The sequence below is a fragment of the Podarcis vaucheri genome, assembly GCF_965113315.1.
Source record: "Podarcis vaucheri genome assembly, chromosome: 2".
NCBI classification, from domain to species: Eukaryota; Metazoa; Chordata; class Lepidosauria; order Squamata; family Lacertidae; genus Podarcis; species Podarcis vaucheri.
This window is the reverse complement of record NC_138760.1, coordinates 74830169-74963588: the sequence shown is the minus strand read 5'-3', so window position 1 is coordinate 74963588 and position 133420 is coordinate 74830169. Positions and strand designations below refer to the sequence as shown.

At 44.6% G+C, this 133420-nt stretch overlaps 3 protein-coding genes across 10 annotated transcripts; all 3 read right to left on the bottom strand.

Moving 5' to 3' along the window:
* Nucleotides 1-13697: 13697 nt before the first annotated feature.
* Nucleotides 13698-77580, bottom strand: DAG1 (dystroglycan 1). 2 transcript variants are annotated; one of them, XM_082213113.1, is made up of 3 exons: nucleotides 77440-77580; nucleotides 34889-35289; nucleotides 13698-18721 (listed from the first exon to the last, which is right to left on the bottom strand). In XM_082213113.1, exons 2-3 carry the CDS (start codon nucleotides 35165-35167, stop codon nucleotides 16334-16336), a joined length of 2667 nt encoding a protein of 888 aa, XP_082069239.1. In that variant the 5' UTR covers nucleotides 35168-35289; nucleotides 77440-77580; the 3' UTR covers nucleotides 13698-16333. The 2 variants fall into 2 exon arrangements, with proteins under 2 accessions (XP_082069239.1, XP_082069240.1); XM_082213114.1 differs by lacking the exon at nucleotides 77440-77580 and adding an exon at nucleotides 76986-77284.
* Nucleotides 77581-88015: 10435 nt separating this feature from the next.
* LOC309526838 (uncharacterized protein) lies at nucleotides 88016-123330 on the bottom strand. Of its 7 annotated transcripts, XM_082213123.1 has the most exons (6): nucleotides 122507-123330; nucleotides 104700-104792; nucleotides 99696-99806; nucleotides 98214-98291; nucleotides 92781-92957; nucleotides 88016-89689 (listed from the first exon to the last, which is right to left on the bottom strand). In XM_082213123.1, exons 1-3 carry the CDS (start codon nucleotides 122966-122968, stop codon nucleotides 99768-99770), a joined length of 594 nt encoding a protein of 197 aa, XP_082069249.1. In that variant the 5' UTR covers nucleotides 122969-123330; the 3' UTR covers nucleotides 88016-89689; nucleotides 92781-92957; nucleotides 98214-98291; nucleotides 99696-99767. The 7 variants fall into 7 exon arrangements, 4 of the variants coding, with proteins under 4 accessions (XP_082069249.1, XP_082069250.1, XP_082069248.1 ...); XM_082213124.1 differs by lacking the exon at nucleotides 98214-98291; XM_082213122.1 differs by lacking the exons at nucleotides 88016-89689; nucleotides 92781-92957 and having other exon boundaries at nucleotides 97485-98291; nucleotides 99306-99806; nucleotides 122507-123324.
* Nucleotides 123331-129063: 5733 nt separating this feature from the next.
* EGR1 (early growth response 1) lies at nucleotides 129064-132547 on the bottom strand. Its single transcript, XM_082212052.1, has 2 exons — nucleotides 132105-132547; nucleotides 129064-131716 (listed from the first exon to the last, which is right to left on the bottom strand). The coding sequence occupies exons 1-2, from the start codon at nucleotides 132364-132366 to the stop codon at nucleotides 130317-130319; spliced, it is 1662 nt and encodes a 553-aa protein (XP_082068178.1). The 5' UTR covers nucleotides 132367-132547; the 3' UTR covers nucleotides 129064-130316.
* Between the last annotated feature and the right edge of the window lie 873 nt (nucleotides 132548-133420).

Below are 133420 nucleotides of genomic sequence, written 5' to 3'. Positions count from 1 at the left end.
GGCTTTCTCAAAAGAGGTCACCCTTTCCCCAAAGATGCCACTGCAGGGATGAATTCCAGAGGTGCTAAGTGTGTTGCAGCAAAAACAGCAAAGAGTTTTGTGGATACTGTGAAAACTAACAAATGTATATTGGTGCAAGTGTGTATGGGCCAGAGCCCAGTTCTTCAGATGTATAACCTCATTGGATAGGTAGGTTTCCTCAAACATCAAGTGGAGATATTTTTAAGTGAGACCCAAGTGCTAACCTCTCTTCTCTCTTTGGCAATCACTGGTAGCAGAGTAAGATAGTCTTCCATGAACACAGTCTGTAAGTGACTGTGGAGGCCAGTTCTGGATCCACACGCCCTTCCACAGTGGGGATATAGGTTTCTGGGCAGGAGTTGATCATGGTGAGAGTTTGCCAAACGCGCCTTCCTCTTAGCTTGTTTCTCCTTTTTGCCCTGCGTTTGTGCTTCTTCAAAGTCCACAACACCTTTGGTAAAGACTGTTCTCCAGTTGGAGCACTCACAGGCCAGTGTTTCCCAGCTATCAGGGCTTATACTACATTTTTTCCCCAATTTGCTTTGAGAGTGTCTTTAAACCTCTTTTGTTGTCCATTGGTATTTCACTTTCCATTCTTAAGCTGGGAATAGAGTAGTTGCTTTGGAAGACGATAATCAGGCATCCGAACTGCTTTCATCTGGTTTATGAATAGACAAAGCTGTATCATTAGTGTGCAGAAATACCTAAAGAGTGACAGTTACTTTCTGAAGTGAGCTAAATCACTCCTGTTCTTGTGCTAGGAGTAAGCCTACTTTCATAAAGACTTCCATATATCCAAAAACTTGAGGTTGGTGGCAGTGCAGGGCATCTACTTACTTCTGGGTGCAAATCGCTTCCCATATCTAAAGGAATACACATGGGTATAGCCTTACGTTTTTTGCAGTTCAGTGATTTTTCAGTTTGGCAGTTAGTAGCTTTCTAATAATTTGTGTCTATCACATCATTTTATTGTTTTATTTGGTTACAATGTGGCCAGTGACGTTATTCACCTTGATATTGTACTGTTGGATAAAGTTTATTTCCCCGCCCGCACTTGAACAAAGCCAGCCTACACATGCATGTATCTATCATGTGACTGCTTAGCACTCAGCCAATCACAGTTTAATATATCAACTGACTCTACTGAAAAGCAGTGTGTTTGAGGAAATGTAAAGTGGTATGAAAGTCCTGTCTGTGGCGATTGACCTATAATGGCTAATGCATATATGCCAAATAGTCTGAAGCTGTTGTTGAGCAAAGAAGATTCATGTGTGAAGTACATTTTAAGCTTAATATTTAGCTTTTGTTAGTTTGGTCGTATCCACTTTAGAACACTTATCCTCCTGATTCAGCTATCCTACTCTTGTGGTAGGGCATGAGTGGGGAATCTGTGGTTGAATTTACACCCATAAGCGACAGTCAGCAGGAATGGTCAAGGATGATGGGCGTTGTAGTCCAACAACATTATGAGAGCCATAGTGCACAGTATCATATGGAACTGTTCTTCTGCAAATGTCATTGCCTATGGCAGGGATGGCCAGCCTGCAGCCCTCCAGATGTTGTTGGACTGCAACTCCCATCACCCCTGACCATTGGCCACGCTCCTGGAGCTGCTGGGAACTGGAGGTCAACAATATAGGAAGTACTACAGTTTTCCCATTCCTCACTTAAAGGATCCTGATACATACATACCCCCCAAAAAGAGCAAATCCACATTCAGTGCATAGAAAATAGTACAGCATTCCTCTTTGTGCAGATTAAAGAAATGCCATGCAAACCAACAGAGTGGATTTATAGATCTGTTATCATATTTCATGGTGTCATGGTGTCATGTGTGCAGAAACAGACATGCTGTTATTTAGCTTCTCTCAAAACCGCCACCCATATGTTAATGTACACTGAAGTATTTTTTCCTTCGTTTTTCTTAAAAACAATTTTTATGTGTTGTATTTAATTTTTTAAAAAGCATCCTAGGCAGTGCATTTGGTTTAAGCCTAGTCTTGTAGGCCTATTAACCACATTCTCCCCATATGAAGCTGCCCTATTCGGTCAGGCCATTGGTCTACTTGGCACTGTTTACTTTGGTTAGCAGCAGCTCTCCACATCCCATGCAACATTCTTCCCTCCCCTCTGATTCCTGCTATGAGAAATACTTTAACTGGATATGGTGGGCATTGTTCCTGGGATGTTCTGCATGAAAAGCATTTGCTCTCCTGCTGAGCTATGCCTCCTCACTTATTATTGCAGTGGATCTGCGGGAAATGTAGCCGTCCAGAACCAAGTGGTAAAAGTCCTCTGGCATCTTCAGCAAAGCTTTAGTCATTGATTTTCATTGGGAAAGATCTCCAATATCACGACTGAGAAGGACCTCTGCCCAAGATGTTCCGAGTCAGAGTAAAGAGAATGCTTCTAGATGGCCCAATGAACGATTTCATTAGAAGCCAACTTTGTATGTTTATATTGATTACAGAGTTCTTTGTAAAAGTGCATCTGTCTTTCACTGACTAATTGAAACATCCCTATAGTCAACCAGAAAATTAAATTAAATGCGAGAGGACTAGGCTTTTCAGACCTGGAAAATATATCTTACACACTACAGCGGTCCAGAGATCTAAAAGGTAACCAAACAGTAGTTTTATTAAAACTACTGAAAGTCTGAAAGTTGCTGAATTGCAGAAGAATATGTGGTAGTGCACATATGTGGTACTGGACGCGGGTGGCGCTGTGGGTAAAACCTCAGCGCCTAGGACTTGCCAATTGCATGGTCGGCGGTTCGAATCCCCACGGCGGGGTGCGCTCCCGTTGCTCGGTCCCAGCGCTTGCCAACCTAGGAGTTCGAAAGCACCCCCGGGTGTAAGTAGATAAATAGGGACCGCTTACTAGCGGGAAGGTAAACGGCGTTTCCATGTGCGGCTCTGGCTCGCCAGAGCAGCTTCGTCACGCTGGCCACGTGACCCGGAAGTGTCTGCGGACAGCGCTGGCTCCCGGCCTATAGAGTGAGATGAGTGCACAACCCTAGAGTCTGTCAAGACTGGCCCGTACGGGCAGGGGTACCTTTACCTTTACCTTATGTGGTAGTGCAAAGCATTATACAGTATTCATTCTGCCATTGCTCCATATTAATCTTTCAAACTGGTCTATATTTAGAACAACTCTAAACTTAATAACAATTATAGATAAATTATGGCTCGCTTCTATTGTATGTAAGTGTAATATCTGATTTGTTACTATGCCTCTTGAAGAGTAAGCCTCTCCTTGTCACTTTGGGGTATTTATCTGCCATCTCTGGTTTGTACATGTTAAGAGATCTGACCAGAAATGTTCTTCTCCTGGTCTCTACTTTTTATCACAAGTCCTGTTGATTTAAATTATTTGGGGGAAACCAATCCATTCTTATAATTTCTGCTCTTTCAAGATTTGCAGCACCTATACAGGTCTACCCAGAAGAAAGACTTGTTGTTTTCAATAGTGTTTACTTCCAGGTAAATAAATATAGGATTTCAGCTTTAGGCTGTAATCTTATACATTCATCTGGGAGTAAACCCCATTTAATTTAATGGGATAAATTTCTGCTTAGACATAGAAGTGTGCTGATCATCTAGTTGTAAACTCTGTTGGAATTATTGACAGCTGAGAGATTATAAAATAGTTCAGTGATGGCAATTCATAGAATCATAGAAGTTCTAGTGCAAGGCCCTGCAATGTAGGAATCTCAACACACGGTCCTCCCATCCAATTTGAAACCATACCAGGCCCTGCTTAGCTTTGCAAATGTGCTAGCAAGTTTATTGCTGCACCAAATGATGATTCTGGATCAGGCCATATGAGCAGAGAAGGTTACAAGAGGGTGCACATCCAGCACCCAGAACTGCCCATTTCTGGATCTAGACCTTAGACATATTGCCAGACATACAGTCTGTGACATCAGCTGTCATACCACCTATCATCACTTGAATGATCTCAGGTGCTGTGCTTCTGCCTTAGGAGGTAAACAATTTTGAACCCAGCCTTCTATAGGTTTTGGGCTACAATCCAACCAGCACAGCCAATGGGCAGGGATGATGGGAGTTGTAGTTCAAAACCTTTGGAGGGCACCAGGTTTCAGAAGGCTGGTCTAAGCTCATATAGGGGCTATCAGTTTGGCATAATTTTTTACACTCAATAGCAACTGTGCAGCCTGCTACTCTGTACAGGCTGTGTTAGACCAAGGCCAGACCCTCTTGTTTTTCTACTGTACAAATCTTCATCTCTTACTTTTCTAAATAAATAAATAAATGGTTGGATTGGGGCATGTATGTCCATTAGGTTCAATGTGGAGCTAAACATCTCTTTCATATAATTCGACAGGGCCTAAATTTGCTTAACTTTGTTTGGTTCGTGCCCCTTGTTAGTGCAGGGGTAAGATGCATACAAAGAGTAGACTGGGGGCTTGGCAGAGCTGTTGGGAATTGGCACTGGATTGCAACAGCTGCTGTGTAGGATTCTGGCCTGCTTTGCAGAAAGAGCTTAGGGGAAAGACATACTTGTTAGGAACCCCTTGCTTGTCTTTCCAAGCCCATTCCTTGGAGCAGTGTTTGCAACAAATGTTGGGTTCCCAATGCCAGAGGGTAATCCTTTCCCACCAAGCTCAGAGCTTCTCAGAGATGGATCTCAGACACAGCTCTGTTGTCAGGGATCAGCTGGAGAACAGCTGCCTGTAGAACAATCTTCTCAGTGTGGGTAGCAGATAGCAGGCCAAACGGGTAAACCCAGGAGGAGACCCACCCCAGAAAACCTGGCCAGGAGCCTTGACTGCAATGCTATCTCTCTATTCCCGTTCATCACCCCGCCAAACTTCCCATACAATATGGCCTCTCCTGACACACCCATGTCTTTTCTAAATTGCCACTTGCCAGATCCAGCTCATCATTGATAGCCTCTCTACTGGACTATTACACGGAGCTGAAAGGCTGAACACTCATCATTCCCACACACCATCCTCTCACTCCTCCACTGAGGCCCTGTTTGATGGGGGAGGGACCTGTTGCCCCAGATGTTGCTGGTCTCAAGTCCCCACTTTGGCTAAGCTGGGTGGGGCTGTTGGGAGTTGTAACCCATCAACAGTTGGGGAGCCACAGGTTCCCCACCACTACTGTTAATCAATGATACCTTTTTGTTGTTGGCATTTATGGAGCAGAATTAAGGTAGCCTATAGCCTATCATACTTCTACCATAAAGCTCATGTCATCCATACCAATGGTAAGTATTGTGTACTGCAGCTGTATGGAGAAAACTGGCCTGAATGACATTCACATAGACATAAGTGGTACCTCGGGTTAAGAACTTAATTCGTTCTGAAGGTCCGTTCTTAACCTGAAACTGTTCTTAACCTGAAGAACCACTTTAGCTAATGGGGCCTCCCGCTGTTGCCGTGCCGCCACAGTGCGATTTCTGTTCTCATCCTGAAGCAAAGTTATTAACCCGGGGTACTATTTCTGGGTTAGCGGAGTCTGTAACCTGAAGCGTCTGTAACCCGAGGTACCACTGTATTTGAATAATGTGTGAGATGACTTCTGTGAAGTATGGTATTGCTTTATGGTGCACAGACTACCATGGAAGGATATCCTGGTCTTGATAACCAAAGAAAACAGAGGCGAAGTATGGACATGCATGATGTCCATTCATATGAAAATATGTGTAATGATGTTATGGCTGCTGTGGCTGCTCCTCATTGGTTTTCAGCGGTGTAGTTTCCTGAAAAATATTAGACTCATCATTTAACATAAATAGAAATTGTGTCTGGGAAATCTTTTTTAAAAGTTAAAAACAAAACCAGTCTTGGCTTATTCAAAAGAATATTGTGAAGATGTATGACTAGCAGATTACTTAACCCTGAAAGCAGATTGCTAGTCAGCTTGGTGAAAAATGGAAATGGATCCAAGGGAGAGATACTGTAGCTGAACAGAAAGAAACATACTTCCTTTAAGAATGGGATTTCTACCTATTGGATTCATATTAAATAGGGTAACAGTGTTTAATTATAAGGTGTAGAACTGAGACACTCTATAGGAATCTCTAATATGATCCTAATATGACGACACATAGTTCAACAATACATGGTGAGTGAAACGTTTCTGCCTTTTACTGTGCGTTAAGGCCACATTTCTACACACACTTACCTGGGAGTCTCATCAGATACACTGGGAATTAGTTCAGAGTAGACATTCACAGGATTACACAGTCAGGCTTGTTGATCATAAGATTTCTGATGCTTACTTGAGAGTAGGCCATTTCTCTCAGTGGGGTTTACTGTCAAGTAAATGTGCATAATACTGGGCTGCATGCAGAACAGCTGATCAGCTACAGTCTTAAAGACTAGCCATGTACAAACCTTCACTTCAAGGTAATGACTGTAAAAATGGTTTCCTTGGCAAGGCTGCATTTAGTCCAGTGCTCCTGACAAAGCAGGCCATGATGGAGAACACCTGTCCCTTCTCATATGGCCCCAGCAGTTGGTAGCCAAAAGATATGCTGCCTTTGGATGTGGAATATGGGGGCATCCATTGTGGGAGAGATCTACCCACTATGAATTTGCCAAATACTTTTTAAAAAGTCACTCAGTTTTACTGTTCTTGAGTACGTAGCAGAAGTCTAATCTATTGACTCAGCTCATTCCTATGCAGCCAGCAATTCTGTGCTCCTAATTCTTCCTAAACTCCTAGTTTAACCGTTGGCATCACGGGCCACTCCCTGCCCGACTCCTCTTGCACCTGCCCTTTATCCAGGCTCTGCTCGGCAATTTGCTGTCTGGCATGTGCCTCTTTTATAGCTACACTCTAAGGAGTGGGAAAGCCAAGATGGGGAGAGTGGGGGCGGGGGCAGAGAGGGAAAAGACAGGCACTTGGCTCTGCTTCAGTTGTGTGGTTCAAAGGCAAATATTTCTGCTGGGCAAGGGAAGCCTCTTCTGCTCTTGAAGAACGCCGACAAGGCGGCGGCGGGGGGGGGGGGAATACCCAGGCCTTTCACAACAAAGCAGCTCAGGCTGCTCCTCTGTGCCCTTGCAGTCACGGCAGGAGGCAGAGTTTTTAAAAGGTCTGCCACTGAACTTCGGAGAGAGGCTCGGATGGAACCAAAAATAGGGAAGGCCTACCAGTGACCGTGATGGGCATACAGAGCTATTGAGCTGCCATCACATAATCCTGCAGAAAGATCCCGAGGGAGATGGTAATTTCCCGGCACCCCCTTTGCCTGATCATGAGAGACAGGTAGAGCACAAGCTGACTGTTCTCCCAGTATTCATAATCACATCAAGGAAGTAGGTTAGTGGAAGCTGTCACTGGCTGCAGAGACACAATTTGGGATGACATGTACAGAGCGGCAGATGCGGCAGGGAAGCGAACAGGCGTCCGCAGCACACGGGGGGTCAACATTGTCTTATCAGACCACAGGAGAGGGGTCCTTGGCCAACAGCAGCTCAGCGCAACAGGGCTCCAGAAAAAACCCCCAAGGCCACGCTTGAACTTCCTGGGAGGCAATGCTCCCCCGAGGAAGGCAGAGCCCGCCGTTATGGCGGAGGCAGCAAAGCAAAACCCAGCACTGAAGCCTTCTGTGCCTCGCCCTCGAATTACAGCAAATGCTGCTGGAGTCAAGTTACAAAATATAAAATTTGCTCCACCCACGAAGGCTAAAAATTGCTTGTTTGTCCCCAGCGAGTTTGGGGCAGGCTTGATGCCGGGCCTCTCAAATGAAATATATTTTTTTTAAAAAAAAAAAGAAGAAATAATGAGCGGCCTGGGGTGAGGCAAGGAGCTCCTGAGCAAGTTTCTCTTTAAATGTAGCTAGTCTGGATAAGGGAGGGAGCCATGTGATGTGGGTAAACTTCTGCTGTTAAGAGAGCCATAAATAGGGAAGGCCTTTTACAGAACCTTCCTTTCTCCCATCCTGGCAGAGTTTAAAATAGATGGGATGGGCTTAATGACTGCTTGTAAGCTTGCCAAAGCGAGGCCTGGAGCAAAAAAGCTTTGGAGCAGCAACAGGGACTGGGAGGGAGGGAGGGAGGGAGCACACAGCCTAGCTGTGCTTTCCTGCCCTTCTGCAGCAGAAAAGCTAACAAGGCTGGGCTGGGAATCTTATCAGAGGCGCCATGTGCTCCCCTTTCTCTTTTTGCAGGCACACACATACACAAGACTAGCAAATGGCACAAACTCCCAAAGAAAGAAGGGGGGGGGGAGCTGCTCTGACAGTAGTGGGTACGGCTGGCGGTGGAACACATGGAGGCCTGCCACTCAGCCTCTTCAGAGGAGATGCTAGAAAGCTTTTAAGCATCCATTTTCTCATTCTCTCCACATTCTCCTCCTGAATGCGGCCTGATTAACACACGGTTGAACAATCCAATTCATAGCCTTAGGGTGCAGCAGGAGCCACACACCAAAAATAGCAGCAGGAAAGTTTCAAACTTGCAATTGCTGAATGCAAGAAGGCAGCAGCTGCACTGTGCTGCCAATTACCCACCTTGACAGAGCCCGATTTGCCTTCCAGAAAGAGAAGACAAACCACAGACTCCATTCTATACTTCATGTCAATCAGTTGCCCAAAAGATGCATGCAAACCATCCTGGGCTTGCAGCATGCCCTAAGGTAGGACCTGTGAGTCTGCACTGCTGGAGTTAAAACAAGGCTTGTGGCAAGTTCAAGGTGAATCAATCTGTTGTTTCCAGGGGGGGGGGGTTTCTCTGCAAGAGCCTAATGCACAACAAAGAGTCTTGTGGCACCTTAAATACGTAATGTCAAATGCAATGTGGCAGATGCTTTTGTGGACTAGAGTCCATCCACTTCATTGAATGCATGAAGATTTTCCTGAGTGGCTGGTATAGGCACATGTTTTAACTGATTTCAAGCTTGTATTTTTCTCTTGCTGTAACCTGCCCTGGGACTTTGTGGTGAAGGGAGGATAACATACATTCTTTTTAGGGTAGTGATGATGGTAAAAGATGAGGTCAGAGGAAATGCAATGCAAAGAAGTGCAATAGTCATTCCATTACTAACAGTGATAAATTACAAAGATTGTGTAGTCCAATCTTCAATTTGTGAAGATAGTAAACATAGCCTTAAAAATCTAAATATTAAAAACTTCAAGTTTGTCCTACTTATGATGAAAATGGAAAAAGGATGTAGAAAATTGGAAAAATGTGACATTAACATGGCTGGTCAGAATAGCAGTAAGAAAAGAAAATATCACACCCAAGGGTCATGAAGAAGAAAACCCCACACACTCACTGGCCTGGGCTCCCCAGGAGGGAAGATGGAATCCTGTGTGTTCTATATAGCAGCCTTCACCGACCTGGTGCCCTCTAGGTAGGTTTGGACTACAATTCCCATAATCCCCCGTCAGCACAAGCTAGCTGTGGCTGATGGGAGTTGAAGTCCAAATATGCATGGAAGGCACTAGGCTGACAAAGGTCAATATACATATAATTGTAGAATCAATTCTGAACATTCTTCCAGACACTTAACGTGATAAAGAAATGCCTTCAGATCCATTCTTGCAGTAAGAGGGATCCTTGTGTGGAGAGCCAGTGAGGAGGAGTGGGAAGTGCTGGACTAGGATCTGGGAGATCAAGATTCAAATCCCTACTCAGGGTTGTTGTGAGGACAGAATGGAGATGGGGAGAAGTGTGTACCTCACCTGGAGCGCCTTGGAGGAAAGGTGGAATATAGAAATAAAAATCATAATGATAAAACATTCCTGGTGTGTGGGTGTAACACGGGTGAAGAATTTTTCAGCCCAAGGGTTGCATTCCCTTGTGGGGCTTCATGCCAGTGGTGGGTGGGAACAAAGGCAAAAAAGCAGTGCACTGGACACTTGAGGTCAGGATGAATCAGAGGTTTGCATGTACCGAGATTTCCAGCCAGGGAACAAAGAGGCACAGTCACAGTTCAAGGCACATTCCAGTCAGGCAAAGGCGGTCAAGGGAGGGTCAGGAGGAGCAGGATTGGAGACAAGTACGGCCTGAGGACAAGCGGGTCCAAGGAAGAGCCCAAAGACCAGGCAGAGATGCCTCATTTGGCCTCCAGGCCTGAGGCGTCTCCATTCATCCCATGCGTCTCTGTGAGCAGAGCAGAATGCAGAGATGTGCTATATCCAGGAGGATCTTTATAATATGCAAGCACCCGCCCTCCCTGCCTATACCCATTATTGTGACAGGCATTTTACTAGTTAATAAATCATGGCTAACTTTAAAAAAACACACACCAAAAACCAGACACATTTTAGGAAGATAGCAACACGGTAAGCAGAGTAGCCAACAATACATAAGCAAACCACCAATAGTAACTTAGAAGGAACTTCTGAATCATTCCTTGTATGTTGCAGTCCAGTTTGGCATATCCAGGGCCTTGCAAGGACATGTAACACAGTAGACTGTAGCACTAGATTCACTTCAATCCAGCAAGCCAATAAAGTTTACCAGTTTCCAGAACAGTGCTTGAAAGCAAGATGCACACAGAATCAATAAAATGTCAATCTTGCTGACTGCAAGTCCATACCTACTACACATAAAATGTATAAATCATCACAGCGTTTTGCTCTATCACCAGCTGAGCATTTGAAATTTGAGCTGCAAGCTGAGTTCTGGTCACATGGTATTGTTTCAGGTTCCTCTGAGGATGAGCAATGTTTGAACCAATATGAATTTTGCATTTGTGAGCAAAGGAATGGCAATGCCTACCAATTAGGTTAAATTTCACAGAAAGATTTGCAGAAACTGATTTAACTTGCACGGTGTGCAAACCAGTGATGGAAATGGATTGCACATCTTGCCAGAATTCCCTCATCTTTTGCTGGTATGCTTAAACTCATTGATTGATGTGGTTAAAATGTTTTGGGAGTGCTCTGCACCTGGCTAACCATGGCAGCTTTCACCACTGGTTTAAAAACAAGTACAAATAAGGCAAGTTCTTGGTTCAAAAAAGATGAAATAAAAAATGCCTTGAGACGAGGTTGGTGACTTTTAACAACAACTGTGCATTAAGTTTTGTGGATAAATAATAATAGTAAGAGCTAGTGCTGCCATGAATCATTTCATGCTGCAGTCTTTTTAGAGGTGGTTAAGTTGAATGGCTAGTGTGCAACTGCTGTCACACAGGAACACCTCCATAACTGACCTTTGGCTCATTTCTGTGACTGCTTCACTATGGCCATTAAATCATTTCAGAGTCCTACCTGTTCTATGTGTTGCTGGTCCTCAAGGATAAACATATCTGAAAAATCATCTGAGTACAAGCTAATTTCTTCATCACTTGTCCTGTTGGTGTTGTTCATTTTAAAATTATGAGCATGTTTAAATCTCACTCAGGGTCAAACAAGTAGGTTGGTGTTGTGTGGATCAAAACTGGAACCACAGGAGGGAGAGGGTTAACCCTTGCCTGCCACACCACGGTTCCAAAGATCATGCTGCCCTCCCCTTTCCTCTGAATATAGTGCTTGGCATCCCCCTAGGCATGATCACCTCCACACCTGCCCTTTAAAGTGTGTGTGTCTGTAGGACAAGCATGCAAAACCAAGCAATGGGTTGTATCCAAAGTAGAGCTATGGGACTTGTTTTGGATTTCTGCTTGCACAATTGAACTTTCCCCTCTCTTTTGCCCACCATGCCTCCGCTAAATCTGTTCTAAGGGTTCCCCCAACCCTCCAGAACAGATGTGGAGAGGGCACACTTGGGGAAGAAGTGAAGAAGTTCCACCATGCAAGCAGAAATCCTTGTACTGACGGAACAAGTGCACTGGATACTGTTCTATGGGTTGTATCTAACTCAGAGAATTGAAATTAATGGTCCCAAGTTAGCCATGTCCATTGATTTCAATGGGTTTCCTTGGAGTGTGGCTAATGTTAGTTACAGCTTGGAAGCTAAAGGAGAATGAAAAGCACGGAAGTTGAGATCAGTGAAATAACCAACAACGCCACTAGCTCCAGAACATAAATGGATTGTGCATTATAACCTTGCACATCCTGATCCTATGCATTTACTCATAAGTAAATCCCACAAAGGGTTTAATTAGATTTGCTTCCGTGAGTATATACGGTAATTTTAACCAAGCAGCATATACATATTTAAGAACATAAGAAGCTGCTCAATGTCTGTCCACCTGTTCTCACCATGGCCAACTAGACTCTGCAGCAACAGGTATTCAGAAGCAAACTGCTGCCACCCATAGAGGCAAAGCATAGCCACCATGGCTAGCAGTCACTGATAAGGCAGATTCATGCATGATAAAGCTAATTCTTTTTTAAAGTCATCCAAGTTGGTGGCTATCACTGCTTTGTTTTTTTAATCTTCTAAGGGACTTACTCTTTAATAAGTGAAATCTGGTCTGCAGCCATAGTGTGTTCCTGTGTACTGAGTTTCACTTTGTTCAATGAAGCTTACTCCGCAATAAGGCTTGAAGCCTTAACAATGTAGAAAAATATTAGCTAGTGCAGGTAAAAACCCAGTAAAACCAAATACAAACAGCTAAGTGTGGGTGACTTTTATGTGCAGGGAGACCACTTTCCTATAGAATTGAAACTGTGGTACGTTAATACTCTAGTACATCTCATTTTATTGATATTTATTACTCTAGCTCAGTAATTTTAGGGTATAGAACAGCAATTGAGATGTTAAAGAAATGGATAGATGTTTCAGACATGTTCCCAGTCTGAATTATAGAAAGGGAACAGGAAAACTGTAAACCTTGAATCAAAGGAGTGACAGTTTAAATGTTCACTATGAAGCAATATAAATTAAAAAGGTGGCTATGAAGTCCAATTCTCTCCTACCCTATACCTTCTCCCAAGCCAGCACCTTGCAGATCTCTACTAAGGTTGTTGCTCTAGTCATCGGCAGGGAGAAGCCCATTCTTCCACTGCTAAGAGGGCAGAAAGCAAGCAAAGGTATGAGGCCATAAACTGCAAAAAACAAAAATGCCATCCAGTATTGCTTTTACACAGTACAGTTGTCCTTTGATGACTTGGGACTCTTACTGGACTAAGAGATTTAAATTCATGTTCAGCCAAGAACACACTGGGTTGTCTTGATTAAGGGCTGCAATCTTATACTCACCTAACTAGGAGTAAGCCCCATTGTACTTATCATGTACATCACCATACCTCTATTTCTCATCTGTAAAATGGAACCTAGTGAGCTACAAAATAGGGTTGTTATGAGGATGCATAAGAATTGAGACGCACTTGACAAAACAACATAACATATATTTGTAACGTATATGGAGAACGGTGCCTTGGTATTTGAAGGCTGCGACTCCAGGGATCTTTTATTGGTTTGACACTCAAAATAATTCCTTCCAGTAACGCAACCTTTGTACTACTTGTCAACTTCACTCTGACCTTTTTCTTTTTTTAAAAAATGGAGAAATAAATCTTTCTTTCATCACCGGGGAGGATTTAAGCAGATATCACTGTGCTTTGTTTCTCACATCTCCTAAACTGTAAAATCTTTAAGCCAGTAATGAGTATACAGTCTTGAATTATGCTAAGCGGAATGGAGCTCACTTACCGCACTCAACAGAGCACCCTCGAGATCAATGGGACTCTTCTCCTGCACTTTCTACAGCTTCTTTTCCAGTCTGAGCTTTCTATGTTATGGGAATATTGTGTGCTGGGAACCCAGAGGGGTCTAACGGAAGAGCACACTAGCCTCTGCGTTTGTAGTAAAGTACACTGGTTTATTTACTTGATATGTTTCTTTACAGAATGCAGAAAACACATTTTTAAAATAATTATATAAGGACATAAAAACACATCAGTGGTTGGTGAACACTTTTAATACAAGATTTTCTCCCACCATTACAGTGTCTAGTGGCATAAATAAACAGCACTGGTGCTTAGGGGGAAGGCGGCTGATGAGAATGCCATTGTTATTATTCTGTTCACTGCCCCTTCGCCTCCAGTTTCTATGGTGACAGGTAGGCCCAGGCCTGAAACCGTTTGCGCTTGCGCATGACCATTATAAAGTGGCATCAGTTGCTAGGGACAACGGCACTGTTTGGAAGGCCCTTCTAACTTGCAGCATTTGGGCTTAGGAGGCTGTGTGTGTGTTGATGACTTGGAGACATCTGAAATGCAGGCCTGCCAGTATAGATTTTGGCACTGTGCTGCCATGGTCGCTAGCTTGTGGGGGGAGGCATTCTTACAAACGTATTTCTAGTGTCTGTTCAAAAGCAGTCTGCCCTAAGTGGTGCCACTTAATCCCTTTCCCTTCAACCAGCTCTCCTGTGTGTGGAGCGGAATCCATCGCTTCTTCTCATCTGAGACACACACCAACTTTCAAGCACTGAAGGGATAGAGGAGAGGTGTGTGGTTGTTTTTTTAAGGGGGAAAAAAACTTTGTAGGGCAAATCTATACCTGTCAAACTAGACAAAGGCTAAACCTGAAGCATTCTTTACAGTCACCCTCACTTCAACACAAACCCCTCCAGCCCACCTCAGGGGGCAGAAGCAGTGTGCAGAACTATATGGGGCCATAGTCAAATTAACAATTGTTTTAATAGACAAAATCCTATTCAAGTAGTCAAAAAAAGGCTTGATGGGAAATGCCACCCTAGCAAGTTCAGAGGTGAAGGCCATTTTAGCCATTCATCCACTAGTGTGTTAACTGGCCATGTCAGCACACCATCATACTTTGCAAAACAGTCAATATGGCTTAAAAGTGTCTGCTTTGTGTGCAAAGTCAGCCAGAGGCTGCCCAGCCCCCAGCCAGGGGATGGACTAATTATTGCAAAGGGCTTTTCCTCCCTCTAATGTACCAAAAATAGTCTCAAATGGACAAGAAAAATTAATAACTCATGCTTAAAATCATTTTGTTGAAAGGGGGGGGGGAGAAAGGCATGGGGGTGACCTTGACAGTCACTCCAACTTCCCAGGAGAGACATGTGGAAGTTCATTTTTTTAAAAAGGCAAGAAACCTAGACATGGCTCTAATATTTAAAAACAATGACTATGAGAGACCAAAAAGAAAGGGGAAAAAACCCAAAATGAGCAAAGCAGTCAGTCCCGTTGAATTGATACTAAGAAGCTAAGCTCATACAAACTGCTGGCAGCATTACCATTTTTAATCACTTTTTTTAATAAAACAATTTGAGGCTGTATCAAAAATTTAGTAAAAAATTAGAGCTGAGAGTTCACTGATTTTCGCTATGAACTATTTCTGGCGCGCACGTGTTTTTTATTTTATTTTGCCAACCGCCAGACAGCTACTATTGCGTCTGTGTGTGTGCAGAGGACAGCAGTGAGTGATCGGGGGGGAAGAGGGACTGTTCCAATACTGTGGTCCAGGAGGAGTCTTGATGTGAGGAAACTGCATTACACTACATAAAAATATTGCATGTTCACCAAAATATCTCAAGAGTGTTTCGAAAGCCAAAGGATGCCTTCCAGATGAAAAATCTCAGCACAGCACCATGACCCTTGCAGCCTGCAGCTACCACTGTTGGGGCCCCAGTTTCCGAAAGGCAGCAAATGCTGCTACATAGCTAGTTTCAACCCTCTCTCTCGCTTCTTTTTTCTTTTTGGTAATTGCAAAGAGCTCTCCAAACTCCATCCCTTTTTCAGAAACCTACGGCTATCGGCCTGGCATCGGTCCAGCAATGGCAGGCTGGAGCAACAAGAGCTTGCAAAAAGGACCCCAGCTGATGACTGAACTGTATAATGTGTGAAAAAATAGGATTCCTTTGATTAAAAAAGATGGTCCCTCAGCCTGACTGGCATTGGAAACACCCCTGGAGCTTATTTGTAGTAAAGCATTTCCCCTCCCCCTCCCCATTCTATACATACAAGTTTAGGTAACAGCAATTAAATGTAAAAACTTAACATTGACCTCAGAAAGTCCTCCGGTTTTAATTTTTTAGGCTACGTTTCATGTTATGCCCTGTAGCTAGACACACGTGAAATAGAAAAAACAGTACAGTTAGTTTTAAAGGCAAACAGCAGAGACCCAGCGTGCCACCCCTAGCGCTGCCTGCATGTCCAGCCATTCTCCCTTTGCACAAGATGCTTCGAGACGCCTGCTGTCAGAAATACTTTTTGAGCCAAGTAGATTCCCCCCCCTCTATGAATAAACAAAACAAAAGCTGTTAGGCAAAAATAAAATCAGTGTCCCGAAAATTCCACAAGCACTGTGGTGTAGCAAACGCATTCGGAGAGAGGGCCTGCCGGGACCGGGCTACGTTTGAGCTTATGTATGTTGGTTTCCTAATTGGTAACGGATTCGCAGGCCACCGACCCCTACAGACAACACTGGTGTGGAACTATAGGCCCCATCTCCGCAAGCGCCTCTTGTTCATTAAGGGGGGACGTAGGGAGGTGGAGACCTGTAGGGGGTCATGTTCTTCGGACGGGAGCCTTTGCCCTCCATGGGTGCTGTGAAGGGAGGGGGTGGCTGGTAGGGCGGTGCGTTGGGGTCTTCGTCTCGCAGTGGCGTGTACTCTCCTATGGTGTCTTGGTTGAGCGGGGTGGTTTCTGGCATATTCTGATTTGGGTACTCTGGGGGCGGGAGAGGGGCTTTCTCCTCCTGTAGAATCAGCGGCATGCTGGAGGAAGGGGGAGGCTTGGAGTCATCCAGCTCATCGGCAAAGATGATGGGCACTCCCTTCTTGATAAAGGTGGCTTGGTCTTCTATGGTGAGCTTGCCTTTTCTCTTCTTGCGATAGCAAATCATAGCGATGATCCCAGCAATCAGCAGGATTGCTGCCACCACCACAGCGGGGATGACCGTGTGGAGGTACACATCGTCTTCGCTGGTCTTTTCTGGATCCCGCGGAAGCACAACTGTAGGTGGTGCCGTTGTAGGAAGTCCTTCTCTATAGAAAGGAATAAACTGAATGCGTCCGCAGCTACCAGCACCAATAACGGAAATGTTCTTAGCCGGGAACTCTGGCGCTAAGGCATTCTTGAAAGCGTGGCTTGGCTTGCCAGAATTATCAGCAATTTTTCTGCTCATGGTGCGAATCATCTCTTTGGGGCATGGATCCAAAGGCAGAGTATTGTTTGTCCACTCAACTATAATGGAGCCGTTGACAATGTTTTCTATGGTAATAGTGCTACTGTTTCGGTCTCCGAGGGCAAAAGCCAACTTCTTCACCAACAAAATTTTCTTATGAATGTCATTGACAACTGTAGTATAGTCTCCCTCTAATGCGGCTTTAAATTTAACGGGAGGCACCTCGTCGGCTCCAAGACCATGGACAAATATTTCAAATGCATCCACTGTTGAAAGGCCCCCTTTGTCTGTGGCATGCATGAAAAATTCATGCCTGCCTGAGTGTGTGCGATTGGGTAGTCCATACATTAGCTGACTAGTGCTATTGAACTGCACCCACGAGTTTTCTTCCAATGGCTTCTCATTTTCTAGTTTCATGGTCAACTGCAGTTTATCAGTGGTGGTATCTTCCTTGTCATAGAAAGTGTCTGAAGGTATCTTGAGTTCAAAGTACGTGCCCACCCACGCATCAACCCTGTCAATGTGGTTTTTCAGTTCTGGCGGATCATTGGGCACACGGGGAGTTCCAACTGTAGTGGTGCGTATGCGAGTTGGTGGCGAAACTCTTTCTGGTGGAATGAAAGGCGATTTAGTAGTCCCGGGAGTCTTTGGAGGTCGAGGAATTTTGGTGGGTCTGGGAGTTCTTCGTGTCGTGCTCGTATCGGTGGTTGATGGTGTGGACGGTTTTGGCGTGGTTCTTTTTGGTTTCTTTGTTGTGGGCGGTGTAACTGCTGCAGTAGGTTCAACTTGCCCAGTCATTGTTGGCCGGATCTGGACAGGGGTAGTAGAAACTGCTTCTATCATTCTGGTTGGCTGAATTGGTCCAAGGGTTGGTGTCTGAACAATGGCACCTCTTGTTCTAATAGTAACTGTGGGTTTCCTAGGCAATGGAACAGGCTCTCTTACTGGAGGAGCTGTTGTTTCAGTGGGAGGTGCAATGGCTGGGGAAGTGGGTGTGGGAACAATTCTAATTGGCGGTTCTTGGAGGGCTGTTGTCGGAGGCCCAACAGCAGTCACAGGGGTTGGTGTGGCATTAATCTGCCGCCTTATTCTCTTTGGAAGATTAGGCTTCTTGTTTGCAATGTGCCAGCCAACCACGGGGTAGCCAAGATGAGCAGACATTGTACCTTCCTTAGCTGGAGATTCAACATTGCTTATGTTTGGGACACTATTCTGGCTCAAAGAACAGCCTAGTTTCCAAGAGAGTAAGGCTCCATTTTCCACCACTTTCTTTGCGTTCCCTGGGCCAGCCATGAAGGCGGACATGTCAAAGAGTCTATTATTTACAACGGGAACTAATTTCATGTTATAAAGTTCCACTTCTGAGAAGGTTTTCATTCGGTTTAAAAGTTCAATCCTCTGCTTTGGTGTCATTTTTGTTAAGTCAGCATCCAAAATTACAGTCAAAATAGTGACTGGTTCCTCTGCGCTACACACAAACGGTGCTACTTCATTCACATCTTGTGAAGCCACCCGTACCGACTGAGGTTCATTATGATCTTCTGGGTGAACCTCAATGGAAAAGACATTGGTGGTTTGGGGCACGTAGCTTCCATTAGATACCAGATGCATTGAATTCACTGAGATATAATGAATGCCTTTATCTGTATCAAGCGGAAGACCTTCCAAGGTGCTACTCTCTGGTTCCCAATGCAACCAAGAAGGCAAAGTTTCTTTCCCAGCTTCGGTAATCTATGAAAGAGAAAGAAAGAAACAGTCACAGGTAGTTACAACATTCGTTAGAAATAATAGTAGTAGTAGTAGTAGTAATAATAATAATAATTTTTATTTATACCCCCCCCCTCCCCAGCCAGGCCCGGGCTCAGTATAAGTATAACAGTAAACTCTGGTCTTTAAAGTTTGTGCAACAGGCGTTTAAGAACCCCTCCAGCAAGTACACATGGAATGTAAATCTTGAGAAGTAGCTCAACTTGACAGGTCAAAGAAATTGAAAACAACCAATTAATAAATTAAAACAGGATTGAAAACAGACAGTCACTTGGTTGCCTAGGGCAGGTGACTAGGTAGAGAAACTTTTGTTAAAGGTAATGTTGTTGGCTCTTTTTGCTTTTTGCCTCACTTATATATATATAAGAATATATATATATTCTCAAAGGAGCCCAGGGTGGTAAAACAAACGATAAAACCATAAAAACATCTTCAAAACAATTTCAAGACAGATGCAGATGGGTAAAAAATTTAACTGAAAAGGCTTGTTGAAAGGGGATGGTCAACTAGGTACCAAAAGGTTTTTCCTAATAAAAAGAAAACACATAATTGAAACTCTTCAACTATCAAATTTAAAATGATCAAAGTGGTACTTAAGTCGTGCACTCAGTGTGTCTAGTGTGTTCCAATGTAGACAGAGGACCCTGATTTTTCACTGCTTCCTTACAGCATGCCTAGCCATTTGCATCAGGGCAACATGAGCAAACACAAAGTTCTACCAGAAAAGTGGAAAGATACGTACTGTGCCAAAAGGCCACCAGGAGCCAGAAAGAACAAACAAGAGTCCCCTTTTAAGGTTCCTGCTGGTGGTTCTGTTAGACCAACTTTATTGCTTCAAATATACATAATTGAAACACTCTAGAAAAAGTTTTTCAGAAACTTAAGGACACCAGTTAAGGATTCAAGTGTACTAAGGTCTCCTGAGACATTTGTATTCAGGAACAGAACACTTGATTATATACTTTCTCATAAGTAACTCTGTTGCATGACATGCGGCAGCGCTTAGCTCTCAGAGTCCAATTACATATATGAATGTATACTCAAAATCCTCTGGCCTACTTTAGGAAGTGGAAACTTAATGTACGAAAAAAAGCAAAAAAGCATTCCCATATGTCAAAAAGGATCTTATTAGAGGTCACTGCACCTAGTTCCTCCTCTTTGATTCCTGTTCCTTATTTCTTCCATTTCCCCTCAATTATATAGCTTTCGGTTATAACTCTGTATTTCATGATGGTGTGGCTAGGAAGGTAGGAAGGAAAAGAGGCATGGATGAAACCTGTATACTTTTGTTGGTTTCATGGGTAGCCATGGGACCCAAAATATCAGTTAGCAGACTGTATGTTTACTGGGATCCTGCTTTTTCTATAGCCATTTGTTATCAGAGTAACTATCTGATAGCATGTCAAGCTGAGTTTTCCTTCTTCAGGATAGATGGGAAAGCTACATAAAATCTATTTCTGTGCGAATTCCTGTATGCTTTGAAACCAAGAGAGTCCCAGCAACCATCCTGCCCAGCAGGAGAAGGCACCATTTTGGTTCCATTTCAGGCAGCAAAACATTTTATGACTGCTCTATCTGTGATCTTTACAGTGCATGGTGCTCCTTCAGAATTAAACTAATATTTTAAAATAAGTAGTAATGTTGATTTGGTGTCTAGAAACTGTATCCAACAGTTGAAACAGAACAGGGTCATCTTGTTTTATTGAGGTTTGGGGGTTTTTTGCATTCCAATGTATTTTTTTATTGTTTTATTGGGGTTTTGTTTTTTGCATTACAAGGTATTCTGGGTCATGAGTAGAATCTGGCTAGGTATAGTTCCAAATGACTTTGATGCAGTCTAGTGCACAGCTGTGATTAAGCTTTCAGAGTAAAGGACATTTTTATTTCTCTAAAGGTCTGTAGAATTCATATACTTCATTATTTGCCAAAACTCAAATTTATACTCTGCTGCCATACAGCCAAAATGGATCCATTGCATATGTACTGTACCTCCCTCCTCTTAAAAAAAAAAGGAAGCAAAAGGGGAAACATAATAGGTGAACAGAAAAAAATAGGCGAACAAAAAAAAAAAATACTACTTCCATAACAGATAGATATCCCAATCCCAACTTGTTTCAGACTGTACAGTCATTTTCCAGGGAAATATTCATTGTAAAGAATAGTAACTCAGTTGTATCTGCCTTAAGATGGTTCTCATTTAACTAATGTGATACATGCAGACTGAGCCTAAATTATGAAAATACTCTCTCATTCTGGCAAATTGCAAGTATTGTTTAGCCCTCAGAACAGCTAAAGTTGAGGAAACAATTACATTTCAATATCAACAACATTATACAACACACAAACACATTTTACAAAAGGAACAATTAAATACTTTTTTTGGAGAAAAATTGCACGAATCACTACAATAGATAATGGTTTAGATTTAATTTAGATAGCTGATTGCGACCAGCAGTTTTGATTTTATTTTTGGTAAGTGGTGTGTTAACAAGGTAAGGTAAGAAAGAAAGAAAGAATACCACAGATAGGTGAATGGAAAAGTTTGTTTTCTCAGAAAACTTACAGTGCAATCCTTTATGTGTCTACCCAGAAGAAAGCCATTTTCATTTTACTCTATAAACGCAGCCTGCAGCCTGAGTGTAACACTTTTGTCCCACTGACATCAATGGGAAAATTAAGCAAATGCTAAAATTCATGAGTTAAAAAATGTTTACTTCTGGCCAGATCATTCCCCGTTTTTCTACAAATACTGCCAACCACCTGGAGGTGCAAACATCTCAGTAAGCAAAATGCTATATATGCTAGCTCCTTCTGTCTTGGGTCCTTGATATTAACAGCTTTCTCTTGAGTAGTTAAAAGTGTTTGTGAACATTCTGTGATATCACAGAAAGGCAGCCCCGCTGAGAACATCTTCAGTCAGGGGATAGTATCTGCTAAGTGCTGAATATACTGCTCCCTTTTGAGGATTAATGTTTTTTTAAAAAAATCCATTTTAAGAAATGCCTTTAAAATTATTATTGTTATTATTATTAACAATAATAACCATGGACTATTACCATGGATTTTTAAGTATGCCCAATTCTAGAAATGTTTCAACCATGTGCCTTCCTCTTTTGTTCACTGCAGTCACTGGGTCACTAAATCAGTTCAACAAAGCAAGGAATGCAGAACAGAACTGCCCAAATTTTGCCACCTTAACATTCTTCAGCAAGAGTAAACTCCAGCTTGGCAGGATGACAGCCGAGACCAGCTGTCAGACAGTGTGAGCCACACCTTAAATTTAAGCCTCTTACCTTGTCAAGGTACCATATGTGGAACTGCTTATAGAATATTTCACAATTCCTTACTGCGACTTTAAACCTTACTGAGGTGATGCTTGTATTCAATTCTGTCAAAATCACATTGCCAACTGAAGAGACACAGTACTGGACAGATTTTAAATGGCTATCGTTTTAGAAACTAGGTGGAAGCATGAGAGGACACGAATTTGATATGCCTGACTCACAAGCAGACATGTAGTTAAGTCTCGAGGTGATACTGCATAGAAAGATTTTATACTTGGCATCTTTACAGCACTTTGAATATTTCAATAATATATGTGAAGCTTCTTAAGTTTTTACAGTGGGTACCAAAGGTAAGCCAGTATTGCTACTATCCACACTACTGTATTTTCTGTAATTATAAGTTCTTAAAACGTTTTACTGTTCTATTTTAAATTGTACCCTGCCCTGGGACCTTAGGGTAAAGGGCATGTGGTGGTGGTGGTGGTCAACAGCAGTGATCTGAGTGAGGCCAACTAGTGAATTGCCGAGGCAAAGTCTTCCCAGTGCATAGCTTACATCCTTAGATCTGAAACTCTCCATTGCCGCTGGAGCTCTACTCTGCCTTTTATCCGTGACAGGCTTCGGGAAACAGAAGCAAGAAAGCCAATGAAAGCTGGCAGAGTGCCCTGTGGGCACTAAAGCTGAATACTAGGAGAATGAATCCCCCATGGTTTCCAAGTATTAACATTATCACTTGAGGGGTGCAAATGATTTTTTTGGTGGGGAAGCACTTTGGTACTAACCCAGCCCAATACAATAGTTAAGAACAAGAAAGGAACTATGATTTGCAGGTATCTAGTGTTACCTGTGAACTGGATCAAAGACAGATACACACCTTCGATTTCTAATTGAATAATAAAGCCAGTAAATAAATAAATAAATAAATGACAACAAAAACAACAACATACTATTTCTGCTTCAGCTGATTAGTACTATTTTCAAGAAGTATTCAAATCTGAGGGACAAAGATGAGTAATATTTCCCGCATGATGCTAAACAGGAATGAAGCAACAGTATGTTGCTTCCCTCGTAAAACTAAAGCAGCTTTGCAGAACTTCCTCACGCTAGAGTTCAGGAAATAAAGTTAACTCTAGCTTCTTTAAGTGCATTTCATACTATGTAGTATAGTATCACGGCCTCTAACTTCAAAAAGGAGACATGCAGCCCAAAATTCTAACACCAGACCTTTATGACAACCACAAAGTACGTTTCCCTGCAGCATCCACACAAGCATGATATATAATATGTATAACTCTGGACAGAATCTGAAACAAGCCAACCACTACCAGTGCAGTTTATGTAACTGAGCTCCAAAAGGCAAATGCAAGTAAAAAGAATACCAAGTATGGATTATGCACCAGACACTGTTTATGTATGGGACTGGTGCCCTTTTCAATAGGGCTTTCATTGCTCATCCTTCCCCAAGAGTAGCAGATCACTGACAATTTATGCCTATTTAAATATATACAGATTTCAATTTCTTTTCTTTATTCCTTCCCCGATAATCAAAGAAGATGGGAGACAAAGCCAATTCTCAGAAAGTGAAAAGTGCAAGATAACTTTCTAGCACCATAATTTTGCCAAAGTGTAAACCAGGGTTAGTTGTTCCATAATATCTTGCCAATGCTGCAGCTGTGAACTTAAGAAAACCCCTGCAGGATCAGACCAGCCGCCCATCTACTTGTCACTCTGTGCTTCAGGTGCATCTGTGTGTCAAGGGACTATTATTTTGTTAATGCCGATTTCCACAAACTAACAAATCCCATATACAGTAATTGCATCCTCCCACATAGTAAACTTTGCAAGCAGTCAGACTATGGCTTTGACAGCCACAATATTTTTTACTAAGATTTCACATACAAATATAAACCCAAGAAACACTTTTCTAGTCATACCGCATATATTGGCCAGAATATGTAGTGGAATCTAGAAGAAATTCCATGGTTAAAGCCTCACTTCGGTGTGTACAGCCAAGTGGCTACATTAATTCCTAAAAAGTGCATGGCTGTGTTTGTGGTATTGCCTCCCCATGCTATCTTAGCAGAATAGAAAGATATTCAAGCCTAAGATGACTACAGATGGATAGATGAAAGAAGGCAGAAAGGGAAAAGAAGCTAAAAGGCAGAGAGTCAGGTCACTAAAACCTAGGCAGATTGCATGATTCTCAGATTATCATATCAAGACTCCTATACAGCTGGCTACTTTTAAGAAAGAACTTTTACCGCTAATTTTGTTTTTCTGAAAACTTATAGCTCTGAACACAAACTAATAAGGGTTTGTTTTTGAAGGATACAGTCCTCTCAAAACAAGAAAGGAGAGGCTTTGAAAAGCGTGTTATTTGCATATTTGAAAGCTATTGAAGAACTACCGTATTTTTTGCCCTATAGGACGCACTTTTCCCCCTCCAAAAATGAAGGGGAAATGTGTGTGCGTCCTATGGGGTGAATGCAGGCTTTCGCTGAAGCCTGGGGAGCGAGAGGGGTCGGTGCGCACTGACCCCTCTCGCTCTCCAGGCTTCGCACACCTCTCCGCAAGCAGTAGGAACCCAGCGCTGGGCTCTCGCCACTTGCGGAGAGTTGCCTGCATGCTGAAGCCTGCGCGCGCTGAGCTCAGCACGTCCAGGCTTCGCGCACCTCTCCGCAAGCAGCATCTTGCAGAGAGCTGCCTGTTCTGGGGGCTGGGGTCGGGGGAAGCTCGGGCTTCCCCCGCCCCAGCCCCGCGCCTGGGGGGGAAAAATAATTCCCCCCCTTTATTCCCCCCCAAAAAACTAGGTGCACCTTATGGGACGGTGCATCCTATAAGGCGAAAAATACGGTAACTGAAAAATTGCAATGTTCACCATGCAAGAGAATCAGGTTAGTCGGTTACACCAGAAAAAGCCAAGCATTTTTGTCTCTCTCAGTCACCATTCTGCTTTCATCCATTCAGTTGTCTAGTGAAGTCACCAAACTTACATCTTCCTCCTCAAGACATTGTTTCTGCCACACACTGAAATGACATGCAGACAAACTTTCAACTGTTAACAAGCATATTGCCCCCCTGCTTTTGATTGCATAAAAAGCCCTAGATACAGTAAGCAACAAGACTTAGGGAATCTATTATACCAGCTTTGGAACAGCAGCATTGGCTACAGGCCCTATCCAAGCACAATTCAAAGTAGACATCCCCAGAGACCATGCTCTCGAGCATGAGCTATCCAGAAATGCCTCAGCGACCCGACTCCATGTTCCCTGCCAAGTGAAGTAAGGGAAGTGGTAACCTGAGACACTCAAACGTTGTTACGGAGCTCCCTTCCAAGAGAGGTTTGCTTGGTGCTCCCTTTTTATTTTTGGCACCAAGTGCATACTTTAAGAAGGTCTGGGCAAGGGACATTGTAAGAAACCTTTCATATATTTTGTTCTGATTTACTGATTTTACTGCTCAAGTGACTGCTATTTTTATTGATCTAGGTTTGTATTGGTTTCATGTAAGCTACATGTAAGGGATGCGGGTGGCGCTGTGGTCTAAACCACTGAGCCTCTTGGGCTTGCCAATCAGAAGGCTGGCAGTTCAAATCCGCACAACGGGGTGAGCTCCTGTTGCTCTGTCCCAGCTTGTGCCTACCTAGCAGTTTGAAAGCATGCCAGTGCAAGTAGATAAATAGGTACCGCTGTGGCAGGAAGGTAAATGGCGTTTCCGTGCACTCTGGCTTCCATCATGGTGTTCCGTTGTGCCAGAAGCGGTTTTAGTCATGCTGGTTACATGACCCAGAAAGCTGTCTGTGGACAAACGCCCGCTCTCTCAGCCTGAAAGCGAGATAAGCGCTGCAACCCCATAGTCGCCTTTGACTGGACTTAACCATCCAGGGGTCCTTTACCTTTTACCTTTTTACCATGTAAGTTACTCTAGGAGTAAAACAAACAAACAATAGGAGGGACATATTAGTTCTTCCTTTAAGTATTATTTCTTCCACGCCATTAAGACGGCATGAAGAGAGGGTAGGGATGTGCATGCTGAGCCTGCTCATCTATGCTCTCCCCCCAATCCATGCAATGGGGAGCTTGTCTGCATAGGGGAAACCTACTGAACATATGCTGGCTCTATTCGTGATTCGGAACCCTGCACTCACACCCACTCTCTCTATGAGACCTTAAATAGAGGAAATAGTGGGCTACTTGCTATTGTAAAGGGTAAGCCCCTAGAACGGTACAATGTAACCCAAATAAATGAAATCAATTACTGAATGCAAGCATCTTAGTTCATAAAAGTGATCAATTTTCTTGGGAAAGGGTTGAATAGATGTGTGTATTGAAAACTCACACTCCCTCTCCCCCACAGCTTTGCTGCTGCTGGAGTTTGACTTCTGGCAGGTGCTTATTCCTAGATCTTAACAACTGAAGCCACCACAAAGCAGAACATGGAAGCAGTTGCAGGGAGGGTCTGATACAGAAGAGCGGCTATGTGAAGCCAGAAGCGGGAATGTCAGTGTGCAGATGCAGCAGTAAGTGTTTAAGGTGTTTGGACTCAAATATATCCCCAAAGTAACTTTTTTGGTTATCACATATTAATGCTATCCTGTATTTCAAACCCTCAAGCAATTCAGTTTGAGAAGCAGTTATGTTCAGCGCTGCCTGCCCACTATCATCAGCACGTCTGTGAACTCTGCCATTTGATGCAAGACAGAAATATCTCCTTGGATGCTAAGAAAAAGCCTGCTTTTGTTTCCAATTATTACAAACAAGCATATCTCAAGCAGCTTTCATGGAAGATGATCATGTTCCTATGACTCATGGCAAAAAAGTAATTTGTACTCCAAATGGAACAACAGTGATTTAGAACAATTTAGATTTCTAAAATTGCCATCAAGCTATTTATGAGGTAATGCCTAGTGTCAACAAATGCTTGAAAGTAGATTAATACCCTAATCACAGACCACCTTCACCCCTGCCATCTATAAAACTCAACGCCAACTTCTTGCTTCTGGAATGGATTTGATCTTGTCAGTTTTTGGGATCCACAGCACATCTGTTACTTCCTTTCAATGCACTGCCCAATTTACTAATTTGTACTCCATCTCTGGGGCTTATATTCATGCTGAAATCCATTATTTACAAGCCCCACACCCAGTATCCTGGATACTACTGCTATAATTTAATGTTTCCCCTCAGAATAATTTTTTAATTCCTGAAGATTTTCAGAAGATTTTTGTTTGTCTCGACTGCAGATGCCTCACCCTGACTGGATTTAACTGAAAAACGGATGTAGTGAGGTGGCCAAGTTTGCTGATGATACTCAATTGTTCAGTCATTAAAAGAAAAGGACCTCTCCAAACTGAGTGAATGGGCAGTAAAATGGAAAACGTACTGAAAGCCTGCTTAAGTATGTTTTATAATTTCCAGGAAATGTTTGGGTTTTGATGTTGATTGACCTATAGATCACGGGTAGGCAAACTAAGGCCTGGGGGCCGGATCTGTCCTAATCACCTTCTAGATCCGCCCACGGACAGTCCGGGAATCAGCATGTTTTTACATGCGTAGAATGTGCGCTTTTATTTGAAATGCATCTCTGGGTTATTTGTGGGGCATAGGAATTTGTTCATATTCCCCCCCCCCCAAAAAAAAATATATAGTCCGGCCCACCACATGGTCTGAGAGACGGTAGACCGGCCCACAGCTGAAAAAGGTTGCTGACCCCTGCTCTAAGCAAAGGGTCAAGCTTACGTCTCCTCCTTCTCCCAAACAATGGAGGCAACTGAAACAGGCAATGTTCAGTTGAAAATTTGACCGTCTGAACAAGCTTGAATGCTGAAGCCATGTTGGTTTTGACTTCTCAGCATAACAAGGAATAGTCAGTGAATGAAAAGCAGACTGCAACTCATGAAGATTGCTTCAATTCTAAATTTAGGAGCAAAAGAACTCCCTTGCTGGGTAAGATCAAAAGTCTACATGGCCCAGCACTCTTTCTAACACTGGCTAACCAAATGCTCAGGATACTCACTCCAAGGGCATGATGCAATTAACCATCCACCATTGGTCCAAGCATCTGGCAATCAGATAAACTACTTTTGAATATGGAAGCTCTAATATTGATTGGGAGATCTATTCTCCATGTGTTTATATGTTCCCTTTTTAAAATAAAAACAAACCTAAACCAGTAGCCATGATTACATTTTGTAGCGATTAATTCATTATTATACTTTGAATTAGAATTCCCCTGCATCTGTTCAAGACCTAAATGCAACATACTTCAAGCCATCTGGGACCTATTAGTCACAGCTGTATTTTATTGATCATGAATTTTAAGAGAGTCAGATTCAAAGTTCAGAAATTTAAGAAGAAAAGATGCACTATGGTTGTTATCCTGGAAAAAATAAGGACAAAAGCTGCATAAAACCAAATGCTGACCTCGAGAAAGCTATTTTTGATATGCAGTGAACATTCTGCAGTATGCCTTCTTCTGGGACCACCCAGGAACACCAGTCAAGCATCTGAACCTCTAGACATCCAATGTAACCACTAGAGGGAACTACGAGGCTCACTCAAGAATACTAAGTAGTACTAACAACTAGGTGTGTTACGATAAAATGAAAAAAATGTAAGGAACATGCCTGGTTATTGTATAACAGTGGAACTGCATCCCAGATGCTAAATTCAAGGCACATTTTTTAATTTCTTGTTTCAAAACATTCAGTATATTCATCTGGAGAAAATGGAAACACTGAATAATCAGTAGGCAATTAGAATATTTCCACTATGCATACCAGACATTTAACCATACCCCGGCAAGATCTATTTTAAAGATGTGGAAATGACCCGTATTTGAAGTGACATTTGTCTTTGGTGTCTGTAATAAACAACTTCTCTATGAGATCACATTGTTCAAAACTCAGCAAAGTTCTGAGCAGCTGCTCCATCTAATACCATTCTGCCACTCCCACTGTAACGCCTTCCATTTCCAGATGTGCCCATATTTATTATAAAGGAACTATTCAGAGGACAACTCATTTCCTCTCTCATATGACAAGAGGGCATGCCAGTAATTTCACTGGGTGGTCACTGCAAAACATTGACTGTCCGATGAAATGCCGCCGGTCTGAAAACATTTCACTTAATCTAGAGTCTAGCAGGGACCTGTTGCCTGAATCCTGCTCTGCGTTTTGTTGCTCACAGTCCAGGGCAGAATGCCAAATTTTGAAAGAGGGCACTTCTCCACACATGACCTTTTTGCAAGCAAAAGGCCAAAGGAAAAAGAATCTATGCTACAACATTTGCACCAGATGCTAGGCGCATATTGATGCTTTGGACTCCCAACTAATCACCACTTGCTGCTATTTCCCCAGCCAGCAGATATCCTGATGGCTGAATTGGCAGGAGGATTAAAACTTCTGCTAGTGACCTTCATCCAAGCCACGCAGACCATGTATACAATTACTTACTGGTTATCTTCTCCTTCTTTAAAATTCAATGCTAGAGGACACTCTTCAGGAGCGGCAACGTCGAGAGACAAGGAACTGTCAGTGTGAAAAGTTTGTTTGTAATTAGACTGAGTCATATCTTCCAAGTGTGGAACCCACTGTTGGAAGCTAAAAGGCCAAAATCCGTCACAATGGGAGGCATACATGACTGCACCAGTGAAAAACTGGACAAGATCTTCTTTGAGTCTCTTAGTACATGCCTCTGTGACAATCCCTTTATATCCTGGGAGTCCACAGGTGTTACTGAAACTACGTACGGGAAACAGCATTAGGTTCCCACAGACCCAGGCATGCACAATTCTCAACCTATTAGTTAGCAGGCAGCCTGCCAAGTGCTCCCACTGCATTAGCTTGAAGCTTTCACGGAAAGTGCTCTTTGCACCACATTGACCCTAATCTTGAGTTCATGTTCAGTTAGAAATCCATGTGTTAATCTTCTTAACAGAAGGCCAGGAGAGAAAAATGCAGCCTAGATGGCAACTCCTTGCTACATCCCAATGCCTCAGAAGAATGTCTCTCACAGTGCAGCTATTGCATTAATAGGGACAGAGCCCTGCCCATGTGACCCCACTCACAGCTGATAATGAGCCTGTTTGGTTTCTCTGAACAAAACTGCTCAGATCCTGTTTGTGGGATGAAATCTCCTTAATATCCGATAAGAATAAACCTGTTAAATAAACCTGTTAAATAAAAGCCTCTCCAGCAGATGGTGATAGTTATTGGACTTGTGAAAAGAAGTCTCCAGACCGCGCAAGCAAAGCAGCTTTGCATAGCTTTATTGCCAACTAGTCCGTCAGTCACAGAATACACCATTTAAATGGAGTCAACAATTAACCAAAGATTAAATGGATTTGGTTTTGCTCTTGACAATTCACTGACATGGCACCATCTGTGCATCAGTTATGTGTATGTACAGCACTGCAGAGAGGTTGAAAGGAAGGCGATTCCATCTCCAAAGGAAATACTTTCCCATACTTCCATTTTGTTGGAGGTCACAGAACCTAACTATTGTAGCTTCCAAGGCAGATCCAGATTGGTCCTTCATTTGATTGCTACAGAAACACCTGCTGCCAAATGTTTATCTATTCCTGAACATGGCTTTTTTTGGGAGGGGGGATTCCATTTAAGAGTGTTCAACAAAAGTGATCACCACCAACATACCCAATAATTGCCTCTTCTGTTTAGTAGGAACCTGCTTTGCTCTGCAGAATAATTGTTGAGATTTTACTCAGCAGTGTGACCAGAGAAAAAGGTAGAGTAATTATTTGCTAATTATTGTTGGTCCCTTAAGTATTAGACTGCACCCTTTTGGCAAGAAGACTAACACAGTTCTTAAAGCTCATGTAGGGTAGAAGAAACTATTTTAAAATGGCATTGTGACCTTGATGTCAAAACAATGCAGGCTTGAAAACAGACATTTATCTGACCTGCAGTTAGTAAGACTCTCCTCCAGGTGACAAAGGAGAGAAGCTTTTGTAAAGCAAAGAGAAGTGCTGATTATTTTCTCTTCCTTTCATACCTCTGGTATTGTATTCTGGTAGAATACAATTAATACCACATGGATGGGGCAAAGAGACTGCAAGAAATTGTTATGGGCAAGTAATTTCTGTGTATTTGCTTACAGATCTAAGGTGTTGTTGTTTAGTCGTGTCCGACTCTTCATGACCCCATGGACCAGAGCAGATCTAAGGTAACAAATCCAAATTGAAGGTTCACATGTCTAAAAAACAAACACTGAAAAAATACTATCCTAGAAAAGTGTGGAGAGCTCAACATGTCAGAACTTCCCAAAAGGTTAAGATGTCATAAGACTGTGGGGATTAAGTATATTCAGGCATTCAAAGTGTTTGGCACTAAAGAGCTAATCTACCGTATTTTTCGCTCTATAAGATGCACTTCCCCCTCCTAAAAAGTAAGGGGAAATGTGTGTGCATCTTAGGGAGCGAGTGCAGATGGGAGGCTCTGCTCAGCACTCCCTTTAAAGAGCCCCATGGAGCGTGTGTGCGGCTCGTGGGGGCTTTTCCCCGAGGAGGGAGAAGGGCTGCCCTTCTCCTTCCTCAGGGAAAAGCCCCCACGAGCCACACACATGCTCCGCAAGCTCTTTAAAGGGAGAGCGGCTCTTGGGGGAGCCTTCTTCCCGCTGCCCGGGAGACACTGTGCGCGGCTATCCCAGAAGCCAGAACAGCAAGAGGCTATCCCAGAAGCCAGATCCCTCTTGCTGTTCTGGCTTCTGGGGTTCAGAATATATATTTTTCTTGTTTTCCTCCTCCAAAAACTAAGTGCGTCTTATGGTCTGGTGAGTCTTACAGAGAGAAAAATACAGTAAGTGAGGCACATATCAGGTCACGGATGTCAGAAATAAGACTGCAAAATAAGGCATAAACTTGGGCATGGGGCTGATTAACCAAAAATGAAAGTAGTTTGGGGTTTTTTTACCCCGTGATTTTACGTGAAAAGCAGTCTTTTGTAAAATAGAAGAGCAGATTATGCTGATTACTAATTCAGTTACTGAGTAAATTTCAATGGCCTGTATTATGCAGATTACAGGCCATAACTGTTATTAGTCCTCCTGGTTTTTAAATCCTATAGATGCTGCATAAAGCAAGATGAATAAAATAATTTCGCACGTTTCCAAGCATAGGTTGGCTGTTTAGCACAGTCAGTATAGGAAGTTTGGGCAGGATACGATTTCTTCTTTTGAGAAGATGTCAGGCTGCCTTTATCCTGCACTGAAATTCAGCCTGTAGTTCTGTAGGTCTTGTGAATCCTCCGAGGTTGTCCAAGCTTAACACACCTCTGGCATTGCCTAAAATAAGTTGCATCTCAAGATCTCTGAGCATCTTAGTGATTAAAACTAAATATCCTAAAAGGAAAGCAGGACTACAACTGCTCTTACAGTTTGGGAACTACTTAACAGATTACAAGCAGATTCTTGCCCCTTACTTTCAGTTATCAGTACCTATCACTTTCTCTTGACCTTCAAGCTCTGTAAGGCAACACCCATCTGGCTTTCTATGAATGTACCATGTCAACAATCTTGCTAGCAAAGCACTAGTTCCAGCACAGGATAGCAAAGCAGTTCTTGGACAAAAACTTGCACAAAAACTGAGAAGGAAGCCTCAGTAACTATGTTACACGTCTTTCAAGATATAAAAGAATGAGCATAGGTATGAATGATATCTCTTTTCGCCAGCCCATGTTGAGGCCTGGCAACCAGACAGTTGACTACATGCCAAGAACCTTTTTTAAAGCACAGGGCACAAAAAAAAGTTATGATCACCTCTGAATTATCTCTGTTTGAGAGGTTCCAGCAAGGGGGACTCTGCATCTTTGACTAACCCTTTAACTAACACTTTCTGCATACTCTCCACAATCCCAGTGCAGTCAATTATCCATATATGCCTTGTTTCCTTCCTCCAATCAAAGACACAGGCTCTTTCAACACAAAGACAAGCAAGTGACAAGATGGTCCAAACCTCCCTTTCGGGAATGCTTTTGGGCAATAAATGGTTGCTCCCATTCTGGTACAAATTGCTGTGGTTAAATTTTTGTGTTTGCTGCATTCAGGGTTTTTCCTGTGCTGTTTTGTGGCTCTTTCACTGCTTTTATTCATTTAATATTTTTTAAAAATAGAAATAAAAAAGTGGTTCCTTAACTAAAAACAAGGAAGAAGGGGCAGGAAGGAGTGCAAAGTCAGCAAGTACTTCCTGATTATTTACAGGTCTTGTATCCCATAAATGATTCTAGGTTCTTTCTAATACAGCCTCAACTTTTTGGCTGAAAAGCTGTTGGTTAGGCAGGCTGGCTGGCTGACTAGTGGCAGAATTTATCTCTTCGGGCACTGCAACACCTTCCCCCAGAACAGCAAGTTTCACATCACTACCACAGCTACCTCTCCAGTTGGAGAAATGATACATTATTTGTCTGTAACATTTGAATTGTGACAGGCCATGCAAGCCCTGGACTCAGTGGTGGGCTAGGTGAGGGCCAATAAACTGACTCTTTCAAAATGGAGGCACTGTGTGAGAGCAATTCCAAGTCTGGATAACTGATTAATTGCTTACTTTGAATGGGGCTATACATAAGGAGCAGGTTTATAGTCTGGATGTCTCTATTGCTAGAGGCCCAGGTGACCTGGATGGTTAACAGTGCCTTTTATCAGGTTTGACTGATAGATAGACTGACTTAGAAGCTGCAGCTGGTGCAGAATGGCTTGACTGCTCACCAGGGCAGATTATTATGCCGGTGCTGAAAGAATTACACAGCCTGCCAGTCATCTACTAGGCTAACTTCAAGGTGCAGGTATGGGTGTACAAAGCCTCACATAGCATGCAAAGTTTGAGAAGTTTTAAAGCAGGTGTTGGATGTCCATCTATCGTGTATGAATTGGTTGAGATTCCTGTATGCCAGTTGTTTGGATTAGATGATCCTTGGGACCCCTTCCAACTCTACAATTCTATGATTCCTCTTTCAACAAGCCTTCTGAAATCTTTATCTTGGTTTTTGAATTGGTTTGATATACAGTGGTACCTTGGTTTACAATCACAATCCGTTCTGTAGGTCCGGTTGTAAACCAAAACAGGTTGTAACCCAAGGCACGCTTTCACCAATGGGGCCTCCCCCCAAAAAAATTGGTTGTAATCCCCCGCCCCAAAAAAATGGGTTGTAATCCAAAAAAAGGGACACGCACTTCCAGGTTTGACATGGTTGTAATCCAAAACGGTTGTAATCCAAAGCGGTTGCAAACCAAGGTACCACTGTATGTGCTGTTGCTTTTTAAACTGTCCTTATAAAAATAATGGTTTTAAAGTTGTTTTTGTGTATGTGTGTTTTGCACATGTTTTTATTCTATTGCAAATTGCTTTGGGGTGTCTCATGGAAAGCGATTCATAAATAAACAATAAGATTACATTTAAAAATAAAATGTTAATAAAAATATCAATATGCAATAATGAAATAATTATAATACAACTAATAAATTAAAGCTGGGTTTGGCAGGCACTGTAGCATCCTAAGGCCAGGAAAGTACATCATGGCTGCCTGTTCCTACCAAAGTCAGAAGAGGAATGCAAAAATTTTATGCCTAGGAAAGTGACTATGCTTGGAGCGTGTTTATGACAAGTTCTCTTCCCCTAGCATCAAGTTTCAAATTCCATGAAAAGTCAACCCAGATTTCAAAATAGGATCATGTTAGACAAAATAGTATAGTCGATACTTATCCTGATCTTAGTCTCTGTGACATTTGGATGTAAAAGTCAATTTCTAAGCAAACCCATTTAGGAGAGAGAGAAGACAAAGACTAGTAAGATAGAAGTAAATATACGGCAGAAGATATTGCAGCCCCAAACTTCTCACCTGGATAATTTCGCCATTAGAAGCTATTAGTTCTGTTGGGATGGTGACTCTGAAGGAACGACCCACTACAGCAGAGCTGTCAGGAATTCCCACCACCGCTGGCACATTCTCTCGGAGATCCGAAAGCACCGAATGCATGGAGGCCTCTAACTGGTTTTCCCAGTCCCGTACAACTTCTGAGGCCTCACTAGGCCAATGGCACTTAACAGTAGTAGTCACCATCAGCACTAGCAAAGTCCTCCCCAGTATTGGGGACAGCTGTATAAATCCAAGAGTCATTCTCTCAGCACGTGCCAAGTACTCCGTTGTAGCCAGAAAAGAGATCCAGGGCCCAGCAAGCTAAACAGAGCCGTGCAGTCACCAATCCTTCACACCAGATTCATTGTTGCTAATCTTGGTACCTGTAAGAGAAACACACACACAGTCAATGAGCAGGTGAAGACAAACTTCATGATGACCCTTTGACTAAGGTTCTGTCATCTGGCTAGTGCATGAAGCCTTTCAGAAGCTTGAAGCCCAACTGCCCAAAGCACTCTCCCTCTACATTCAAAATTCTCCAGCTTCTGCCCCAGTCCAGTTCAATCTTTCTGTCAAGGCTTTTGTTGACCCTCCCACACCCACAATGTCTTCATCATTTTTCGCTTTTACATGGAGCTCCCAGGGGCCTACAATCCAATTTTCTGCAACAGTTTATAACTTCCTGGTTTCAGCAGCACTGCAGCATTGAATGTTTCCAGGTTATTCACTCCCCATACCCTATATCTTTACTGAGTCATAAATGTATGTGAACAAAGGAAGAAATCAAACGATGTATCATCCTAGAGCGGGGCAATCTTTCAAGAAAACAGTAGTAAGTTTGCACAGGGAGTTTGCACTTTAATTACCAGAACTTAAGAGCCATTAGTGGAAGATGTTGCATGCCATTTAGTTCCGCTACTTTGAGCTCAACTCCACACTACAGTTTTCCTAGCCCCAAGTTGGAATGTCACAAACAAGTACTAAAGATGACAGCTGTTTTACATAGGTCACTGCTACCCAGACATTGCTTCTGCGTAGGAAATTCCATACAAACACCATGTTGCTTGAGAGAATTGTGTCTATATATTCTGAGAGGTGTGAATGCTGCAAGAATTATTTGCAAAATAGGCTTCCTGCTGCATGGACCAGAGTCAAAATGCCTAAACACATCTGGGTACATGAAACCTCCTGCAGAAGAGCAACAGAATTCCATCCTGCGTGAAGACATTCGCTCTGTATTCCTCATTAGGCAGGTGCATATCTCTACCCATACGTTCTCTGACTGGAATCCCCTCTTGATATGAGATCCCCCCTCTCGCTTCTCACTTTTGTATTGCAAAAATTTCAATATTTTCCAATTTCAGAAGTTGCAACAAAAAGATAAATGGGGTCCTTTATTAGCTCTATCCATATTTATATACTGTACACAGACGACCTTTTCATTAGGTAGCAGACATTTTCAATACTACTGCTTTTAATAGGGGAAAGTATCAAATTTAATAGCTTTGCTGGGTGTTAACACATCATGCAAGCTTGTCTTTCACCAGCTAAAAAGAATCTACACTGACGAGCAATGTCTTTATAGTTTATACGAACACTTTGCTCCATGTACACTTGTAAAAAGCACAGGTCCAGAACTGCTCAGATAATACGTAAATAATAAACTAGACTAGCATTTGCTCTGATAAAACCATTAAAGGAAAGATCTTCAAGGTCAATGAGTAATAGAAGGCTTCCTTAAAGCTCATGAACCAAAGTGATGATGTGATTACAACAACTCCCAGTTAGGCACACCTTCTCTAGTGAACGGGAACATTCCTCCCATGCACTAAGTTGTGTCAGAACAAGTTCTGACCCAATTTGGAAGAATACTGATCTGCAGGTTAACATTTCATGTATGCATTCCAATGCACAATAAAGTGTCTGAACCAATAACTTAGACAATATTTGAATGCATGAATGTGCTTCTTACTACATTTTGGTAGCCTTGGGGCAGTAGTAATTTCTGTCTGGAGTGTGGAGGAAGGGGAGACAACACAGGAAGGAGCATCACGGTGTCAGTGTGTGTAGACTATGAGGCTGTTGTTGTTTAGTTTAGTCGTGTCCGACTCTTCGTAACCCCATGGACCAGAGCACGCCAGATACTCCTGTCTTCAACTGCCTCCTGCAGTTTGGTCAAACTCATGCTGGTAGCTTCAAGAACACTACCCAACCATCTTGTCCTCTGTCGTCCACTTCTCATTGTGCCCTTCATCTTTCCCAACATCAGGGTCTTTTCCAGGGAGTCTTCTCTTCTCATAAGGCGGCCAAAGTATTGGAGCCTCAGCTTCAGGATCTGTCCTTCCAGTGAGCACTCAGGGCTGATCTCCTTAAGAATTGATAGGTTTGATCTTCTTGCAGTCCATGGGACTCTCAAGAGTCTCCTCCAGCACCATAATTCAAAAGCATCTATGAGGCTAAAAGACAGCAACTATGGAGGTAGCTTCAGCCACATTAGTGCAAATGCACACCCAATGCATTAATGTTGTCTTATGTGTGTGTGGCAACTGCACCATATGCTAATATGGAAAGACTCCACTTTGTGGGTGGGGCAGAAATTTCAGCTACCCAACTTCCCCCTTCAAGCCACCAGCGTCTTCAAACAGTTGTTAAGGCCTCATTACAGGTGCAGGGAGGGAGGGGTCTCTTCCCCACAACTATGCCATTTGATGCATCTATCTTGGAAACAAATAAGTGATTATGTACATTGAAATGAGCAGGCTCAGTCTTAAAAGCTACCTGGATGGAGAATCTGGGAACTATGCTGAAGCCACTGAGTTCTTTTGAAGACTAATGGTTAGAGCAGTGAAAAAATATACTTATAGAATATAACTGGATTTGACTTCGTCTAGTCAGAGGGACCTCAGAGCTTCTTTGCACGGCTCAGCTGAGCATTAAACGGCCCCCACTCCACAGCTGAGAGAGCTAGGGCAGAAGCAGTTTAAAGAAGTTGAGGGAGGAACAAGCTGTATCGGGCCCGGTGGTACAGCTTGCTCCTCTCTCTGCAGTATAAGGGGCAGAGCAATGGTGGCTTCACTTGGCAGTATATCGCGGGTGAAACCACTGCTGCTCCTGAGTCCCTCTGCTACCAGAGGCTCAATGCTGAAAGTGGCACTGGTAGCAGAGGGACTCAGAAGCAGTGTTGGTTTCACTTGCAATATACTGCTGTGTGAAGCCGCTATACATCACCCAGGCCCAGTTGAAACACCTCCTTCTAGAAGTGTCCCTGTTCAGGATTCCTGCCAAGCCAGCCAGCCAGCCAGGCCCTTCTCCAATATACTATAGCTGTAAAGGAATTTAAGCAAGGCATTCTATTCTTCTCTCCTTCTGGTCCTCATGGTTCCCCAGAGTATGTCAATAGCTGCCTCTTATTTGTGAGTGGCTCTGTTTTGACACCATTTATGACAGCACTCACAACATGAGTTTGTTATTGGAGGGAGCAAATACTGAATGTGTTAATGGTTCCTTTGGACGAACTACTTACTACAAGATCAGCAAAGCTGCCTTGCAAATCAGGCACCTAGTCCTTTACACATTGCAGTACTAAAGACTGTGCGGAAGTTTCTGAAATGAACAGGAAAATAATCTAAAACAAAGTATACCTTTATTCAAGGTCCAAACATCAAAGAAAGCCGGTCACTTCAGTGCTCCATGGCTCTTTGAAAAACAAAAAAAACTTAACACTTGGCAATGCAGGCACTGCCTTTCCACCAGCTCATGTTTACATAATGTGCTGCCCACCTGGATTTGGGAGCAAACACCTACAGGCTCCATTTATCAAAATGTGCTTACTTTAATTGGAAAAATATGATCCAGGAGTGCTGTTGGCCAGAACCACATTAGAGCACATAACATTAGTCTTTATGAACAAAAACACCAACTGCAAACAGCAACTGCTTGTGACAGAATGCATAAATCTTCATACAACAACTGCAAACAGCAAAGAGAACAAAACATTGGCCTCCAAAACCAAATAAGTTAAGGGAAGCCCCGAAAGCCCCTCAATACCTTAAGGACTGCCTCTCATACAAAGTGACCTGGACCCTGTGTTTGTCATCTGATGCCGTTCTCTGTGTCCCTCCTCCTTGATGGGTTCAGAGAGAGACCCCCCAACTGTGGAATGCTCTCCCCAGAGAAGCTCACCTGGTGCCATCATTACATTAGGCACCAGGCAAAAGCATTCTTCTTTAGCCAGGTCTTTAGCCACTGAATGGCCTGTTAAAGCTTTTTTGTGGGGGGAGCCAGGTCAATTGACTGTTATTATGATTAGTTTATTATTATGCTGACTGTTATTATGCTTTTTATTATGTTTTTATTATCAATAGTCCATAAAATGTGTTATTAATGCCGTACACCACCCTGGGGACTTTTGATAAAGGGTGGGATATAAACAGAATAAATAATAAAGAAAATAAAGCTGCTTCCAAAATTATGTAAAAACTTACACCATTTTGTAAGGCCAGATAGTGCATATTATACAAGTCATCAATCCCACAGCAGGAAGAAATCATATCAAAGCCTTCTAGAAAAACTGCTCTAAGCAGTTACATTTCTACCCATATGAGATTTACTACCAACATTTCAAGATACATATAAGGGTTGCAAATAGAGACAATGCATGTATTTTTATAACCCAATAAAATCTTTAATAAAAATATTTTTTTTAAAAAAAAAAATATGCATACAAGGGGGGAAAGCCCAGGAAGGCCTTCATGTAACCTTCACCCCCTGCCAGTAATGCCAATACTCCTCAGAAAGATAGATTTTCTTGAACCAATTTCATCTCTTAACAGGAACACATTTCTCCCAGAGGCTAAGAACTAACCTTGGAGAGTCTTTTCACCCCAAATCCCTCCTTAATCTAAATTCCTTTCCTCGATACTCCACAGCACCAAAATATGCAAGACCTTTGGACCACAAGTTCTGCAAACTGGAAGTTTTACTCTGACTCCCTGGGATGCTTTAGGACCAAGGTTACTATGCAAATATTAGTCTTGCTAATCACATTTCAGGTATGTAATCAAGTAGACCAAAGGGAAGGACACAAGATAATGAATGTTCTGAAGTGAAAAACACGCAGTACTTCAGACAGTTCTGGTTTAACAGATAGATTGTGCAAGGAAGTAAAGCTGCATAATTGCTCATAGTTTTGTACTTACGCCTTCCTTTTTACATAGACATTATCTTAAGCAAAGGGCTGTTTTGAAGCTGGCCAAGTGGATTTGAGTTGTACATAGCATAGCTACTTCAAAATTCCTCATCTCTTGAAACTTAAGGCGTTTCTTTACTGTGACAACATGTTTTGAGGCTCTCCTCCAGTTCATTTATTCTTAGTCTCAGCAAAGTTAAAATAAATATAACTATTTGAAAGCTCTTCACACTACCCGCCACTGTTCCTCCTCTGTGGTATAAGATTATTCTGCTGCTATCATATGTACACTGCATGCATGAAAGGAAGTGGTCCCAATATATGAACCCTACTGCTTTTCAAAGAGGTGAAGAAAAGTATTTTTAGCAAATAAGTCTTGTACACTGCTTTGCATGAAGCATTCAGAACTACTACAGTATCCTAAAAGAGAGATTCTAGTATTTCCTTTAGATGTCATTAGATATCCAAGGTGAATAGATTTAACCACACGAAGTACATTCATTCCAATTATAATGTTTTGGTTTTTGCTCCCTAGTGACTTCCGTTTGGTAATCTGTGTTATATGCCTGTCCTGTGGAGTGAACTCTTCAAATGCACTGAAGATCCTGCAACTGAGCTGCACTACTGCTTTAAATTGGTTCTGTTCGCAGCTATGTGAAGGGAAAGCACTGTGGTAACGAAGGCAAGAAGCTAAGCAAAGCCACACTGACCAGCAACATTTTCTTTAAGTAGCTCAATTATGCTATATATGTCATGTCAGACTAACCTGATCTCATTTTTTGCCAGAATTACAAGCCTGGTAGATGAAGGGAACACAGTGGATGTAGCCTACCTTGATTTCAGCAGGGCATTCGACAAGGTGCCCCATGATATTCTTGTAAAGAAGCTGGTAAAATGCGGTCTTGACTATGCTACCACTCAGTGGATTTGTAACTGGCTGACTGACCGAACCCAAAGGGTGCTCATCAATGGTTCCTCTTCATCCTGGAGAAGAGTGACTAGTGGGGTGCCACAGAGTTCTGTCTTGGGCCCGGTCTTATTCAACATCTTTATCAACGACTTGGATGATGGACTCAAGGGCATCCTGATCAAATTTGCAGATGACACCAAACTGGGAGGGGTGGCTAACACCCCAGAGGACAGGATCGCACTTCAAAACGACCTTGACAGATTAGGGAACTGGGCCAAAACAAACAAGATGAACTTTAACAGGGAGAAATGTAAAGTATTGCACTTGGGCAAAAAAAATGAGAGGCACAAATACAAGATGGGGGACACCTGGCTTGAGAGCAGTACATGTGAAAAGGATCTAGGAGTCTTGGTTGACCACAAACTTGACATGAGCCAACAGTGTGACGCGGCAGCTAAAAAGCCAATTCAATTCTGGGCTGCATCAATAGGAGTATAGCATCTAGATCAAGGGAAGTAATAGTGCCACTGTATTCTGCTCTGGTCAGACGTCACCTGGAGTACTGTGTCCAGTTCTGGGCACCACAGTTCAAGAAGGACACTGACAAACTGGAACGTGTCCAGAGGAGGGTCAAAGGCCTGGAAACGATGCCTTATGAGGAACGGCTAAGGGAGCTGGGCATGTTTAGCCTGGAGAAGAGGAGGTTAAGGGGTGATATGATAGCCATGTTCAATATATAAAAGGATGTCACATAGAGGAGGGAGAAAGGTTGTTTTCTGCTGCTCCAGAGAAGCGGACACGGAGCAATGGATCCAAACTACAAGAAAGAAGATTCCACCTAAACATTAGGAAGAACTTCCTGACAGTAAGAGCTGTTCGACAGTGGAATTTGCTGCCAAGGAGTGTGGTGGAGTCTCCTACTTTGGAGGTCTTTAAGCAGAGGCTTGACAACCATATGTCAGGAGTGCTCTGATGGTGTTTCCTGCTTGGCAGGGGGTTGGACTCGATGGCCCTTGTGGTCTCTTCCAACTCTATGATTCTATGACATTACCAGGAACTTTTCTTAGAAGTAGATAAAAGTTTTAAAATAACCTCAAGCGGGCAGGAGTAATGAAACAAGTGTCACACTTCTCTTCCAAGTTGCGCTACATTAGACTCCTATTACAACTGTAGGAGAAACCGCAGAACCCCAAACTGCACTTGGGCAAGTAACACGCATCTATAGGAATCTATAGGTGTGTGTAGAGTATAGAATAGGCCATGATGGACATCTAATCACCAGTTTATATAGGAAAGCTACTAGCTTCCACTCAGAACACACCACAAAAGAATCCACATGTCTACAGCCAAGCCCTACAATTGCATTTGTTCACAGACTCAGATAGAGAATTGCGACTTTCAATTTTTCACCAGACATTCCTTGGAATCCAACACCCATGCAATGCATGGTACACAGGACTATTCTACTATAGTGCATATCCAGAAGAGAAAACTACAGATCGCCACTTGTCACTTTCAGCTCCCAGTTAAAACTAATCAAATATATAATGATCTATAGCACACTTTCTTCTCACAGGCTTTGGATGGCAGGCCCACACTTGTATAGAGACACCCTCTTAACCTAGAACAGCTACTCATGAACAACTGGCCATAAAACAGACATCAAGCCACTAGACCCTGCCACACTTCCAGAAACCCTGCCTCTGTCCCCATGTCAACTCCACAACATTACAAGATCTAATAACATCATTCCCATCACAGCTTCTAATATAATACAAGCCACCTGCCAACAATTCCCTTCTACATGGAGAGGTGGCCTGCTCTAGATCACCCACTGAAGAAGCAGGTATATAGTTAACTGGCTTCTCCATGATTCAACACAGTCACTGGAGATCCAGATGGCATTAGTGGCAAGGACTGCCTATGTCTAGCTCCAGCTACACCACCAGCTTTGGTAGGGCTACCTTGTGAAGATCTGAGAACTGCATTTTGTGCAAAATGTGACCACCAGATTGTTGAGTGGTGTATTTAATCAGAATCGTAACACACCACTTCTGTGAAAACTGCACTGACTGGCAGGATGCTATTGAGCCCAATTCAAGGTTAGACATTAACATATAAAGTCTTACATGACTTAGGTCCCAAATACTTGGAAGAAATGTCTTGGCCTGAGCCTTTAATTCTGCTAGGAAGGCCCTTCACATGGTTGCACTGCTGGGCATAGCTTGATGTGAATGTGATGATACAGGAAAATACCTTCTTGATTACAGAAACACATCTGTGGAATTCCCTTCCCCTAGAACTGAACTGTGTGTTGTGACATGTTAGTGTATCGACTGCAGTATGTAGGTGTGTCGTGTGAATGCTCCCCACTCTCCTCCAGGGGCTAGAAAGGGGTTAGTTTAAACTCTGGTTTGCTAGTAAAACTGAATTACTGTGTAGCGAAATGATGCAAAACTGAATTATTGTGTTGCGAAATGATGCATATCTAAAGTGTGTTGTCACCAATATGAATAAAAATTTCTGTCTTTTGTAAACTGCCCTGAGATCTAATTAAGGGAAGTATAAAAATTTGATCAAATAATTAGAGATTGCTCCTTTCCCCCCCAAAAGGGCACGAATCTGAGATAAGAAATGTCAGTATCAGTGGGGGAACATTTCAACCACACTCTAACAGATCATAAGATAGCCATGATAGAATGCCAAAGGGAAACTGCAACATGAAACTGTTGGATTAGCATCAAACTTCTTGATGAATTCTTTCTTGTGAACCAAATTAGGATATCACACTGCTTGTTTCAATTGGCCAGGATGCCTATGTTAATGGAATATAATTATCACATTCTGCATTTTATTTCCTCCTGAACTTAAAGTTTATAATTCCCCTTCCCCCAACCGTAGATATGGATCTCTGCTGCAAATACGAACGCATCTGAAACAGTGGGCTGCCACCTACTAAAGCTTATACCAGGATAAACTTTGACAGTGTTTAAAGCATCACAAGACTTGGTCGTTTTCAGGAAAGTCTTTGCAAGTGATTTTGCAAGTAATGCTGACTACAGAAGTGGTTTTGGACTTTGCTCTCCTTCTCAGAGTAAGCCTTCATGCATTACAAAAAGATGACATGAAACACAAATCAAATCAAAACATACGCAAAACTACTTTAAGATTGGCCATATTCAAATACAAAAAAGAGGGTATGAGGTAGAGAAGGGAAGGGAACAGAAAAGAAGAATTTTAATTAGCAGGCACACTACATTTTCAACACAATTTTGCGGAGTCCATCTTCTTTTTCTTAATTGGTGATGATTCGTGGCTGAGTAAAATTAAGTAGTCCCGTACTGGGTAAGTGTATTGCAATTTTTTTGCATTTAGCTAACTTGGGTGCATTTTCCATCCATGTAAGCGAAAGCATGCATCTGTGCAATGCAGAATCCAGCTAAAGCTCATTTGCTCTTCATTTTTTTAAAACTTAAATTTCTATGTTACAATGGAAAATCAGTACAGTACAACCATACCAGCAAAGCACACACTGCGGGCTGTAGACCTGGAACAGAACTCTGGGTGTTTGTGAACAGGTCTTGTCCTATCCTCCTCGACTTTTTGCTGAAACTAATTCAAACCATACATGAATTTGTTAGCCACTGATACTTCCTGTTTAGTCAGAGTCAGCATGATGTACTGGCTACAGTGTTTGACCTAGATATGAGAAAACTAGGTGTGAATACTTGCTCAACTATGAAGCTCACTGGGTGGCCGTGGGAAGTCTCTCTCAGTCTAATGTTCCTCACAGATCTGCAAAAGCTAAAATTCTTCTTGGAGCCCTTTAGAGGAAAACCGGGGTACAAGTGTAGCAAATATATACAGTCCTGTGCAGCACTATGCATCTTATAGGAGGCTTTCTCTGCAGAGAACTGAAAGGGGGAAGCATGTACCTGTCCCATGTACCTGGTGAAAGCATGTACCAGCATAAGCTTTGTATGATTTTCTTTTCATCAACTACTTCTGTTTAAATAAAACTAAGCACACAGGAGCCCTGATCCCAGTGCTTCTAGGTTCCACTTATCTCAGAAAGCATTTGTGCATGTTGAGTAGCATATTAAGTATATTGTGTTAATAAAGGAATGAGCAATGCATCATGTGTTGAGAGATTTTAGTCTTCAGGGCCAATATTTTGGTCATGTGCCTCCTGATTTTTAATATTTGAGGGTTTGGTGGGTGTGGGTGGGTGTTTTTTTCTTTTATCTTGGGAGATGGCTGGGATAGCTAAAAGGAGAAGTGCAGACCTGCAGTCACTCTGCCCTCTTCCTCTCCATTCCCCAGAATGCCTCTGGGCTCAGGGAAAGTCTTCATAGGAAAAGGAGGGCAGGGCAGCTGGAGGCCAATGCTTTGTTTTGCAGCCTGTGTAGGAGGGGGAAAAGGAATGCTGCCACTGTCTGGTGAATTTGGGGGAGGAGAAGTGACTTGGAAATATTTAGGGGGTATATTTTACCTGGTTGTAGGTTCTGGTGTTACAAATTGGGGTTTTTTTGGCGGGGGGTGGAAGTTCCTGTCCTTTTTTGTTTAGGGGTATTAAATAAGAAAATAAGTCAACGTACCTGGATATGTAGATCTGTATTTATTTATAGAATTTATAGGCAAATAAAAACAAAATAGAAGGTTTTTAATTTAAACAACTAAAATATGCTAGCATTAAGAAATTTTACTGTGCATTCACGCTGTGTTTCCCAGAATTAAATATTAATATTACATTAATTCAGAGGGTCGTTTTTCTCACCTCTGCCACTGTGAAGTGAAGCAGAGAAACCCAAAGACTGATAAATGGCAGTCACAATCAACGGCAGGGTATGTCAGTTTCTCATTTACCGATCACTGAAATTATGTTCTCATGAACCTGAGCTTTGGAAAAAGCTGCTCTCACCTCGCACACCACAAGCCCACAGCTCCAGGTTGTGTCCAAGGATATGTGCGCCCCACAAGCTTCCTGTCCCACCCTGACAGAAATCATCTAAAACCCCCAGATCTAATTTGTATACACTTTCCTCACCCTGCTCCAGATTATACCCCCCAAAATCAGTTTAAAGATAAAAAATAAAATCTGAACTTTCAAACTTACATTTATGCAAAGCAAGCAAATAATGTAGTAATCAATTATTTTGCATAATGCATTCTCTTGCAACATCTAAAAGTACATAAACCTTGACAAGAACCTACAGCAGTGGTTTTCAACCAGTGTGCCATGGCACCCTGGGGTGTCTTGAATGATGGTCAGGGGTGCCGTGGGCAACACTGGCCTCTGTCCTTCTTTCCTTCCCTTCCTCCTCTGATGCCCTCTCACGTCTCTGCCTCCCAAAGGCTTGCAAAGCTGTTCATTACAGCAGCCCTGGCCTCAAGCTCAGCAGGTGAATGGTGCCTCTGGGGCTGGCCAGGGAGTGCTGGTTGCAAGGAGCTGAGGTGGCCTTGGAGTTAAGCAAGCAAGTGGACGACTAGTGGCAGGCAGGGTGGGCAGGCACTGGCCTGTCTTGTGCTTGCTGTGTGCAACGCCTGCCCGGAAGCTGAGTGCCCAGTGCTGAAGGGGAGATTTTTCACCAGGAATGCCCAGCAGTGCCCACTGCTGCCTCCCAAGGTAAGGTGCTGGCCTCATGTTCACCTTTGGCCAGTCTCCATTGTGCCACGAAGGCTGGAGGCATCTTCTTCCCAGGCCCCTGTGCGGCAGTGTGAGGAGGGACCTTTCTTTGAGGCAGAGAGGGCAGCTCAGAGACCAGGGGTGGCAGAAGTGGCTGCTCAGAAGACTCCCAAGGAGAGGGGAGAGGGGAGGAGTCCGAGGGAGCACTCCACAAGGGTGTTCAAAAAAGGGTGAGAGGCTGCCAGCTCTGCAGGGGTGACATAATTGGGCTCCTGAGCCCTATAGGGGCGCCACTGGAAGATTACAGTTGGTCAAGGAGCCGTGGACTCAAAAAGGTTGAAAACCTCTTACACCAAATAGAAGGACCAAATCTGCACAGGCCTATGTATGTGCTAGTGAAGCAACGGGTGGGCAGGTGACCAATCACTTGGGGTTTTTACATCCCTGTTTAGTGATATACAGTGGTACCTCGGTTTAAGAACTGTCCTGTTTATGAACGATTCAGTTTACGAACTCCGCAAAACCGGAAGTAGTGTCCCGGTTTGCAAACTTTACCTCGGTGTAAGAACGGAATCCGAACAGTGGAAGGGCATTGATGGCGGGAGGCCTCATTAGAGAAAGCGCGCCTTGGTTTAAGAATGGACTTCCGGAACGGATTAAGTTTGTAAACCGAGGTACCACTGTATAATTGATTTTTTCTATGTTACCTCAAACATATTCCAAAGGGTCAAAGCAGCATGGATAATATTACTCAACCTATACATGACAAAGGGGTAGGAGGAAATAAACCACTGAGGAGTATCATGTTAGTCTGTTTGAGGGTGTATTCCTAGACCTTACATAAAACACATGAAATTCAGCTGATCAGAACACAAACTTTGCCACACCATATCCAACATGTAACAGGTCTTTGCTTTAGAGGTCAAAGCTAATTTTGTATTGCACTCAGAAACTCTCTAGGAGCGAATATAGCCTATGGAACATACTGTAGGATAATATCCTACTCTGTAAATAGCACAGCTCACTCAGGCATTTCAGTCACCCAATGAAAACTAAATAAAAATAAAAATACACTTGTAGACCCTCTTGCAAGATTGGCACATCACTGTTAAAAACAAGTCTCCTTTTTGCTATGCAACTGTTGCAATTAAGCTATCTGTTTATAGTTCATGCACAGTATTTGTTCTTGTTGCAAAATCTGGGACAAAAGGTTGAAAGTCAAGGAAAACTGGAGGGGAATAGAAAGGTTGCTAATCTCCCACAGAAGCATGGAATTTAATGAAACAGAGGACACCAATGTGATGCATCCTTGTTGTCCACAGGGACCCCTCCCCACATTGAAATCAGGCTTCGAAGAGGCATTCTATCATAGCCAACAGAATAGGTGGCAGAGTGTGTCTGGGGTGCCTGGTTTGAAAGTGTGCCCATGGGCCCCAAAAGGCCAGAGAACAAAAGGAAATTCTTACCATGAATTTCTGTTCCCAGAGCCTTCTGGAGGACAGCCCTTTAGCTAGACAAGTGGGCTTTGTCTGACAAGGCCTTCAAGTAGGAAGGTACAACAGAGGGTGGTGCAGCCATTATACCTCTTCAAGCCCACTCAGCAAGCTCTGGTAAATCCCAGCAAGCTCTGGTAAAAATCACATTTTTTAAAAAAATAAATCCAAATCTTTATGAGTGCCACTTTCAAACCATCTCTGCAGAGGATATACAGGAGGATGGTAGCCCTGCTTTGCCTTTCTATCCCCGCCTTCCTGTCCTTGAAAGCCATAATGTCCCCTTCTCCAGTGTTTCAATCACACAATTACTAGCTACTTTATCTCCAGATCTAAATAGGCAGTAAGTTACCTCTGCATCTCAGTGAATCTGCCTGTTCTACAGCTGTATTAGTTATAGGCAGCTGATAGAAGAGATCTAAAAGAACAGACTATGTCTACAAGCCTAGATCTTTCCGCTTTAAATACATGCAGATTCATACCATGTCTTCCTAGCTTTTAGATACCCTAAAACGAAGAAGAAAAACAAGGCTGGTGATTATTGTTGATTTACCATCTCTGCCTCTTGGCCAACAGTGTTTATGGTACCTCAGGTTCTCAATCACTTTACATACTTCAGATATTTTAGATTGTTGAAATTTCCTGTTCCTTAATGAGCTTAGTTAAAGATACAGTTGTAGGCATCAAGACACACACACACAAACTTATTGCAGTTGTCTTTGTAACTGAAGTGAACAGAACTAAACTAAGTATTCCAAGTGTGGCCCATTCAGACACCCAAGCCTACAATATGTAAAGAAGGCATCCCCAAACTCGGACCTCCAGCTATTTTGGGACTACAATTCCCATCAGCCCCGACCACTGGTCCTGTTAGCTAGGGCTGGTGGGAGTTGTAGTCCCAAAACAGCTGGAGGGCCGAGTTTGGGGGTGCCTAACCTATGGGACGCGGGTGGCGCTGTGGGCTAAAGCCTCAGTGCCTAGGGCTTGCCGATCGAAAGGTCGGCGGTTCGAATCCCCGCGGCGGGGTGCGCTCCCGCTGCTCGGTCCCAGCGCCTGCCAACCTAGCAGTTCGAAAGCACCCCCGGGGGCAAGTAGATAAATAGGTACCGCTTACCAGCGGGAAGGTAAACGGCGTTCCGTGTGCGGCTCTGGCTCGCCAGAGCAGCGTTGTCACGCTGGCCACGTGACCCGGAAGTGTCTTCGGACAGCGCTGGCCCCCGGCCAATAGATGTGAGATGGGCGCACAAACCCCAGAGTCTGTCAAGACTGGCCCGTTCGGGCAGGGGTACCTTTACCTTTACCTTTAACCTAAAGCATCACCTTGTGGCCATTAAGCACAAGCGCAAACACACTACGTAAACCACACAGACTCCACGGCATTACTGCCTCCCTACTGACCATCACTGTTTGGTCTGTCAAAATGCTATTTTAATACAGTGGTGCCCCGCAAGACAAATGCCTCGCAAGACGGAAAACTCGCTAGACGAAAGAGTTTTCCGTTTTGGAGGTGCTTCGCAAAACGAATTTCCTATGGGCTTGCTTCGCAAGACGACAATCTCTTGCGAGTTCCTGCTGGTTTGTTTTTTTCCTCCCCCCCTTTTTCTAAGCCGCTAATCAGCTGATCAGATCAGCAGATAAGCCGCTAAAAGCCGCTAATAGCGCTAATCCGCTAATCCGTCAATGGGCTTGCTTCACAAGACGAAAAAACCGCTAGACGAAGAGAATCACAGAACGGATTCTTTTCGTCTTGCTTGGCACCACTGTATCTCCTTCCTGCTTTTCTTTATTTCATCCAATACTGATTTGCACAACTCAGAAATCCTTAAACTTGAAACTTCCTTTTCCAAGCACTCTTAAGAGCTGTTCAATTTTTAGCAATACTCAAAAAATAAAAGTCACCTCATTCCTTTCCAACTGGCCCATGCAATATGCTTACAGCCAAATCTATTTAAATTGTTTGGGCGAGGCGGTACAATATGTCTGGTGCTATTTTCAAAAATATGCAGTGTGGGTGATAGAAGCAAGCAAATAGTCATAGTCTAAGAGTGCTTGGATAAACTAGTAGTGACACTCCAGGTGCTCAGGGAGCAACAAGAAAAAGCCTCCCACAGATTGGGAAATGAGAGCACTGGGGTTTTGCTTTTTTAAAAAATCTACTTTATTCTCAATCCTCCCCACATTCATCATAGGCAGAATAGTATATCTTATGACTCCGGAGCTAGCTCTAAACCCAATCAGAAAAATAGCAGAAATGGCAATTAATAAATCCAAATAAATTTAAATGCCGTTGTTCTGCTTTACAACAGTGATTTCGGTGTTTGTTGCCACTATGCAACTTGTAGCTTCTGATTTAGAAGTCAATGCCTCAGGAAAGTTTAAACATTCTTTCCAAAACAGAGGCTTATAGGATAAGCCACTTCCACCCTCTGGATGTGGAACAGTACAGTTTATAAACCCCTACAGGTAGCTCCATGTTACAAGTTAATTAGCACAGAGAGATCCTTCAGGAGATCTGGTCAACTTCACTGTGGTTAAGTGAAGAGTACAAGTTGTTTGAGAATACCCTCACTAATCCTGTCAATAAGGAGATAATACCAAGAGATACAAATTCCTTGGTATTTTAGAAGTAACAGCATATTAGAGAATCTGAAGCATGCAAACTATCCCAATCTGAAAAAGAAGTCTGGTTTAGACATCATATTAAACAGCTTGTTGTAAATAAACGATGGTTTTGAACAAGCAGTGTGCTGGTGCACATTGCTCAAAAGTCCCTGCTTCGCGGTTGCCGCGCTCCTCCTGTTGCTGCACCGGGCAGAAAACAAGCCAGAGGCTGGCTTTGCAATACTGTGAGCCAGAGCTGGTAGGTTGTTTCGCTAAAACAAGCCCAAGTGGTAAGCTAAGCAACATCGGCTTCTACTCATGGTTTGCCTGGAAAGAAGAAACATGAGTGCCGGTTCACATGTAACTCAAAGCCACCTCCTGATTTGTTTCTGCCCCAGCTTGGCCACAGCAGGCAAAGTGGAGGCTTCTAAGCAATGTGAATCAGCTCATTCACATTCTCATTCACATTCATGGCTTGTATTTAACATGATCAAACATGATGTCCAAACCAAACCAATGTCTGAATGCAGTGCATTAAACCAAGAAGGTTCGATGTTTGAACTATTCTTTCCCAAACAGATTGAAATGGGGCAATATGGATTGCAAAGGACAGAATGTGTATTCAACCAAGGGAGACCAAGTCTTAAATACTTGCTCATTCATGAAGTTAAATGGGAATCTTTGGGCAATTTTGCAACTCTTATCTTAAAAGCATGGCAGGAATAAATACGGAATAAAACACGCTTGCACTCTAAAGTAGGGTAAATGAATAGCACCATCTAGGTTGTTGTGTTTCTAGGAACAAGGTGCTGGATGGCACATATATGTGATTTCTAATGGTCTTGCTGGAGCAAACCAACATTCACCTCCATCAGCACTCTGCTTACAACAGTTTTAACCCAGATGCCTCTGGAAGCTGACAAACTTAGACACAGTTGTAGTGGCCATTTTGTTTGCCCCTCATCTGATATTCAGAGCTATGCTGCCCCCGAAAATGGAAGTTCTTTAAATTAATAAGCTGAAATATGCAGTCCTTTGATCTGGAACCAAAACTGGAAAATTAAGGATGATTTGGGCAATACTCCATGGTCTTCTGGTCTACTTTTGTCTAAAAGACCTATTCCTGCAGATTTCCTTTGAATTTGATCAAGTCTTATTAGAGAAGTCTGTTTCAAAGCATTTGATCTGTGAACCACCTTTTGTCAGCATCTTGCAAAAAAAAAAAATGTTAAGTGATAGCTGGGCAAGTGTTTTGAGAGTACAGAGTATACTCTTTTCTCAACCCACTAAAATTTACTTCACAGCTGAATTCCATTCTTCCTCCTCCTCCACTCCCTAAAACATTTCCCATAACTTTCATCCACTATCAGCTGTGTGATTTGCTGTTCAGTAAACATACTGATGAAACCAGCCAAATGTGAATTATTAGGTCCAGTGAACAGAGGTCAAGCCAAGGTTTCAAGAACATCTTGCCATCTCCTTACTTTCATACAGTATTCTTTAAATCAGTGGTATTCACGACAGCACTTGTAAACCAGATTACAGCCAGAGCGGTGACCAACACTTAATAGCTGCATTCTGAAGCCAAATCAAGAAGAAAGGAAATCTGCAGTTAATCCCACAGCAAGGAAGATGCACATCTTTCAGTTCTGTATCGGCTGTTAAGTGACAATGGATATAGAAATCTGTTGCACGAGTCAGGTCACAGATTTTTTTTTTTAACTACTCCCAGTAAAATATGTTGTGACAGATAAGCACATCTGCCTGTCCCCACCTGTTGCCAACATTCCACACATTCCCCAGAAACTTCTGCTGTGGCAATTGATAAGCAGCCTCCCCTCCATCAGAGGAAAAACGGCAGCAGAAAAGTGGGAAACAAACAGGCTCTTACACAAACAAATGCTGCTCCAAGGCCTGAAAGAGGCCAGTGGATAGTAGTGGTAGAGGAGTGCTGGCATAGTATAGCGGCCACAAGACTAAACTATGGATCTGGGAAGGCCCCAGTGTGACTCTTGTCTCAGTCATGAACTCACTGGCATCTCAGTTCTTTGTCTCAGTTCTCCCATCAGTAATATGAGGGATAGTACAAGGCTGTTGTAAGGATTCCAAGATAGATAACACACGCGAACCACTTTGAAAGCTTGAAAGTGCCTGACACAAATGGTTAAGTAAATAGAGGATGGAGCTGGGAGCAGTTGTGTTTGTGAAGACTTCATTAGCTGCTTCTTCTGTCAATCAATCTAAAATCTACCTCTTTTATTGGTAAAATTATTGGTTTCCATCAGGATGGAGAGGTGGCAGAATATGTTTATTCTTATTTCTTTGTGGATTTCTGAATATAGGTCCAATCACACTTTCCAAGTCCTTGTCAAGAATGACTTTACTTTTATGACTTCCCTCCACATTAGGTATGGGAATCCTGTGGCTCTCAAAATGATGTTGAACTACAATTCCCATCATTCCCCAAAATTGGTCATTTTGTAGTTTGGAGTTTAACAACATCTGGAGAGCTACATGTTCCCCATCCCTGCTCTATGTATACCTTACACATCCTTTTCCAAAGAGAAACAAGTTTCAGCTGCTACAGAGAGGCTCTGTCCATGCTGTTCGGCCATACCAAAAAACAAATGCATCTGATTGGCAGAATACAGTAACCACTATAAGAGCACAAGCTCTTTGTCCCTTTCTAGAGGAAGTGACCCCATTAGCTGCCCAGGCAGCTGACAGAACAGATGGTGGAACAGCTGCAGCCCAGACTAGTTGAACCAGCCAATTCTTACAGGTACCAGTATATGAACTTTATTTAAACGTTCATACTTAGTTCACTGTAGTTGTGCTGTTAAGTCCACCAATTTAGTTAATTGTGCTTAGAAGTGCAGCTCTGAAACTACTGCCAACATAAAAAGTTTACCAAACTGCATATTCCACAAAGATGCATATAAAGAGTTATAAGAAGGCACACTTACTCCCCTTACTTGCCGCTTCTAAGTGTAAAATGATTGCCTACTATCTCACTAATGTGGCAATAACATGCCACACCATAATACATGTACATACACACAACCTTCTTTCTTTTCTGAAATACACCCAAGTCTCTGCTAAACTGTGGCCTGGACCTGAATAGGCCAATCTTTGAAGAACGGGTCATGCCTTGGAGCGTAGGTTTGGACTTAGTATTTTTATCTCTTCCAAACCTATGATTCTTTAAAATATAGGGTCAGAAGTGTTGTGACTAGTTTCAAATGAGTAATCATTTTTTTAAAAGCTTCACCTAAATCAGATATATATGGAAACACCTAAGTAAAAACAAAAACAACTACGCAAGATGTTTAGTATCCTAAACAATACTTTTCATTTTCTAGTCAGAATTTGCAACAAGTGTTTTCCATAGTGTTTTCCCCTGTTTTCCCTAACATAATGTCACAATGTATGGTTGCACAAGTTTTGTTTAAACTAAAGCAAAAGGTCCGGATAACTGAATTAAACAAAACTTGATACATTCCCTAGTTCATCTTGCTTTATCTCCCCTGCAATCTTTCCCTTTAACTAACTGAACTTTTGTTCTTTATAACATAGTTGCTGTTATTGAAGCTACTGTATGGAACTACTAAAAGCTGATAGTCTTTTTAAATTAATAAAAATTGTGCTCTAATGAAAAGGGGGGGAAACCAATACTTTTCATTCTTACTTCTTGAGACCTAAATAATGCTTCAGTGGAAAAGCAGGAAACTACCATTGAAAAATTGTACTGTTAAAGGGGTTTCTGTTTTGTTTTTAGTTTCCACTTGAGAACCAGGGAAACAACAGACGGCTCACTTTAATAAAACCGGGAATAGAAGCATTTTGCAAGCTAAAATGGAAAGTTCAAATACACCAGCAAGCTCAGAAGGCAGGTTTGTCCCAAACTACAAGGAACTGTTTTATTCACATACAGACTCCATGAGGTCTCCGTTTTCGTAATACATATGAGACAATGTCCTTCTGATAAGCTCTCAATTACACCAGCACTCGGAAAATATTCCCACAGGAAAACACACATTCTTAACTGCTCACTAAACAGATTAGCTAGCTAATGAGTCTATATTTTGACTATCAGTTCTGAATTAATTTCATTTTGCATTCCCACATTATGTGCTAGTTCTAATACCATACTTTCCCTAATTAGGAAACATACTTGGCACTTGAAAAAGCAACTAGTCAAAGCATTTTGCGCATGAATCCTTTTTGTTCTTTTTCTTATAGTAAGAGGGGCAGCAGAACACCATTTTTGTTGCACTACAGATTTAGTCACTCAGCACTTTCTAAACATGAATACTTCAATACCTGGGATAGCTCAGTCAGTACAGCCTAAGACTCTTAATATCAGGGTCATGGGTTGAAGCCCCACATTGGGCAACATATTCCTACATGGCAGGGGTTTGGACTAGATGACCCTCGTGGTCCCTTCCAACTCTACAATTCGATGATTCTATGAATGATGATTGGGTTTCCACAAAAGTTTGTACATTGTGACAGAGAATGAAAATCTGGACAAGGGAAAGGAAAGTATGGGGAAATAACTTGCTTGTTCAACAGAAGCAGCAACATGGCAGAGGGATCTCCAGTGAAAATGTCAGTATTTTCCTGCAAATGCCCCAGGGATAGCACCTGCACAAGATACAGGTGTGACCACAGCTCTGGGCACACCTACAGCATCTTCAGGCCAACCGCAACCTATTGCAACTATTAACTGTATTCTAGAGATGAGGGCTGTCTACATAACAGATATCAATGTAAGCTTAGAGCTTGCTCAGAGCATTATTAGTACCTCCTGTTCTCAAAACAAGATTGAAACAGAATATGAGAATAGAAAAGGCACAGAGAGAGGCCAGACTGACTCCAGAAATCTAAAATAACCATGCCAAACTGCCTGAGAGACAGTAAAAATAGCTTGGCTTTCCCTTCCCAAGACATAACTTTGCAGGAAATGACTACACAGAGCGTCTCTAAATACTGAGCTTAAAAAGTAGCTACTTTAGAATATTTATCTCGAGATTTATCTGAAGAATGGCTAGCAAGTCAGAAAGCTGGCTTTTAAAATGTATCTGTTCTAGGCCTAGTTCCAAGCAGTGTCAGTTGCTGTGCTAATTTGAGATTATAACCTTATTTTAGACAACTAAACATCAAGAGAAAATCTCCCTCCAGCCTATGAACTGCTCATATATACAGGCACAAAGAGCAACACAGCAAACCAAATGAGCAAAGAACAGAAAATTCTCATACACTAAGAAGTTCAAGAAACAATACTGCCCACCTTGCAAATGTCAGAAGGTCAAAACTAACACCCCCATTAAAATTTTAAGTGATTTATGCCCCGGAAGGAATTCCTGAGCTACTAAATGAAACACATCCAATAAAAATAACATTCTTTCTACATGGTTACCATATAGCTTAAATCACATGATTATGTTTGAAGAGATTCAGAAACAACCATCCAGACCACCATGGCTGTGTTTTCTCACTAAGTGCACCAATTTCACACGGTAGTTCCATAAGCCAACTTTCCCAACTCAAACATTCCTGACATTCCTATGCTGAACTGCAGCTTCAGATATTAAAACACAGAAATCAAAGAAACATTGATTTAATCAGAAATAAGGATTTATAGCGACATTTCTTCCAGTAGCACCTTAAAGACCAACTAAGTTAGTTCTTGGTATGAGCTTTCGTGTGCATGCATACTTCTTCTGTGTATCTGAAGAAGTGTGCATGCATATGAAAGCTCATACCAAGAACTAACTTAGTTGGTCTTTAAGGTGCTACTGGAAGGAATTTTTTTATTTTGACTATGGCAGACCAACACGGCTACCTATCTGTAACTATAGCGACATTTGTATTTCTTTTGATAAGTCAGTCTCCCTGACAGATTTTAAACTCTTTTCTACATATCGTATCAAGTGAGCAATCACCACTTCATCTGGCATGACTGCACCATCAGCACTAGTTCTGGAATAAGATCTTCATCAAATGCCCGTTATGATGTTTTCACCGTATCCTTTGCTGGATAAATGCCAGTCTACACCACAGAGCCAAAGCTTCTCTCATAAAGGTCAGCATCGAGGTTCCCCCTTTCCATCAGCCCCAGCTAACATGACCAATAGCATGATAGGAGCTGAATTCCATCGCCATCTGGAGAGCCACAGGCTCAGATTTAGATGCTGCACAGAATCCTGTGGAATCTAACCTAGAAGAAGGGGTTCAGAAAGAATATATTCTGGCCCTACACATCCATTTGCACCGTAAATAAGGAGATTTGCACCACTTTGAATTGACTGCAATATATTCCTTTACAGCTGTACAGTGGTACCTCTGGTTGTGAACAGGATCTGTTCCGGAGGCTCGTTCGCAACCTGAAAAGAACACAACGTGCGCCTGCGCGTTGCGACTCACCGCTTCTGCACATGACGTCATTTTGTACATCTGCGCATGCACAAGCGGCAAAACCCGGAAGTAACCCTTTGCGGTACTTCTGGGTTGCCATGGGACGCAACCTGAAAATGTGCAACCTGAAGCAAATGTAACATGAGGTATGACTGTAGTTTCAAACTTCTTACTTTCAGGGAACCCTTTTCACACTTCTCTTGGGCTTCTAAAAAGCACACTCCATTCACTAGGGCTGGGCGATATATAGGACTGGCTTGAAGTTCACACTGTGATAACTGTTTCATAATATCTGAGCTGGCAATATATCGTGAATCACAATGTGAGTATGGTCTTGGCAATATCTGGTATTCAACATTGGCAATGAATCATGGTGAATACAACTAATCTGGGACTGCCAGACTGCTAGCAGGCCTGCTAGGAGGCAGAAGTAGCAACTTGCCATGACCGTGGTACGTGTTGTCAGTCGTGGTGACAACCTGCAAGGCCTTGTGTTGGCGATGGAAAGTGGTAGCAGTAACAGCAGCAGCCTGCAAGGCCTCATGACAGCAGTGAGAGGAAGTGACGGCAGCGGCAGCAGACTGCGAAGCCTCGCAGGCTGCAGATTATTGTGCCACTGCTGCCAGGCTGCTGCCGCTTCTGCCGCCTAGTGGGCCTGCTGGCAGTCCTAGATTATTTGTATGCACTATGACTCATCACCGTACTTTGGATTGTCCAGAATACCACCATTTAGCAGCCAAGCCCAAAATCAAAAGTCCTGTTGGGATGCATTTTGGCTTGCCTGCTGCTGAAAGTGACCGTGAAGTGATTGATAATATCATCATTTATCAGTTTTAGACCCTTAAGTAGTAGCAGCTGCCAGGACATTGTCCTGTTCACTTTTACGTTGTTCCTTCTTTATTTCAGATATCATGATATATCAGTATATCACGATATATCACAATGTTGAAAACCAGTTATCGCCCAGCCCTACCATTTACACAAGGTGCTGGTCAGGTCTGCTTGGCCTCAAAGCCCTGTGTGAACAAAATACACCTCAGATTTCTAATATTATCCATACGGAACTACAACATTCCGTGGATGTAGCTAGAAAAACAACTTATGTATTCAAGTCATCAGATGAAGAATCTTCTGCTGCTCAACCTTCCACCCCACCCAAAAAAGGCCTCTGGCAGTTTTGTACCAAAGCCCAGAACTGGTTCAGTGGTTGAAACACAGCATTTTACAATAGTATTCTTCAAGACTTCTCTTACAATCATCTTGTCTAATAGAATACATATAAAGTACTGAAAATACAAACACATAAAACCCAGATTTATGGGGGGGTGTTAAAAAGAATGCTCACACTGAGGCTTAACTAGATCAATCATTGTGCATTTTCTAATGAAGTCTATCACAAGGTAATTCTAATAAATCTTCAGTTTAAAGAAAATAAACAAGAGATTAGAATACTGATATAATAATTGAACTGTAGAGATGTAAAAGCAAATGGAAAAATGGAAAAATTCAGAATATGACTTCCCGTTCTTATCACCACTACCTTAGATCACGGAAAGATACAGCAATTGGAAAGCTCTATAAAGTAGTTTCTCTTTTAGGATAATGAAATGTTTTAAAGCAGTGTCTTAAAATAATATTGTTTGAAATCAGCTATGGATCTTTCGGAACATGATAATATTGTTTGACAAATCATGGCTTAAATTGGACTGAAGAGAAGTGTTTGCATCTGTGTGCTGTCTCGTCTCTGCTTATGTGCCCTAATTCTACACTTTGGGGGTTTATTTCTTGTTTCCCATTACTTCCAAACTGGGAAAGTGACTATAATTGTTGCTCACAAAATGGGAACAAACAGTAGCTTGCAATCCTGACTTACAAACAGAGCTTCAGACACAGTCTTCCAGATTGTATGGAAAACTGTACATTAAAGAAACCCTACAAGCATCTGAGTGCAGAGGGAATATTATAGATACAACACTCTTTCTTTGTTCAATAGCCTCTGCTTTATTGGACTGAGATTGTTTTATCTGAACTGGGCTGCTAACTGAGTAGAGGAATAAATGAGTTTTGCTAGATTTCATGAATCTAATTTACAATAAATGCATAAAAATAAATAGCTATTAGTTGAGAAAGAGTAACTTTTTGGATAAACTGCAACCAGATCTAATGCCTTTTACACAGAAGCAAGTCATGCTCAGATCAATAGGGTTTACTCCAAGCTAAATGACCACAGGAGTGCATCCCCACCCATTAGGAGTCTTGTTAATTTAAATTAATATCCAAATGTATTGCTGTTCCTTATAGTGATGCTTATCTTCTGAGCTCTTTAAAAATACAAGTTTCTTCTGTTTTTGCATGACAACTCTGAACAGGTCAAGATCTTAAGAGCTACTTTAAAGTGAACCCAAAGGCTTGGACATGCCCAGTAGGATTTAACTTTTCTTCCTTTGAATGGCAGAACCTCTGCCCCCAAGCCATACCAAACACTGCTTTTAAAATTCCCCTCAGAACAGGGATTCAAAAGAAGTTTCCCATGAAGCAAGGAGTTGGTCTTTTTCAAGAAACAAGCCCAATGCCTCTTTAGCAGCACACTGAACTAGCTGCAAGAATCCTTGGATCCAGGCCACTCCATTCCAAATCCAAACAGAATCTTCCTTTTCTGCGTGACAATATTGTTTCTACTCTATTTATTCCAGTTGCCAAGCTATGGTGCACTCTGATACTTTAGGGTACAACAGCTTAAGCTCCATGTTCAGAACTGTATATTTATAATTGTTTACATGCAGTAAAGGCACTAATACTTTTAAAGACTAACAAATGATGCAAACAATTTTATTAAAGTTTTCTCATTTAAAAAAAAGAAAGTCTGAATAACTAATTGGCCAGAGTTTGGATATATACAGAAAGTTAAGTGGGTTGCTTATTAAGGGTGAAGGTGGATTTCAAAAAGTTGAAGACAATTGCCTTCTGTAGACCAGTAAACTGAAGACTCGTGTTATAAAGGACAAGGGTAAAGGTAAAGGGACCCCTGACCATTAGGTCCAGTTGTAGCCGACTCTGGAGTTGTGGCACTCATCTCGCTTTATTGGCTGAGGGAGCCGGCGTACAGCTTCCGGGTCATGTGGCCAGCATGACTAAGCCGCTTCTGGCGAACCAGAGCAGTGCACGGAAACGCCGTTTACCTTCCCACCGGAGCAGTACCTATTTATCTACTTGCACTTTGATGTGCTTTCGAACTGCTAGGTTGGCAGGAGCAGGGACCGAGCAATGGGAGCTTCTGATCAGCAAGCCCCAGGGCTCTGTGGTTTAACCCAAAGCACCACCCGTGTCCCTCTAAGGACAAGGGTACCATCAGTTATTTGAGTACTGAACTGCACTGCCGGCGGGTGCCCTCAAAGTACAGTAATACGTCCTTTGACAGCTGAGGTGATATCTGTGGCTAGTTAAGATGCAGGGGGAGCTTTTATTATTTTAATCCAAATCATGAGATTTCAAGTCAAATGCCCTTCCCCATAAACACTAACAGAAACTTTTCTGAAATACTAATTTTCTGAGAATAAAAGCCCAGAGATTAGTTTGCAAAGACCAAAAAGTTCCTGTACCTAATGCAAACACACTTTTGCCCCATTTTATCTTTGGGACTTATTCTTTTTCAAATAGCTGGCAGGAGTTGGGGTCCTGGTATCCCATTAATGGATTAACACCCCCCACCTCAACCTGCAGCTGAATAGTAATAAAATGATAGACAGTTGCTCCTAAAAACACATGTGGCTTAGACCACAGTGCCACCTGCGTCCCTTCTTCTCATATGCAAAGAATTAGGTCACAACTTATAAACTCAAAAAAACTGTACATTTAAAGCACAGCAATGGATGGAAGTCTTGTGGTGCGACTTTATGAATGAGTTTATAGTCTCAATTTAAACCAGCACGATCACTTATTATGCCTTAAGGTTCATTTGAAAATCAACTAGCTATACTTATAAGAGCTTTATTGTACTGTTCACCTTGTGAATTTCTTCTGAAATGGAAGCATCTGAAAATGTGGGTTTGTAAGACTTTCTATTATCCACTTTCAAATAGCAAGTGAAATTTAAAGCATTCCATGAATTAAGTAGCAGAAATATAAAGCAGCTCATCGAACACAATCTTTTCAGGGGTTTCAAGCTTGTTTCTCATTCTAACTTAGGCTCCGAGTCCTAGCTTGCACTTGGTTGGTTGGCATCTGTCTGTCTCGAGAGACAATGGAGTGCACGTCAGGGAGTGAAGTCAAACTGCTAAGTTAGCAACACCCAAGTGACCCCACCCCCGGGGAACAAACCTGTGTGGTTTGTATGGAGGTTCTAGGTTGTCCTAACAACAAGACCCCCCTCTTGACCTCAGAAGGAATGGAAAGCAATATGTTTGGCAATAGCTTGGCTGCAGGAGTTGCTGGAAGGAGACGTACAAGGTGCCATCCAACCGTCTCAGGGACTCCATTCCAGATATGCGTTTACTCGTTATTTTCTTCTACCGAAGATATCCCATACACCCCAAGCTTAAACTGGGAGACAAGAAAACCTACAGTCAAGAGTTCCGAGACCTTTATACATTCAGATTAACATAGGCAGCCAAGATCTATTCCAACCTTACTGTTATGATGGGTTCCTCACACCAGATTTTCATAACTTCACTAGTCTGGCAAGCCCCTGAACTTCTAGAAAGAGCTCAGTTCATCAAAAAGAAATCAACTAGTTTCTTTTACACATAACTTTGCGCAGAAAAGGAGGGATGGTTCTTCTCTTATATGTTGCATTGTCTTAAAAAGTTATTACAAATACAAAGTTTGTTTTACACCTGGCAGAAGTTCCTTCAGTTAAGCAAATGCTCAAATGTGTTTCACAGCTTGATCCTATGCATGCTTACTTCTGAGTTACAGTGGTACCTTGGGTTACAGGTGCTTCAGGTTACAGAGATGCTTCAGGTTACAGACTCTGCCAACCCAGAAATAGTACCTTGGGTTAAGAACTTTGCTTCAGGATGAGAACAGAAATCACGTGGCAGTAGCGCAGCTCAGCGGGAGGCCTCATTAGCTAAAGTGGTACTGCAGGTTAAGAACAGTTTCAGGTTAAGAATGGACTTCCAGAATGAATTAAGTTCTTAACCCGAGGTACCACTGTACAGGGTTTAATGATGCTCACTCCCATGTTAAGTGTGCACAGGATTGCAGTCCTACAAACATGTGAAATGTCAAGAGATCACAGTTGGGGAAAATCTGTAAATTTCAAAATCTGGTGTCAGGCAATAATTTTATTAGGACCAAAGTGCCACAAAATAACAAGCAAAGCTTCTGAGTTCACAGAACTCTTCATATTACCCCTGAAACACATATTTCCACCACCCTGTTGGGGCCACTGAGAACTCAAAATGACAAAAGCCTGTTTCCTAATGAATCCTGAATAGAAAATGAAGACCGCGTATAGTTTTCCAAATCCTGTTTCAGTGCTCTAGCTTGAAAAACTGTCCTTGAGACTGACTCTAGCTAATAAACACTCATGCCACATGACTCTTACCTGACATTCCTTACTAACTTTTGTAATAATTTATTGGACAGTTCATCAGAATAAGCCTCTACTGGGCAAAACTCTGACCCTCCCACATCTGAGGGTTTGCACCAAAAAAGGTAAACTTTTTTAAAAAATAAATTGTGCTTAAAAAAATGTATGGGTTATACCCAAGTTACACAAATAAAAATCTGCTCATTCAACTGAGCTTTACCAGACCCTTGTCCACAGTACGAGCTGCTGTTACTCCAAGGAAAGTGCTGGGATATGCAGAGGGCAGCTGCAGAGAGGAAGAAGGAAACTGGCAAAAGCAAAGCATTGGCAGTAATGGGAAGAACAGAGGAAGAAAGTCCTCTTCTCATGTAGACTTACACTCATGTAGTTTGGGATGTAACCCATGGAGGGAAAGACCAAAACTTGGAAAGGAAAAGGTAAAGAATGTCATGTGTTCGTTAATTAAGATAAAACCTGAATTACTATATATTTCACTTCATTTTTATGAAACAGATACTGTTTTTAAATTGTGTATTGTATGGCTGTAATTTTATGGCAGGATTAGTCTTCACAGCCAGCCAGCAGCAAAACATGGTTGGAAACCAAAGCCAGGCAGAAATTTGTGGCTACTTGTGAATGTAGCATTATCATGAGTACATAGTGTGACTAGGTATCAAAATTAGTTTCCAGATGCCCCAGAGATTGTACAATAAGAATGTATATGGACTAATGCTCAAAGATTTTGGTATGAGAGAATAATGAGCTGTACGCCTTTGCTCGGGGATCCCATTGCGCTGGGGCTATACTGTTTGAAGCATAATGAGCTGTAAAGCAACACTCTCATGTCAAGAATCACTCGTCTCATTTTGTTCTGACCCTTTTCACAATTTACCAGATGTATTTTCAAGAAGAAAAATCATGTTTTGAAGACACATTGACATGTTTTATTACTCAGGAAGAACTCAGAGGTCAAATTAGTCCTTGTGTCAGGAATGCATGCCTGTCAAGAAGAGTGTGTAATACCTAATGATTTAACTAGATAATGGACAGTGGTTGATAACAGTGCCCTCAATATCTGCTAGTCCTATTTCTTTGTTCAAACTTGTGTTATAGCCCCTACATTCTTCCTGGGAACAATATGTTTTCGGTCAAGAGCAGGGCAAATATACCACAATAACAAGGGGATTTTATCCTGCTTAGGGTCTGGTAGTTTTGGCAGCTGCTGCCCAGCTAGTTCAAAACCACAGTTAACTCATATGACAGGCTGACAGGAAATCAGAAGAACAAAAAAAAAGTTCTGTCAGGACAAGAACAGAAACTTGTAGTATATTGGAAAGTTAGGAAGGATTTTCAGCAAAGAAGCTCAGTGGAGAAGCCACCATAGCTATTACTATGCATAACAGAAAAAGTCTATTCTCTTAACTTGCTAATTAGGACATGCTTCTGTATTAGTGTGCCAAAATACTGCTATGTCCATCCTACAGCTGCCTGAGTTTCTGATTCAGTGCTACGGCTAACAGAAGTGCTCCTGGGAGAAAGTTTATCTTGTTTATCTTCCACTCCCAGGACATTACCACCAAACCAAGCCAGTCACCCATGCAAAATGGGTCAGACCAGCAACCATCCCCAGCAGCCGCAAGCCTGGGAGGGAACAAACACACCTTGAACATCCTGCAAAAGAGGGTGATGAGGACTAGATTTTGTCTAATCTCCAAATAAAAATACGCAGCTGTGTCTCAAGTTGGCAGCTGTATCAAGTAACCATACAACTGAACCTGAAACGTCAGCTGCCAGAGACTCAAAAAAGCATTTTCAGATTGTAAGCTCCTTGCGGCAGAACTTGTCTGCTGTAAACCATCAAGAGTACTGATTATAAAAGTAACAATAAAACTACTACTACTACTAATACCACCATCAGAACTGCAATAGTTTAGTATTCTATAAATAAACCTTGCAGACATGTTCCCTAGTTATTGGCCCACAAAAAATGTTTACTAGTCTGCCTGTCCACAGTATACCATTTCTGGCACATCTATAGACTAAAAGAGTCAGGTACCTGCTTCCAATATTCAAAAGCTTTCTTGCCTGGTGATTCCGGGTAATCTGGCAGGGGCAATTACAAACCTGATATAAATGCATTTTCAGTAATCTAACCAAAGCTGCCTTTTCCAAATTGGCAGAGATTAGGCCAGAACTGAAAGGTCAACTGATCCATTTACATGAATGAAGAAAATTGGTATTGCACAAAATGTTTGCTTGGAAGATTAGGAAAATAGATAACTGATGTTTGTTCATTCAACCCTGTGGCAACTAAGGGATTGGAAGTGACACAAAAAACAAAATAATTGGAAAACAATTGGTCTATCAAGACCATTTTGTTTGTTATGGCTAAGCTATGCAAGAAATATTGCTTGGCAATCCCTGCTAAAACCATTAAAAAAAACTTTTAAAGACTAAATTATATTCAAAAGGTTATTCAGATTATAACTTGCAGAATGAATGCTATATCATAAAGACGATAATTAAGTGGCAATAAATACTATCCAAGTCATCAAGGTAACAAATTTAAAGGTTATCGGAACTGAGTACTTTCTTCTCGTCTTCAATTTCTAATTTTGGAGAGAATAAAAAATCTCAGATGAATATTATTGAAAAATATGGAATTAATCCTCAGTAGATTCAGTGATTACTTAAATGCTAGAGGGGTCTAACAATGGATAGTTTTTGTTAAGCCCTTCAGAATCTCCCAGCAGGTCTTCAAGAAAGTTTCAGTCTAGCAACAGAGTAACTTTCAAAGTCCCGGTAATAAGGCTAATTCCTTTCCAGTGAGTGGGTGGAAAGGGGTGGAGGGCTGGGGGAGGACTGTAAATGGAATAATTGTTTGCCTATGAATGTACTTTGCAAATCAGTTCAGTCTTCACATTGCTTCAAAGCCACAAGACATTAGCCTGATTGTAAACACTTTGATCTGTTCCTCACCCTCTCCCCAAGTTTTCATCACCTCAGTTAGGGCAAGGTTCCCCAAAGGAGAAAGTATTTATTGACCATTGTGGCTTCTCTACATCTAGGTATCAGCCACAACAATTTAAAGTTGCTATTATGCATTCGAATCTCCTAGTGTGTCTGGGATCAGCCCCAAAGTGCCAAGCCACCAACGGAGGAGGGTAATAAGACCTAAGAACCGTTATTTAAAGAGCCATTTTGTGAAGTCTTTCATGATTGAACCAAGATTTGAACCTGCATGATGAAACTCCATGTCCAAAGCAACATCTACCCTAATCAAGCTCAAGTTTCATCCAGGAGACAGTGAAAAAGGACAAGGGAGTCAACACAAATTTAATAAGCTTGTTTAAGTTCTATTTTAATTTCTCTGAAGTTCTTCCTTTTTATCTCATTGCATTCAGGGCTTTTTTCTAGAAAAAGAGGTGCCGTAACTTGTTGAGGTTTCTAAGGGGGAGCACCCACCCAAAGTTGTTTTGCACAAACAATATTGTTTTTAATTTTAAAATATTGAATTTTAATTTTATTTTTAATATTCTAAAAGGGTACAGGTCCAGAGCACATGAAACACATCTGAATGCTTCCAAGCATAAAAACAAGTTAAGGAGAAAACTAAGCAAGTCTCCCCCCACCCCCGGGACATACTAGCTTTCCCAAACCCGGAAGCTCCATCCTTGGAGGATGATTCAAACATGCACTTCTCCATACGGTTTGAAGTAACAAACTCCAATAAAAATTACGTTCATTTTGAGAACATCAAATTCAGAATTTACATGTAGCAAGTATTGATCATGTCAATGGACATTAGATCATAGGACCTAAAATTACAGGAGGTGGAAGTAAGAGGCTTTGGGAACAAAGCCCAATAACTTAAAAAATAATCTAATCTCTTCCCCAGTAGAAGCCAAGCAGTTCTGACCACCTGCTCAGAACTTTGCAATGAGGAGTGCCTTTAAAAGGATACTACATACAATTGCAATTATGTGTCCAGGTGTTAAGGAGAAAATGTAAAGAAATTCATTAGGCCTGATCAATTTCTGTAAAGATGCTTAATAAGAAAGCACAAAAATATTGTTGTTACATGCGCAAAATTTAAGCAAACAACTAGCACAAGTAAAAAACCTACTCAGGAATAATTAACCTGTAACTGTGTGAAATGTGGGGCTTGCAAGCATTCACACCCTGCTCCATCCCCCAATTTTTCCATGTACAGCAGCAGGGTATGAAAGGAGCTTGCAAGCATGTTTGCTTGAACACACTTACAAGCCTTCCCGCCAGCAAGAGCCCTGTGTGATCAGGGTTGCTTATAAGTGTATTCAAGTGTGGCATGAGGTCTTGCCACTAAAAACAGCAAGGTTAGGGCAGAACGCTAAAAAATCCCGTGTCTCTCACACAGTTACAGATTAATAATTCCTGAACAGGACAAGATTTAGTACTAATTTGATAAAAAGGCACCCAAGAATTCAATTTGAGGTACCCCAGACAAGTTTCGTAGAGGACAGCTATGCTGAGTAGTGCAAGGGTAGGCAACCTAAGGCCTGGGGGCCGGATGCTGCCCAATCGCCTTCTAAATCCGGCCTGCGGACGGTCCAGGAATCAGCGTGTTTTTACATGAGTAGAATGTGTCCTTTTGTTTAAAATGCATCTCTGGGTTATTTGTGGGGCATAGGAATTCGTTCATATATTTTTTCAAAATATAGTTCGGCCCACCACATGGTCTGAGGGACGGTGGACCGGCTCACGGCTGAAAAAGGTTGCGGACCCCTGGAGCAGTGTGACTGGATGAAATGTGCTAATCTTTAACAGGACAGGTAGATTCATGAGAACCACATTTGCAACTTCCTTATTCTGATGGCTGGAACGATTCTGTTTATCACAATCAAATTAAATGATGGACAAGTCCATGACCACCGCAACCCTCTTTAACTGTTTCCTCCACTTTGACCTGTCCTGAACTGTCCTTCAAGGCATCAGAAACAATGATATCATATCTTTGTTTAAAAAAAAGTTTTAAAATCTGCTCTCAGGAACTAGTACCTTTGACTCAGACATTTAGCTACTATTAAAAGAAACTATTAAATATCATGAAAGAAACATACAGAGCCAGCAGTAAAGACAGCGGCACGGGAGACATCCAACATGAATCCAAGCCTATCTCACTGCAACATGTCACATGACGTTCCATTCCATGTACAAGTGCATTGGAAACAGATATACGTCCTATAGCTTAGTTTTAAAAAGTCTTCTCTGCAGAAAATTTTATTGATCTATAAAACTTCTCTATTTCTATGATATGAAAATTTAAGCCAAGGGAGGAAAAAGAGCTCAGTTGTCTGCAGCAGAACTCTTAGAGACTGGGAAAGGATTAACCAGCTTTGACTCTGTCCTATTTTAGGATGCCTACTTGAAATATCTCCTGAACTAAATGACTAAACAAGCCCCCCCCCCATCAGAAAACAAACTGGAATTGTGAATAAGAATAAAATGATCGTTCCTGGGCAGCATAAAATGATCGTTCCTGGGCAGGAGCAATCGAACTTTTTTGACGCTGTAAAATCTCATGTCATACTGTACACGGCTGTTACAGCACCAGCAACAAGAAGCCAAGACAAAACCAAAAGTTTCATTTTAAGTCCAGTGGGAAATTGCTAGCCCGAAGACCATTCAGATATATTATGCTGCATGCACTGAAGTAGAAGTACTATCCATTCTGCTTCTTCCATAGCAGGTTCCCAAGTCTCATCCCGCTGTACTGCAGGAGCTTAAGAGTCTGGCACAGCAAACTCTCTTCTAGCTGAGTGTTACAGAGGGAAACAGTATGCATATGGAAGTTTACAATAGCCTAGGAGACACTGATATAGTCCAGATGGAGCTCTAAATCCTATTGAGTTCAATATGTGCATAGGATTATGTCTTATAAGACACTCAAACTTGGGATATCTTCTGTGAATCTTCACTGCATAGTTCTGATGGCATTATTTCAACAGACATGTATGACATTGGGGACATCCCCCACAACTGTAAGGACAACCTCTCAGCTAAATGTATCCACACAAATACATGGTACAAAGGTGAGAATTTGCTCTTTTTCAGACAGGTTCTACCCTGATGACAGAAACTAAGGGGCTGAATAGGTACATGTTCTGCACGTAGAAAGACAACCAGTTCACTGGGAACTGACTTATATGCATTTGAAAATTGGTTTTGACCTATTGGCATGCCTCACTTCTGTTTTTTCCATGCAACAATTCTTCCGCTCAATGAGTGAAGTTCTGAATTTTCAATGTAGGTTGCAGGGATTATGCATTCAAATAAAATGATTTCAACATAAACTGATTTTCTACTTCAATGTCCCCAAAGCAGCTTACGATAAATGTAATAGGAACATAACACATTTAAAGTTAATAAAATAAACTCCCGGAAAACAATTAAAATGGCCTAGAGAAACCAGAACAGTCTCATGTTCAGAAACCAAATACATAACAAAGAAGATAAATTTTCTTCTGTCAAACTTCAATAAAATAGACCTGGCTGATCTCCCTTGGAAGTTCAATTGCGCAGATACCTATCACAGTAAAAGCTACCAACGAATGACGTCAGTGGCACATACAGAGTCATAGAATTGTAGAACTGGAAGGGACGCTGAGGTCTAGTCCAACCCCCTGCAATGAAGGAATCTCAACTATCCATGGCAGATGGCCATCCTCTATATATTTACCGGTATTTACACCTTGCCTTTTCCCCTGACAGGGACATCGTTAGTTGATTTTTAATTCACAGGAAGGGGGAAGGCATGTAAGGGAGAAGATGTCCTCTAAGTAGTTCCAGGCCTTAAAAGGTCAAATACAGAACCTTAAATTATCTTTGGGGGTGGGGAGTGCTGTTGGCTTAGCTTGGATACTAGCCAGGCCAACATTTACTTGGACCTTTAGAAGTTTCTGAACTACTAAGGGGAGCTCCAGCTACAGAATATCTCTCAATAAAAACTAAAATTCTGAGCCCTTTGAATAATAAGTGTTGCATATTCTGGCTATAGTCCTTTCATCAAAATCTATGGAGTAAACCCTTGCAGTACTTCTCCAGAAACTGGAGTTCCAGAAGCTTCAGCTTTCTAGCAGAGCGTTCCAAATTGGCATGCTAACTTATATTTAAGATACTACTGTGGAACAACCAATATTAAGAGTAAGCAATTCAGTATGTAAGTATGTTTCTACCAAATGTTCTCTAGTGTAATCAAGAGACAGAATACAGGAACCTAGAAAGGAGGAGGGGACATGTCTTAGACATAATTCCTTTTCCATGCACGGAGCTGAACAGGTAGGAAAACTCAAACAAAAGGATATCGTATAAGCAACAAGAGGCCTGGCCTATACTGGGCCCATCCTCTTTTAGCACAAAACTAAAGATCCACATTCACTTTTAAATGAAAGAAGAGGAGGGAGCATGTCCAGTAACAAGTGGATTTTGATTTGTAAAAGGTGCTTTAAACAAGTATTGCATACAATAATAATAATTTTATTATTTATACCCCACCCATGTGGTTGGGTTTCCACAGATACTGTATGTTGTTATCCTCCCCAAAATTTTCTTCCGCCCCCTACCCCCATCTTCATTTTTTGCCATTGCTTTAAAATTTCCAGAAACTTTACATCTCTGATTCCACCCTGTATGCATATATTACAGTGAGGGCAGCAAAAATCCTTCACTCAAACCAATTAATTGTTCTAAATATTTGTGAATTCTAGTTCTATACAGGGCTATCTAGTTTTTTGCTAGCTCCTAAGTGTCTCATAGTGACCTGACCTTTGTGACTGCAAATTAAGTAGCATAAGCAGCAATGCCTTAAGTGACATGAGGAATATATAACTACTCTGAAAGCCATAGCAGGAATCCCCTGCCCAAAAACGAAGTCTGTTGGAGTTTCTATGTAAAAAATTGGGAGTGTTTTAACATCACAGAGTATATTGAATGATATATGAGCTAGAAAACCTTACCTGATTATTTATTTGGGTGCATCCGATCAGAACTACCTACAATTAACATTACCGGTTTCACATACTTTTGTTATGATATTCCATTACTAAATTGTAATGAAAAGCTGCAAGTAATAATTTACACAAAATTCTGACTAATTAATAACACCTTGTCACTCTAGACACTGCTCCACCAGCCAGCCCTGACAGATGCTGAAAAGCACAACCATATTCAACCAACCTGTTCTGCATCCGTTGCACTAGTTAACAATTTGCTTCCAGGTCCAATTCAAGGTGCTTGTGTTAACCTTTAAAAGCAGGAATTAGGAGTGTCAGCCCTGGGAGGCAAATACAAGCCTCCCTATCAGGCTTTTGGGACTCTCCCCAGGCTATACCCCTCACCTCACCCACCATTCTACATCCTTCTTGAGCGCTTTGCCTGGCTGAACAGTATGCCTTAAATTATAGTAATGCCTTTTCCTTGCCTGGATGGAGAGATATAGAATATGTATGTGTTTGTTTCTGTGTGTAGAATTCTCTGGCTTATGTATGGCTAAAATATATTCTATTGTACAAAGGCAACAGTGGCATCTACTGCCCTAGCCACCTTTGCCTCTGTCCCCACACTAACTAGTGGTATGCAATGGCCTGACCACTCCGCAAAGGAATGCAGCCCTTGGGCCAAGAAAGGCTTCCTACCCCTGCTTTAAAGCCCTGCATAGCCTAGACTCACATACCTCAAAGTCTACTAGTCTGCTGAGGTGAGGTCAGTGAACAGGCCTTGTTATTTGTAGTGCCTTTGTGGTGAGTTACAACTGCAACAACTCAGAAGCACAGACCATTCCCAAACTGTGTCCTAAAAGCTATAGGTTAGGACATCTACCTCTTTGCTTTATTTTCATGAGGAAAGCAAGACCTACAGTGGTGCCCCGCAAGACGAATGCCTCGCAAGACGAAAGGGTTTTTCGGTTTTGCATTGCTTTGCTAGACGAATTTCCCTATGGGCTTGCTTCGCAAGACGAAAACATCTTGCGCTTTTTTTTAAAAGCCGCTTGAAGAGGCGCAGTTGCAACGGGCTGTGCTTCGCAAGACGAAAAGACTCGCGGAACGAATTCTTTTCGTCTTGCGAGGCACCACTGTATTTCTTTAGGATGATTTTTGGTAGAGGCCTTCCTGTAGATTTAGTTTACTACGTAACTGGATTTTGTCCTTATTAGTATCTTTAATTACTGGTGGTAAACTGCTTTGAGCAACCCGAAAAGACATGGAGCATGTCTTGTTGACATTTAAGAACTCACAAAGTTTATGGGAGGCGAGAAGCCACATTTATTACTTTATAGAAGCCACATTTATTAGTTCTCATTGATGTTTGTTCTTCTGTATGTTTTAACAATTCAAGCTTTAGTAATACTTTCCACCAACTTATTAAGTTAATTACAGAGTTTAACAAAACACCCCCACCCTATGTTACTGTCTCATCTTCTGGTGAGATGGTAGATTTCTATAGCAAATTCCATATATTTAGAAAATCTAGTTTTATATTCAAGTTGTTTAAAAACTATTGGGTGTCAGGTGTAAGCCATCAACTAGAGACTTGCTAATTTTTAATTTGTTAGCACGGGTTTTCAACCTTCGAGTCTGTGGCTCCCTTGACCAACCACGTTTTTTCTGTGGCTCTGCTGTGAGAGCCACTTACACTGGGGTTCCATTACAGGACATGTGTAAGTGGGGATTCTCCCATTCCGCCCCTGCCCCACCCTGTTCTGCTCCCGCTGAGTCCCCTGAATGTTCCTCAGGGAGAAAGAGAGAGATGTAATGCAGGAAGATGTGGGCTGCAAGGTAATGAAAGAACATTCAAGGCTCCTTTGAACACTCAAGTCTCCCCAGGGTGCCCCATCACACTGGTTGACAACCAATGGAACTTTGAGTCTTGACACCGTTGTCTAACTACTATTTGATCTCTTTTCTTCTGACACTCTCCTCAAAGATGCAACATTTTATTTTATTTTTTTAAGGATTAATAAGGGTTATGCAGTCCAGGACACCCATGTACCAATAAAACAAAAATTCTCAACATTCAAAAATTCTGTTTTTACACTGAAGTATTTCAGTAATTCTACCATATTTTGATATTGTAGCAGTTATACACTGAGGGCCTTCTGGCGGTTCCCTCACTGAGAGAAGCAATGCTACAGGGAACCAGGCAGAGGGCTTTTTCGGTACCGCCCTGTGGAACGCCCTCCCATCAGATGTCAAAGAGATAAACAACTACCTGGCATTTAGAAGACATCTGAAGGCAGCCCTGTTCAGGGAAATTTTTAATGTGTGACATTTTAATGTATTTTTAATCTTTGTTGGAAGCCGCCCAGAGTGGCTGGGGAAGCCCAGCCAGATGGGCGGGGTACAAATAATAATAATAATAATAATAATAATAATAATAATACAAATACTTTTTATTTCACACATTACTTTGGAAAATAAAAGCCCCTACTTGGGATAAAGTCTTATGATCAACAGCTTGTCAAGAGAGTGAAATACTGAACTGCAGTTAGTAATCCCAGTAATTATAATGGGTGCTTGCAGAGAACTAACAATGATACTCAAAACATACCAGAACCTCCCTCTTCACATGACTTCTAGGAGGTCATGGGAACAGTGAAAAAGTGGGACCTCACATGTATTGAGGTTTAAACTACTGAACTCAAGTATGTGTCAATCAATCTGCATTTAATAAGGAGGAGACTTGTGGAAGCTAAGGCTTCTCTCCCACATTTACTGAAACAAAGCCAAAATATTTAGCATCAAGAATGCATTCCTGGTTCTCCACACTGGTGCCAGAGGTTCCAGCACACTGTTTAGACAAAAGAACAACTGCAGGAAGCACATGTAAGAAAAATGGAAAACTGATGAAATGGAAACATCTAAGTGTATGTGAATGGGTCCAAAGCTAACATCCCAGCATAAATAACAGCCAGGAAAGTCACCTATAAGTGCTGTCCTGTTTCAAATTTCATTACTCCAAAATGATCTAGAGTTTCAGAACCATGTTCTCAACACACTTCAGCTGTTTTCATTCAATGTTTCGCATGAAATAGGCATACAAACTCAAAAAACTCATTTGCAGTGGTCACAGGAGCTATGCTGATTGCCATCAGTCTAAAGTAGCACAGTAGCATAAACTTCAAGATGGGTAGAGAAGGATGCATTTTTCAGAATTAGAACTTGCGATATCTTGTGCCTTGTGAAATGTTATTACCTGACTTTGCTTCTGTCTGAACTAATATTTAGGCTATGCATCCTGAGTGGATGCAACAAGCACCTCCTCTCAAGGCAGGTAATTCAGCTGCATCTCTGAACTGGGGAGGAACTGAATACTCTACTGAAAACTAATGCAGAGACAGCAAAGAATTGCCCACCTCCAGTGGAAACCAACTGCAAGACACACACTCAGAACAGAATCAGATAGGTAGCCGTGTTGGTCTGCCATAGTCTAAATAAAAAAAATCCTTCCAGTAACACCTTAAAGACCAACTAAGTTAGTTCTTGGTATGAGCTTTCGTGTGCATGCACACTTCTTCAGATACGTATATACGTATACAGATATGTATCTGAAGAAGTGTGCATGCACGCGAAAGCTCATACCAAGAACTAACTTAGTTGGTCTTTAAGGTGTTACTGGAAGGAATTTTTTTATTTTGACTCAGAACAGAAGATTGTGCAGAGTTGCAACAGAAAGCCTTTACTGTTAGTAGATAAATAAAGGAGCCTGGAAGTCCAAACTAATTAATTTATCATTGCATGTTTGCAGCACAGTACTGTACCTCCACACAGTTTAACAATTGGCAAATTAGCATAAAGTGGTGTGTAGATAATGGGCATTTTTGTCAAAAGGTCCCCCCCCCACGGTTTGATACTATACAGGGGCCACTTTTCTTCAGAAGAGAGGAACCCACTTCCACACATTAAACTTCCCCTAAATGCTTATCAGCCTCCACAGTCTGTAGGACACAAGGGTAGGAAAGTCATTACTTTTCAGCCAGCAGTGACAAACTAGAAGGCACCCACTCTGATTGCAAAAAGATTAACATCCATGAAAGCTTATGTCCTAATAAATCCATTACTCTTTAAGGTGCCACAACACTATCCGTTTTACTGTAACAGACTGCTGAGGCTTCCCCCTATGGAAGTTGTCATTTAGAACTGAGCTTTTATAGAACTGCTTCTTACTATTTTTTCATAGCACTGAATATATACTTCACTTTAAAGGCTCCCTTCAGGAAACATCACATGTCCTAGCATATCTTCAGTTTACCAGCTAATAATAAATTTCTAGTTGGTCCAGAGAGTGTCAAGCATCCATATCTGTTCTTGTATCAAATACTTAGCTATCAGAAATGTATTCAAGGACCCGAATATCTTAGAAACATGGTACAGGACTTTATCTGATAATCAGCAAGTGACATATAAATTGATATGGAAGTTGTTTACAATGTAACTTTCCACTGTGAAATATTAGTGGGAGAGAGCACAACAACAGAAAGGCATGCTGCTCTCAAAGGGCTAATACCTAGTTTTATAGATCCAATGCATCACATGTAAAAACACAAAGCATGTTAAAGATGGAGCTATTTCCACGTTCTCAAAAAAAACTGAAGTTTTGTTAGGGTAAAAACAAGCTGCATTTTGGTCATACTACTTTCTCAAGTCATACAGGACAGAAATTATTTTGCTAGCAAATATGCATACTACCAACAATTTTTTTTGCTAGATGAATGGCACAGCTATCTCTTCTAAGGAACCTCCCTACCTCACCTTCAGTGAATTTGCTTTAGAATAGTTGATCAAGCTACCTGAAGAAGCATTTTAAAAAGAACTACATGTATAGTAGCTTAGTTTTCTAAAGTGTTTTCAGTGAAATTTAAATCAGTTATTTCCCAGGACTCCAATCCATTAAACATCTTATCAAGTGGGTGTGCCCTATTTAGAGGATCAAATATACAATTCAGCACATCCAATCCCTGCAGTGATTACACAGAGGGTACTTCAGTGCACACTGGTCCCCTAACCATGGACACAGCCAGCAAAAATTACTGGGAAATGTACTGACTGATGTAAGGAAAAGGTACTGTATACTATACTGCCTTTTCTAGTCTCACTATTGCATTTCCAAATGTGCACTACAACACCAGACCAGGAAAGCTGCTGTTTTAACACGCCCTTACACGTTGCTTCTAAATATACTGAGCTTTTTTATAAGTTGTACTAGATGCCTGTACTGGATTAAGCTTTTGGAATGCAGTGCTCATTCTGCATGTGGTGGAACAGCCAGCAATTACTGGTATCATGACCGCATTACCTACAACAAGAATAATGGTTCCAAGGCATCGCTTTACAAGTCAATAGTACCTCTGGTGAATAAATTGATTTTTTAAAAAACAAACTTGCACTTAACATGTTCAGTGTCAATGATTCCTGCAGGCCTAGCTCTCCAGGATACAGACTCTAAAGCAGTCCCAGCATATAAACATGTACCTACAGAGAAGCAATGGCTCCTACTTAGCAGTTATAAAGTTTCTAGCACTTCCAGCTGTAGATATTGGCCAAATAGTCCAGACCACAATAACAGCATAGAATTAGGTAGCAACCTTACAAGGATTACAGAGATTGTATGTGGAACACAGATCTGAAGCATTGAGTGGAATTTGCTATTACTATAGTTAGCATCAAGTAATTCTATCAGCTACCACTTTCTTCTCAATCAGGGAACTGTGGGTGCAGATTGAGGGCCTTAGACATTAGCATTGCTACATTAGATTGCAGATAGAAGGTTGAGCCATATAGCTAGATGTTTCTGAGATTCGGCATGACAGTATTATAAAAAGGGAGCTCCTGAAACACTTAGCCTAGGCCTTACGGCAGCTTGCTCCTCCAACACTAACTAACAGAGAACTCATTCCTCAACATGGCAGGCAACTGCAGAGTTTTTTTTAATGAAAGGGGGCCTGCAACACTCCCAAAATGGCAAAGGCACGGCAGCAATCTTCTAGCAGGACCTCAAAGATTTCCCTACACGTTAAAGATGGCCCAGTTTCCCAGTCTCAAGAAAACATCATGGTACCCCAAGGCCACTCGTTCCTACCGCCTAGCAATCCAGAGACCCTTCAATCGCAACCCAGTATCGCCGACCCTGCCTGCGGCGCACCTCAATGCTCAACACACACACACACGAGGAGAGCAGAGCAGTTCTCCCAGCGCCAATTGCACCTGCTCAGCCAGTATCGCACGTCCACCTGCATTCTGGTGGGTGCCGGATCTGCCCCCCCCATCTGCCTTACCATCAGACGCCCCTCCGGGAAGGGAAGACCGTGGCCCAGGCCCAAGGTGAGATGCTTCTCGTGGGGAGGAGGAAGCCCGAGAGTGGAGGAGATTCGGGGCGCAGGGAGAGCGAGCGGGCGCGGAGGGATCAGCGGAGGAGAGGTGAGAGTTTGAAATCCGCCCGGAGATCCAGCGCGAGCCAGAGCTCCTTGGAGAGGCCTCGGGGGCTCCCCGAATCCCGGGCCTGCGAGGGCCCCGCGCCGGTGCTGGCTGCCGCTGCCGCCGCCGTCGCCCCCACGGAGCTTCCCTGGCGCCAGGGCTCACCTACCGCGGCGCGCTCCCGCTCGTCCCCCGCCCGCCCGCCAGCCCCTGAGAAGCCCCAGCGAGGAGGCCGCTCCCTCCCGGGACTCGCCGCCGGCACAGTGACCGACAGAGGAGGCGACCGAGCAAGCGCGACGGCGCCGCGACACGTACCTGGGGGAGGGGCGGCGCACAGGAGCCTAGCAACCGCCGGCACGAGCGCGCCGCAACCAATCAACGAAACCTTTCCGCGGGCCGAGCCGCAGCGCAGCGCAGCTCGCCAGACTCTGCCCGTTTGGCTCGCGACAGCCCCGACCCAACCCGCCGGGCTCCGCCTCGCGCGCGCCCGGCCTCCCCCCACCCACCCCCAACCGCAGGACACGCCCTCTCGCCGAAGGAAACCACGCCCCTCCTCGGCGTACAGAAACGGGCGCACGCTCCCCTGGCCACACCCTCAGGGCTCTATATATCACGCCCCCCCATCAAGGGACCGAGGCCACGCCCACCGCCAGACTTATTATTGGGCAGAGGTGGATAGAATTCCGGTTCTTCGTTTCCCGATTGGCCTGTCCTAAAAATTCTTGTGGGAGGGGAAAAGCGCAGCAAGCGCGCCTTGCCCCACCTGCACACTCCGCCCACCGCTTCTCCTTTCTTCTTGGGGACAAAGACTGAGAAAGAGTGAAGAGCGTGATTCTCCATCCCTAAAATTCGAAACCCGCCATCTAGCACTTGTTTTGTAAAATAAGCCATACTGAGGTCTTATCTGTTTAGAAGGCATGACTCTTAGCTCTAGATCAGAGATGTGATTATTCGCGAGAGGCATGCACTCTGCGCTCTCTCAGAAATACGTTCATCAGCAACCAAAGCACTTTAATGAAATACAAGCTCAGAACAAATGCAGTGGAAAAGCAATCCATAAAATATGAATGCTGTCTATATTAAGAGCGCTGAAGTACAGTGACTTAAGCATTGATTTAGATCAGAGGTTGTCATCCTTTTTGGGTCCACCACTCCCTTGACCAACTACCTTCTTTCTGTGGCACCCCTGTGGGGCTCAGGAGCCCAATTACGTCACCCCTTACCTGCAGAGCTGGCAGCCCCTCACCCTTTTTGGAACCCTCCCTTGTGGAGGGTTCCCTCAGCCTCTTCTCCCCTCTCCTTGGGAGTCCTCTGGGCAGCCGCAGCTGCCGCCCCGGTCTCTGAGCTGTGCCACCTGCCCCAAAGAGAGATGCCTCCTCACATTGCCCCACAGGGGCCTGGGAAGCAGCAGAGGCACCATTTGCCTGGAGAGCTTGTAGAAAGGGCTGCTGTAACAAACAGTTGTGCAAGCCTTTGGGAGGTAGGGACGTGAGAGGGCATCAGAGGAAGGTAGGGAAGGAAAGAGGGGACAGAAGCCAGTGTTGCCCATAGCACCCCTGACTATCATTCAAGGCACCACTGATTTAGATAATGCAACCTATTATGAAGGCTCAGATAGATATTGGAAGATTGCTATCATATCCCATCTCGGCCTCCTCTTTACCAGGCATACCCAACTCCCTCAACTGTTCCTCATTAGGCTTAGTTTCCAGGCCCTTGTTCATCTTGGTTGCCCTTCTCTGCACATATTTCAGCTTGTCAATATCCTCCTTAAATTGTGTGTGGTCAGACCAAGGCAAAATAGAGCAGAACTATAACATCCCTTGATCTAGACGCTATACTTTTGTTGATGTAGCCTAGAGTAGCATGAGCTTTTTTGCTGATGCATCACACTGTTTACTCATGTTAAACTTGTGGTCTAAGACCCTTAGACCCTTTTCACATTTACTACTGGTAAGTCAGGTGTCTTCCACCTTACATTTGTATGGCTGGTTCTTCCTGCCTAAGTCTAGAACCTTATATTTGTCCCTACTGAAATTCATTTTGTTAGTTTTAACCCAGTTCTCCAATCTGTTAAGGTCATCTTGAATCTTGACTCTGTCTTCAGTGGCATTGGCTCTCCCTCCCAGCTGGGCTACCCCTCCCAGTTTGCAACAACAACAACAACAAGACAATTCTATATATGAAGTGATACTTTGACCGGCACACCAGTTTCACCTCCCTGCAGGCCAGTGTGGTGTAGTGGTTAAGAGCGGTAGTCTTGTAATCTGGGGAACCGGGTTCACGTCTCCGCTCCTCCACATGCAGCTGCTGGGTGACCTTGGGCTAGTCATACTTCTCTGAAGTCTCTCAGCCTCACTCACCTCACAGAGTGTTTGTTGTGGGGGGGGGAAGGGAAAGGAGAATGTTAGCCGCTTTGAGACTCCTTCGGGTAGTGATAAAGCGGGACATCAAATTCAATCTCTTATCTTCTTCTTCTTCTGCACATCCATGAACATCTTAGTTCACAGAGTTGGTCAGAGTGTGTTGCAACTAGGGTAATATAATCCACAAATTGGTAAGGAAAGAAGTTGAACGATCCTGGAGTGCAGAAGCTGAGATGACCTTCACAAGGAAAGTGGGGTGGGGAGAGCTGAATGGGACTGGGGGCTGGCAGGATCCCCTGGAGCAAATGAAGTGGGTGGAAGGTCAAGATGCCCAGGAGCCAGAGCGCTAGGGGTCTATAGGAACTGCAGAGTATGTTTATCTATGTGGGTGCAACATGAGGATCTTAAGCACATTCTTGAGATGCCCCCTAGTCAATGCTGCCATTGTCCTCTACTTTACATGCAGGCACAGGCCCGACTCTTGCTACCTCCGGCCCACGGCCTGAGGAATGCAGTATGCTTGGATTTGCCCTTTCTCAGTGCTGACTCTGGGATTTTCCAGGCATTAAACTTGCCATTTTGAGGCCAATCCCATTGCAGCAGGAGTAAGAAAGCCTAACTGACATTGCTGTAAATAAAGGACCCCAGCGGTTGATTTCCCTGCCCACACTCCTTCTGAGAGCAAGATCTAAGAGTACACTGCCTGGATCTCTATAACTGGGGGAACTGGCTGGCTAAGCTATCTGTGGTACCGTTTCTCACACCAACGGAAAAAGGGATGGTGCTGCCTGTAGTAGCCATTGTTGCCGGCACAATAACAATGATCTTGCTCTAGAAGGATAAGTAGAGATGCAGGAGGATGGGTGAAGTGGCACGGTTCATCTGCCTTTGAACAGCTGAGTAAGAAATCAGGGGTGTCGCCAACTAAGTTATACTGAGAGTAGACCTATTAAAAGTAATGGACCTAAGTTAGTCACATCCATTGAGTTCCATGGGTCTTCTCTGAGTAGAATTTGGATACAACCCACAGAAATGTACCTTTTCCCAAAGTAGATAAGCAGCGATAAACAAAGCTGCCTTCACCTGCAGTGGTCCCAGATACTTCCAGTCATGCTGGTGTAAATAGCAAAGTGCTCCCAGGAAAAAAGTCGGCATCCCTCACAATGGGTTAAGACCTTCAGTGCTGTCGCACATGGAGTAGGGACAGTGTCTCGCAGCCACCTGTTTCTACAGTGCTGTATTATTTCCCCACAGAGACCATCGCTCCTCCTCAGCCAGCAGCTGAGCAAACACTCCCTGCTTTCCCAGGCTGCACCCAGCTGAGTAGAACGGAAAAGGGGTGGGGGGGGGAGCAGCAAGTTTGTCAGGAACCACAAGTACTCAAGAGCTGAAGCAGCCTTGATTTCTTCAGGGTCAGGCGTTGGCCTAGAACCTTCCATATTGAATGGGAGCATATCTATGTGAACATAGGCTCTGGACTAGAGTACTGGATGATCCAAAGTCTGGGACTGGGAATTCAGAACAGGAGTCAAAGACGTGGTCCAAGCCAGGTTCGCAATACAGAGGGAGAGCAAGGGGCTGCGGTGCAGACACTGAGGCGTCAAGGGAGGTGGGTCAGAGAAGTCTGGTATACTCGGTATAATGTCCCAGATCAAGGTCTCACACCAAAGTGCTCAGACTGAAAAGTTTAAGCTGTGCAAAGTGCTATTGAAGTTTATAGGCTGCTTGGTTTTTCCTGACACAGCGGAACAGTCAGTAAGTTTTGGTTACAGGCTCTGCAGTTATCAGGGTGGTGATATAGTGATCTGGTCCCCAATTTCCAGAAACCAAGGATTGAGACTCATGATGCCTGACTATCTACATCTGGCTGGCATAGGCAATCACTGATTTCCTCCACCACCACCAAATTTTTCCTCCTTTAAAAGATGGCCTATGTCTCAGAGCTCCATAAGATGGTTCTCAAACAAACATTAGGGTAGTCACACGTCTTGTTTCATAGAAAGTAGACTTCTATTTGAAAGAGGCTTCTAATTGAAGTGCTACCAGTCCATATCCAGTTTAAAGGTATACAGAACCCTAAGCAGGCAAAATGAGCAGGAGGGGGCTTGAAGTTACATACTTAGCACCTGGATGGCAAACTGAACAGGCAAACTTGGTCACAGTCAGTGTTCCTCACAATGGTGAATAAGATGTATTTCTATTTAAATACAGCAACTACTTCTAAATGTGTCCCTAAATCTATAAATTAGATTTTGCATATTATCCTCTTCTTTTTAAAACCTTTTTAAAACAAAGAAAAGCTTAGTATTGTGAGATACCACAACATTGTAACAGGTGGCTTGGCAGCAAAGCATACATTGAGCTGGTGGGTATCAGGCAGCAATGACTGAAAAGGGCAAATTGTAATCTATAAGGCATATGTTTGTGTCTGGTAATGATGGCAGGGCAGACCCAGGATATTTTGCTTCTTGAAGTTTAGCAGCACATAGCAACACCAACAAGGTGCATACAATACCCAGGGCTAGTCAAGATATTTTGAAGCTGAGACAGAAAATCTGACAAAATCCTCTTGCCTACTTAGCAGTAAGTAATCACTAAGTATCAAAATTAAATAAATAACTACTTTCTGCCTTTTCCCAACACCCCAAAATGAGCTGCCTAAGGCAGATTCCTCTCTCTCCCTAATGTTAGAGCTAGCCCTGGCTTTCCACCTAGGTACATGCGCTGGGCAGAATGGCCACACCATAGTCAGAAAGCCAGCCTGTAATTGTGGTTGTGAGGCAGGGGATTATATGCATTTGGCTTTGGCAGAGGGGCAAAATAGTAGGCTGCTGTATTGGAGCAGCAAACCAGGATTGGTTTCTGGTGGAAACAGCTGAAGTTGAGCTGGCCGAATGGCAGCGTCTTTCCCTGCCCTTGTCTTGCTGTGTTTTCTGCACGTCTCCTTGTGTGTTGTTGGCTCTAGGGTATTTTTAGCTGCTCTCTTCTCTCTACAGGTCTACTGCACGCCTCTCGACTGACTCAGTGGCACCAAAATCCCAGTCCCTGGAATTGGACTTAGCTCATCTTACAGCTCTGTTTCCCTGTGTGTGAGACGTGCCAAACTGTAGGGCAGCAGCATACAGGACTGCCAGCAGGGGTGGATGAGAAGGAACTATGCTGTGAGCAGGGGGGATGGGCATTATGAATGAGAGGGCTGCACCCTCAGTGCTAAGCTCCAACTATGCTCTGGCCATTGCAGCTGCACTTTGAAGGGAAAGGGCTTGGGTGCTTTTGCCCTGAGTCACTAAGGGAGGGGTTATTTAACTGCCCATGGAAGCATGGAGAGTCAAGGCTCCACATACTTGCTTAAAAGCTTGACTTGCAGTCTCACTCTTATCCTCACACTAAATAAGTTGGGAAAATCAGACTTCTAATGGGCCCAGAAGGTGAAAAACTGTCACGCAACTTTGCTGGTTTACTCAACCCTGGAGGCAAAGCAGTCAAGAATCTTAATTTCACTTTGATCATATGTCTATTTACGTATTTTTTACACTTGGCAAAGGAAAGCTGGAAAACAAAATATTCATTTTTTAAACTGAATTCCCTTTTCAACCCAGTCTTATGGTTGGAACAATTACACATGTAACTACCCAGAGATATGAATTCTGGAAAACTGAATTTCCCACTGAAAATCAGAATCAGAATTATGTAGTAACAAGAATGAGAATTCCCCCCTCTCTAAATTTCAGAGTTTCAAAAATTATTCAGTCAATACCATTGTGGGCGGGGGTGGGGAGCTATCTGCGATAGTTTCCATCAAAGTACTTTACAACTGTAATCCCAGAGAAGGAATGAAAGTACCCTCTGATTTAGCCAATATGATTATGACATCACTGGTCTGTTCCTCCAACTATTGCTTATCAGTCTACACTGGGGATGGATCAGTAATGCAGCACCTGTGAGTTCCAGTGTACTTTCCAGTAGCTCCTATGCTGCCCCTCAAAAATCTACTGTAAGGGGCTGTATTCTTTCTGCCCAGTTCCTGTTTGCATTGGCTCAGCCTGCGCCATATCCCAACAGAAGCCATTTCTTGTTTGGCGTCAGTGGCACTTCCTTAAAATTCCAAATGCACCTGCTGACCAAAAAGATTAGTAACCCCTGGACTATAGGTATAGAGTTCAGTTTTCACCCTCTCCCCTGCGCCTTTGTTAGAAACTTCCTTACTGGGCAGGCCCCAAAGTTTTATCACCAAGTGATAAAGTTCAAGTTTTTGTGAAAGATGGAGGATCAAGTGTTGCTGAGCTTGACTCGTCGCCTCTCTCCTTCCTTTCTTGAGCAATCTGTGGCCACTTTGGAGGACACAAAAATCCTGTCTTAGCACAGCAGACCTAGTGTGGATGTGGAGATTGCAGCCCTTATTATGTGTGGGAGATTGGGGGCCACTGAGGACTGTTCTACACCCGCATCTCAAGAGACTGAAGGAATGCACAGAAAGTGGGTGGGTGGAGAACTGAAGGCGGGAACAGCATCCAACAGGAAGGAGTGTTAGATCTGAGGAAAGGAGAGGCCGGAAAGTGTTGTCTGTTGCTGAGGGAATTCCCCCTGGTTGCTGGGGGAGGGAGGCCAGAGATGGGATCAATAGAAGGGTTGCCTTGCTTCTGAAGTGTGAGGAATGGGGGTTGGGTTGAGGTTCCTTTCACTTCTTTTAGGTCATTTTAGTTTAGATGGCCCAAAAGAGGCATCAGGCAATTTTAAGAAAGAAAGAAAAAGTATTTTGGCACTTTAAAGATTAACAAGTATATTGTGGCATAAACCTTTGTGGATTCAAGCCTACTTCATCAGATGCCTGAAGTGAAATCTTATTTGGCATGTAAGGAAGGAGAAAATTGCAAGGTGAGAGTTGAATGGCAATGGGATGCAAAAATTACAGTCAGAGATAATTAGAATTTAAACATATGCTTACATAGGCACACGTTTTACAGTAGCAGATTAAGTTATTGCCAATCATCTCAGCAATACTGACTGAACAAACACCTTTAGTGGGGCAGGGAATCGTTCACAAGAAACAGACATAGATAGTAAATATATACTGGTATCAACAAGCCAATTAACATATATAATTTATTCCCAGTCCTCTAAAAAAATGAGGTGCCCTGCCCTGAAATCCTTGCTCTTTAATCCTAACTGTGACAGGCTGCAGTTGTTTGATGGAGGAAGTGCACTCTGTGCATGCTTATTCTGCACAAATTCCAAGGCTCAGCCTACTAGAGCTGACCTGTCCATAAATTAAGGTTTGCTCTCTAACTCCAACCAACCCATTCTCTCCCAAGTCACTACTTCTGAGTGGAGGAAAAGATTTAATTAGTGTGTTCTCTAGATAGCAAGAATTTTTCTGTCTTTCCAATTTTCCTTGTAGTTCCATAGTTGTGCTGTTTACTTTGTTAGTATCTATAATCTATAACTGCTGCTGTACCTTGTGTAGTTTTTAATTAAAGTAGGAATCTGGTTGGAAATGTGAATTTAAAGTGTAAAAGGTAAAGGGACCCCTGACCATTAGGTCCAGTCGTGGCCGACTCTGGGGTTGTGGCGCTCATCTCGCTTTATTGGCCGAGGGAGCCGACGGGCAGCTTCCGGGTCATGTGGCCAGCATGACTAAGCCGCTTCTGGCGAACCAGAGCAGCGCACGGAAATGCCGTTTACCTTCCCGCCAGAGCAGTACCTATTTATCTACTTGCACTTTGATGTGCTTTCGAACTGCTAGGTTGGCAGGAGCAGGGACCGAGCAACAGGAGCTCACCCCCACCCCATTGTGGGGATTTGAACCGCTGACCTTCTGATTGGCAAGTCCTAGACATTAACACAAATTGTTGGGAAAGTGATATATGAAGGCTCTTTCAGGAAGTCTTTCATGTACTCCTGGTAGCCTCCTACTCTGCTGACAGTGAATATTATATCACACAACTGAAGTTAAAGGTGTGAAAATCACAAGGAAATACAGTGTAGAATCCTTTATTTAACATGCAGTTGCCACAGCTTCTCCTCAACTGCCATGATTTTCTGTTACAAGCACCAATTAAATCCTTGTCCCAGGAAAACTCCATGAAACCCCTCACACAGCACAAGTAGCTGTCAATGACAGTATGGTTGAGAAGCTGAGGGAGAGAGGCCTATTACAGCCCAAATGCTCTTTACCAATTAAAGGTGGTTTTAACCCAGGAGCTGTGTACTGATGCAGCTAGCGACATTTGGCTGTAAATGGTTAAAATCAGCCTTGACCGTTGGACTCCTCTGTCATGCAGTCATGGAGAGTAGTGTGTGGGCAGCGAGCAGGCAGCATAAGCCAGAGTTGCTATATTCAGAAAAGATATATAGAAACAGAACAAAGAACCTCCACTTTTCTCATATGCCTACATTGAAAATGTTTTTTTAAAAAACAAAAAAACAAACAAACCATACCTTTGAACGACTGATAATGGCCATTTGAATGCATAGGTTGCTTTGAAATGGTCATAGGAACACATACCAGTTTTCCAAATTGCTATTAGAATTCCCAGGCCTTCTCTCTCTCTCTCTCTCTCTCTCTCTCTCTCTCTCTCTCACACACACACACACACACACACACACACACACACACATCCTGACCCATTCCACATTTGTGTGTGGTGCAACTGTGGCAGTGAAAATAATTACAAAAGCAAAGCCACAACATCAGTGGGGCCTTTTCACTTTGTCAGGTGATCATGCCTCCTTAATCACAGCTCTGACTTTCTCTTCCTGTTGATCTCTTTCTACGTTGTCAACAAATTCTACCTTTAGCTGATCTGAACAGCAGAGGTTTCTTCTCCTCTGCTGCCATTCAGAACAGCTGGTGGGCAGATGGGAACACTCTAGAATCATTAGCTTGTAGAGTTGGAAGGGACCCTGAGGGCCATCTAGTCCAACCCCTGCAAAGCAGGAATGTCAACTAAAGTATCCATGGCAGACGGCCATCCAACCTTTGCTTAAAAACCTCCAGTGGAGAGTCCACTACCTAATGATGACCAATCACTGTGGAAACCTCAGAACAGAGTGCCCCTTCCTGTTTTATGAAGCATCCCAACTGCTTCTCAGCATTTTTGAAAGGCGACAGCAAAGGAAGAGCTCATACTGAAGGAAAGTTCTCCTTCTCCACTATCTCAGTGTTTCCCAACCGGTGTTCCGCGGCACACTAGTGTGCCGTGAGACGTTGCCTGGTGTGCCGTGGGAGGGAGGCGGGCGAGTCGGGCGGCGAGAGGCGGGGCGGCGGAGGCGAGGATCCGCGTCGAGCCGGGGGCGGCTCCGCGGTGGTGGTGCCGAGGTTTCTCTCTCCATTCTCCCCTCACACACACACACAGGAAATAACACAGGATCAGCTGACAGGACCCGGCCAATGGGGCGGCGGTGGGGCAGCGCGCGCAAAAGGGAGGAGCGGCGGCGCAGGGCGGGAGGGCGGCGCATTGCGCATGCTCAAACCCGCCCTCCGAGGCACAGAGGGGAGCTGGGCAAGCGCCTTCTTCAACCACGCGCTCGTTTAAAGAGGCAGCGCCCGGACAGAACAGAACTCTGTGCCTCTCGCCTAGGGATGAAGGCGGGCACCGGCTTAAGCCAGTAGTAGCCTAATAATGCATCAACTTCCGTGGGACTTCCAAGTAATCACAGTAGCCCAGAGCCTCCCTCCCCAAAAGGAGGGGGAATTACAGCAGCGCAGGCGACTCCTGCGTCTCCCCGATATTTAAGGCTGCCATCCCTCGTGCACACTTACGCGGGAGCAAAACCCCGTGAACAAACTAGGGCTTACTCCAGAGTAAATACGGGTAGGATCTGGCTGCAGTTGTACAAGAAGAAGCAATTGATAACATTTTCTATCTCGCGCTTCAGCCGGAAATGCTGCTACCACAGTTTCCATCCCCTATTGCTTCCCTTTCACTATATTATCTCCCCTTCCCACCCCCCACCCCGCTGGCCCGCCAAGGGACGGGGGGTTGTGAGCAGAATCATAACGGGTTCAGTCAGAGGCAACGGCTTGAGTTGTCCAGATCACGGCTGGCACCAAAGGGTGGCGAGGTCTGGCCCGCCATCCTAACCCGCTCATGGTTCTCCTATAGGTGGCACTCAAGAAAATTAGAATTTGGAGGCAGCCCAAAAGAGTTCTTCCTGCCTTTTCCAGGTGAAGGGGGGGCACTGTATCTGAAACCCGTTCTGCCCCCTCCCCCACACTTGGTGCCATTTTCATCTACACATGCAGCAGAGTAAGTTGACCCAGAATAGTACCAATTCAGATGGCAGATGGGAGAATGACAGTGCTGAATGCTTTCCCATGTAGAGCAGTCCCTGCAAATAAAAACCTAGCATATTTGGAAGAGGGATGCTAGCCTAACCATTACCTTCTATGCTGTTACTATTTTTTAATTTTTTTTTACATAAGTAAAAAGTGACCTTTCCCCATCTGGCATGGTGGTGTGCCTCGAGATTTTTTTCATGAAACAAGTGTGCCTTTGCCCAAAAAAGGTTGGGAAACACTGCACTATCTGACTTCTCCTAGCTTTCCTGGCAGTAACCTACCATGAAATTGAGAACACTGCTCATCAGTTAGGCCCCCAGGGCTACTGACACACCACACAGATAGCAAGGCGATGCACCAGGCGACAAATGCACACCCTTGCAAAGAACATACCTTCACATATGGAAGCTTCCATAAGCACACACCGTAATAATACATATTCAATTGTATGTTCTGAATCACATATCATTCACATGTTAAGTTATAAACCACCCCCCCATGTTTTGAACAATACATGAAGTTATCAATGACAAAAACATAGGTCCAACTCATCTGTGCGTATTAAGCAAATACATATTAATTTTTCATGCACAATGCCATTGAAAATGCATGAACCCATTTCATTTACTCAAAACCCAAACCAACTACAAGCAAAGGGAATTTTTACAAGCATGCATCAGAACAGCAGGTGCTATTCAAGTTCCTGGCACTGGTGGCATACTCCTAGCAAGACATCCTGTGGTCAGCTTATCTCTTTCTACTTTGTTCATGTAGGATAGTGTCCATTATCTCTGGAATGTGTGACTTGGTCAGCCAATACACACTATGGTCTCACAATCATATATCAAGGCAATTATCATTTTATTTTCCACTTGATGCCATTGCTAGTTGAACCACTGTCGCATCACAGGATTTCCTGTGCTGTCACGATGCTATGCTCTATAAACCAAAAGTTTAGCTTAGTCTTACACAATTGCTATCACTGGAGCATCTGATCAAAACATATACATGGAAAGTCTTCTCGTCAAATCCCTCCACAAACACTTTTAAAAGTGTTGTGCAAAACACCAGTCTCCCAACCTCAGCCACTCATCTGCAGCTCCTTATAAAATGATACTAGGGCTCCTAGAACTATAGAGATAGCACTACATGAATGCTACGTAGTACAGGAGGATTGCATCTTACACACTTTTAACTTGCGCAATTTCAACCATACAACTACAAGGTTGAAGGCTTGCTTGTTTAAATCATGCAAGTTCAATGCAAGTAAGCTTTTTTCGGTATGGAAAGAGCTTTTAAGCTCTCCGCCTTGCTTGGGGTGGGGGGCAAGGTTCACTCAGCATGTGGCCTCTGGGATGCCACTGCTGTCACCTGGAGCGCAGCAACTGGAGGAACAGACCAGGGATATTATAACCTTCTCAGCCAATGGAGGGATGGGGAGGATTCAGTCTCTCCTGTTGCCAGGCAAATTTTATTAACAGCAGCGATCCTTGCTCCTCTGTTTATTGAGTATGTAATTGATGCAATGATAGGACTGACAGTGAAATCTGATCGTTTGAAGAAATCTTCATTGTAAAGAAGTCTATGTGGGATGCATTCCATCTTGTTTACCTGTGTCCCATATTACCTCAAGCTGCCTCCATCAACTATATTTGAAATTCTGCCACATTTCTGATTGTAGAACTCAAATCTTCAGGTGTCTGGATTTCAGTGAGCAAACATTTAACACCTAAGGAAGGCTATTACTTGCTGTCTTAGAAGTTTTTGTTCAGCCACTCTGGAACTTCGTTGCTGTGGGCAGGATGCTGTTATCAGAAGGCCACAGTGACAATGCAGTCCTCTTTGGCATTTTCACTATCAAATCCAAATTGTGGCATGTGCCATTCTTACCTGTCAGTGGCTGGCATGTGGGTTTGCACTGTAGAAATGCATAAGTAGAGAGTTGTCTTATCTGCATTTACAGACTTCTGTACCCAAAGTCTAGGCTGCGTGTCACTTATTTATTTATTGCATTTATATCCCACCTTTTTCTCTAAGAAGCTCAAGGTGGTGTACACTGTTCTTCTATGCTTCATTTAATCCCTACAACAACCCTGTAAGGTATCTGAAGAAGTGTGCATGCACACAAAAGCTCATACCAAGAACTAACTAAGTTGGTCTTTAAGGTGCTACTGGAAGGAATTTTTTTATTTTGCCTGTAAGGTAGGTTAAGCTGAGAAGCAGTGATTGGCCCAAGGTCACCAGGTGAGCTTCATGGCTGAGTGGGGATTTGAGCCCTGCTCTCCCAGTTTCTAGTCCAACACTTTAACCACCACACCACCGCACTTCACTCCCCACCCCTATCTCAGCATTGTAGACATAACCTTGCCACTGTGTGCAACTGTCCCTCTGAGTAATATCCTACTGTAGATCCCCAAGTCTGTGATTTCTCAGCTTATAAGAACAACTCGTTCCTTTTGCCGGAGTTATTTGAGAACATTATTCTTCTCTCCAAGCCCAACTAACCAGCCTGAACTCCAGAGGAGCCAGGAATTAAACTGCCATGCTGTGTTTTAAAACTGTTGGGATCCCTGGCCGTTATCCCTGGAAGGCATGGAGACAAGTTTTGTAGCCAGGTTGTATTTCCTTTTAACATGTAACTGGGCCTTTGAACTCTCACACAACAGCCCAGCCATGGACTGGCCCGACCAGTTTATACTCAGAGGGTCATTGTTCTGAGTCATTAAGAGATATCTCCGGGCCTGGCTCACTACCCACCCACATCCTGCCATACAAAAGAGGGCAGAGCATAAACAAAGGCACCCTCTTAATGGAACAACTGTGCGACATTAAAGAGCCAAATGTTTCAAACACAGTACCTGCTGCCTTCGGTCACAGAGGTGAAGCACAGCGTCTGGCCACATTCAGCTTTTGCAATACGTGCATATTTATAGGATGAGTTCAGCTTCCAGTATCTGGAGCAGAGCTGAGCTGGGGTATCGGAAATCGGCTATGCAATTTCTGCGCATGCAGAATGTTGCTGACAGCCTCTGCTATACAACCCCACCTCTAGCAGAGAAATGACTGACCAGGCAAACTTGAAAGGATGGGAAAACAAACTCACATCTCATTCCATTATCAATTCTGTTCATGCAGAATCCTATTGTCTGTGCCGTCCTCCGCCCTTCATGGGCTTATCGGAGGAGGCAGGTATGAACGTATGAAGGGGAATCATACTGAATCCAACCACCAGCCCATCTAGACCAGTATTGCCTCTTCTGAAAGGCAGCAGTTCTCCAAAGTCTTCCTGCAGATATCTGTACCAGCTACAGATCTGGGATCCTCTAAATGGAAGATGTCACAGACTGAAACTGGGAAACTGAGCAAAATACTATATATGTTGTACCATTGTGCCATGGTCCCTCCACATGGAAGAGGAGGGGATAAAGTGGGCTCCTCTGTCTTCTTTCGGTTACTTACAACATGTTACCATTAGCATTCCCATTGAATTTGAATTGATGCTTTGGAATTATGGTGCTGGAGGAGACTCGAGAGTCCAATGGACTGCAAGAAGATCAAATGCATCCATTCTTAAGGAAATTAGCCCTGGAAGGACAGATCGTGAAGCTGAGGCTCCAATACTTTGGCCACCTCATGAGAAGAGAAGACTCCCTGGAAAAGACCCTGATGTTGGGAAAGATGGAGGGCACAAGGAGAAGGGGACGACAGAGGACGAGATGGTTGGACAGTGTTCTCGAAGCTACAAACATGAGTCTGACCAAACTGCGGGAGGCAGTGGAAGACAGGAGTGCCTGGCGTGCTCTGGTCCATGGGGTCACGAAGAGTCGGACACGACTAAACGACTAAACAACAACAACAACCATTAGCAGAGAATCCCCCTGAAATGCCTGCCTGAGAAACTTCTTTTCACCCTGCACTTAAAAACTGACCTCATTTATATCATCACCTTCTTCTGCCCATTCTTGAAAGCAAGGCATTAGACATATAAAATTAAGATTAGGAAAAAAGCAGAGCAGATCTAACTCTGTGACCTCTGCAACCCAAGTCTTTCTAACCAGGAACATTTCAGAAGTGATTCAAAGAACCCCAGGCCACTAAGCTGAGTCTCAGGATTTACAACGAAACAACTTGTGTGCACAGCAGACTGGAGTCTAAGGGCAAAGGTATCCCTAGCATTGTGTAATCTTTATTGCCACTTTGGTTTTAGTCTGCTGAGCTACCCCAAAATAGTTTTCACTGATGCAAAAACTTGATGAAATCAAAGGGCCCTGATCTATCTAAAAGTAGTCATAGCCTATCCAATTAAACCTAATGGAACAAGAAAGTAAGAACTATCCCAACTCAGTCCATTTAGCGATAATAAAAATAGACACCCTCCACCCCTGCTTAATACAGTAGTACCTCGGGTTAAGGACTTAATTCGTTCTGGAGGCCCCTTTTTAACCTGAAACTGTTCTTAACCTGAAGTACCACTTTAGCTAATGGGGCCTCCCGCTGCAGCCGCGCTACCACCACGTGATTTCTGTTCTCATCCTGAAGCAAAGTTTTTAACCTGAGGTACTATTTCTGGGTTAGTGGAGTCTGTAACCTGAAGCGTCTGTAACCCGAGGTACCACTGTAGTCTAACTGGATACAGTGGCAGACTTTGGGCTTTAAAATTTAAGCAGTGCCCTATGTGAGGCCAAAATTTGCCACCACCACCCCACCTCTTGCCTTCTGTTGCTCATCATTGTTGCAGCAAACCCTGTGGTGTCCTCTCGGCTCAGTGCCCAGTGAGGGCAAACCAGTTGCACTCCCCTAAATTCACCTCTGCTGGTTAGAGCATGGATTAACAAATTTGCACACACATAGTTTGGTCCTTTGCAATGGCTCCCTATAATATATTGGGACCTTTCTTAGGTTATCCAACACTACACCAAATATTTTAGCCACTTCAAGTTCTTAGTTGGGCTCTTGTGACTTTGTGCTCAGTGTCATACTTCTTGTTATAATAGTAAAATAGGTCTCACCTTACGGAAAGAGTGACAACTTTCTGGGTATCAAACTGTGTTTGCAGCTTTTTGGAGTTGCACAATCTACAGACTGGCCCTTCTCAGTATTTTCCTGTGTCATTAGAATCCTTGAATAAAGGCTGGGAATTAAGTCCACGGGAATTAAGTGTAGCCGAGACCTCCTGAAATGATGAGCTGGTTGTTGGATCAAACAAAAACAACAGAGACTTGGATTGGTTAAGTGTTCCTAAACCAGGAATTCCATCTTACATAGCTTGAAATTCCATGCAAAGTATGACATTTTATATATATATATATATAATTTTTATTAAGTTTCCAATATACATTCCACCAAAATTTAACATCCATCTCTAACATATACATATTTTAGACTTCCCTCAGCCTGTCTGACAATTTTCCATATTATCACAATTACTCACATTTCTTAAATTTATATTGCACTTTAACAATCTTAATCTTATCATATCTTTTAAGCAATATTTCTACCAGTCATTTTCACAGAGCTTCTTGAAAGCCAACAAGCGTTAATTGTTCCTCACATATGTTTTTGATATACTCTGTAAATTTATTCCAGTCCTTGGTGAATCTCTGATCGCGTTGGTTCCGAATTCTCCCTGTTAATTTGTCCATTTCAGCGTGCAAAGTATGACATTTTCATACACATTAAATTAATGTGTTGCATAGAACAGTTATAATTTTGCAATCTTAACACGGTGCTGGACAGAGGATTGTGTTGAAGACAACTGAAGAATGTCTGGGAAGGGTACTTCACATGTTGCAGCTTTAAGATGTACACTTATACACCATCTCCAGATTGCTCACAATTTTGTGACATTTTGGTTAGCCCTCATAAATTTATTCCTCTACGGTGATTTTGGTATTCCTCCCACCCATTGATCAACACGGCTACCTACATCTAAAGCTGTAATACCTGATGTCCACATGCAGTTTTTTAAACTCCAAGGAAATATACCAGGGCAGTCTGCCAAGGGTTTTGTATGCTCTTAATTGCTACAGTTTTAGCAGGTACACAACAAAGGTCTAAAACATGTACCAATTAAAATCACAATAAGCAAAGCAGCCCTCAGAGAGGAAGGGGGAAGGAGATTGTGGGGAAGGCAAAATAGGAAGCCTTCTGTCTTTTACTGGAATCCTTAAGTGAAGGATTTTATAAACCCAAAGGCTTGCACATTCCCCAGTAATACTATCTGCATTTCTTGCAAATGATCAGCCTCTCCTTCCCTGGGGTCAGCCCAGCAACAGGCCAAACACCTTCCCCACCTCCCAGTGCTTTGTCAGCAGGTGGGACATCCAGGATGGAATTGGAGGGCTGATCATCTGCATCTGTCATTCTTGTCCATTCCTGCTCTCTGTGTGATTCAAATGGCTGGGCTTTATCTGGCAAACAGATGAATGACTAGGAAGGAATGTTTATGGGTGAGGGGAGATAAGCAACTGCATTCTCCAACCTTGCCCAGACCTGCTGAGAACTAGTGGCCAAATCCTCTCTCACCTGCCAGCAACTCAGTAATGTTTCCAGTTCAAATACAGCAGCCTTTTAATTTGAGCAATGAAAGAATGCATTTATTCCATCACACCTTTGTCCCTGGTGTAAGAATCTTGCATTTGCACTCCACAGAGTAGAGAACCCAAGCGACACCACAAGCTACGCACAAAGGCTCATTTTCCTCACAATGTGTCAGGCAACAGCTCCCTTGTTTAGGACAAAGACCTAGCGAAGTCCATAATACGAAAAGCAATTTCACAAATGCTGCTTAAAGCACTTTTGAATCTTGCTCGCACTGTATGAAAGTCAAAAATACATTTTTAAATGTGCCGGTATCAGGTTTTTTAATCAATTTACAGCCATACAGGAAGGTGGGTTTCAAATCACATTTCAAACTTCCTGCATCTTTCCAAAGAGATTGATAATAATAATAATTTATTATTTATATCCCGCCCATCTGGCTGAGTTTCCCCAGCCACTCTGGGTGGCTCCCAATCAAGTGTTAAAAACAATACAGCATCAAGTATTAAAAACTTCCCTAAACAGGGCTGCCTTCAGATGTCTTTTAAAGAGAAGATAGCTGCTTATTTCCTTCACAGGGTGTTCCACAGGGCAGGCGCCACTAACGAGAAGGCCCTCTGTCTGGTTCCCTGTAACCTCACTTCTCACAATGAGGGAACCGCCAGAAGGCCCTCGGAGCTGGATCTCAGTGTCTGGGCTGAATGATGGGGGTGGAGACGCTCCCTCAGGTATACAGGACCGAGGCCGTTTAGGGCTTTAAAGGTCAGCACCAACACTTTAAATTGTGCTCAGAAATGTACTGGGAGCCAATGCAGATCTCTCAGGACCGGTGTTATGTAGTCCCGGCGGCAACTCCCAGTCACCATTCTAGCTGCCACATTCTAGATTAATTGCAGTTTCCAGGTCACCTTCAAAGGTAGCCCCACGTAGAGCACATTGCAGTAGTCCAAGCGGGAGATAACTAGAGCAGGGGTCTGCAACCCGCGGCTCCGGAGCCGCATGTGGCTCTTTTACATCTTTGCTGCGGCTCCGGGGCGGATACTAGCGAGGGGAGGAGGCGCATTGTGCGCCTCAACACTCCTCACTGTGGCGGGTGCTGTACTGGATGTGACGTCGCATGGGGGCGGTGCGTGCGTTAGTCACGCACCGTCCCGACGTCACCTTGCCGCCCGCTGTCAGATCGTGGCTCCGGAGATATATTTGTTTTAAATGTCGCAATGGTTTTGCGGCTCCCAGTTGTTGTTTTTTCTTCGGAAACGGGTCCAAGTGGCTCTTTTTGTCTTAAAGGTTGCAGACCCCTGAACTAGAGCATGCCCCACTCTGGCAAGACAGTCCGCAGGCAGGTAGGGTCTCAGCCTGCGTACCAGGTAGAGCTGGTAGACAGCTGCCCTGGACACAGAATTAACATGCGCCTCCATGGACAGCTGTGAGTCCAAAATGACTCCCAGGCTGCGCACCTGGTCCTTCAGGGGCACAGTTACCCCATTCAGGACCAGGGAGTCCCCCACACCCGCCTGTCCCCATCTTGTACTTCTGTCTTGTCAGGATTCAACCTCAATCTGTTAGCCGCCATCCATCCTCCAACCGCCTCCAAGCACTCACACAGGACCTTCACTGCCTTCACTGGTTCTGATTTAAAAGAGAGGTAGAACTGGGTGTCATCTGCATACTGATGAACACCCAGCCAAACCCCCTGATAATCTCTCCCAGCGCATTCATATAGATATTAAAAAGCATGGGGGAGAGGACAGAACCCTGAGGCACCCCACAAGTGAGAGCCCAGGGATCTGAACACTCATCCCCCAACACCACTTTCTGGACACGGCCCAGGAGAAAGGAGCGGAACTACTGTATAACAGTGCCCCCAGCTCCCAGCCCCTCTAGACGGTCCAGAAGGATGTTATGGTCGATGGTGTCAAAGGCCGCTGAGAGATCCAGCAGAACTAGGAAACAGCTTTCACCTTTGTCCCTAGCCCGCTGGAGATCATCAACCAGTGCGACCAAGGCAGCTTCAGTCCCATGGTGAGGCCTGAATCCCGACTGGAAGGGATCCAAGTGGTCCGAATCCTCCAGGCGTGCTTGGAGTTGTTCAGCAACCACCCGCTCAATCACCTTGCCCAAGAATGGAAGATTTGAGACTGGGCGATAGTTGGCCATTATGACCAGGTCTAAAGATGTTTTTTTAAGAAGCAGTTTCAGTGGGTCTGGGAAGGCTCCCTCGCAGAGGGAAGCATTCACCACCCCACGGAGCCCATCACCCAGCCCTTCCCAGCTTGCTTTTATCAGCCAGGATGAACAAGGATCAAGAAGACAGGTGGTTGGTTTCACTCGTCCAAGCAGCTTGTCCACATCCTCAGAGGTAACAGATTGAAATTGATCCCATATAACATGACTAGACAGGATAAGTGTGTGGCATGGCTCTTTCCTACTTCCCCCTCCTTTTGAAGGACTGCGAGCATCAGTGGCATCATTGACCATTGCTGGACTCCAGTGAAATTGGCAAGGTCTACTTAGTGGTTGTTGATGTGCACCAGCACTGTTGTTCACATATCCGTCTTTTTTCAAGGAAAGACACAGGCATATTATGGCTTCAGTCCTATACCCATGGAAAACAAGGGAACTTGGTTCTGCATCTATAGGATTGCACTCTAAATTGACAAGGTTTCCCCTTGAACTTGCCAGTTCCACTGATAAGTTACATTAGCCTTTGCCAACCTGGTGCTATGAACTTTCAGAATCCCTAACCACTGGCAATGCTGGCTGGGGCTGATGGGAGACATAGTCCTGGATGGTACAACATTGGCAAAGGGAGAGTCACAGATGGTCAAAATGAGAAGACCTTTTCTCTAACTTTGTCAGTTTCTCTAGATTAGAGGGAAGAGGGTGGTGGCAAACAAAATCCTACTGAGATGAGAAGAGTGCAGAAAGAGGAGGAGGGAAATTTCACATTATCACCAGCCACACTGTGCTGTTATTGCGTCTGTGTCTAGTCACAGGGCAATGTGGGCCACTATCCAAAGCAGGCAAGTCGGGGAGTGTCAACTCCTGCAATAGCTAGAGTGGGAGAGAGGCATTTAAAATTGGGGGGGGAAATAACTTGTGAGTGGTTGTAATGTACATTAATTGAAGCAGGGGAAGATTGTCAAATGATAAAAACACTTCAAAATGCAATGTGCCTTCAGCTTAATTTATTCCAGGAATACTTTACAAATTACATAATGTGATGTAGTGGCTAGAGCACTGTGGTTTGGATGTGCTTTGAATCCCTGCTCAAGCTTTATACCAAACTTGGAGACTTTGGGCAAGTGGCTCTCCCTCAGCCTAGGCAACCTCAAAGGGTTGTGAGAACAAAGTTACATGTTAAAATGACCTGTGACTCATGGGTGTAGCGAGGATTTTTGTTAGAGGGAGCAGGTCTTTTGTTAGGGGGCGCAGAGCCTCAGTTTGCTATGTATTTTTTATTGCTTTTTATTGATTGGGGGCAGCTGCCCCTCCCTGGCCCCTCTTAGCTACTCCAATGCTGTTGCTGGAGCTCCTGTCTTGTAGCCATTGTAGCACTAGGTACCTCCTTCTGCAAGCACAAAGATTTATTAATATATTCTGTATTTCCCCCCCAGCCCTCCTGAGCAAATTTGGGGTGGGGTGCACAGGGCAGTGGGTGGGTGGGTGGGTGGGTAGGCAGTTATGTTGCACAAGTACAAATCTTCCTGCTAAAGGAATGAGTGCACTGGATACTGCCCCCTGTTGCTTTTTGAATTGTGGCTGTGAGGTGCTGCTAATTTAATTGAAGCCCCACACTGGTAGAATGGGTGTTTAACTCCCCATGCCCTACGTTTTCTTAATCAAAATTTTATCCCAGCTGCTTTTGGCCCCACAAGGTGGACATGGGAATATAAAATCACCTGAATCTCCAAATGTGCTTTGTAGGAAAAACTCAAGAGCTGTAGATACCACAGCCTGCTTGCTGATCCTCTCTCTGCCTGGCAATAAAGCAGACAACAGTAGTGGTGAGGAGGAAGAGGAGACAACAGCAGCGAGAAAGTAGTTTCAGAGGGAGAAGGGCCCACAAAAAGAGTTTTGCCCAAGAGCATATGAAACCTGGAGCCAGCTTTGGTTTACACTGTGCCTCCACCTATGCCCAGACTAGATATCAGTAAGTAAATAATAATAATAATAATAATAATAATAATAATAATAATAATAATAATAATATTTTATTTATATCCCGCCCTCCCCAGCCGAAGCCGGGCTCAGGGCGGCTAACAACACTAAAATAGTGCAACTTTATAAAAACATCATAAGAATTAATTAAAATCAGAATTGATGGCAACCATAAACTAAAGTATTGTAAGGATTGCCAAAGGAGGGAGTCAGGCTGTGCCCTAACCAAAGGCCTGGTGGAACATCAATAAGTCTCCAGTAATTTCCTTCCAAAGCAAACTGAACCTGGGCAGGTACCACACTCCTGGAACTTCTCACCACATGGAGAAGAGGGGTGAGCATAACAATATTCTATGCTCTGCATACGGTTCTGATGACCTGCAACTTGCCCTAGATCTTTTAACTTCATAGTAAGCCAAACGTGCACACAACACAGATTGCTGCTGCCTTTTCCTCCTCTCTTTCTGAAATGTCCGGTACAAAACTGCCAGCTGACCATTTTTTTCTGCCACCCTCATCCACTTTTATATGTAGCTCAGCACCACCACTTGATAATGGCCAATTAAATGGATGCGTGCAATGCCAATGAACAGTGGTCTCAACCCTACCACGCCTCCTTTGGAAAGCGAGGCATCTGTACTGCTGTACTAAAGGCTACACAAGCACTATTCTGTAGCAGAAAAGGTTTTCACTTCACCCAATGTATAGCGGAGGGCCCTGGTTCTCCTGCCGCATGGTCATGAAATGGTTACTACTATACTATACGGACTTATAGAATAGCTTAGCTGATGGACAGAGCAAAGATTGCTATTCATACTCAGGAGCATCATCACCTGTTAGACAATAGAGATATCCTTCACTCATGCTTCGTACAATGGTTAGCTTAGTCCTGACCACACAGGTGCTACCTGAAGCCCTCCTGAATTGGGAAGTAGTCCACCTGGCTTTGCATATCGTCCTCCCATAGCAGGCAGCTGGAAAGATACTGAGCCTGGCTGTGAGTCAAACGGGGATGATCTGCTTGCAGGAACGTGAAATTGTTTAATTTGCAGGCATTCATACAGGTAAGTGCAAAATAATATATTCCTCTCATTAACCAGTCCAACTGAATTTAAACTTGCTATGTCACTTAAATCAATTCATGGAGAAAACAAAAGTGATGTTAGAGGCTGGAGACAGAGAGACAGAATGCACTCACTAAAGATTCATAATAAGCACCAGACCTTTCATACACATTTAAATGCTTGAACTAGATTGAACTGTATCTTGCAGACTTGCAGGCTCCAGACATGGCTTCATGTTTCCAGTCTTGTCTCCAGTAGTTTCAAGTATACCTGCAAAATTAAGAGAACATGAAGACATAGAACTCCTTCCATAATACAAACAGCAGCGGAAAGTCAGCGTGAAAACAAAATACTAGAATGGGTATTAAAATCTCATCAGATGTTAAAAGTATGGGGAAATAAAAAGATCTTCCGCTGGTGCCAAACAGGCAATAACTTGGGTATCACTCAAGGCTTATTGGGAAGAGAGTTCCGTAGACCAGGGGGGCATCATGTTCAGAGACAGATTTGGGAGAGTGTGATCAGTTCAGCTGCACTGGGTGCGGAACCTTGCGGGTGCTGCAACTATGGTTTACAATGAAGCGAGATAGGTAGAGGGGCACCGAATTTTGGCATCACACAGAACACTACTGAAATTTGAGACCCCAAGATTTTTGCCTCTGCCACGAGGAAGGCCTTCTTTATTAATCTGGCGCCAGCTAGCAATCTAGTGTTTTGCCATAGCTGTAGTTCCCAGTCTCCAAAGTCATCCCCACACACAGTACATTGCAGTAGTCTAGGTATGGGAGCGGTTGCTTGAGGAATTCAGTTTGTGAATTCCAGTATGAACCAAGTTGATCTGCACCTCCTGGACTAATGTGCCAATCAGAACTTGATATCCACTGGCATTCGCATTTTTCAAATGTTCCAACACTGCTCTTGGGTTAGAAAAAGGAAACCGAATACATTTAGAACAAAATCCTGCAGCCCCTCTCCACCATCGCTATCTTTCTTGCCTTGGGCAAAAGAGATAGTGGAAATGCTGACTCCAGTCAACTATCTGTTGGCTGCTGGTAACCCAGGCTCCCTACCACTTACCTGCTTAAACTGGAACTATAGCCGAAGGCAGGATTTCACAATCTTAAAACATGTCTCACTCCCCTAAAAGTTTTGAGATGCTCTTTCAAATGCACCCCCACCCCCCAATTCTTTAAGGAGGCCTCTGCTGTTTTCTTATCTACTCTCCTATTCCTGGTGATCAGGATGAGACTGGGATATGTCTGCAGTGTGAGGTTTTAAAGATATAGTGGTCCTGTGGCATTTGATGATCTCCACTATCTCTTCAAGCTGTTACTCAGCCTCAGTTTGCCCCATCAGACCAATGTTGTTTTGTGCTTCTTCTTGTAAAGATATTTCAATACATTTTCTTTTCCTTTTCCACAGTAACTGTGCAGTTTTTACTCATTTGTTTTGCAAGCAAGATTCCTAAGGAAGTGTTTCCATCGAAGAGACGTTTTCTTAGCATCAAACCACAGTTATTCATTCACAGGAAAATTGTGGTTCTTCTCCAAGTAGCACGCCCATTGTTATTTTACTGCTAATACTGTGCAGAATATGATTGTGTAAGTGTCACAGGCAGGCGTGTTGCTAACTACTGAAAAGGATTTGGGACACGGTTGCATAAAATATGCTGATTTATATGTATGCATTTATATGTATGCATTTATATGTATACATTTGTATATATGCAAGTTTAGAAGGAAGGAAGGAAGGAAGGAAAACAAACAAACATTAGCTCTTGTAGTCAAGGTTTTGAGCTATAGGGTGCCAACAGGATTTTCTAGGCCCAGTACTTTGCCTGCAGATTGGACTCTATTCCTCAATGAGTTCTGGGCAGTGGTTGTGGCTTCCCACTGTACATATTTTATCAATAATAATAATATTAGTAATAATAAATGTTATTTGTATCCCGCCCTCCCCAGCCAACACCGGGCTCAGAGCGGCTAGCATCATATAAATAAGACAATATGCATAATACAATATACAACATGCAAATAAAATAACATTCAACGTTCATTAAAATAACATAGAATAATATTAAATATCAGCATTTCAAAATTAAACAGAAATCCACTCAACAGTTACAATAATTTCTAAACTCCCATCAATAAAACAACTGCAAACCACAGTGCACAACATAATACAATACAAAATGAGAAGCAGAGACTGGAGAGTGGAGCAAGGCAGATGGAAGGAGGCCTTGCCTGATGAAGTCTCTCCCCTCACAGTTCTTCCTCTAGGCACAGTTTCCTTATGAAGAATCCCAGGGCCAAGGGGTGGGGCAAGGCAGGTGGAAGGAGGCCTTGCCTGATGGAGTCTCTCCCCTCACAACAACCCTAAGAGGTACGTTAGGCTACAAGGGAGTAACTAGCCCACCATCACACAGTAAGCTTCATGGTCACTCAACAAGCTTCTCTATCACAAGCCCCTCCCCAGTTGCTGCACTGCCTTCGAACAAATAAAGGTAACAGATGGTTGGCATCTTACCAACACTGCACTTTGTGGCATGCTCAGTTGCCCTGTAAGCGAAGTCCGCTTATTTGTTTGTTTGTTTGTTTGTTTGTTTTAAAGGGGGAGGGGCAACAGATCCAGGACCTGGTGCAAAAAACCCAGGGTTCAGGCCCCTGGACAGTGCCTAATGATAAGTGATACAAATGCTTGCATCGTTTTGTGATCGTTGAGTGCTGTGGTCTCTTACTATAGCATTCTAATGTGCTCATCTCACCCTTTTAGAGAAGTGGTGACTGCCACTCCCTGGGGCAAGGCCCTGCTATTTCAGTTTTTGTTTTTTAAATATTTTGGGAGGTAGCCAACTCAGCCATTCCACTGGTGCAAGCACTTTTGGCTACGCAACCGAACTTCCCCTCCCTCCCCTCTCAACCCTGTGCCCTCTAAATCTGCTGCAGAGGGTTGGGGAAAACTCCACAACAGATCTAAAAGTGGGGGGGGGGGATTTCTGCTGTGCTTGCACTAGTGAAACTGTTTGGCTGGATACTGCCCATTGCATTTAGTTCTTCGGATGCCAAAAATGTATCTTTCTGATACTGCAGCACACTACTGCCCTGATTTCACTGTAAACAAAAAGCGCTGAAGAGCTAATTCCCTTGCAACGAGATTGCCACAAGGCCATCCATTAGGTGGGAATGGAATATCATGATGGTTGTACCAGACTACATTAGAATACTGTAGAGCACTAGAAGTTTTCTAAGATTCAAAATGCAACAGTAATTAGAAATCTATTTCCCCACAAGTCCAATTACGCCATGAGTGAAGTGATGTTATTCGGAAATGTAATTTTTGTACTTAAATACAAGCAAAGGGCCTTAAAAACCAACAAATCCATTATGCAATAAACGTTTGTGGGTCACAGTCCACATCACCAAGTTTTTCAGAAACGCAACCCATATGAAACGGCTTTCCACTGAATCAGGCAGCTTGGTCATAAGAAGTTGAGGAGGAGCCTTGCTGGATAAAACCAAAAGGCCCAGCCAGTCCAGCATCTTACTACCCACAGTGGCCAACAGGATGCCTATGGGAAACCCACAAGCAAGACATGAGCACATTAACTCTATGGTACTCCAAGATGGGCTGCCTCTTATTCTGGAAGCATCAAATGGCTATCATAACTAGTACACGCCTGTCATGAATTTGTCAACTTGACAAATTGAAAATGAGCAGATCACAGAATCGAGGTGGTATCTGTCTGCGGGTTGGTAAATAACTCAGTTGTGAAATTGCTGGTCTTTTAACAAAAATATGTAATTTGTCTCAAAGACTGGGGACAAATATTGACAAGTGAACAAATGATACCAATCCCCCCCAAAATAAAGTTTATGTGAAAACAATTCCCCTGGAACCTCACATGCTACTCTTTACTATGTTATTAGAACAGCTGGATTTTACATGCAGTTGTTTGTAGTAATACCCCCATGGCTTAAAACAGGGATTTGAAATGGCCAATTATGGTGCTGGAAGAGACTCTTGAGAGTCCCATGGACTGCAAGAAGATCAAACCTATCCATTCTTAAGGAAATCAGCCCTGAGTGCTCACTGAGAGCCAGTGTGGTGTAGTGGTTAAGAGCGGTAGTCTCATTATCTGGGGAACCGGGTTCGCGTCTCCGCTCCTCCACATGCAGCTGCTGGGTGACCTTGGGCCAGTCACACTTCTCTGAAGTCTCTCAGCCCCACTCACCTCACAGAGTGTTTGTTGTGGGGGAGGAAGGGAAAGGAGATTGTTAGCCGCTTTGAGACTCCTTAAAGGGAGTGAAAGGCGGGATATCAAATCCAAACTCTTCTTCACTGGAAGGACAGATCATGAAGCTGAGGCTCCAGTACTTTGGCCACCTCATGAGAAGAGAAGACTCCCTGGAAAAGACCCTGATGTTGGGAAAGATTGAGGGCACATGGAGAAGGGGACGACAGAGGACGAGATGGTTGGACAGTGTTCTCGAAGATACCAGCATGCGTTTGACCAAACTGCGGGAGGCAGTGGAAGACAGGAGTGTCTGGTGTGCTCTGGTTCATGGGGTCACGAAGAGTTGGACACGACTAAACGACTAAACAACAACAAGGCAAAGGGCATCAGTGTGATGTGGAGAGGTGGAGGTCAACTAATGCAAAATGAGCAGTGAGTATTTCAGATTGCTTCTGGCCTTGACAGCACAATCTCCCTCCTTCCCTCCCTTGTGTCTCCTTATCCACTGTCCTCATGTCACGTTTGACATCCATTCTTTGTACTTCCATTTTACCCATGCCACCATTCCCCTTCTCCTCCATTTCAGTTTCTTTCCTGAAGTCTGTTTAAAGCAGGAATGGAGAGCCTGAGAACAGGGAGCAAAATGTGCCCCTTAGCCTTTCTATTTGACACCCAGGACTCTGCCCAGGCTGTATCATCCACTTGCCCTGTTCCACGCCCTACTTGCTGCTTTTGCCAGAATACAATTCGATGTATTCTTGAACTGTATTAATGTGTCTTCCTTGCCTGGATGGAGGCTGGAGATATGTAGGCATGTGAGTAGCTGCAAAGAAACCTCTTTGCATGACTGGAATGCAGCTTACTATAGAAAGGTAAGAGTCACATCTATTGCGTCCCCACTTTTGCCTCTGGTCTTGCCCATCACTAACCTGTAAGCCCTGGAAGATTACGCCCAAGGAAATGTGAGCCTTTAGGGTGGAAAAATGTTCCACATCCCTGATCCAAAGCACTGCCAGAAGTCCCTGTAAAGTATAAACAGAACTGGCTTGAATGCATTTCCTACAATACAGCAAAACAGCCAGCAAAATTATATATACATACATAATTTTATTTGTATGCTGCCTTTCCACAGTTCAAACCATGCTCAAGGCAGGTTGCAACATGAAATATACACAATAGCAACATAATAAATGTAGTCATAATAATTAAACATAAAAAATTGAATAATGTCCACATAAATCACAAGATCTAAAATAAAGATACAAAAAGATACACACACCCCCGTCCCATGTAACAGCCGCCCTAGCCCAATAGTCTGTTCAGCAGCCTCAATTTTGTAGCTTGCATCAGTCAGGACCCCGCCCTTTCCGGCCAAGTGGAAAAAAGGCCTGCAAGGCAGAAGGAGCAGGTCTTCCAGGACTTACAGCCAAAATTATTATGATCTTGTAGCTTCATCAACACTACTGTCGCTCTGTCTGCATCACTATTGGATCTGACCTACTCTCTACTGCGGTTCTAAGAACATTTTGTACAACAAATGTAAAAGCCTCCTCGAGACCGTTGTGTTCAAAGAGTGCAAGTATGAAAGGATGTCCTAAACATAGGACCTTGGGGGCAGGGCTTGCATACATCCCCCTGTTCCTGTTGTAAACCTCACATGTTCAGATGAATGCCTGGACATAATAGCCTGCTGGATCAGGCCAGTGCCCCATCTAGTCCAGCATCCTGTTCTCACAGTGGCCAACCAGGTGCCTGTGGGAAGCCTGCAATCAGAACCAGAGGGCAACAGCGCTCTCCTCTTCTGTGTTTCCCAGCAACTGGTATTTGGAAGAATTACTGCTGCTAGCAATAGAGGTAGAAGCGGAAAAGGGCTTATGCTGAGCCACATTCTGGGTCTCTGTGATTCTCAGAGTTCCTATTCAGCAGCAAAGAGCGGTTTTTCCACAGGGGAAAGCAAATGGATGTGTGGAAGTGATGGTTAAGTCTCAAAAACAGGCAAAAATTTGTAAGTGAGTCTCCACAGTAAAAATAAAAATAGCCAAAGCATTTTCAGAATCGGCTAACAAGTCATCACCAGGCCTAAATGCATTACACCTGGCTTACATATGAGCCTTCAAGAAGAACTACTACAAACAAAGGAAGATTGGCAGATGAAATTGAGGGAATATGCGGAAATGGCAAAACTGACGGGCAAGATCAGAAACCAAGAAGATCAAGTATTTGTTAGAGACTGGAGTAAATTTGTAGTTTACTTAAAAAACCCCACTGTAAACGGTTAAAATCATTGGTAGCATTGTAATAACATTTGTAATGTGAAATTGATTATGATAATTAGGGATATACAATAGTTGGATAAAGCAAAAGATGCAGAAAACTTAAACTTTTAATATAAGAACCCATGGGAGGGAGGGGAGGGAGTCCAAAGAGAACCCTGTAATTTAATGTTTGAATTGGTTAAGGTGTATAAAAATGTGAAAATCTAATAAAAAAATTTATTTTTTTTTGGGGGGGGGAATACATATGAGCCTTCACGTCCTTCAGTGATGAACTGCACAATGTCCAAAGCAGCGGTAAAATCTGTGGTGGGACAAACCAAAGCCTTTACAGGTAGAGTGTCTATTCTGTGGACTATATTGGTCAAGGCAACATGCTCCAACCAAAGTCTCAGATTCATAAGAGGCCCTGCAGTTCTCCCTACATTTAGGCCTTCAGAAAACTGCTGTGACAAGTTTTTGGTTTTGGTTTTTTAAAAAGAACTTGGGTGTATCTATATACATTTTTGGATAATTGTTTTTTTCTGTATATTTTAAGAGATTTTGCTTTTATTTAATATATATATATTACCTTCTGGTCTTAATTGTAAATCAAAAGTGCCCAAGCATCTCCAGTTATCCCCCCCCCCCCGATCTGGGTTCCCATGTGCCCTCCTTTACAGAGGACAAATCTCTATTTGAAGGGCTGTCGGAGGGCAGTCTTCTGACGGAAAGATTCCTCCGTGTGAAGCACTACCAATCCAAGTCCAGTTTAAAGATACAGAGAACCCAAAAAAGCAAAAGCAGGTGGAACCTTCAAGCTGTTTCTCAACAGGCAACAGCTGGCAGCAGACTAAGCAGGCACACAGGTCAACTGAATACTGTCTTACCCACTATGGTGAATGAGATGTATTTCTATTTAAATTATGGTAAGATAATGAAAACTTTATTGAGATCTGTGTCCTTGTTTTCTTTTGGTTATGTAGTTCCTCTTCTTTAGTGATGCATAAGTCATCAACCTAACAAGCATAAGCCGAGTACTGCGATACACCATAACATTGCAACAGGTGGCTTGGCAGCAAAGCATACATTGAGCTGGTGGGCATAAAGCAGCAATGAGTGAACGGGGCAAAGTTTAATCTGCAATAGGCGTGTGTGTGTGTGTGTGTGTGTGTGTGTATCTGGCAGTGGTGGCAAGGCAGGCCCAATACACCAACACCATACACTAGCTAGGGCAAGCCAATTTAATTTGGCACCTGAGTCAGAAAACTCTACACATCTCAGCAGCCCACATTGAGATCTTGTATTAAGGTTTATAAGAAAGGAGGAATGCTGAGCATGGCCTCCTATTCACTGTAAAACAACAACACACCAGACCCCTCAAATGACAAAGGGAGAAAAAGATTACAAACAAAATGAAGGGTTCAAAATTAATCTGATGAAAAACACTGTCTTTAAAGAGAAATCTATTGTTGCTAACTAGCAAGGTTCATTTCCTGCCAAACAAAATTGTTCTGATTTTCGGTAGGAATTTTTTGGAGGGCCAGCTGCTTAAGAATTATTCAGACTTGAACTGATGTGCTCCTTGCAAACATCAGGAGTACCTTGGCACCTGGCGACATCATGTGGTCACTTGTGGGAATGCACAAAGTGTTGTCTAGCCATTCCCTTCAGACTCCCCTCTCCCTTCCTTCTCTGATCATAGTACTGTCCTCTTGGCAGGATTGAGCCAAAGGTCACACCTATCAGTGATAGGTGGTGGATAACCATACTCCATTTGTCCTCAGTATCTGGTACCCTGAACATGGAGGTATTGTTTAGCAGTTATGGCCAACAGCCACTGATAGCCTTATCCTTCTTGAATTTACCATCTAAGCCACTGCCTATCACCACATCTTATGGCTAAGAACATAAGATGGGCCTGCTGGATCAGGTCTAATCCAGCAACCTGTTAACACGGTGGCCAGCCAGATGCCTATATGCTAAGATACTTCTGTTCATCATCATAATATAAAGTAGAAACTCTTCTAAAATGGCAAAGCATTGCTGCAGGATATGGTGTAGGTACATTTCCCCTCCCAGACTTTGTGGTACTATTCTGAAAAGTATTAATGGGAATTTATAAGCAAGTTAAGGATTTTTAAAAGTTTCTTGGATACTGCGAGGGAGAAGGTTACTTAAGCTGCCAAGCCATGTTTCACATACAGTGGTGCCCCGCAAGACGAATGCCTCGCAAGACGGAAAACTCGCTAGACGAAAGAGTTTTCCATTTTGGAGGTGCTTCGCAAAACGAATCTCCTATGGGCTTGCTTCGCAAGACGACAATGTCTTGCGAGTTCCTGCTGGGTTTTTTCCTCCCCCCCCTTTTTTCTAAGCCGCTAAGCCACATCAGCTGATCCGATCAGCAGATAAGCCGCTAAAAGCCGCTAATAGCGCTAATCCGCTAATCCTTCAATGGGCTTGCTTCGCAAGATGAAAAAACCGCTAGACGAAGAGAATCACAGAACGGATTCTTTTCGTCTTGCAAGGCACCACTGTACTTCTAATGGTGGTGCTATCAAGTGGGGGGGGGGGGCAGTGCCATAGGGAGCAAAAGTTAGCAGTGTTGCCCCCTCACCCTAAAGGCATTTTTTAAAAGGCTTCAAATATGTTGGTGTTTGAAAATAAGTACAGTGGTACCTTGGGTTAAGTACTTAATTCATTCCGGAGGTCCATTCTTAACCTGAAACTGTTCTTAACCTGAAGTACCACTTTAGCTAATGGGGGCCTCCTGCTGCTGCCGCGCCACTGGAGCACGATTTCTGTTCTCATCCTGAAGCAAAGTTCTTAACCCGAGGTACTATTTCTGGGTTAGCGGAGTCTGTAACCTGAAGCGTCTGTAACCCGAGGTACCACTGTAAGGAGTTGTCCTTTTTCTTTATACTGCCCTGTTAGTTTAAAATTCAAGTACAGGCATTTAAAAAATCACTTTAGTAGTCAGGATATTGTATTGTAAGATGATACTAATGATAACACAACACCATGAAAAGCAGGAAATCAAGGCAGATTAAAAATCTCCAACACACTAACACACTTCTAGCTTCTTGGATGTATACAGCTGACGACACGCCTAATCTGCCCAAGCACGTCCACCCACATAGGCTACGAACTGCAAAGCAAAGTGGGAAACCAGGGTATGGGGAAGCCTCTGTAAGCAGGCCACCCTCTTGGTTTGCTCTGCCCAATGCCCACCTGCCGGCCCTGCCTAGTGCAGTGTGTCCTAGGTAGGAGACAGTGGTAGCCAGCAAGTTAAAAGGTGGAGTGGCTTATGCTGGGCACCCCAGTGGTATTTGTAGAAAGGGAGTGCCTGATCTCGCTGGAGCTGCTCCCTGGGCATTTTGGCAAGCAGAGGTGGAGAGGTAAGAGGAAGGGGGCAGCAGTGGCTGTATAAGTGACAAGAAAGGAAGATAGGATGGAAAAAAGAGGAAGGAGGAGAGGTGGGACTGCTTGCTTGCCTGCCTAGCTTTGGGGCCTGCTGCACCTTAGAACAAGGACTGCTGTGCTTTAGCAAGGCTAGGCAAGGTGAAAGGGGCAGGAGAGGATTGGTCTGATAGCTGAAACTGGGCTGGGCTGCAGCCGGTGGCAGACCTACATTTTGGTGGTCCTGAAGCTTGAACTGTTATGGAGGCCTTATGTATGCAACTTCACAAACTCTGCCAGTCAGCTGATTTGTGGAATTTGTGAAGCCAGGTACAATGGACAAAGCCCTGTGCATTGCACCCCCAAGGAACGATGGTAAGAGTCCATAGCTTCTGCAGTTTAAAAGCTACGTGTGTGCGGTCATGCCTCTCAAAATTAAGTAACCGCTGAAGCCTTGGAGAGAGTTGCTTTGTTCTTATTCTCTCAACACAGAAAGACTACTGCCAAAGAGCTGACAACATATACAGCATCCAGAAGGGATGAATCAAACTGAGATACAATCCCACACTGACTCCTGCACTCAGGAGAGATTCCCATGGCTTGTCATGGGAAAGAAGCAGTGAATAGACAGTGGAAAAGTTGTCATGCCAGCAGCACATTAGGAAGCAGAAAACAGATGGAGCGAAAAAAGAAACCACGTTCCTCAGATGAAGAATACTGCCGTCACTGTTTAGAAGTTAGTCTTCCCAGACAGTTCCTAATACACTCAACATTTCTTTCTATTTGTCATCCCCATTTCTTTCTATTTGCCATCTTTCTATTTGCCATAAGAACCTTGTCAATTATCACACAGATTGCCAAACGATTACTTTGTTTTGTTCAATTAGCTTCTCTACCATTTTGTCTTTGGCAGAGTACATAAGGAAAGTAACCACCAAATTGACCAGTTCTGTGAGAGTTTCTGTGTCTCCTCCTGGATATGCTGAACTCTCCAGCATTATTCCCAAGCAATCTAAGCTGCAGTGTCAAATGGATACACATGATGTGTTCTACAAAGTCCAGATTGTACAAGCCACACTGCTAGCTGCTCCATTAGACACCTACTGTAGGGACCACAGCTTTACATGTACATCCATCAGAATGAAAAGAAAAGGCATCATATTTTGTTTCTACTAATATCAGTCTTCAAGAGAACAAATTCTGAGTGCTAGCACCTATCTATCTATCTATCTATCTATCTATCTATCTATCTATCTATCTATCTATCCTTTCCTCTCCCCCTGCCATAAAATCAGCTATACATTACTTCAGAAACTCTTTTCCATCTGTCCCCTGGAAGTTCCCTAAGAATATCCCATTGCCCTTTGATGATGCTGTGCAGCAGCGTACCTAGCCGCTCGGGCACCCAGGGCAGTGCGCACGCCCTGTGCCCGGGGGCAAGGCAAGTCGCCCATGGGGGTGGGGTGAGCTGGGGCAGGGCATGCTGTGAGAAGCCTCCAAAGAGTCTGCCTGCCGCCTTCCCCTCAGCTGTAGGGCGGCTGAGGGGGAGGCAGCAGGCGGATGCAAACCCCACACTGCGATTTTGGGCAGCGCAGAGCCACTGTGTCACTCCCAGGTGTTAAGTACTGCCTCCTGCAGTGTGGCACCCAGTGTGCCCTGCCCCCCAGCCCCTCCCCAGCTATGCCTCTGATGCTGAGTGCTTAACAGCAAAAGATCTCTACTCCTCATCTACCACTCTTGTTTGTAGACCCTATGCAGCACCTCTCAGGACTTAATCACGAGATGCATCATGGATTCACAAGAAGTATGATTTCATTAGCCTACAGCCAAAAAGCAAAACCACGTTGAATATGTCTAGATCTTGCCTTTCCTCCAAGTAGCTAGAAGTGATGTACATGCACCATTTTATCCATACAACAAACTGGGAGCAGGGGTATTTGGGAGCACAAACCCATGCCACACATGTGCATAATATTTGCACAATAATAATAGGAGGAGGAATTCAACATCACACCAAGGGGATTGTTCCAAAGGAGTGATCTCTCCTCCCTGCATGCACCGTTGTGGAGGTTCTCCCAATCCCCTAAGAGCCAGCTTTGGGGATTGCACAGGACACGTGCGGAGGGAAGAGGGGGAGAAGCCCCATTGCACAAACAAAGCTGAAGGGGCTTTTTAGTTTTGAAAAAAAAAAGTTGAGTAAAGGGGGATAAGATGGTGTGAGAAAGTGGACAGGGACTTTTTCACCCTCTCTTACAATACTGGAAACTCAGGACCATCCACTGAAGTTGAATGTTGGAAGATTCCGGACAGACAAAAGAAAGCACTTCTTCACACAGCACATACCCAAACCATTGAATTTGGTCCCACAAGATGTAGTGATAGCAGCCAAATCAGATGGCTTTAAAAGAAAACTTCATGGAAGAAGGCGAAAGATTTATACGATCTGAGGTGAAACCAGACTGATCGAAAATATTTATTTATTATTACATTTATAATTCCACCTTTTCTCCAAAGAAATCAAGGTGGCACGCACACTTCCCCCTCCCAACCTCCCTTTTTAACCTTACGACAACCCTTTGAGGTAGGTTAGTCAGAGAGAGAGAGTGACTGGCCCAAGATCACCCAGTGAGCTTCATGGCTGAGTGGGCATTTGAACCCTGGTCCCCAGGTCCTTGTCCAGCACAAGGAACAATACAATAATGATACATGGTTTTCCAAGACAAGGACCAAGGAGAGAAAAATTAATAATGTAAGGAACCGCAATAAAATATTTACAAATTTAGATACAGCTGCTATTTTACCAGAAACCGTAAGAGGGCAGTGTAAACAAAGAAATGCCACAAGAAAGAATTTCCAGGGACGTGTAAGTGCTTGGTAGATTGGCTTTCCCAAAAGCTAAGTTAATTTTATGGTTTGCAGGCTTTTAAAAGAAAAGTATGCAATTCTTAGCCAGAATTTCAGGCCTGTTCTACCTCTTGTTTCTCTGGAAATCTGTCTTTGCCAAAATAATTCCTGCCTGTCAGGTGAATCTATGCAGTGTTTCTCAAGTATTATTTTTAACTCTGCTCGCTTCAACACTTTCACTGCTTTCTAGTTCCTCAGCACTAGTTATCTGTTGCATGGGTGAATATCCATAGATCCTTGTATGTAGTTATGTGTATATAGCTACATGCATGCAACCATCAGCTGCATCCAATGACATGAGAATCAGGACAGTAATCTGACATATGCATTACTGCAGAATATCGCTGAACCTCTTTTACAGATACACTCCAGGAAACATTAAGAGCACAGCAGATTGTCCTAAACTTGCTTCTTCCCAAATCACATTTGGTGTCAAGGAGAAGTAAGGATGGGATCATGCACACAAATCCAATAGGATGTTCACTGTCAGAAGGTGATCAGTCTACCTGGGTCTTGGTTAGTGGGGAAAGATCCATGGCATACCCCAGGGTCCCTCTGAAACTTTGATCCTCCTTCCACTTCTCGCCCCTCCCCAAAAGGCGGACATCTCACAAGTTTGAGAATTATTTCTATAAAGCACCAAATATAATGGGCAGTAGGCACTTTCAGAAGAGAAGTTCCCCTGGCATGCCTGGAGCAGATAAATTAATACCTCTTTGGGCAACAGCAAATGTCTATCTCATGTATGATTCCCGGATGGACTACATTTGGTTAGTGCACATACACCAACACAGAGTCATTCCTGGGAAGCCATTTGAACCTATTTTCCTAAGGTTTTCTAAGAGCTTTGCTGAATCTGACCTTTCGTCTGTTCTGAACTGTCTGCCAATCAGTATCACTGGATAACTCCTTTTATTTTTTCCTGAGAACTAACTTCACTTTTTCAATAACACTCGCAATGGTATAAGCCTCTGCCATATCCTTCTTCACTTGCCTCTTTTCTAAACTAAAGAGACCCAGACCCACATATTGTAATCTTTCCTTATATGAGAGTTGCGTCAATTGCTTAATCTCTTGGTTTTCCTCTTTCTGCACCTTCCTAAAGCTACAATTTCCTTTTTGAGGCAAGGCAGTGTAAACCACACACAATATTCTAAATCAGGTTTGGGGAGCCTTTTTCTGCCCAAGGCCACATTCGCCTCTTGGCAAGCTTCTGGGGGCCACTTCCCAGTGGTGGGTGGCGACGAAAGCAAAAATGGGAATAGTAATCAGCCTGGCTTATCCATCCTGATAAGCCAGAGGCCTTATCCAAGTTCACAGACACATCCCAACCATGCAAAAACACTTGGGGTGTGAAGCAGTGGTGTTGCCTGCAGAGAGTTCCTAAGCCCAGGGAGTGTTCCTAGGGCCAGACAGAGAGGCTAGGAGGGGTGCATTTGGCTCCCAAGCCTGTTAGAAGGCTTTGTCAGCAGCTTTTTGGAAATCCAAGTATATAATTATTTATACTTTCAGTTCTGTAAGGTTGGTGAGACAGGACTTCCCTAAGTTTACAGAAACCACACTGATTTGTTCAGCAAGGCCTTTTCTGTCTTGAACAACTCTACCTTTAGTAATGCTTACTTCCAAGGTACCCACTTACCCCAAAAATGAATAGGTATATACCAAATGCACAAAAAGAAAAGAATAAGCCTCCAGCTGTACAGAAATCCATTAACTGAACCCACTACATTTTGAATACAAATCCTTCCTCAGAGATATTCTTAGGCACAATCAACTTGGGTCTCCCAATTCTGTTTGCCAGGTTTGTGCCCTAAATATATAGATATTGCCTCATTCAAGAAGGAATGCACTTTAAAATATTACTTGTGAAATTAATTGTGAGTAACAGCTTTGACTTCCAGGACTAGTTAACTATACAGTGGTACCTCGGGTTACAGACGCTTCAGGTTACAGACTCCGCTAACCCAGAAATAGTACCTCGGGTTAAGAACTTTGCTTCAGGATGAGAACAGAAATCGAGCAGCGGCGGCGCGGCGGCAGCAGGAGGCCCCATTAGCTAAAGTGGTACCTCAGGTTAAGAACAGTTTCAGGTTAAGAACAGACCTCCAGAACGAATTAAGTTCTTAACCCGAGGTACCACTGTATTTCCCAATGAATTGACACTAACATGTACTAGAATCACTGATCTTCCCCATCCATCAACTGCGCTATTGGCTTTTAACAATATAGTGTGTGATGTCTGCCGTGTTAACATTCACAACAGCCCCATCTCTCCTTGCTTCTAATTAACCCCCCACAATACAACTCTACTCCCATCTTCCAAGAATATGGAAACCGGGGCATCCTAGAATCCTGCTGTTGGACTCCAACTCTTTCATCAGTTCCCTGGCTAGTGGAAGATGGAAATTATTGTCCAACAATATCTGGAGGACCACAGGTACCCCATCCCTGTCCTCACTATGTCTGTATGCTTATAACAGGACTTCTCTATCAAGTCCCTGAAAGTCTCACCAACTACCTCTCTCAGTGTATCCAAGTTATTTACTTTTGCCTCAAAGGGACAAGCCTTTTCCTAATAGCTAGGATCTCAGTGCACTAAGCCAGTGTTTCCCAACCTTTTTTGGGCAAAGGCACACTTGTTTCATGAAAAAAATCTCGAGGCACACCACCATGCCAGATGGGGAAAGGTCACTTTTTACTTATGTAAAAAAAAATTAAAAAATAGTAACAGCATAGAAGGTAATGGTTAGGCTAGCATCCCTCTTCCAAATATGCTAGGTTTTTATTTACAGGGACTGTTCTACATGGGGAAGCATTCAGCACTGTCATTCTCCCATCTGCCATCTGAATTGGTACTATTCTGGGTCAACTTACTCTGCTGCATGTGTAGATGAAAATGACACCAAGTGTGGGGGAGGGGGCAGAACAGGTTTCACATACAGGATATTAAGCATACACGTACTTCAGATTGAACTGGTTGCTTGCTTTGCAAGTTTTCATTTCCCAAATGACTGCCTTGGCAAGCGCAATACCTACCAGGCTCAACGCCGGTCTCGCGCTGCCGCTTCCCGCGCTCTCAAGGACCCGGGAGGAGGAAGGCGTGAAGGGAATCCCGAAGGCGCGAAAACCTTGCGCATGCGCAGGCCTTCCGCCTGCGACAGCCCAGTAGGCCGGCCGAAGCGAGCGGCGATGGGATGTGGGAGGGAGGGAGCTCACCGCCCCGCGTGTGCCTATGTGGGGCACGTTACAGCCCCGTGACGTCAGCGCCACGCAGGCAGCCAGACAGGCAGACGGCGAGAGCCCCGCGCTGGGCGGCCTCTCCTCGCCGCCGCCGCACCGCCTCTCACCGCCCGACTCGCCCGCCTCCCTCCCACGGCACACCAGGCAACGTCTCGCGGCACACTAGTGTGCCGCGGAACACCGGTTGGGAAACACTGCACTAAGCAAACACTCCACCATACATTTTCTGCCAAACATTGGGTAGCCAGTGCTAGGAACCCTGCTAACTTTCTACCAAGTGAATTGTCTTTGGCAAGGTTTAGAAATATTTTTGTTGGTTACAAAATCTCCATTCCCCATGTTTCCTTGCTCTATTGTCAGGCTCTTCCAGGAGTCTAGTTATCTCTTTCATTGTAGCTCTTATCAGGTTTCACCTTTGGACTTTATAAACACTGCAGAAAGGGCTGGCCCAATATATTTTTCCGCCTAAGGACAAGATGGTACATATCCCCATGCCATGTACACAAGCCAACCAGACTAGCAATTTAGTTTTGTTTCAACATTGCAATGAGACAGCGAGCATCTTCTGGGGGCAACAGGTTAGTTTGGGGGCTGGAGGTCTTGTCATACAGCACACACAGGTCTGTCCATTCTGCACCCCTCAGCAACTCCTGTGTGAGGCACCTAAAAGCAAGACTGACCTTGACTACATTCATTTCCTATAAAACCCCAAGAGGAGTCCATCTCCTGCAAGACTTGAGAAATTTGGCTATGGCTAGCTATTTCAGCATCTGTACTAAAAATATTTGTTCTGGTTTCATTTTATTTAAGCGTCAGATGGCCTGGTTTTTACACTGAGAGGTGGAGGGTATATCTGTTTGAAATTAAAGTCAGAGGTCTAATTAGTTCTCTCACACTATTGCCTCAAGTGCCCTCAGCAGAATTCCAATCTGGGGTGAATACTTGGATCTTAGAGCACTATTTGTCTTTGCCCTAGGCTTTCATATTTTACCTTTCAATATTCTTGGCATCTCTATACATCCAAGTTAAAAATAAACATATCCATCATATCTCTCTCTTTCTCTCCAGTTTCTGTTTTCTGTACTCATATATAAGCTAATATTAGTTATTTGTTCAATTGCACCAATGGAATGTATTTCTTGAGAGATTTCACACATGCAGAAAAATAGTCTCACAGTCCTTAGCAATATTACTGAGTATCAAAGCTAAACACATAAGTATAAGTTTTAGGATTGATTTCTCAGATCAAGAAAACTTCCAATCTCATTGACAATACTTTTGCTTCTGTCAACAACTAAAATCTCATTGCCAGTTGTGGTTAGCTTTGATGACTCACCAGATGAATAAAATAAATCTTAGGAGGTAAATAATATCGTTCTTGAGCTCAACAGACTGCTAATCAAATATTGTATTACAACTGATAATGCAATGCACTTGATGTATATTGTTATGGATTTGTGGGTGCCCTGACTCCCACTAGATTCTGGGGTGTTTGGGGTTTAATCAGTGCTTTGAGAATTAAGATGGGTTGACAAATGTTGCATTTAGAAGTGTAAAAATGCAGGCTAACCCTGTTTTTCCCAGAAAAAGGTATTACCTGGGAGAGAAGCTATTAAATGGAATGAAGGCTCATGACAGCCAGTCATCAGCCCATGGGGGGAGCTATCAATGGGGAGAAGACTGTGATATAGGGAAGGGGGCCCTTCTCCAACTGTATGTGCTAGTGGGCAGAGAAAGAAAAAAAAATGGGTTTCATCCTGGATGATGGCGGCTGAAGAAAAATTGTTTTTGCAAGAGGTTTGAAAAGCAGGGGAGAAGTGAGCGAGAGCTCTTGACGAGCAGGCTGGGACAAGATGTGAGAAGAGACAGATATGGCTGTTTGGCTGCCTTTGAATCCAATACTATGCTTCTGTAGGAAGCAAGCCCCCCTCATGTGAATGTTGGAAAACCCTCTACTGTAGACATACATATACAGTATGTAAAAATAAACAATATATCATAAAGACACTGCAGTCTCCATTGTGCCTAATTTCCAAAGGAAATACAAATCCTGTGTGAGTGCCAAGACCCCTGGAATCACACCTCTCAGAGATTGGGGTGGCGTAGAACAATATATATCAAACACAGCTTTGATGATAGTTAAGCTACTTGGCTTTCTCTTCACATCTGGCAGTTCCACTGCTGTGGGATGCTGAAGAATGCATCAAATTGTTTGCCTCATTGTTGGACCCACTGTTCTCATGCACTCCCGTTCCAGATTCCCAATAGATTTCACGCAAAGCACAGTTTAAGCCACTGTCTATGGGTAAGATAGCTCCACAATGCCCCATATGCTCCATAAAGTATCAAACCTTTGATCCAGCCACCATTAACCATTGATGGACAATCATGCTGAGTGAGAATGAATAGTAAGGTGTTCATATAGCAGCTAAAGCAGGGAAGAGAGAAATGGCAGAATATCCATCATAACCTTGAATGTTAATAAATTAGGTTATAGAAGAGGAGAGTCCTACAGATTTCTATGAGTCTGCAGTCAAGACGCCAGATTTATATAGGTCCCTGTTCTGCTGCATCTGCAGAATCCAGAAAGAATTGGGAGTGGTATGCATGCATGGCATTTTTTCCATTTGGAATAGAAGCTTATTGCCTCCCTGCATGCTGGCAAAAGAAAAATAAACCTGCCTTTGCATGACTGTTGCATAAGGAGGAGGAGCTGGGTTTTCTCTCAACCTCACAAGGATTACCACTTTCTCTCTCTCTCTCTCTCTCTCTCTCTCTCTCTCTCTGTGTGTGTGTGTGTGTGTGTGTTATTTATCTACTACACACAAAGAGAAAGAGGTATCTCTCCTCCTCCTTTAAAGCAACATTTGAGCTTTGCCACGCAACATTTTACCAGTGATTAATACTGAGAAAGTCAACATAGAGTTCTTACTTTCTAACATCTGCACATACACTTTTATACTTCATTATTTAAAAGCAAGTTTTAACAAGACAGTCACGAGTCATTCAGGTTTACGTGCCAAACACAAATTTTAGCAACAAAGCCCTTTGGAGTAACTACCATTCCTCCTGGCACCACCTAACATGAAACCTGCAAAGTCAAGTATTCAGTTTGGTTTTAACAGAAGGGTTTGGGTTTTCGGTTTTGTTGTTTTTCTTTGCATTTCTTATATTGGCCCAATAAGTGCAATATATTAACACTCCTTGAGGGACATTGATGGAACCTTCAACTTTGGCCAGCTTCAATCACTACTGAACCTTAACAGAATCTGGCCAAAATAAACACAGATGGAATCTGCTCCTCCTCCCTGCCTCTTACACAATATTATTCTTGGCCCTCCTAAAGCAGGGATCTTTTAAGAGCTGCTCCTAGGAGCTCTGTAAGCAATAATCTGAAAAAAAGGAAATTGCCATTTCTGGCAACAATAAAAACATCTTTTTCCCACTAAATAAATTTAAACTGTTTCTCAAGCCAATTACTTTGGAGTAATCCTACAGCAGCCTATTGGAAACTCATATTTAGGGATGTAACACTATACTCAGGTTCTGCAGACTGAGAGGCTTATGATCTTGTGGAAGCCCCCTTGCACTGGCAGGATATGAGATACCCTGCTGGTCTGACAGATATACTAGTGGAACATTCAAAATACACTGATGGAACACTCCACTGGCAGAGCTGTTCCACCTGCGAAGATATGCCACCAGAGTGGCGAAAACAGGGTGAAATTATGTGCAGGACAGAGGTGATGGGGCAAGAATTACACTTGTATCATATTCTGCACCCACCCAAGGCCACAGAAATGCCCCTTTCTAGGCTCCAGTCGGGGAGCTCCTATAAGGAAACTCCCTCTCATTGAGTTCAATAAGGGGGATATATACAGGGTTACGAAGCTAATCCAAAAAGAAACACCCCCCAAAAACCAAGACACAGAAGAAAACAATGGCATGGCCCTCCTTCCTTATATCAAGGGCACTACAGACAAAATCAGCAAAATCCTCCATAAACACAATATCAAAACAGCCTTCTGCACCAACCAAAAAATAGCCAATATCCTCAGAAACCCAAAAGACAAAATCCAGCTGGAAAACCAAGGGGTCTATGAAATACCCTGCAAAGTCTGCCCAGCCACGTACATTGGACAAACAAACAGACGAATAAATGCACGTATCGCAGAACACAAGAATGCCGTCAAAAAAGAAGAAAAAACTTCCTCTCTTTTCCAACACATGAAAGAAACAGGACACGAAATTAATTTTGCAGATTCCAAATTGCTCTTTAACATGGAACATCACCACAAGAGAATAATCATGGAAGCCATCGAGATAGAGAAACACCCTCACAACATGAACAAGCGTGACGACACGTCCCGCCTGCCAGACATCTGGAAATTAGCCCTCCCCACAAAAACCGACACCAGAACCAGAGGCACACAGAACGCCGTCACCAATCAACCACACCAGACCCAAACCCAGACCCTCTCCACAGACATATTACAGACTCCATCCAGTAGCCAAACTATAGTGGCACCTCCGGATGCTGCACCCCCCTGCAATCCCTACACAGATCTGGCTGGCACAAGGCACAAAACCACAGCTCGCCCCTATACACGAAGCCAAGCCAGAGCACAACTAAATGCAGCACAGCCATCTTCTCAGAAAAACTCTTCACAAGCTCAAGAGGTCAAGACACAAAAGCTTTAGCAACTAATCTACACTTAATGACCCACCCAGTGGTATTCAGAATATCACTCATGAAATCACTCAAGATATCCCTCAAGTAATTAAGGAACAAAAGAAGAAAAGGCACACTAATCTAGGAACTTCCTCTCTGCCCAGAACGTTGGAGGCTATACACCACACCCCTCAACAGTATTTATAGGAACTCAAACACCAGATTCTGCTCTGTTCCAGTAACAAGAAGCCGAAAGCACCAGCCTGAAGATGACGAGTGAGACCTCGTCGAAACGTTGCACAGACACCCCGACTCTTACACGGGAAGACACCAGAAGACACCAAAACCTGCATTCCTGTACCCGTGAAAATCTACGAAAGCATATATATATATATATATATATATCTGCCCTGACCCTGGTATGACAGAGTATAGAATGTGGTATAAGTCAGGCTTCCCAGTGTTTTCGACTGCAGCTTCTATCATCTCTGAGCATTCATTGACTGGCTGGCTGGGAATGATGGGAGTTAGAAGTCCAACAACATCTAGAGAGCACCAAGTTGGAGAAGGCTGGTGTTAACTCACTACCCAATGATAGCAGACTACAACCACCAGTATATAAACCCCACTACAACCAGTATATTATAAATTCTCCCACACTTGGAAATTTGGTAATGGGGAATTAAGAGGGGAAAGCACTTGATACAACAGGAGAGCAATTTGCACCAAAGATGGGTACTTCACAAGACAGTTGCCTCCTGAACACACTTGGAAATTTGCACACATTGCTAACACTTTTCAAGTGGTCCAAGGACAAAAATGTTGGGGAGCTGCTCCTCTAGACCAAGGCTTGCAACACCTGAGCAGACAAAGCTGAGAAGCAGTGTGGCTTTACCAATCTTCTTTACTAAATACAGGTAAACATAGTAACTGTGCTAATATAAAATAGCATTGCTTGTTACCTTTTTTTTTCCAGGCTAGGCTCCTACACCTTCAGTTGTTGCTTTACAGGCAGAAATTTCACGTCATCTTTTCTCATCAGGGCCCTGCAGAGGGTAAATGTTTAACCTGTTGAACTCTGCCCATCATGCATATTGTTGTAGGCTTTTGGAGAGGAGGTTAAACTGTAGGCCTGAGTGCCTTCCAATTCCTGAATCCAGCAAGGATTAAAATCTAGTGAAGGATTCAATTGTAGGAATAGCCAGGCCAACTTCTTGGTGAGTTAATGGACCCCTAAGTATGGGTCCTTAGGGCCACAAAGGAAGTGGCTCTGTGCAAGAAGACAAATGGGTGTCTGTCCATTCCCCTCCCCGGGTCTGGTAGCTAGAAGAACAAAACCAGAGCTGAGGTGTGTGAGTTAGAAACAAGAATCAGGCTGGGCAGCTGCGAGAATGGGAGAAACAATACCCTTTTGGGGTGTTAATGCTGTGACACCCTCCACGGTTGGCTCAAGCTGTATACATGTGTAAATAAACCATATATCCTAAAGACACCACAGTCTCCACTGTCTCTCATTCCAAGGAAACCAACCCTGGATTATCCAGGGTAAGTGCACTGATCAGAGATTGGGGTGGCATAAAACAAAGTGTTAGAGGAACCCTGACTGAAGAAAAACAAAAACAAGCTTAGTGGTGCTCACCTGGAGGCAAAAGGAGTTGACATGTACAGTCACTGCTTGGATGTACAGTGGTACCTCGGGTTAAGTACTTAATTTGTTCCGGAGGTCCGTTCTTAACCTGAAACTGTTAACCTGAAGCACCACTTTAGCTAATGGGGCCTCCTGATGCCGCTGCACTGCTAGAGCACGATTTCTGTTCTCATCCTGAAGCAAAGTTCTTAACCTGAAGCACTATTTCTGGGTTAGTGGAGTCTGTAACCTGAAGTGTATGTAACCCGAGGTACCATTGTACTGAGATATTGTGGGTGGGGGCTTTAAATGGGTTTCTGAGGTGAAAAGCTGCCTTATTAGGAAATTCGTATTCTAGAGGAGAGGTCTATCTGCTCAGAATGCAAGGAACAGCTCCTCTATTCACCTCGCTATTACCCCCTCTGGGTAAAACAGGGCGCTGAGCGGGGCGGCGGGGGGGGGCATTATTTTGTTTTTATTCTAACAGGCAAGGGCCTGAGCAGCGGCAGCAACAAAACAGCCATTCCTCTTTTCGCCAGCACTCCTCCTTTCGTGGCCTCCGGGGCCGCTCCATAAAGGGCTTGGCAAACCCAGTCACCTCGCCTTTCTCTCTCTCTTTCCCTGCCTCCCTCCCCGCCTCACCCCGCGGGCGGATTGTTCCCTTTGCTCTCCCGCCGCCGGGCTGGGCTGGGCCGGGCCAGGCCAGGCCAGGCCTCGAGCCAGCAGCCGCCGAGGGAAGGAAGCGCCTTTTATGGCGCGCGAGGAAGGGCCATGTATGGCGCGCAGGGCAGGAAGCGCCATGTATGGGCAAGGCAGTTCCTGCTTGGAACCAAACGAGGGCTGCTTCCGCTCAGCTTTGGCTCGGCGGCTGGGATCGGATGACGGGGACGGCTCGTCTCGCTGCTCTCGCGGCTCGGAGGCTGGCAAAAGCCGAGTGAGGCGGCTTCCCTCCTGCGCTTGGCTTCCACGGAGGGAGCCAGGCAGCTCCCGCCAAGCAGCGGCGCTCGCTCGCTTGCTTGCTTGCTGGGGGGTTGGCTTCCCAGGCGCGGGAGGCTGCCCGGGAGTGGGGGCTCCTCCGGCGGCGGCTGCTACTACTACCAACATGGCCTACTAGCGTGCTCCTTCTCTCTCCCCCCTCTCTCCCTGCGCCTGGGCCGGCTCCAAGAGTGACGCAAGGCCTTTCCTGTCACTTAATGGTCAGCGCCGAAGCAGGGCTTTAAATTACAAGCAGCTGCTGACGAACTGAGCCAAAACAGATTCTCCCCCGCTGACTGGCCCCGTCGGGAGAGCGCGCCAGCTTCCAGGGCGCGCAGGAATCCGGTGTCCTCGCGGCGAAAACCGTGTGAACCGACCGAGCCTGGGTTAAAAAAAAAAAGGGAAAAATAGAAAAAGTCTCCGGATCCACCCATCCCTCGCTGCAGACAGATCGAGTCAGCACCTTCCCCCTCATCCGCTCCCGCTGCGGCCGTCTAATAAAATCCTCCGCTTGGCAGCTGGGAGCTCCGCGCTTGCCAAGGAAGCGGGGATTCCCAGAGTCGGCTAGGAAGAAACGTGGAGGGCGCGTTTTAAAGGGCGCGCAGCACCCTTTCGACGGTGGGCTGGCGGGGCAGCCGGCTCTGGGCTGCTCGCACGGGGAAGGCTCGCTCCTGGACCCAGAGAGGCGCAGGAGGGGCAGCGCCCACCAAAACGGTGGGCAGCTGGATTGCATTTTAAGTACTGCCGAGTATAACCCAGTGCAGATGCCTTAAGTGCCCATCAGGGTACGGTCCCAGCTGATCAGACGCTCCCCCACAATCATGTATTGGGGAGGGGGGCTTCCCCCTTTTTTTCTCCGCGCGCGTTTTAGTCGTGGGTCTAATCCTAGTGAGTTATGATGCATTCAGAAAGCTGGGATTTCTGATGGGTTAGCTCAGCATAAAAGGAGGTGAGCTCCTGGATACGTCATTTCACATCCCTATTTGCAGCTCTGCCGCAGGTTTGCAGGCTCATAGCAGCCTTCAAAACACACTTGGATTACAAAACCAATATAAAGAGCCCAGCTCTCCTCTCAGCCCCTCTTTGCAGCCTTGGACCTCCAGAAAGCTCATACCTAGAAGAGTACCCAGATATCCGAGACAGGGGAATTTGGGGGGATCTTCCCACTTTCCAATTCTGTGGTATATAAATGGGTCTCAGCGACTACTGCAGCTAAATGATTTCATTTCTAAAGGTGCCTGCAATTGAAAACGTGCCTGTTTGTTATACCCTCTGTCCAAGAAACCCATCTCCATAACCCCAGATACGTGGGGTCTGGTTGTGGTGACTCGGTGGTGGGAGAAAGGCATTCTGCACATGCTTCAAGGCACCTTTTCTTTTACAGCGCCAAGGCTAAGCAGGCTGCAGGAGTGAGTCCTATTAAGACTAGGAGGAAGGTATAATAGACTGGAAATATGCATTTAGTTGAGATGCCTGCATTGCAGGGGGTTGGACTAGATGGCCCTTGGTGATCCCTTCCAATTTTGTGATTCTATGATCCCGTTGAACCCAAAGACAAGACTCATAAAAGACACAAACTCGCAGCCAAACCGTTGGAGTCCTACCAGGGTCACAGATGAAAGCCCACTCCCGGAAGGAGAGATCTACGGGCCTGAGAAAGATTTATCCAGAGGTAGGCGGGAGTGGGTGGAGAGGCAGCTCCAAGAACTCGGAAGCTCAGCCCGTTGATAGATTTATTCTACTGGAGTCCCTTTAGTTACAAATCTGGCACCGGGGAAAGAGATACTGCAGAGAAATATGTCCAGCAACACAAATGGGGGGAAAAACAAGCCGCAAAGCTGGGCGCGGAAAGGAATAAATGGAGACTGCCTCTCATCTCTCTCTCTCTCTCTCTCTCTCTCTCTCTCTCTCTCTGATTTCCTCAGTCTCTTCTTCCTCACATCTGTGTTCAGTGCCAGCCGGTTGGTTCTGTATCGATGGACTCCCTTCCCCTCCCCTGAGGACGTGTCTCCCCCCCCCCCCCGCCTTGTAAGGACTGAAGCAGCCAATAATATATGTCAGTTGGAGCTCCCGCTTGGCTGCAATCCTGCGCGCTGCTTCCCTAGGAGAAATCTCATGGCAGTCTGAGTGGAAATGGATAGGACCCAACGATGTGAACACCCCTTTTGTCCCCCAAAGCCCCATCCCATGCGTTCAGCTATCTGAAGCTTTCCTAGTGGGCTCCGGGTAAATCGGAAGCAGCCTCCTGAAGCTGCGAGGAACCCCCACCCCCACTCCAACATGCCAATCAATGCCTTTCTCCCTCCCCCCAAACAGTCTGACCAATGAGAACCCTGATGAAGGAACTGGCATTGGCTACCAGGCTCTGGTGGCGCTAAGTAGAAGATTCAAGCATCGCAAACACGAGCAGGATACAGGCTGTCAGGCGGAGAGACTCCTGCAGATCAGGGAGCGAATCCACAACTCCCCGACTCAAGTCCCACGGGAATAATAATGATGATAATGATCCTGGCCAACCATACAGGGTTGTTGGAAGGATTGCCGGTACTGTAATGAGAAACGGAAAGCATAATTTACTGCTTAGAAAGGGGGGGGGGGGATAAGGAGTGATGGCTGGGTATCAAAATAAGCCTTCTTCCTAAGAGAGAAGGCCAGAAGAGCGAATCCACAAGCAGCCCTTCAAGGAAAGGTCGGGCAGGAGAGGAGTCTGCAGGTGCAGGATGCCTGCCTGCCTGCCTTGCAGCAAGGGCTGGGCTCGGTGGTCCTGATGAGAGAGAAGTGCTGCCAGGCGGTGGCTCCATTTCACACACCCCCCCGCCACATCCCCATACAGCCCCGCGGTAAGCGGAAGGTGGCCGCCGAGCTGCAGCCTCTCTTTGGCCCTGGGATGAAGTGAGGGGAGAAAGCTTCACCGGTGGAACTTGCGCCTGTGGCGCAGCTCGGAAACGGCGCAGAAAGAAAACCTCGATTGGCTCTCAGGACGCTCTCGCGATGGAATTATGAGGATTTAGTATATTGCAGTTCTCGGGCCAAGAACCGAGGCTGACACCACCGCGCTAAGCTCCTCTCTTTCAAAGCCAGCCCCGTTCTTGTGTGCCCGACCGACTTCCGAATATGTTGGCTGAGAACTCCCATTTGAAAGGCTGCAAATGCCCAGAGCTACTGGGGGGACGACCTTCTGGGGCGGCAGGTTTCCTCCAGGAATGGCAAAGCCACGCTGCATCTCCGTGCAAGGAAACGCTTGCCCCATTGCCTTTCTCCTTGCATTTGAGGCGTAGGGGGCTCAGGGGGCGGGGGTCTGGTTCGGGAGCGGCCAGAGTGGGATTTCAGAACCAGCTTTCTCTCCCCGCCCCGCGCAAGATCCAAAAAGCCCAAGCCCTGCCCTCTGGGTAGCCTCAGAATAGCGCCTCCTCGGCGGGAGGAGCGGCTTTGGAGCAAAGCCATCATTTCTGCCCCCGTCGAAAGAAAAGACAGCGGGATGCCAAGTCGGGCAGCAGACTTAACTGGGTGGGTTGAGCTTGCTGGCGGGGGAGGGACAAGGGGGGCTCAGTATCAGCCGGCTGCTGCCATTTCAGAAATAAGAGACTGGGTGGTGCGGAACTAATACAGTATATGGTGCGGGAGTGGAATCAAAGTCCCGTCTGTTCGACGGCGCGGACAGCCTCGCGGCTTCTTTTTCAAGGGATGCTGGACGAAGGAGTTTTCCTTACTTCCCAATGCATTGCAGATTATTAGGAGCTGGGCGTCTCCTCCCAGCCCTCCCTATTAGAATTTCCTCATCTTTCCTGGGCAGCGCAAGCAGCCAGAGTCAAAAACAAGATCCTCTTTGAAATCAGATGCATAAATCCCGTTTGCTTCGTAGAAAAATGCCGGATATGAAAGTCGGAATGCAAACTTCTAGATACTGTTTAGGGGGTAGGATACAGATACTCAGTTTGACTTACCCCGCAGCCTAGGGCAGAGGTAGCCAACTCGGAGCCCTCTAGATTTTGCTGGACTCCCCACTCCGATAGTCCCCCCCCCCCACCAAGCAAGGGATGATAAGAGTTGCAGTCCATCATCCTAGTGCCTTGGCTACCACTGGCCTGTGGGGGCAGCGCCCGGTTTCTGAACGGCGGGGGAGGAGATCAAGCTGTCCGGAAGTAATGTCCCTTCCGCCCCCAAGTCCCCCCCTCACATAAGCGAAATGCCCTAAAGACTGGAGACAGACACCAGATGGGCGCGAATGCACTCTGCACATGTGCACAGGAAGGCTATTTTTCATGATTCCACAAGCCCCAGAGCCGTGCAGGCTGCCCCTGCTTGGTGCAGGGTTTTCAGAATGATGTAGACACTCAGAACAAGTTCTGAGGCTGAGCCCTGTCTCGTCTTAGGCTCTGAGAAAGGGGAGGTGAGAAAGGGCCCACCCAGAGATAGTATAATTTCCAGCTGTTTTTCTGTCACAACTTCCTGAACTGTTTACAGCTTCAGAACAGGCAGAAATGTATCGGGTGGCGCTTTCCTACCACTCTTATCACCACGCTGCGAGATACAGCACCTGTGAGGTTTCTGCCTGTCCTGCACTGGGACCTATCCAGAAAAAAGTTGGCAACCCTGAAGAGAGCGCAAGTATTCCAGGACTGGAGAATGAGGGAGTCTCTGCTAAACCTCTGCTTCTGAGTATATTAAACCTGCGCTGGTAAGAAGCAGGGGGACCTTCTCTCTAGCAGCTCTCCTCACTGCAGTATAGCTTCACGGCTCACTTCCGTCATTATATAACTTCCAGCCTCAGTTCTTCATCTGTAAAATGGGAACTATAGTGACCTACTGCTGTGCCGGAGACGACGCAGGCTGCAATACTGTGGCCGCTGAGCCAGGACTGAGCCCCTGTTGAAGGACTTACTCCTGCGTAAACATGCGATCGAGAGCTACAACCCTACACCCGTTTGCCAGGGAATAAACCCCACGATGGGACTTACTTGCGTATAAACCGGAGCAGGAGGGAGGCTCCGGGATGATAAGCAACATTTCGAGATTGAAAAGGAATTGGCCCTTCAGAACAGTCAAGGTAGGGTCCAACATCCTAGAATGAGCTCCTCAGCCATTTGAACCTGGCTAGAGAAGCCAAGAGCCAAGCGAGAGAACCAATTCGCAGCCCCGATTCTGGATGGGTCTCTCTGCATGCCGCCACTCCTGCCTTAGGGCAATGTTTGAAGCGGGAGAGAGAGACTGCATGTGCTCTGCCAAGGGAGCGAGCAGAGCGGGCTTAGTAGCTGTGGTGTGAGCAGCTAACGGAGGCAGCGGGGTTTGGCCAAGGTGCCTCCGTAGAGGGTCTCTCTCTCGGCTTTACTTAGTCTGGTCCTGATCTTGGGACCCGCAGCTCAGCCCTGCTATAGAGTGGGAATAGGATCCATCCCCACCACCCTTATAATGGGGGAGGCTGGAAGGAGGTCAGTTCTTTAGCTCCCTGGCAGAAGAGCTGTTATCTAGGGGCTTGAGGGACTCACAGCTGCCTGGGACCTCGGACCACGGGGATTAGGAGCCCCACATCCCGCCTGCCCCATCTAAGCCAAGTGCCTGGCAGGCTTCCCCCTCCCACCGGGATGCCTCCAGCGTTATCCGTCTAGGGTCACCTGCCTGGGGGCATGCGATCCCCTCGCCACCGTCTCTGCAGCAAACACGCCTCCATCAGCGAAATAAAGAGCCGTCGGGTTTAAGCTAACGGAGGGCGCTGGCGGTGGACTCAGCTGTGCTCTTAGGCACCGCAGAGACGTGCAGACACTTCCGACGACGAGCTGCTCGGCACAGACCTGGCAGATCCGGGGGGGCAGAGTCCTCTCCCCTCCAACCTTGGCGAGGGTCGCCCCCCCAATGCCCAGTGGGAAGGGGAAGGGAGGGCTAGTTGGCGTTTTAGGTCTGGGAGAGCAAGGCGGCGTCGTTCAGCGTGGAACAAACCTCTGCATTGCATGAAGGGCGAATAGAGACATCAGCCGCACGCATAAGCATGACAACTGGGTCGTAGAGAACTTGGGTATCTTATTCTCCCCTTAGAGAGAAACCCAGAGATCACTTCCCACCACGAGGGCAGAGATTCCTACTGGTGCGGGACGAGGCCCAGCCGTCGGGCTGGGCTGCAGGTACAGGAAAGGGCCAGAGCTGGAGTGAGTGAAAGGAGAGTTGCCGGGCCAGAGCCCTGGAAGCCTATAGGGAAGGAAGGAAGGAAGGAAGGAAGGAGCAAGCCGGACTGCTGGTCTCTCGATATTTTTTATTGACTTTTCCAGAGGGTATTGTACACCAAATATCCCATTGGCAGTAAAGCGCATTCAATGTGTTTATAAGCCAAACAGTCACTTTTGTTTAAACAAACACAAGTACAAAGTCAAAAATTAAACCACAAAAATAATGAACCGCATGTTCATAACATACAAAAAATTGCCGCCTACTCAGTAGGTAACTACAACATTCCAACTGCTGAATATATTTATAAATTTTACACTTCTGTAACAAAAATAGACTTTTTGAGAAGTTCGGGGTTTTGTTTTGCTTTGTTTTGCTTTTTTGCTTACATTCTGTCTCCCGGCTCCTTTCCCCTTTTTCCTGTGTGTGTTTTCGAGCCTCAGAGTCCCCTTCCCCCCCACTTTCCCTTTTTTCACCTTAAGGCTAGATGCAAAGCATCCAATCGCAGAGTTGCATGACGTCAGCAGGGCTTCACAACAAGGCACCAAGACTTGGGACGCGTTTTGTTTTTTGTTCTCAAAAGGAAAAACAACAAATCAAACCAAACAAAAACTTTTCGCCACGCGAGGGTGTTTCATCCTCTAGGTGATATTTACAAAGAACATCACACTCTGTTGACATGCTCAAATACATAGTTAAGTGCTGCTTTTTTTGTTTGTTTGTTTCCTCCCACCCCCACCCCACCCCCCAAAACAAGTTGTAAAACCCAGTACAGCTTTGTCGTCACGAAAAGAGCGAAAAATTACCATTTATACAAAAAAGAGCGCGAGAGAGATGGCCCTCCGTACTCCAAAGAACGCAATATGAATATGCAAAGAGGTTGTTCACGTCAAGAACCCAGAAGGAAAGCAAAGCCATGGCACATAATACAATATTACATTGTCTATGCATGGATTTTTTCCCCAAAGTCCCATTGCTCCCCCCTAAGGAATGAATTGCGGGCTGGGGGGAAATCATCGTGGAAGAAAAAAGACCTCTCTCGTCCATGCAGAACAGAAGTGGAGAGGAACTCCGGTGTCCGGGAGCTTGTGTCTTCAGGCAGTTGAAGTTGAAAGATAAGTCCCAACCCCAGCCCACCCCCCGCCTGCTGGAAAGCTGGGGGGCCGGGTTGGCTTGCGAGGGAGTCCACTGTTCCTCCACCAAGTCCCAGAGGAAGATTCGTTATCAGCACCCCACCCTACCTAGACGGGGTGGGTGGGCATAGCGAAAGCCTTGGTGGTGGTTGTGTGTGTGTCCCCCCCCCTCGCCCCCTTTTCTCCTCTCAGCAGATCTCGATTGTCCTGGGCGAGAAAGTGGAGGCCATGTCAGAAAGTGCAGAAGTCACTTGCGAGCCGAAGGGGCTGCCGAGGCCCCCCGGGGATGGGAAGGGGGTGGCCGCTGCCTGGCTCTGGAAGGTAGACGAGGCCATGGAAGCGTAGCTGGTGGCCACCGAAGGCGAGGGGAAGGAGGGGAAGGGCGACGTCACGGGGGAGGCGTATGAAGTCACGGGAGAGGCATAGGACGTCACGGGGGGAGAGTAGGAGGCCGGCCCCGGCGAGGGGTAGGAGGAGGCGGGGGACGGGTAGGAGGCAGGCGAGGCGGAGTAGGGCGCCAGCGGGGAGGCGGCCACGGAAGGTGCCGTCGGGGCGGCCGCCACGGCGTGTCCCTTGTCGGCGGCCTTCTTGTCCTTCTGGCGCAGGTGGATCTTGGTGTGGCGCTTGCGCTCGTCGCTGCGCGCGAACTTGCGCCCGCAGATGTCGCAGGCGAAGGGCTTCTCCCCCGTGTGGGTGCGGATGTGCGTGGTGAGGTGGTCGCTGCGGCTGAAGTTGCGCATGCAGATGCGGCACTGGAAGGGCTTCTGGCCCGTGTGGATGCGGATGTGGCGCGTCAGCTCGTCGGAGCGCGAGAAGCGGCGGTCGCACGACTCGACGGGGCAGGCGTAGGGCCGCTCGTGGGGAGGGGTCTTGCTGGGCCGGTTGGGGTACTTGCGCATGCGGCTGGGCTTGACCAGCTGCGCCTGGTACGACCCCGGGAGGCTCTTGGGCTCCGCCGAAGAGCCGCCGCCGCCGCCCCCGTTACTCTGCGTGGCAAAGGCTTTGATGGTGGACAGCGGCGTCAGCGATGGCTGCGGGCTCGGGAAAGGCTTCTGCTCCGCCGAGCCCAGGCCCAGATCGCCCCCCGGCTGCTGCTGCTGCGGGAAGAGGTAGTCCGGGATGATGGGCAGCTGGAAGGTGCTCTTGCCCGTCGGGTAAGCCGGCGGCGGGAAGGACAGCGAGCCCCCCGACGGGCTGGGGAAGGGCTGCTCCGGGAAGAGGTCGGCCCCGCCAGGGGCGGGGAAGGTGGGCGCCGCCGAGTAGATGGGGCTCGAGTCGCTGCCTTGCACCGAGCAGCTCATCGCCGGGCTGGGCGAGGCGGACGACGACGACGGGATGGACGGCGAGGCGGACGACGCCGGCGGTGCCGCGGCGGAGGTGGCGGGCGGGGTGGCCATGCCCACCAGGCCGCTGACCAGGCTGAAGAGAGGCTCGGGCCACAGAGGGGTGCTGCCCCCGCTGCCAGGCGCCGGCTCCAAGGAGAAGCGACCCGTGTACGTGATGGGCGGCAGGCGGGTGGTCTGGCTCGGGTAGCTGGTCTCCACCGCCAAGGGCTTGTCGCCGCTCAGAGAGATGTCGGGGAAAGTGTCTGCCGAGAGAAGAGCGGCCCAAGGTAAGTCCCCACAGCGCCTCCTCCTCCTCCGTCCATCGCCACCCCAAAGGCAAGCAGGCAGGCATCGGGGCCACAGCTGCCTCCCCCCAGCTAGCTGATCATCTCGGGGCATCGCGCTTGCCTGGCCGGCCCCACTTCGGGGACTCCCCCCCCCCCTTCCCTCGGGGCTCAGGAAGGATGGAGCGCTACATCTTGCAGCGCCTGGCGCGGCTCCAGCTGCCGGAGCTACCTGGCCCGGGCGGGTGACGCACGTCGGAGGATCCCCCTCCCTCCCCGCGCGCGCTCAGGCTAGCGGAGTCCCCTGCCCGACGGGGTGGAGGGCTGCCCCTCTGCCCCCCCCATCCCGGGACGTGCCTCTGCCTACCTGCAGCGAGGTGCTCGTAGGACTGCTCTCCGCCTTCGCCCGAGGGGTTGAAGCTGCCGTTGCCTCCTGCTCCTCCGGCGCCGCCGCTCTCGCTGCCGCCGCCGGGGCTGAGGAACTGCGAGCCGGCTCCGGCCAGCAGCATGATCTCCTCGAGCTTGGGGTAGTTGGAGTCCATGGTGGGCGGCGAGTGCGGGAAGGAGCCGAAGGGATCGGCCATCTGCAGCGAGGGCAGGAGCTGCATCTCGGCCTTGGCCGCGGCCATGGGGGCGGGAGGGGGGGCGCTGGGCCGGGGGCTACGGCGCCCGTGGGGCGGCGAGAGGAGCGGGGGTCGACGCGGTGGGCGCTGGCCTGGGGTTCCCCCTGGCTGTGCCCGCGGGAGGCGCTGCGTTCCCTTCCCCCGCCCGCCCTGCCTGGGGCTCCCCCTGGCTCGATTCGCTAGAAGCTCTCGGCTCCCCGCCCGCCCCGGAGCAGCCTCTATATATCGGGTCTCATCGGCCCCGCACCGCCCCTTTCCTGACGTACATGTCCAAATATGGAAGGCAGGAAGCCCTTATATGGCTCCCGGGCGCGAGGACCCCGCCTGGCGTCAGAGCCTGACACTGGGGGAAGCCGAGAAGGGGGGCTGCGGCCGGGCCCGAGGCGGGAGTCCCGCGGCCTGCCTGGGCCGCTTGGGCCCCTTGGGACCCCGTCCCTCGGCACGGGCCTCGGAGCCGGAGCCTTCGGACGCCCCTCCCCGCGGGGTCCCCGCTTTGCAGTCTCCGCCGCGGCCCCCGGAAGCCCCCGGACGCAGAGTCCATATAAGGCTATGCCCTTAAAAGGCCCTGTTCCGGCACGAGCCTTCCTGTTCCTTATTTGGCAATTCCGGCAGGGGCGGGAGGCGAGGAGAGACCGGCGAGGAGGGAGGGGGAGGAGGAGCTGGGAGAGCCGCGGAGGAGCCCTTGGTCTCCCTGCTGCCCTGTGGGGCCAGGCGCTGCGGAGCCGCCGGATCGGCGCTCCCGGCAACTCCGCATCGGCGGGGTCCGAGTCGAGGAGCAGCCCTTCGGGCCCCTGGTCGCCAGGGGGCGCGCGGGAGATTGAAAAGCCGGCGGCAAGTGCAGCGGGCAGAGCCAATAAGCAGCGCCGGAGAAGCGCACCCGCCGCCAGAGGGCGTCCGTCGAACTTCCTCCGGGAATAGCTTCCCAAGTTTGAAGCGTGCATTCTAGAACTCCGCTAAAGCGGATTAGTCGCGCTTTAAACGAGAATCAGGGCAGGCGAGGGCGAAAGGATGGATTTTTCCTCCTTTCTTGTCAATACGTGCATATGGGCGAAGTTAGGTC

Coding starts and splice junctions, on each gene's coding strand:
- DAG1 (XM_082213113.1), bottom strand. CDS start 35,167: ATGACTCTTGGATTTATACAGCTGTCCCCAATACTGGGGAGGACTTTG. Junction 18,722..34,888: donor CTAATGGCGAAATTATCCAG/GTGAGAAGTTTG, acceptor TCTCTTTCATAG/ATTACCGAAGCTGGGAAAGA.
- EGR1 (XM_082212052.1), bottom strand. CDS start 132,366: ATGGCCGCGGCCAAGGCCGAGATGCAGCTCCTGCCCTCGCTGCAGATG. Junction 131,717..132,104: donor CTACGAGCACCTCGCTGCAG/GTAGGCAGAGGC, acceptor TTCTCTCGGCAG/ACACTTTCCCCGACATCTCT.
- LOC309526838 (XM_082213123.1), bottom strand. CDS start 122,968: ATGTTGGTAGTAGTAGCAGCCGCCGCCGGAGGAGCCCCCACTCCCGGG. Junction 104,793..122,506: donor GGGAACAATCCGCCCGCGGG/GTGAGGCGGGGA, acceptor TATACTTTACAG/GGACTTCTGGCAGTGCTTTG. Junction 99,807..104,699: donor TAATCTTCCAGGGCTTACAG/GTTAGTGATGGG, acceptor TTAATTTTGCAG/GTATACTTGAAACTACTGGA.